Raw genomic sequence first — 123,384 nt, forward strand, 5'->3', positions numbered from 1 at the left:
CTGCCAGTGCAGGAATTGAACCCAGGCTGTTGGTATCACTAACCAGCTGTCCCATCAACTAAGCTAACCAACCCCCTGACAACTGGCTTGATAATTTTTTATATACTGTCATTGTGCAGGAACACGTACTCCCTAATGCTGATTATCAACAGCTAATACTTTGAATATTAGTAGATTGTACACTCACCTCTGCATCTGAAGGTCATGGGTTTAAGTCCCAATCTAGAGATTTGATCATATAATCCAGGCTGAGACTCCCAGTGGGAGTACTGAGGGAATGATGCTTTTCCAACAAGAATTTAAACTGAGTGCGCCCCCTCAGTCTCAGGGCCCTCTTTTGAAGAGTAGAGCAGTTCTTGTTGGTCTACTGGCCAATATTTATCCGCTAACCAACATTAATGAGAAACACCCCGATCATTATCAGATTGCTGTTTCTGGGATTTGGCTGAGTAGGAAATTTTCCTCCCAGTGCAAAACACTTCAAAAAGCACTTCAATGACTGAAGCATTTTGAACCCATGACTTTCTGACTCTAAGAGTTGCCTATTGCCTTAATGTGCTTCCTTATTAATACAATGTATCCTTCAGTTTTTTTCTCATGCATTTCATAAGATTGTATTTTAATGACTTCCTGGGTGTTGGAGGGGGCTCATTTTCTGGGAAAATACAGAGAGGGGTGACCGCTCTCCCCTCCCACCTTGCCTCCCCCTCCTTCCCCAACCTGCTTAAGTCTCTCATTATCGAGGGGCCCAAGCATTGAGAATTCATTTCATGTGGTAGGTTGGTGGGGCAGGATTTTCTCAGGCTGTGGTCTCCAGCATACCCAGGATCACAAAAGGCAATAGCCATGCAGTCTATCACTTACCGGAGCCACCTCCGAAATGGTATTGTGAGCGAAACCCAGGAGAAACTAATTCATGGGAGAAAGTGCTAACGAAATAGTGTTTTCTTCAAAAAATCTTTACAATTAAGTTGGAAGAGGGAGGGACACACTGTACAGACATTCGGAAATGCAAGGCCAGGACTATGTCCTATCACAGTACGTTTAGCTGTTCAGAGAATGTGTCCTAGGTTGATGCCAGGGCTGCCTTATGAGGATAGGCTGGGCACTGGGTTTGTTTCCATTGGACTTTGGAAGATGGATGACCTGATTGAAGTGTCTCAGATCCTGAATGATCCTGGCACAGTGGATGTGGAAGTGATGTTTCCTCTTGTGGGTCAGTCCAGAACGGGGGTGAGAGAGGGCAGGGTGTGGTGTCTCAGTGGTTAGCACAGCTGCCTCACAGCACCAGGGACCTGGGCTTGATTCCAGCCTCAGGTGACTGTATGGAGCTTGCACATTCTCCCTGTGTCTATGTGGATTTCCTCCAGGTGTTCCAGTTTGCTCCCATAATCTACAGATGTGCAGGCTAAGTGGATTAGCCATAGGAAATGCAAGGTTAGAGGAAATGGGAGTGGGTCTGAATGGGATGCTCTTCGGAGGGTTGGTGGGGACTCAATGGGTCGAATGGCCTGCTTCCATACTGTAGAGATTCTGTGAAAACTAAGGGGCACTATTAGATTACTTCGGTCCAACCAGTCCACACCGACCCGCCGAAGCGCAACCCACCCAGAACCCATTCCCCTACATTTACTCCTTCCCCTAACACTACGGGCAATTTAACTTGGCAATTCACCTAACCTGCACATTTTTTTTTGGACTGTGGGAGGAAACCGGAGCACCCGGGGGAAACCCATGCAGACACGGGGAGAATGTGCAAACTCCACACAGAGAGTCGCCTGAGGCGGGAATTGAACCCGGGTCTCTGGTGCCGTGAGGCTGCAATGCCACTGTGCCGCCCACTGTTTTGAAATAAGGGGTCACTCTTTCAGGACAGAGAGGAGGATCAATCTCTCCTCTCTGAGGCAAGATTAGAGTGGTGCTGGAAAAGCACCGCAGGTCAGGCAGCATCCGAGGAGCAGGAAAATCGACCTTTGGGACAGGAGCTCTTCATCAGGCATCTCCTCTCTGAGGGCTGTGTGAGCTTTGAACTCTGCTTCAGTGGTGGAGGTGAAGTCATTGAATATTTTAAGGCAAAGTTATATTCTTATTAGGTAACGGAGTCAAACATTACTGGGGAGTAAATGAAAATAAGGAATTTGAAACACAAACAGATCAGCCATGATCTTATTGAAGGGCAGAGTAAGGCTTGAGAGGATGTATGGTCTACTTCTGATCTTATTTTGTACATTCATGCGCAAGTTCATTCTCACTCTCTGCCCTACGGTTTCAGATTTAGTCACACACTCTTAACATTGTTTTGAAGATAAGAGCCAGCTGGTGAACATGTGAGGGATTCAGTTTACCAATAGCTTGAATTATTTCAACAGCTGTGCTCTAGGGGCTGATATAATATATAGAGACAAGCTGTTGGAATCTCGATTTCGCCCTGACTTCGCCAAGTGTAACACTGCTTTAGGCAACTGGCCACTTACTTTTCAGTTTTCTGTAAGTGCCACAAAAGGTTTATACTGCCAAGAAACCAAAGCTTTCACATTAATGGAGCCTTATAGACCAGACTGTGTGCATCATATAGAGTTACCAATCCTGTGGGAAGTTGAAAGGTTAATCTTCAGTACGCCGCTGCAAGCAGCTCTAGGAGAAAAAGCATCGGAGCATTAAACAAAATTATGGCTTTTTTCCCCCGCTAACATTGTACAGGATTTGTTTTTTCCATGTTTGCTCATATGATGGAGAATAGTGTAAGGAAGTCCAGCATTTATTGGCTATCCCTAATTGCCCTTGAGAAGGCAGCAATAAACATACCGCAGCTAGAAAAACAAAGACTGCTTTACCAACAGTAAGATGCAAAATAAAGCCTTCCAGGCTGAGAAAGATTGAGGAGAATCATCTTAACTGGGTAGACACAATGGGCTGAATGGCGTCCTTCAGAGCTGTAATCTTCTCTCATTCTTAAACCAACAGGGTTAGCAAAGACTTTATTCGCTTTCCAATTGGCTGTGGAAAGGTAGGGTCACTTTGGGGATGGACCAATGGTGGGACACGCATTGAGCCCGGTGGCCATGTGATGAAACCTCCAGAGACCTACCCAACCAGTGTTGGCAACATTGACCTCATACACACTTTCAATCTATAATTCCACCAACTCGCATTCCTCTCAAGTTGGTGTTCAGATTGAGGAGTCAACCATAGAGGTACAGATGCTTAGAATGACTCTTTCTAACACTCCAGATCTATTTAAATTATAGTAAACAAACGTAGGCCAAAGAAAACAAAGCTGTGTTATCCAGGCAGTTCAGGTATTGATTACTGTGGATCAGGTGACAGTCTCCCTGCCCTTCCCCACCACATTACTGACCCATCACATAGTCATAGAGATATACAACATGGAAACAGACCCTTGGTCCAACTCGTCCATGCCAACCAGATATCCCAACCTAATCTAGTCCTACCTGCCATATCCCTCTAAACCCTTCCTATTCATATACTCATCCAAATGCCTTTTAAATATTGTAATTGTACCAGTCTCCACCACATCCTCTGGCAGCTCATTCCACACACGTACCCATTTCATACCCTTTGTGACTTTTTAATGTTTTTTTTATTCATTCATGGAATTTGAGCATTGTAGGTTAGGCTGGCATTTGTTGCCTCTCCCTAATTGCCCAGAGAGCAGTTAAGAATCAACTACATCATTGTGGGTCTGGAGTCACATGTAGGCCAGACCAGGTAGGGATGGCACATTTTCTTCCCTAAAGAACATTGGTGAATCAGGCGGAGTTCTTACTTTATGTCCTAATTACATATATTGGAAAATTTGAAGTCAATTTTCTGTGCAATTGACCAATGATAAATGATGCTGCCAAAACAGCAGACATGTGGGGAGGCCATTCAGCTGATCATGCCTATGATAGCTCTTTGATAGAGCTACCCAATTAGGCCCACTAATTCCATTCTTTGGTACTGCAGCTTTTATTTTCAAACATACAACAAGTTCACTTTGAAAACTACTATTCTCTTTGGGTTGCGACAGTAATAATGGAATTAATATTGTCTTATCGAAACCACCCCAAAGTTTTCAACATCATTAATCCTTTTCTGCATTTGTCTTGTATAACTGCAAGACCTTTCACTTCTCAAACCCTCCTTCATGTTCTCTCAGAGACACTTTTGACCAGTGATATTTTAGCTATAGAAAGAATTTCAGAGTCAGCTCCATCTCCCAGACTGTGAGTTTTGTGATTTATTTATAGTCTTCAGATTGATTTTAGTAGATTTTTGTGAACTGCCGTTTCAATCACAGACCAGTTTGCAAGGTCAGGGGGAACAGGACAAGACTCTCAGCGATCGTCTCTTCTGAGTTTCCGACGAAACAACATCATCTTGCCTTTGACTCTGCACTGAAGCCCAATCAGCCAAAAATTGACACGGAGCCATGGAATGATATATTGGGGCAAGAATCCAAAGGCTTGATCAGAAACGGCTGCCTTAAAATAGACCAAAGCAGCTGAAGACATGCCCTTGAATAAATTGCAGAGATTGGTAAATGAGAGTCAATCGAGAGATCTGAATTTTTTTCTCTCAGTGCGGAACCCTTTACCCTAGAAATTAGTAGAGGTTGGATATTTAAATTCATTCAAGGTTGAGTCTGATTGATTTTTGTTTGTCCAGGAAGTTAAGAGTTATGGAAGGTGGACCGGAAAATGAAGCCAAGGACTACAATCAGATCAGCTGGATTGGATTGGTTAGGCTTGAAGGATGAAATGGCCTCCTCCCTCTCCCATATTCACTGAATATCAGGATGTGAATTTAAAATTTGAAAAGAAAATCAAGGTATTGCTGGGTTGGGAGTCAAACATTGCCGAGCGCTGGAAATTAAACAATTTTAAAAATAATCTCAGTCAGCAAAGACTCACATTATCGTCGAGAAAAGACTCAGATGGAAGGTTTTAAAAATCAGCCAGCCTTGTTTCAATGTGGATACTGCCATTATTTATTAAATCGCTCAGCTCTGTGTTCCCACACTGAAACTCAAACTTCATCGATAGGCAGTGAACAGTATCTCCCTATTCTACAACATCCTCCCAAATACTAACAAGCAAATCAGATTCTAAACTCAAACAAAGTTTTTATGCTTCATCTCACTCGTTCACAGACCACAGGAAATTCACACTCATCTGATGAATCTATCCTATCACCCTTACAGGCATGAAGAATTTGTCCATTTGAACTTACTAAGAAAGCTAAAAAAGGAGATGGCCTCCTTAAACACAGGAAAATAATAACACCAGAGATACAGAGGCAAAGATCTCATGTTCAAGTCCATCATTAAATATACTGCTCTTTGTGACATTGAAAACTACAGTACAGGAAGATCTCATTTTCCAGTTTAGTCTGGATTCAGCTGGTCTCGGGTTTTTAGAAATAACATCATAGGGTGTGGGTGTCACTGGCTGGACCAGTATTTTTTGCCAGTCGCTAGATGCTCCTTGAGAAGGTGGGGGTGAGCTGCCTTCTTGAACCACTGCAGTCCATGTGTAGGTAGACTCTGAGGAAGGGAGTTCCAGGATTTTGACCCAGTGACACTGAAAGAACAGCGCTATTATTTCTAAGTCAGGATGGTGAGTGGCTCACAGGGGAACTTGGAGGTGAGGCATTCTGGAAAGGGAAACATCAGGCTGTGGTACATTGTCATGACTCTCATGATTCATCACTTATGCCATGTGGCAATCAGGATACAGCAAATGGCCAATCCTGGGATCAAATATCAAGTTCAGTGAAACCCTGTAAGTGAAGAACAAAATAGATGAACTCGAGGGCTTCAATGCTCAGGTCTAAAGACAAAGCCAGCTGTTTCAGAAGGTGAGCAAGGGATTACAGGAGTTATTAATGAGGAATGACCTCACTTACTAATGACAGATAGCAGATGAGAGGAATCGATCTATTGGATTGTGGTAACCTCGTAGGCAATTTGCAAAGAGACATAGTTCCACGCAGGTTTGTCTTAATGTGAAATATGGCAAACCGAGGGATAAAAATAATTTGAAGATGTTCTGTCTGACGATGTCCTTTTAAATAATCTTGACATGTTTCGCAATCAAATAATCAAAAAGGAAGTGTTTGGAAAAAAAAACTACTGTAAACAATATTGATCCCATTGTCTTTGGGACCACTGTAGGATATAAATGAAATTAAGTGCAATTCATTTTTCTTTCAAGGGTTTTCATATTTTAAATCAGACCCAAACTACAGAGTTATAGTCAAATGGGGACTGTTTTTCTGTTACTGACTGGATCAGTTTATTTGCACAGCTGTTGGATCTGAGATCATTTTTATCCAGTAAGGTTCCACAGTCATCCTGCACTTTCTTGTTCTGACTGTTGTTTCCCCGCAGTTCAAAGTAAAAAGTGACCTTCTGCTTGGATGCCTTGCTCGATCTCTTGGCTATCGCATCTCCAGGATTACCCATCGGTACCTTGCTGCATTTCTCTTTCACCAGCTTGCCTTTGTCAGGCCGAACACTTCTCAGCAGCTTCTTGAAGATGTTGGCCGTCAGGTTCAATTTCTTCTGGAATTCTTGAGATCTGCTGAGCAAGGGGCCGTGGTCATGTCCAGATCTTCCATCCGCAGTGGCCGGAGGAGGCTTCTTTTCCAACTCAGGCAAGTCCAACCAATTGCCCACCAAGTCCGCGAAGATGTTGTCACCCAGAATGAGGGGCTGCCTGTTTCTACTTTGAGAGAGCAAAGAGGAGGTCCAGTCATTGGAGGCATTGCAATCTTGCATCGTCTTCTTGCCCAACTTGCTCGGCGTGGGGGGCTCATGTACCTTTGCAGAGGCAGCTGCCTGGGTCTGCTTGTCGAGATGTCGAGATGAAACTGGTGACAGTGTATCGAGAGGATTAAGAGACCTGGATAACAGCTCCGAAGGCTGCATCTCCTCACAAGGAGTGTCCTTCAGAGATTCTCTTAGGTGTGAGCCCAGAGGTTTCTCAGCCTGGCTTGGAAAGGTTGCAGGACTTGGTGTGTGGAGTTTGCTGCCACTAGGTTTGCAGCCGTCTGTTTCCAGCCTGGTGCCTGGCCAACTCTCGCTGCTCTTGCCGTTTCTCAGCCACGGCTGACACTGAGTGATGGATGAGGCTTGGCCCTGGAACCCTGAGATCTCCAACTGCTCCAAAGCTGTCTGCACTTGGAGAAGTTTCAGCTCCTGGAGTGCGCCCATCATACAATTCATCTGGTCCTGCAGTCCGTCTCCAGCTTCCTTCATAGATTGCTGTCAATGGACATTTTACACCATTAGCACGGTGGCATTGCATTACCAGTAAACATTGAAAGCATCTCATTGTCATCCCCACCTACTAACAAGCTATTCATCATTCACAGAGAACAGTTTGCTCACCACTTTTCAGCATTTTCCCTCTCTTTCCTTTCCTCAAGCATTTACTTTAAAAAAAATCATTTTTGATCTGTCTAAACAAAACCAACAAAACCCTAAATTGAAACAAACGTAAATTCTCCCTTGTGCAGGAGACAATTTGTGCATAGCACTGACATCACTGAATATTAAGTTAAGACATGTTTCTATATATGAAAACAGTTTCCCAACGATATAAGACTTTCCAAAGCATTTAAGCTTTCAAGATACTGGGGGAGGGAAAACGAGTCATTTTGGGTTCTTTTCTGGGAAAGCAGTTGCTTTGTTTGCAATCTGATTCTGCTTCAGATCCGTCTCAAGTGGGTTCATTGAGAGTGAACTGTCAAGTTAAAGCTGCAAGTGTTCCCAACTCACCATCTCTATAGAAATCCCCCCAAAATCTGATGGAAATCCTCAGATGAAAAATATCTCTGGCTGTATCATAAATTAGATCAATGCATTCACTCCAGCAACATTTCGGAATAAAAGCAAAATATCATAGAATCCCTACAGCGTGGAAACAGGCCCTTTAGCCCCACAAGTCCACACTGACTCTCCAAAGAGTAACCCACCCAAACCCATTCTCCTACCTATATTTACCCCTGACTAATGCGCCTAACCTACACATGCCTGAACACCATAGGCAATGTTTAGTGTGGCCAGTTCACCTGTTTGGATTATGGGAGGAAACCCACACATACACAGGGTGAATATACAAATTCCAGAGACAATTACCCAAAACTGGAATTGAACCCAGGTCCTATGAGGTAGCAGTACTAACCCCTGAGCCACAGTGCCACCCCAAATTAAGTAAAAAAAATTACAATTAAACCCCATTATATCTCTCTGAAATGCATTGCTATATCTCCCAGCACTTGCTGTTCCTCTCAGTAATCCATTCGCACACACGAGCCTCAGCAGCACAAGTTTGATTATCCCTGTCCACAGATTCACTTTACTATTCAACAAATTCAGAACTAAAGAATTTTAAAATTAAATATAAACAGTAACATTATAGTCTTAATCTCTGGTGGAATTGACAACATATCTGGTCTAAGACATCATTTTTGTCTCACAAGCAGAGCCCCATCCCACAGTGGGACCAAATAAAAAGAGCTGCGTTTTATTAATCAAGGGACTGCTGATTGACAAGGAATCTGGTGACAAATACAAGGCCATCAAAGAGTGGCCAAATGCTGAATCGTTGATACATGACTGATCCAGTTAATCAGCAGCTCAAAGTGTGCTATGCCTGCTTTTTAAACCCAGAACACCAAGACAATTGACAAGGTTCTAATAAGCATTAATATTTCACTGAGGCCGGTTGGAGTCTATATCAATCCAAAATAAACGCTTATTAAAATTTCCCAAAAGCTTTGACTGCTCCTGATAAGTCTGAAGGACTGTGTTGGTATATTTTGTCTGGTTACCATAACTGCAGAACTAAACATGAGAGAGAAAAAACAGTCACTGGGTTGAACATGAACTTTTTTCTTGTTTAAACTCGAAGACAGTTTGCTAGTTTAATTGTCTTTGTGCCTGTCTGTGTGCTTTTTTTCCTCATGTTCCATTTGAACACAGTGCCATTCAAAGTCAGCAGCTGGGAATGAAAACAGATGAGACCTGGAGCTGAAAATGTTTACACACCAATGCTTTCTCGTTACAAAAAAAATCACTTTCAAGAGGGCAGCTTAATTTCCCTGAAATAAAATTTGGCACAGTTTCTATTGCACTGGTAATAATTTTGGAATCCTTTGCCTTTTCAAAAAAAAAGATTTTTGCTGTTGTAATGTAGTGACCCCGATCTTCCAAATCTTAGGATTATTTGCAACTGAAGCGAGTCTGGTCAGGCTGTGGAACTGAGCAGTATTCATTATCCTCAAGTGGCCCTCTGTGTTTTTTTGGGTGTGGTTTTAAAAACTCTTGTGACCTTCATGTGACTGAGAACAGGAGAGAGAGAGGGGAGAGGATGGGACAGGGGAGACAAGAGTGCAGAGAGAGAAAGTGGAGGACGGGGGAGGATGGGAGGGGAGTTGGGTACATTGGGAGGAGGACAGGGTGGGGGAAGGACGGGGAGACCGGAGGATGCAGGGGGAATGGGGGGAGAGAAGGAAGGTCACAGGAGTGGGGGGGAGAGGCAGAGAAGGGAAGGACAGGGGAGTGAGGGGCAGAGGGAGAGGGGAGGATGGGGGAAAGGGGAGGATGGGGGGAAGGGGAGGATGGAGGATGGGGGAAAGGGGAGGATGGAGGATGGGGGAAGGGGAAGGGAGGATGGGGGATGGGGGAAGGGGGATGGGGGATGGGGGAAGGGGGATGGGGGATGGGGGAAGGGGGAATGGGGGAGGGGAAGGACGTGAGGGGGATGGGGAGGGATGTCGAGGGAGGGGGATGGGGAGGGATGTCGAGGGAGGGGGATGGGGAGGGATGTCGAGGGAGGGGGATGGGGAGGGGGAGAGGGAGGGGGATGGGGAGAGGGATGGGGAGGGGGAGAGAGAGAGGGATGGGGAGGGGGAGAGAGAGAGGGATGGGGAGGGGGAGAGAGAGAGGGATGGGGAGGGGGAGAGAGAGAGGGATGGGGAGGGGGAGAGAGAGAGGGATGGGGAGGGGGAGAGAGAGAGGGATGGGGAGGGGGATGGGGAGAGGGAGAGAGAGAGGGATGGGGAGAGGGAGAGAGAGAGGGATGGGGAGGGGGAGAGAGAGAGGGATGGGGAGGGGGAGGGAGAGAGGGATGGGGAGGGGGAGGGAGAGAGGGATGGGGAGGGGGAGGGAGAGAGGGATGGAGAGGGGGAGGGAGAGAGAGAGGGAGGGGGAGGGAGAGGGAGAGAGGGATGGGGAGGGAGAGAGGAGAGAGGGATGGGGAGGGAGGGAGAGAGGGAGGGGGGGAGAGAGGGGGGGAGAGAGGGAGGGGGATGGGGAGGGAGGGAGGGAGAGAGAGAGGGAGAGGGATGGGGAGGGAGGGAGAGAGGGATGGGGAGGGAGGGAGAGAGGGATGGGGATGGGGAGGGGGGGAGGGAGAGCGGGAGGGGGATGGGGAGGGAGAGAGGGATGGGGAGGGAGAGGGGGAGGGAGAGGGGGAGGGAGAGAGGGAGGGGGAGAGGGGGAGAGGGGGAGAGGGAGAGAGGGAGGGGGAGGGGGATGGGGAGGGAGAGAGGGATGGGGATGGGGATGGGGATGGGGATGGGGATGGGGATGGGGAGGGGGGGGGGGATGGGGATGGGGATGGGGAGGGGGAGAGGGATGGGGAGGGGGAGAGGGATGGGGAGGGAGGGAGGGAGGGGGATGGGGGGGAGGGAGAGAGGGAGGGGGATGGGGGGAAGGGAGAGAGGGAGGGGGAGGGGGATGGGGATGGGGGGGAGGGGGAGGGGGATGGGGGGAGGGGGAGGGGGAGGGGGAGAGGGGGGAGGGAGAGAGGGGGGGAGGGGGAGGGGGATGGGGGGGAGGGAGAGAGGGAGGGGGATGGGGGAGGGAGAGAGGGAGGGGGATGGGGGAGGGAGAGGGAGAGAGGGAGAGAGGGAGGGGGAGGGAGAGAGGGATGGGGAGGGGGAGGGAGAGAGGGATGGGGAGGGAGGGTGAGAGGGAGGGGGGGGAGAGAGGTGGGGAGAGAGGGAGGGAGAGAGGGAGGGGGAGGGAGGGAGAGAGGGATGGGGATGGGGAGGGGGGGAGGGAGAGAGGGAGGGGGAGGGAGAGAGGGAGGGGGAGGGGGAGAGAGGGAGGGGGAGGGGGATGGGGAGGGAGGGAGAGAGGGATGGGGATGGGGATGGGGAGGGAGGGAGGGAGGGAGAGAGGGAGGGGGATGGGGGGGAGGGAGAGAGGGAGGGGGATGGGGGGGAAGGGAGAGAGGGAGGGGGATGGGGGGGAGGGGGGAGGGAGAGAGGGAGGGGGATGGGGGGAGGGAGAGAGGGAGGGGGATGGGGGGGGAGGGGGGAGGGAGAGAGGGAGGGGGATGGGGGAGGGAGGGGGGGGGGAGGGGGGTGGGGGGGGGGAGGGGGAGAGGGAGGGGGATGGGGGAGGGAGAGAGGGAGGGGGATGGGGGAGGGAGGGAGGGGGATGGGGGGGAGGGAGGGAGATGGGGAGGGAGAGAGGGATGGGGAGGGAGAGGGGGAGGGGGATGGGGAGGGAGGGAGAGAGGGAGGGGGATGGGGAGGGAGAGAGGGAGGGGGATGGGGAGGGAGAGAGGGAGGGGGATGGGGAGGGAGAGAGGGAGGGCGATGGGGAGGGAGAGAGGGATGGGGAGGGAGAGAGGGAGGGGGATGGGGAGGGAGGGAGAGAGGGAGGGGGATGGGGAGGGAGAGGGGGAGGGGGATGGGGAGGGAGGGAGAGGGATGGGGAGGGAGGGAGAGAGGGGGATGTCGAGGGAGGGAGAGGAAGGGGATGTCGAGGGAGGGAGGAAGGGGATGTCGAGGGAGGGAGGGAGGGAGGGAGAGGGAGAGGGAGGGGGATGGGGATGTCGGGGGAGGGGGATGGGGAGAGGGAGGGAGAGAGGAGGGGGGAGGGGGATGGGGAGAGGGAGGGAGAGAGGGATGGGGAGGGGGGAGGGGGATGGGGAGAGGGAGGGAGAGAGGGATGGGGAGGGGGGGAGAGGGATGGGGAGGGGGGGAGGGGGATGGGGAGAGGGAGGGAGAGAGGGATGGGGAGGGGGGAGGGGGATGGGGAGAGGGAGGGAGAGAGGGATGGGGAGGGGGGGAGAGGGAGAGAGGGATGGGGAGGGGGGAGGGGGATGGGGAGAGGGAGAGAGGGATGGGGAGGGGGGAGGGGGATGGGGAGAGGGAGGGAGAGAGGGATGGGGAGGGGGGGAGAGGGAGAGAGGGATGGGGAGGGGGGGAGAGGGAGAGAGGGATGGGGAGGGAGGGGGAGGGAGAGGGAGGGGGATGTCGAGGGAGGGATGGGGAGAGGGAGGGGGATGGGGAGAGGGAGGGAGAGAGGGAGGGGGAGGGGGATGGGGAGAGGGAGGGAGAGAGGGAGGGGGAGGGGGATGGGGAGAGGGAGGGAGATGGGGAGAGGGAGGGAGAGGGGGAGAGGGAGGGAGAGGGCGAGAGGGAGGGAGAGGGCGAGAGGGAGGGAGAGGGCGAGAGGGATCGGGAGGGAGAGAGGGATGGGGAGGGAGAGGGATGGGGAGGGAGGGGGATGGGGAGAGAGGGAGGGAGGGGGATGGGGAGAGAGGGAGGGAGGGGGATGGGGAGCGAGAGAGGGAGGGGGATGGGGAGAGAGGGAGGGGGATGGGAGGGAGGGAGAGGGAGGGGGATGGGGAGAGAGGGAGGGGGATGGGGAGAGAGGGAGGGGGATGGGGAGGGAGGGAGGGGGATGGGGAGGGAGGGAGGGGGATGGGGAGGGAGGGAGGGGGATGGGGAGAGAGGGAGGGGGATTGGGAGGGAGGGAGAGGGAGGGGGATGGGGAGGGAGAGGGAGTGGGATGGGGAGGGAGAGGGAGGGGGATGGGGAGGGAGGGAGAGGGAGAGGGAGGGGGATGGGGAGGGAGGGAGAGGGAGAGGGAGGGGGATGGGGAGGGAGGGGGATGGGGAGGGGGGAGGGGAGGGGGATGGGGAGGGGGGGAGGGAGGGGGATGGGGAGGGGGGGGAGGGAGGGGGGATGGGGAGAGGGAGGGGGATGGGGAGAGGGAGAGGGAGGGAGGGGGAGGGGGGAGGGAGGGGGATGGGGGGAGGGAGGGGGAGGGAGGGAGAGAGAGGGAGAGGGAGGGGGATGTCGAGGGAGGGATGGGGAGAGGGTGGGGGATGTCGAGGGAGGGATGGGGAGAGGGTGGGGGATGGGGAGAGGGAGAGGGAGGGGGAGGGGGAGGGAGAGAGGGAGGATGGGGGAATGGGGAGGACGGGGGGAGGAAGGGAAGAGGGGAGGACAGGGGGGAGGAGGGGAGCAGAGGGGAGGGGGAGGACAGGGAAGAGAAGGGGAGGAGAGGGGAGAGAGGGGAGAACGGGGGAAAGAGGAAGAGAGGGAAGGATGGGGGAGTGAGGGGGAGAGGCGAGGGGGAGGATGCGGAGAGGTCATGGGGAGAGAAAAGGGAGAACAGGGAAGAGAGGGGGAGAGGGGAGAATGGGGGAAAGAAGGAGAGAGGGGAGGACGCCGAGAGGACATAGGGAGAGAAAGGGGTGGTCAGGGGAGTGAGGGGAAGGACAGGAGGGGGGGGGGAGAGGGAGGTGGACAGGGGAGAGAGAGGGGTATGAGAACGGGGTGGGGGGGGGGTGTGGAGAGAGAGAAAGTGTTGTTTCAATACTCCGTCCGCCACATCAACAAAACACACACATTACGGAAGCACAGCTCTCTCGCCCCTAAATAACTGCATTTCAGGAGGCGGCGCGGGGGACGTGAATAACCACATATTCGGGAGTAAAACAGGGACTCAGTGCTATCGGTCGATAACTTCACCCACTGTTACAAAACACACACACACACACACACAGCTCGAAATGAAATGAAATAAAACACATCTCACCAACTCCAGCTTCAAACGGCGCAGGCTGTGCTCCATGGTCCTTTGATTGTAACTGCAGGAGGCTCAACAGAAAAGTTAGACGGTTAAAAATCTAACACCGAAATAATTGAACACACTACACGTGTCCATGAGGAGGAGAAAGCTTCCCTTCTCTATCCCGAATGTCTTCAAACTGGTTAAAAGAAGCGGAGGGGAGGGCTGGAATGTAATTGAGAAGGTTGGCTTTCAGAGATTCAGTGATGTCTGGTCGAGTCTGTACAGTGTGTTTGCTCGATTAGCTATCACATTACCGCACTCTCAGCACTGACCAGGAGTTTATACCTACATCCCTTTCCCATCATTTCCTCCTATTCCTGGCAGTCATCCTATTCTCTCCGATCGTTATGAAATACATTCTGCAGTTTTCGGTCTGGTCCCCAGACAGTTACCTTTCTGCTGGTCCTCTTCACAGTTACTTTCTGATCAACCTGTCTCCACAATGTGACGGTGGACAAAGTTTTTTAAAAAATGACACACCTCTGGAAAAGGTGGGCATTGAACCCTAGTCAATAAAATCCAAAAAGAACTGCGGATGCTGCAAGTCAGAGACAGACACAGAAATTGCTGGAAAAACTCAGCAGGTCTGGCAGCATCTGTGGAGAGAGGCTAGAGTTCACAGGTCAGGTGAAGTGACCCTTCCTCAGAACTCTTGAATCCAAGTTCCTGGTCTAGAGGTAGGGAGCTGAAAATGTGTTGCTGGAAAAGCGCAGCAGGTCAGGCAGCATCCAAGGAGCAGGAAATTCGACGTTTCGGGCATAAGCCCTTCTTCAGGAATGATGATGAAGGGCTTATGCCCGAAATGTCGAATTTCCTGTTCCTTGGATGCTGCCTGACCTGCTGCACTTTTCCAGCAACACATTTTCAGCTCTGATCTCCAGCATCTGCAGTCCTCACTTTCTCCTAGAGGTAGGGACACTAGCACAGCACCACAAGCGATCTCAAGACTTCTTCATATTCCTTTTAGGTCTTGACCCACCAAGTCAGTGATAACCTGGAGTTCCTGTCCCCAAAAAGCTGTTGAGGCTGGATGGGAGGTGTTCAATAATATATTTCAAAGTCAGATCGATAGATTTGTGCCAGACAGATGTGGGGTGGCATGGTGGCTCAGTGGTTAGCACTGCTGCCTCACAGCACCAGGGACCTGTGTTCGATTCCAGCCTTGGGCAACTGTCTGTGTGGAGCTTGCGCATCCTCCCCATGTCTGTGCGGGTTTCCTCTGGTTCCCTCTCACAGTCAAATGATGTACGGTTTGGATGGATTGGCAATTTGGACATGAAGGTACATTTTGATAGTTCCAATAGTAGTCAGGCACTTTCAAAATGGATGTGGGCATCATTGTTCAGGCCAGCATTTCTTGACTATCCCTAGTTGGCCTCGAGAACTATTACATGTCGTGTAGGGATGTCCTATGGCTATTAGGGAGGGAGTTTCAGGCTATGACACAGCAATGGCATGGTGGTTCAGTGGTGAGCACTGCTGCCTCACAGCACCAGGGACCTGGGTTCGATTCTAGCCTTGGGCATCTGTCTGTGTGGAGTTTGCACATTCTTCCTGTGTCTGTGCGGGCTTCCTCCGGGTGCTCTGGTTACCTCGCACAATCTAAAGGTGAATTGGTCATGGGAGGTCATGTTGTGACTGTAGAGGACATTAGGGTTAGGCCACTGTTGAAATATTGTGTGCAATTCTGGTCTCCTTCCTATCGGAAAGATGTTGTGAAACTTGAGAGAATTCAGAAAAGATTTACAAGGATGTTGCCAGGGTTGGAGGATTTGAGCTATAGGGAAATGTTGAACAGGTTGGGGCTGTTGTCCCTGGAGCGTCAGAGGCTGAGGGGTGACCTTATTGAAGTTTACAAAATTACGAGGGGCATGGATCGGGTAAATAGGCAAAGTCTTTTCCCTGGGGTTGGGGAGTCCAGAACTAGAGGGCATAGGTTTAGGGTGAGAGGGGAAAGATATAAAAGAGACCTACGGGGCAACTTTTTCATGCAGAGGATGGTACGTGTATGGAATTAACTGCCAGAGGAAGTGGTGGAGACTGGTACAATTGCAACATTTAAGAGGCATTTGGATGGGTATATGAATAGGAAGGGTTTGGAGGGATGTGGGCCGGGTGCTGGCAGGTGGGACTAGATTGGGTTGGATATCTGGTTGGCATTGTCTAGTTGGACCGAAGGGTCTGTTTCCGTGCTGTACATCTCTATGACTCTATGCTAAATTGCTCATAGTGTTTAGGGATGTATAGGTTAGGTGCATTAGTCAGAGGTAAACATAGGGTAGGGAAATGGGTCTGGGTGCATTATTCTTCAGAGGGTTGGCATGGACTTGTTGGGCCAAAGGGCCTGTTTCCACACTGTAGGGATTCTTTAAAAAAAAATGAATAAGCGTTTACACCGTTGCAAATCAAGAATGATGTGTAAGTTGCAAGTGAAAGCATTCATCATCATTCACCTTGTTTCTCTGGGTGGTAGAGGTTGTGGGTTTGGAAGGTGAGGCCAAAGGACTGTCATATATCTTGTGAATGGAACACACTACTATCACTGTGCACCAGGAAATGGTAGAACAGGGCTGAATGGCCTCCTTTGTACATATGATTCATATTCAGGAATGCAGCTACCTTCTTATTTGTGGAGCCTGGAAATTAGTTGGCGCTATGGCTGCTTTATGATTCTAATGGTGTCCAGTATAGTGGGTGGCATTTCACCCACATTGTCACCATATGCTGGAAGGGGAACAAGGAGTGTACAGTGTTCCTGCTGCATCTCACAGAAGCACTATTTAATCATCCTCCTGCACTCCCCATGTGCATGACAACACTTCAGAGGTCACAGCCAGGTTGGCAAATGCCAGGAGTCAAGACCAAGCATTCCTTGGCTCGGGATCAGTGAGAGCAATTCAGGCACACACTGAGAGATACAAACTACATCAGGCAGAAGACTCAATCCTCACCCAATAACACACACAGCCAAATCCTCTTGGTCTCTGTATCACACACACAGATACACACTTGTATTTAATTTTGGCGGCACTCCCGTGTCAGAATGCCAGTACAAAGAAACACTTATACTTCCGTCACATGACCCACAGCCTCAGGATATCCCAAATCATTTGAGATTCAATGGAGTACTTTTGAGATATAGACAATATCTTCATAGAATCCCAACAGTTTGTAAGCAGGCAATTCGGCCCATCAAGTCCACAACAACCCTTTGAACAGCATCCCACCAAGACCCACCCTCTTACCCTATCCTTGCATTTCCCATGGCTAATCCACCTAGTCTGCACATCCCCGGACACTATGAGCAATTTAGCATGGCCAATCCACCTAACCTTCGCATCTTTGGACTGTGGGAGGAAACCGGAGTACCTGGAGGAAACTCACGCAGTCACGGGAGAATGTGCAAACTCCACATAAACTGTGGAATCGAACCTATGTTCCTGGCACTGTGCTAACCACTGTATATCATGCAGCCCAGTTTAATGTAGGTCTAGTGCCTTGTCAAAACAATGGCATCTCTAACAGTGCAGCACTCTCTTAGGAGTGTCAGCCTAGTTTTTATGCTTGAATCTCTTGAAGTAATGCAGAGCTGAGAGACATTACCATGAAGTCACAGCTGACAACTGAAAATAGTTACCACAGCCCCACAGTGATGGTGTGGGAAGGGGCGGCTATAGTTAGAGGTCAAGTATGGGTGTCTGTGTACTCGTTTCAGTATTATTGACTATAAAGAATCAATAAAACTCATTACTTTTTGATTCTGGCATTCCTGACTTTGGTGACAAGGCTCAGCTACTAGATTTTCCCCTTGAACCCTGTGGGCAGCACGACGGCTTTGTGGTTAGCTCTGCTGCCTCACGGCGCCAGGGACCTGGGTTTGATTCCTGCCTCGGGCGACTGACTGTGTGGAGTTTGCACGTTCTCCCTGTCTGTGTGAGTTTCCTTTGGGTGCTCTGATTTCCTCCAAAGATGTGCAGGTTAGGATGAATTGCCCATAGTGTTAGGTGCATTAGTTGGGGTAAATGTATGGTGGAGGAATGGGGTCTAGGTGGGTTGCTCTTCAGAGGGTCAGTGTGGATTTGTTGGGCCGAAGGGCCTGTTCCCATACTGTAGGGAATCTAATCTAACTAGGCAGAGGCTCCATGAGCAATATAGGTCAGGAGGCTTCCATCCACCAGCTTCCCTTCTTGGGAACAGGGTTCCTTCCGTAGCCTGCTGTATACTTGTACACTTGCTCCTCAGTTATTGCTGGTTGTTTGTTAGGTGCCAGTACAGTGTTGCTAGGAGTAACAGAATTACTCTGAACTGTTAGACTTTCTGAAATATTAAGGATTTCGGAAACAAGGTGGGTAGATGGAATTGAACATAAAAACACAGAAAATAGGAGTAGGAGCAAGCCATTTGGCCCTTCAAGTCTGCTTCCTTATGATCATAGCAGATCATCCAACTCTACAGCCTGATTCTGTTTTGACCTAATATCGTTTGATCCCTTTACCCCAAGTGTCTTCTTGAAATCATGCAATGTTTTGCCTTTGACTACTTTAAGACAAAGATCAGTCAGGATCGAGATGAATGGTGGATTAATCTCAAGGGGCTGAATGGCTTCCTGTTGTTTGTCTGTTTCATTGTGTACACGGACAATCTCGTTAGGAGTTAAAGGATAATATATTCCATACTCTACAATGAAACAGCATTATCAGGAGTACTGGGGTGATATAGTCATTATTTTGTTTCAAACCATTCTTGAAATTTGCAAGGGGACTGTACGGTGCACATTTCATTTCACAGTGAATGGAGCATTAATTTTTGACAACTGCTGTCAGTGTAACTGAATGTATTTTAATAATGAATGAGTCTTGTTAGCAGCATGACTCCTTATCCCAAGCTCTTCACAATTGGCTCCTTGTATGCATAAGACTGAACCACAGCATCCCCCACAAACTGTAATTCATTAATATGAGTATAACCTGTACCTCCTTGCTTTTAGCTGCAACAGGAATAAGGCCATATCACTCCTGTCTCTGAGCTCCAAGGATCTGGACAACATCCAGGCCTACCCATGACCAACAAGAGAGTCAAAGACTATTGATGGCTGGTAGAAAATGTTGAGCTGAGGCCACAATTAGATCAGCCCTGGTCTTATTGAATGGCAGAACGGACTCGAGGGGCTGAATGGCCTACTTCTGTTTCCGTTTCACATGTTGAAGTGTAGCTTCATAGAGATGGCAAGTAATATTTATGCCACACAAGTGCAAGATGATGATCATCATGAACAAGGGAGAACCTAAGCTCCCACCTAGACACACAGTGCTATTATCCTTGCTGAATTTTCCCCTGCCCCTCCTCTCTGGTCCCACGACCACTTTTAATATCCTAGGGGGTGTGGTGTCACCAATGAAGAGAGAAGAGCCACATAAATGTCATGGTAATTAGAAAAGGTCAGAGAGTGAGTATTCCGTGGCATGCAGTTCAGAACGTGCTTCCCGAAACCTCTCGAAAAGCCATAAGCCAGAAGCATGTTGTGATACTCTCCTGTTGCCTGGTTAGCTGCAGCAATTGACATTCAGTTACATTACCATCACTGAATCCCCATCAATCAAATATCCCAGGAGTTACCATTGACCAGAAACTGAACTGGACCAACCTTTTAAATGGGCGAAAGTGGGTACTGCAGATTAGTGTCAAGATTAGAGTGGTGCTGGAAAAGCACAGCAGGTCAGGCAGCATCTGAGGCACAGGAAAATCAACGTTTTGGACAAAAGCCCTTCATCAGGAATGATGAAACGTCGATTTTCCTGCTCCTCCGATGCTGCCTGACCTGCTGTGCTTTTCCAGCACCACTCTAACCGAGCCTTTTAGATTAGCTTAGATTACTTAGAGTGTGGAAACAGGCCCTTCGGCCCAACAAGTCCACACCGACCTGCCGAAGTGCAACCCACCCATACCCCTACATTTACCCCTTACCTAACACTACGGGCAATTTAGCATGGCCAATTCACCAGACCTGCACATCTTTGGACTGTGGGAAGAAACCGGAGCACCCGGAGGAAACCCACGCAGACACGGGGAGAACGTGCAAACTCCACACAGTCAGTCGCCTGAGTCGGGAAATGAACCTGGGTCTCAGGCGCTGTGAGACAGCAGTGCTAACCACTGTGCCACCATGCCGCCCACCAAAATACCAGGGTACTGAGAGCTGGTCAGAAGCTAGGATTTCTGTGACTCCATAAAGCTTGTCCACCATCTACAAGACACCAATCATGAGTGTGATGCAATACCCAGCTTTCTTGGATGAATGTAGCTCCAACAGTACTCAAGAAGCTCCACACCATCCAAGACAAAGCAGCCCACTTCGTTGTTAACTTCACCACCTTCACAGGGATAGGTAATGGCTCATTGGTTTTATCGCTAGACTATTAATCCAGAAACCGAATGTCCAAACCCTGCCATGGCAGTTGGTGGAATTTGAATCGAATAAGAATCCGGAATTAAAGATCTGATGATGACCATGAAATCGCTTTCTATTGTCTGAAAATCTCATTTGGCTCACTAATTCCTTTAGGGAAAGAAATCTGCCATCCTTACCTGGTCTGGTCTACATGTGATTCCAGACCCACAGCAACAGTTGACTCTTAACAGCCCTCTCAGCAACAAATACTGGCTTAGCCTGAGATGCCCACAATCCATGAACAAATTTAAAAAATTCACACCCTCCACCACATGAGCAGCAGTAGGTACCACTTACTGCATTAGACATGGTGCCCTGTCACAACTGAAGCACCTGATTGAAACCTGGTGTGCACTGTTTGCTTTAGAACGTTAGGACTATAATGCTGAACTTTTACCTTTAGTTTTCTAATTTAAACCAAAGATTTTGTACCTAGGTATCTTCGTACCTAAAATGGTGCTGTAAATGATGACTTGCTACACTTTTCACTGTACTCATGTATGCCTGAACTTGAGTCGTGTAACAAAAAACCTAATTCTAATTCTGATTCTGATTCTAATTCTAATTCTAATTCGAATAATGCCTTAAAGTACAAGGATTGGGCTTATGCTGCACCTATTTAGGACTCTGGACAGACCTTTAGCTAGAGTATTGTCCACAGTCTGGGCACCTCTTTATAGGAAGAATGTGAATGATTTAGAGAGAATGCAGAAAGGATTAATAAGAATTCTTCCAGAGATGAGGAACACCACTAACGAGGATAGTTTGGAGAGGTCAGCACTGCTCTCCTTAGAAATAAGGAGTCTAAGAGAAGATCTCATAGAGGTTTACAACATGAATGAGCTGGATAGAGCAGATAGGGAGAAATCGCTCCGATTTGAAAGAAAGAATTGAAAAGAAGTGAGGGTATAATAACTTGCAAAGGAAGTAAATGTGATGAAAGAAAAACTTTTTGACTCAGTTGGTGTGGAACGTACTGCCTGCAAATGTGATGGAAGCAAGTTCTAATCAAGCATTGTAATGATATTTGAATAAAAATAATACACAAGGATATGGGTAAAAAGCAAGGGAACGGCATTAACTAATGATACTGATTTGAAGAGTCAGTGCAGACAAAATGGGCTGAATGACCTCTTCCTATGTCAAAACACTTCCATGATTCTTCTGAGATTCTGTGAAGTCTGTTCTGAACTTATCGTCACTGAAATAACTCTGCAGGTCACCCTTCATTCACACAGGGAGAGTCCTTGACACTGACCCAGCTCCCTTAGAGCCAGCTCTCAGAGTGAACAAAACCTCCTACACCTCTGTTTTTTTAACCCCCACATTACCGCCTATGTGTGTGCGTGCGTGTGCGCGTGCGTGCAGGTGTGGACACTCCTATTTTATTTTTTTTCCTGTTTTTTTAAATTTTATTAAGCAAGTTACAAAACAGTTTACAAAAAACATTAACAGCTGTACAAGAGACAGCAATTTTACACGGGAGAGGAGCAGCAAAGCTAGGCCCCAAACCCTACCTTTTGACCATTTTACAGGAAGATGAGGACAAACCTCAAATCCCAGTTCCACATTTAACAAGACAGTGACAATGACATTTGTACATTAAACAATACTGTTACATACAGAAGTGCAAACAATACAGACCCAGCGAGCCCCCATCCCTCCCACCTTTCCACCACTCTAAGGCAGCCCGCCCCTACCCACCTTCCAGTTCTCGGTCCACCCCGTGCCCCTTCCAGTTCTCGGTCCGCCCTCACACACCTTTCGACCACCTCTAGGACAGCCCGCCCCGGGTGACAGCGGTTTGGACGGCCTACCCACCTTCCAGCTTCACTAACCACCCTCAGCACCTTTCGACCACCTCTAGGGCAGCCCGCCCGGTACCTGCCTGGGGTGACAGCGCTGAGGACGGCTACCCGCCTTCTGGCTCTCGGTCTGCCCCTACGTACCACTGGGCTCTCACCCACCCTGTTGCACCTCCGACCAGTGGGCTATCCTGGCACACCTTTTGACCACCTTTAGGGCAGCCCGTCCCCTTCCCTGCGACGACAGCGTGTAGGGTAGCCCACAAGCCTTCCAGATCTCAGCCGTCCCTACGCGCCTTCTGGCTCTCGGCTGCTCTGACACCTTTCGACCACCTCTAGGACAGCCCATCCTGATTACCCTTATCGGGACGACAGCGCTCAGAACAGCCTACTCACCATCTGGCTCTCGGGGTGACTGGCATCAGGGTGGCCTACCCACCCTCTGGCTTTCAGGGCAGCCTACCAACCTTCAGGTTCACAGGATGGCCTACCCACCTTCCAGCTCTCGGGGTGACAGCTTTCAGGGTGACACATGAGCCTCCCAACTCACGACAAGGCCTGCCAGACCCAGGGACACACAAGACAGTGCAGGTGATAGATACAGGAAACACCACAATATATAAAAACAGAGTCCTTTCTGGTGCACAGTTCAAATCCATACAGAGAGTCTTCAAGATATAAAATCCATTGCCAGAAAGAGTCCACTCCAGTATACGACGTGCGTGGTCAGAAATAGAGTCCACTCCAACCTGCAGAGTCCATTACTAAAAACAGAGTCCACAACCAAGGGCAGAGTCCACTCCTGAAGGCAGCAAATGCACATCCCACAGCACACAGTTGTTCAGTCTCCATAGAGTCCAGGCCCAGCCTTGGAGAGACAGGCCCACTCACAGGAACAGTACATTGTACAGGTGCAGTTAACTCACAGCAGTTTAGTCCACTCCTGAGGGAAAGGTGTTCTCCCAAACTCCAGGATACAGAAACTGCTCACCTCCCAGCACACACACAGGTGTTCAATCTTCAGAGGCCCAGTCCCAGGGCTAGGCCTCCCCACAGGAACAGCTCCTCTGGTCAAATGCATGTCTTCCACAAGGCCTCAGTCCAACCACCAATAAAAAGTGAAAATACATACAAAAAGCAAATAAAACTAGAGTCCAAGGGCTAAGCCCTACCGTAAAAGTAACATTGTCCTTTTCTCAAAAAAAGGAGAGTAGGAAGAGAAAAGAGTAACACACAGGCTGTAACCAGCCAGTGAAACAACAATCCCCTAATGAGAACTGAGTTACACCTGAAACACACTATGTGCATCAGGAGTTTAACAATCAGTCCTCACTAAGAGGAATGTCAGTTAACAAACTGGCTCAATAATTCAGCCAGTTCAGGAATCAGGTTTTTCCTCCCCTCCAAAAAAGGAAGGGAAGCAGAAACTAACAATAACATACTGATTGTAATACCAGTCAGCATAGAGTCAGTGCCCTAAACTGAGAAGACTTTGAATCTCCTGTTTATATCTGTCAGCCAGGGCTCCCTGATTGGACCAGATTAACAGCCCCAATCAGGGAACTTCTATCCTATGAGGTGCACCTGGCTGATCTCATTACAATCACTGACGTTACCAGTTACACTGATCATTCTATTTTAAATAAAGGTGGAATACGATTCATTCAAACAATGACAAGATCACATCCTCTCAAAAATGACAAAGGAAATTTATTAACATCCACAATTATTACTCTGCAGGGCCCCGTTTTGTGTATGTCATATGACCTTAATAGATGCCATCTTCTGGTCAATTCATGCTTTGCAGCAAAATATATTGTTTATACATCTTCTTACAGCTCTGGTACACTTACCTCATTGACGAATATGTCTACACCTAAATTCCATTGCCCACCTTCAACTCCACAGTGAGAGTTTGGATACATTACTTCTGACAGGTCCCTGATGGCAATCATTCTCTCTGCACACATCAGGTTAGCGAAGGAAAATCAAATCTGTGTCGTTACTGAAAGGAAATATTAATAACTGTCAACAATGCTTGTTAAGTATAATAACTCAGGAAGCCAGATTGGAAAGGAACATCGTTTATTGTTGAGCACCAAAATAGAACCACTACTCATGGCATTCATAGGCTAGTCCCAGCCTGGGAAAGACTGCTGCACACCCCCATCCCTGGGTCGACTTTATTTTCTTTTCTAATCAACCTGTTCAGGATGTTATGAAATAACAGTGGAGCAGGTGGGACTTGAACCTGGGTCTCTTGGCTTGGACAATGGGATACTACCACTGTGCCACAAGGGTCCACCTGAGTTTGCTTTGTAATATTTTAAGAACATTCTTATTTAACTTATTTTTCCCTTAATCAACGTGTTCAAAGATCTGATTCTACAGCTCTTGAGCAGCTGGGATGTGAACCCAGGCCTCTCAGTCCAGAGGTAGGGACACTACCATGAAGTCATAGGAGCCCACCTCAGTCTGCTTTGTAGGTGATGAGTTCTAGCTAGACAGGCCATCATCCATTAGCAAAGGAACTCATGCTCAACAAGTTTTGCAGGGAGATTAACTAGTGATTCCCTCAGTGCCTTCTAGGGGTGACTATGTTAATTAATTAGTGATTCCCTCAGTGCCTTCTAGGGGTGATTAAGTTAAGTACAACTATAAAGAAGAGATACAAGGAGACGATATTTTTGGTGTTGTATTTCCATGTTTGGATGGAGCGAAGCTTGCAGGGATTCCCCTCCCTTGTCCTTCCAGATGGTAGAGGTCATAGAAACATAGAAAATAAGAGCCAGAGATTTCTTTTTATTCTTCCAGGGGATGAGAGTGTCGCTGGTTCGGCCAGAATTTATTGCCCGTCCTCAATTGCCCAAAGGGCAGTTTGAGTCAACTACATTACTATTGGTCTGGATTCACATGTAGGCCAGACCAGGTAAGGTTGTACTTTACTTCCCTAAAGGATATTAGTGAACCAGGTGAGTTTTTACACCAGTGAATTCATGGTCATTGTTAGACTCCTAATTCCACATATTCATTGAATGCAAATTTCCCTCTCTTCGATGGCAGGATTTGAACCTAGGCCTCCAGAACATTACCTGGATCTCTGGATTAACAGTCTGGCAACAATACCACTGGGCCATTGCCTCCCCTGTAGGCCATTTGGCCCTTTGACCCTTTGAACCTACTCTACCATTCAGTATGGTCCCGGCTGGTCACCCAGCTCAGCTCTCTGTTCCTGCTTTCTCCCCATAGCTTTTTGATCCTAAGAGCTACATGTAACTTCTTCTTGAAAACATTCAATGCTTTGGCTGCAACCGCCTTCAGTGGCAGAGAATTCCACAGGCTCCCCACTCTCTGGACGAAGACATTTCTCCACCTCTCACTCTTAAACGGCCCACCCCATTTCCTGAGACTATGATCATCAGGGTCTGGATTGTAGGGTTGGAAAGTGCAGGTGGAATAGCCTGAGCAAGAGAGGGCATCTCTGGGAGCTTGCTGTACTCAGGTATCTGTTCCAGTGTTCCCCGTGCAGTCACCATTATTAGGGTAAAGGTGATTATCACATTACTCCACAGTGAGCGAAGATTGTGTTTTGGTAATGTTACTGAATTAGACAATCCAAAAACCAAGATTAATCATTTATTTAGGGATAAAGATGTAAACCCGCTGAAAATAAGCAGCAGGAATGCCAGCATTTGTGGGGAAAATAATCAAGTTAGTGGTTCAAATTGATGATGAAGTTTGATCAGTATCCAGTTTGAATGTGAGTTTAAGTCACACCATATCACGACAGTAAGACCCTGAGAAATACTGAGGATTATAGAGACCTTGGTTTGCACATACACCAACCCATTAAGGTATCAGGACATGTGGATAAAGTGGTTAAGAAGGCATAAGGGGGTCTTGTATTTATTAGCTGTGGCATAGAGTTCAAAAGCAGGGGGGCTAGTATAAAATGTTGGTTAGGCCACACTTAGAGTACTGTGTACAGAGAATACTGCAATCCCTAACTCCCCAAAGCCTGTCCACCATCAACAAGGCACATTTCAGGAGGGGGATGGAATACTTCCCACTTGCCTGGATGGGTGCAGCTCAAGCAACATTCAAGAAGCTTGACATCATCCAGGACAAAGCCACCCTTGTTTAATTGGCACCACTTACACAAATATCCACGTCCTCCAACACCGACACTCAGTTGCAGCAGAGTGTACTATCTACAAGATACACTGCAGAAACCTTAGACAGTTCCTTCGACTGCATCTTCCAAACCCATGACCACTTCCATCTAAAGGACAAGGGCAGCAGATACATGGGAACACCACCCCCTGCAATTTCACCACCAAACCACTCACCATACTGACTTGGAAATATGTCACTGTCGCTGGGTCAAAATCCTGGAACTCTCTCCCAAATGGCTTGGTGGATCTCCATGTGGACTGCAGTGGTTCAAGAAGACAGCTCACCACCACATTCACAAATAGGGTTGGGCAATAAATTCTGAACCAGCCAGTGATGCCCATGTTCCACAAGTGAATAGAAAAATGGCAGAATTGGGTTGTTTATCTTAGAGCAGAGGAGGTTGAAAAGAGCTGTAATTGTGATATATAAAATTATGAGGGTCTTGGATAGGGTAGGCAGGAACAAACCTTTCCCCTTGATGCTGGGGTCCATGTCCAGGAAACATAGCTTTAAGGTACGGGGAGGAAGGTTGAGAGGAGATGTGAGGAAAACGTTTTCACCTAGAGGGTGGTGGGAATCTGGAACTCACTGCCTGTGAGGATGGGAGTGCCCAAAACTGTCATCACATTAAAAAAAAATTTAGGTGCGCAGTTGTGATGGCAAGACAATCAAGGTTATGGACCAAGGGTTGGAAAATGGGATTAGAGTAGTTAGGGGCTTGTTTTTGACTGGTTTGGGCATGATGAGCCAAAGGGTCTTTTCCTGTGTTGATAATCTCTATGACTCCATGTCCTGAGTGGACATATCTTTTCCCTAACTATCTCTTGCTCCTACTATACTGTAAAAGTCTCGCATTACAACAGTGACTACACCTCATCTGTATTTCAGTGGCTCAGAAATCATTTGGAATATTCAATGTTCCTGAAAGGTACTGATTTAACGATAATTTGTTCTGAACATTCTTGGTTTTTAAGGGTTAAATTTTTTGCTAGAGCAACACATGAGTGAGGTCTGCCCTCAAGGATTGGGCTGCATTAACCTACATTTCTGTTTACATTGCGACATACATACATTTTAAAGAAAAGCACTCTGAAACTGATTGTGCATGGGTTGAAAAGCAATTTCAGAATTCCAGTGAGAGGTTTTGCTGTCCTTTACATCTACTTTTTTGACATTTATTATGATGTGCTTTCTCTCTTGGTTGCTTTTTTGCTTGTTATAGTGGAACTGAAGTGGTTGGGCTGAAATACTGGTCAGCGATCCTGTGTGAAGAGTGTGCATCCCTGTGTAAGGCTTTCCTCAACCTCAGAATTAACCCAGAAATTAAAGATTAAACACCTGGAAACAATCCATGAGTGAAATATAGTGGCACTTTTGTATTTCAATTTCCTTTGAACACTTCTGTTTAATAGCTTTAAAAACCATACAATAGAGTCATTGTGTTGTACAATGTAAACAAGGCTCTTTGGCCCATTGTCTGTACTGGCTCTGATAAAGCAGTTAGTTCCATCTTCCTGCTCTTTTCTCCAATAACTTTCCAGATATTGATTTTCCATCATGAAGGGCCCAGATAGAGATCTATTGCACAGAGAAAAGCCCTTTGTCTGATCAAGTCTGCACCAGTCAGAAACAACCCCCTAACTGTTCTAATCCCATTTCCCAGCACATAGCTATATTCTAAGTGCACATTCAAATACTTCTTCAGTGTGATATATTTCTGCCTCTGCCTCCCTTTACAGACAGTGAATTCCAGATTCCTACCACCCTTTGGAGGAAAAGGTTTTTCTTCAGATCTCCTCTAAACCTTCCTTCCCTTCCCTTCAATCTAGACCCCTACACCCCCACAGTCATCAAGGGGAAATGTTTATTCCCATCGACTCTAACTTTGCCCCTCATAACCTTGTACTTCTCAATCATGATCCCCCTAAGTCTCCTCTGCTCGAACGACAACAATCCAATCTCTCTTAATCACTGAAACTCACCAGCCCAGACAACATCCTGGTAAATCTCCTCTGCAGGACGAACGTGAGGATTGCAGATGTGGAGATTAGAGTCAAAAGTGTGGTGCTGGAAAAGCACAGCAGGTCAGGCAGCATCCGAGGAATGGGAAAATTGACGTTTCAGGCAAAAGCCCCTCATCAGGTGAAACGTCGGTTTTCCTGCTTCTCGGATGCTGCCTGACCTGCTGTGCTTTTCCAGCACAAATCTTTGCACTCTCTCCAGTGCAGTCACATCCTCCTATAATATGGATTCCAGAACTGCACACATTACTGGAATACTTTATATAGTATCAGCGTAACCTGTTCTTAGACCCTATGCCTTGACTACTAAAGGCAAGTATCCCATCTGCCATCTTAACCACATCACAACATTGGCCATTAACATAGAAAGATAGAGATTAGGAGCAGGAGTAGGCCATTCAGCCCTTTGAAACTGCTCCACCATTCAATATGATCATGTCTGGTGCTGTGTGTCAATGCTATATTCCTGCTAACTCTCTGTACACTTTGATGCCTTTAATATCTGAAAATGTATCAATCTCTGTCAAGGTTATCGAAGTTGGAAACAATAAATATGTCAGGACGGATCATTGCCATGTCTTTCCCAGCCTCACAATATCCAAAAGTGTCTTCCTGCTGGTGTAAATGGAGTCATAGCTTCAGTGAATAGAAACAAAGCAGCTAACATCTGCATGACAAACTCCTCCCATGGTCCAGTGGGTGAACTCTTACCACTGACTTGGGAGATTGTGAATTTAAGCCTCATTCCAGTGGGTTCAGCCTGTAATCCAGGCCGACCCTTTACCACACGGTCCAAGTGGTGATGCTGACAGAGAGATGTGTGAGCAAATTTATATAATGTCATTCCAGTCTCGGGAAACCTGCTACAGATTTTACTGTCAACAACAGCAATATATTGACCTCAGCGTGATATATATACCACAGTGTGATATATTGGCCTGGACATTGTGGAAACCTCCAAACTGCTCCTTAGAACAGCAACCATCAGATTGGGGAAGCAATGACCCAGTGGTGTTATCGCTAGACTATTAATCCGGAAACTCAGCTGGTGTCTAGGGATCTGGGTTCAAATCCTGGCACAGCAGGTGGTGGAATTTGAATTCAATAATGACTCTGGAATTCAGGGTCCAATGATGACACTGAAACCAGTGTTAGGAAAAATTCATCTGGGTCACTTTAGGGCGGGAAGCTGCCATCCTTACCTGGTCTGGCCTACATGTGACTCCAGACCCACAGCAATGTGGTTGACTCTTAACTGCCCTCTGGGCAATTAGGGATGGGCAATAAATGCTGGCCCAGCCAGCGGTACCCTCACCCCATGAATGAATATTAAAAAAAGGATCTTTGACATCTACGCCAGTGTCATCGGTAAATAGCTTGCCTGAGAGGCAGCAGCTTCACACTAATGCAGAACCTCACACTTTTGCGCTCCATATTAGGAGTGGAGTTTGTAACATTTCCAAGGTGATATTTGAAACTCATACAGCTACTGATAGCATCACCACTGTGTGAAAGTTTTACTGGCCTGATCCTGAAAACACAAAAGCGTACATGTGAGATTAGAACTACTCCATCCAATAGCAAAGATGATCCCTTCCATGCACATGATGCAGCATTTACAAAATAAATCCCTGCCACTGAATTTAAATGATTAAAATGCCAACATACTACCACTCATAAACTGGACCAAATCATATTGTATCATACAAAAGCTGTTCATGTAATGAATTGCTTGTCAAATAAGATTGTTATTGATTGCACTGTTTACATAATAACAGCCAAGTTTCCAGTTTATTGATGGATTCTTTGTTCAGAGATTAATTTATTTGAACCAGAAAATTGTACAATAAATCACCCTATTCATGGCCTGATGAATATTGTGACATCTCAGAGGCTCCCCATTATTGTACTCAGCACCTCTGATTGACCTAAAGGCTATCCTGTCATTCATGTTAAGTTCAAGCACGTGAGAGTTTTGGACAGGATAAACTACCCGGGCATTCTAATGATCTGTAAAGTGTTGTGCTGAGTACCATTTTGATGTCTGAAAACTCTGCTTCTACAAAAAGCACCTTGTTTAGAAAGAGACAACTTACATTTCAATTGCGCCTTTTGATGTCCCAGAACACTTTGTAGCCATTTAAAAACGTTCACAGGATGGTTAGTGTTCAATGAAGGCGTGACAGAAACAGCACCATCTATATCTAAAACTGATGTGTCAATTTACCACACAGAACTAGATCCATGGTAGAATTTCTACAGTGTAGGTAGAGGCCATTCAGTCTGCACTGACCCTCTGAAGAGCATCTCGCCCACCCCTGCAACCTTGCATTTCCCACCCAACCTGCACATCTTTGGACTGCGGGAGGAAACCAGAGCACCCAGAGGAAACTCATGCAGACGTGGGGAGAATGTTCAAACTCTACACAGACAGTCAGCCAAGGCTGGAATTGAACCTGGTGCTATGAGGCAGTAGTGCTAGCCACTGTGCCACCCTACACAGCAAACAGAGGAAGAGATAGGTGGTAAATCTAAACAGGGGGACAGTGAGGTCTGCAGACGCTGGAGATCAGAGTTTAGAGTGTGTTGCCCAAAATGTCGATTTTCTTGCTCCTTGGATGCTGCTTGACCTGTTGTGCTTTTCCAGCAACACGCTTTCAAGGTAAATCTAAACAGTCCCACAACCAATGGGTCAGATCTAAGCTCTGCAGTCCTATCACATTCAGTTATAAATGCTGGTAGTCAATTAAATAAAAAACTCAATGGAGAATGAGGCTTCTCAAATATCTCTATTCTTAATGTTGGGGGAGAACAGCAGATCAGTACAAACGATGAGGCTGAAGCATCTGCATACATTTTCAGCCAGAAGTGCCAAGTGAATAATCCAGCCTGGCCTCTATTTGAGGTCAATCTTCAACCAATTTGATTCACTCCTCGTAATATTAAGAACCAGCTGAAGGCACTGTAAACTGCAAAGGCGATAGCCCCTCACAACATTCCAGTAAAAATATACTTGCACTGTTTGTATAGCTAAGTGTCTCCAGTACAATTACACATCCACCCAACAATATGGACAATTGACCAAGACCGTAAGATTGGCAGCAGAAATAGGTCATTCAACCCATTGAGATCATTGTTGACTTGATAATCCTCAATTCCACTTAGTTGCTCATTTGCTATAACCCTTGATTCCCTTCCTGAATAAAAATCTATTTATCTCTGTCTTGAGTATGTTTAATAATCCAGCCTTGACAGCACTCAGTGGTCAAGACAAGTGGCTTGCAGGATAACAGGGGGGCAATTACAATCCTTCCAACAAATTTAGCTCAATGTAACATGCCGCCATGTTTTTCACCCCAATTTCTCGGCCAAGGTTTGAGTTTCATAGAATCCTTACAGTGTGGAAGCAGGTTGAGGGGTGACCTTATATAGGGACATGGATAGGTTGAATAGCCAAGATCATCTTCCTAGGATACGGGAGTTCAAAACTAGAGGGCATAGAATTAAGATAAGAGGGGAAAGATTTAAAAAGAATCTGATGGGTAACTTTTTCACACAGAGGGTGGTGTGCGTACGGAATGAGCTGCCAAAGGAAGTGGTAAAGGCTGGTACAATTACAACATTCAAAATGTATCTGGATGGTTATAAGAATAGGAAAGGTTTAGAGGGATAGGGGCCAAATGCTGGCAAATGAGACTAGGTCAGATTGAGTTGTCAGTTGGTGCAGACCTGTTGACCTGAAGGGTCTGTTTCCAAACTGTATGACTCTGCGATTCGCTAAGTATTGTACTTATTGTAATTAATTACAGCCTGAGAACTGATCTCTGTGGCACTCCGCTAGTTACAGGTTGCCATCCTGAAAATCTCAACTTTCTATTTTCTATTCGTTAACCAACCCTTTGCCCATGGTAGTCAGGATGTGGAGGTGCTGGTGTTGGATTGGGGTGGATAAAGAATTCATATGACACCAGGTTATCGTCCAACATTTGGGGAGTGGGGGAAGAGGGAAGGGAGGAGTGAGGGTGGTGGTGGAGAGTGATGGGGAAGAGAGAGGGAGGGTGAGAATGAAGGGATGGGGGGGGAGTGGTTTAGATGGTGAAATTGTTTTCAGGAATTTAAGAGGATTGAGAAAGGGGAGATGTGAGTGGGGGGTGGGGGAGGTTCAGTTTGTTTTTGAACTTATTGAAGTACTTCAGTCTGTGTTGTGAAGGTGTTCCTTCAGTGCTTTTAGGGTCATGGGTTGTTTGAACACTGATTGAAATCTGCTATGTGTTGGGGAGGGCTTATGTGATCTGCTACGTGATTCCTGAAGAAGGGCTTATGCCCGAAACGTCGACTCTCCTGCTCCTTGGATGCTGCCTGACCTGCTGCGCTTTTCCAGCAACACATTTTTTCAGCTCTGATCTCCAGTATCGGCAGTCCTCACTTTCTCCGATGTGTTGGGAAGGTGTGACTTTGGAGGAGGGTTTCCCATGTACCACCGGCCTTGTTGTGAAGTTGGACTACAACCAAAGCTTCTCTCTATAGGAGCTTCAACACCATGGGCTGTACCTCATAAAGCAGCCTCACATGTGGCACTTCATGGAGTGTCTTCTGTCCAAGGCTTCAGCGGGAGGGGCCCAAACCAGGGGGCGTGGTTAGCACTGAGGGGGTGGAGCAACACCCAAGGGGTGGGGCCAGTATCCATGAGTGGGGCCTGTATCCAAGGGGTGTGGAATATATCCAGGCTGTGGGGTGGGGCCGACAACAGGGGCTGCATCCAAAGGGGCGGGGCCCGTCTCCAGGGGGCGTGCCTTACCCGTCTGGGGGCGGAGTCTCTGGTCATGCCCACCTAGGGGCGGAGCCTAGCTTCAGGAGGCGTGTCTTGCCTGTCTGGAGGCGGAGTCTTTGGTCATGCCCGCCTAGGGGTGGAGCCTATCTCTAGGAGGCGTGTCTTGCGCGATTAGGGGCGGGGTCTGTATTCAGGGTCGTGTCATGCCCGCCTAGGGGCGGGGCCTGTCTCCAGGGGGCGTGTCTTGCCCGTTTGGGGGCGGAGTCTCTGGTAATGCCAGCCTAGGGGCGGGGCCTGTCTCCAGGGGGCGTGTCTTGACCGTCTGGGGGCGGACCTCTCTCTCCTCCCGGTTCCGGGCCCAAAGCCGGGGCCTTGCGTGACACTGACGGCAGGAGGATGGCGCTCACAGGCCGCCGCACGGCGCACAGCATCGACCGGCGGCCCCGGACCGGGGATGTGCTGCTGGCCCCGGGCGAGCAAGTGGATTTTGCCGCTTTGCTGCTGACGCAGCCCGTTCTGGAGGGACTGAGGGAGGCCGGCTTCGAGAGGCCTTCCCCCATCCAACTGAAGGCCATCCCGCTCGGGCGGTGTGGGCTCGGTGAGAGGCCGGAGGCCGGGGGCCGGGGCCGGGGGAGGGTGAGGGTGAGGAGGGATGGGGGATGATGGGTGGGTCAGGGTGAGTGAGAGAGGGAGGGGGTGATGGGTGAGTGTGAGATGCGGTGGGGGGGGGATGGGGGAAAGGGGTGAGGGCTGGAGGGTAGAAAGAAAGTGAGGGCTGGGGGGGAAGGGGGTGAGGGCTGGGGGAGATGGAAGGTGAGGGTGAGAGCTGGGGGGAAGGGGGTGAGGGCTGGGGGGAGATGGAAGGTGAGGGCTGGGGGGGAAGGAGGTGAGGGCTGGGGGGGAAGAAGGTGAGGGCTGGGGGGGAAGGGGGTGAGGGCTGGGGGAGATGGAAGGTGAGGGTGAGAGCTGGGGGGAAGGGGGTGAGGGCTGGGGGGAGATGGAAGGTGAGGGCTGGGGGGGAAGGGGGTGAGGGCTGGGGGAGATGGAAGGTGAGGGCTGGGGGAGATGGAAGGTGAGGGCTGGGGGAGATGGAAGGTGAGGGCTGGGGGGGAAGGGGGTGAGGGCTGGGGGAGATGGAAGGTGAGGGCTGGGGGGGAAGGGGGTGAGGGCTGGGGGAGATGGAAGGTGAGGGCTGGGGGGGAAGGGGGTGAGGGCTGGGGGAGATGGAAGGTGAGGGTGAGAGCTGGGGGGAAGGGGGTGAGGGCTGGGGGAGATGGATGGTGAGGGTGAGAGCTGGGGGGAAGGGGGTGAGGGCTGGGGGGAGATGGAAGGTGAGGGCTGGGGGGGGAAGGGGGTGAGGGCTGGGGGAGATGGAAGGTGAGGGCTGGGGGAGATGGAAGGTGAGGGCTGGGGGAGATGGAAGGTGAGGGCTGGGGGGGAAGGGGGTGAGGGCTGGGGGAGATGGAAGGTGAGGGCTGGGGGAGATGGAAGGTGAGGGCTGGGGGAGATGGAAGGTGAGGGCTGGGGGGGAAGGGGGTGAGGGCTGGGGGAGATGGAAGGTGAGGGCTGGGGGGGAAGGGGGTGAGGGCTGGGGGAGATGGAAGGTGAGGGCTGGGGGGGAAGGGGGTGAGGGCTGGGGGAGATGGAAGGTGAGGGCTGGGGGGGAAGGGGGTGAGGGCTGGGGGAGATGGAAGGTGAGGGCTGGGGGGGAAGGGGGTGAGGGCTGGGGGAGATGGAAGGTGAGGGTGAGAGCTGGGGGGAAGGGGGTGAGGGCTGGGGGAGAAGGAAGGTGAGGGTGAGGGCTGGGGGGGGGAAGGGGGTGAGGGCTGGGGGAGATGGAAGGTGAGGGTGAGAGCTGGGGGGGAAGGGGGTGAGGGCTGGGGGGAGATGGAAGGTGAGGGCTGGGGGGGAAGGGGGTGAGGGCTGGGGGGAGATGGAAGGTGAGGGCTGGGGGGAGATGGAAGGTGAGGGCTGGGGGAGATGGAAGGTGAGGGCTGGGGGGGAAGGGGGTGAGGGCTGGGGGAGAAGGAAGGTGAGGGTGAGGGCTGGGGGGAAGGGGGTGAGGGCTGGGGGAGAAGGAAGGTGAGGGTGAGGGCTGGGGGGGAAGGGGGTGAGGGCTGGGGGAGATGGAAGGTGAGGGTGAGAGCTGGGGGGGAAGGGGGTGAGGGCTGGGGGGAGATGGAAGGTGAGGGCTGGGGGGGAAGGGGGTGAGGGCTGGGGGGAGATGGAAGGTGAGGGCTGGGGGGGAAGGGGGTGAGGGCTGGGGGGGAAGGGGGTGAGGGCTGGGGGGAGATGGAAGGTGAGGGCTGGGGGAGATGGAAGGTGAGGGCTGGGGGGGAAGGGGGTGAGGGCTGGGGGAGATGGAAGGTGAGGGCTGGGGGGGAAGGGGGTGAGGGCTGGGGGAGATGGAAGGTGAGGGTGAGAGCTGGGGGGAAGGGGGTGAGGGCTGGGGGGAGATGGAAGGTGAGGGCTGGGGGAGATGGAAGGTGAGGGCTGGGGGAGATGGAAGGTGAGGGCTGGGGGAGATGGAAGGTGAGGGCTGGGGGGGAAGGGGGTGAGGGCTGGGGGAGATGGAAGGTGAGGGTGAGAGCTGGGGGGAAGGGGGTGAGGGCTGGGGGGAGATGGAAGGTGAGGGCTGGGGGGGAAGGGGGTGAGGGCTGGGGGGGAAGGGGGTGAGGGCTGGGGGAGATGGAAGGTGAGGGCTGGGGGAGATGGAAGGTGAGGGCTGGGGGAGATGGAAGGTGAGGGCTGGGGGAGATGGAAGGTGAGGGCTGGGGGGGATGGAAGGTGAGGGCTGGGGGGGATGGAAGGTGAGGGCTGGGGGGGATGGAAGGTGAGGGCTGGGGGGGATGGAAGGTGAGGGCTGGGGGGGATGGAAGGTGAGGGCTGGGGGAGATGGAAGGTGAGGGCTGGGGGGGCAGGGGGTGAGGGCTGGGGGAGATGGAAGGTGAGGGCTGGGGGGGAAGGGGGTGAGGGCTGGGGGGGAAGGAAGGTGAGGGTGAGAGCTGGGGGGAAGGGGGTGAGGGCTGGGGGGAGATGGAAGGTGAGGGCTGGGGGGGAAGGGGGTGAGGGCTGGGGGAGATGGAAGGTGAGGGTGAGAGCTGGGGGGAAGGGGGTGAGGGCTGGGGGGGAAGGGGGTGAGGGCTGGGGGGGAAGGGGGTGAGGGCTGGGGGAGATGGAAGGTGAGGGTGAGAGCTGGGGGGGAAGGGGGTGAGGGCTGGGGGGAGATGGAAGGTGAGGGCTGGGGGGAGATGGAAGGTGAGGGCTGGGGGGGAAGGGGGTGAGGGCTGGGGGAGATGGAAGGTGAGGGCTGGGGGGGAAGGGGGTGAGGGCTGGGGGAGATGGAAGGTGAGGGTGAGAGCTGGGGGGAAGGGGGTGAGGGCTGGGGGGAGATGGAAGGTGAGGGTGAGAGCTGGGGGGGAAGGGGGTGAGGGTTGGAGGGAGATGGAAGGTGAGGGCTGGGGGGGAAAAGGGGGTGAGGGATGGAAGGAGAGGGAGGTTGAGGGTTCAAGGGAGGGTGGGGGAGGGGTGAAGGGAGGTTGAGGTGAGGGTGGGGGAAGAGTGGGGTGGGGAGTGGAAGGAGCATGGGGTGGGCTGGTGGGAAGTGTTGGGGTGGATGAGGGGTGGGGGGTAAGGATGTGGATGTGTAAGGGAGAGGGAGAGTGAGGGGGTGGGTGAAGGAGGGAGAGGGAGATTGGTTGGGAGAGTGAAGGCTGGTGGGAGGGAGAAGGAAGGAGGGTGGTGGGTGAGGGGGAAGGGAGAATGAGGATGAGAAGGGAGCCAGAGGGAGGTTATGGGGAGGGGGTGGGAGGGTGGGGAGTGTTAGGGATGGAGAGCGAGGCTGGGGGTGAGGGTTAGTGGGGTTGGGGTTAGTGTGTGCAACAGTAAGTGTTGATGTAGTTTGAGGGTAGGGAGGTGTAAATGGGGACAGTGAGGGTCATGAGGCAGAGAGTGAGGAAGGGGAGGAGAGGAATGAGAGGATGTGGGTGAAGATGAGTGAGGAGACCATGGGGCCCTGGGGAGGGGAGGAGAGAGGGTGATTGAGTCGGTCCAACCCGTCCATGCCGACCTGATATCCCAACCCAATCTAGTCCCACTTGTCAGCACCCGACCCATATCACTCCAAACCCTTCCTATCCATATACTCATCCAAATGTAAACATCTATAAGGTCCCCTCTCAGCCTCTGACGCTCCAGGGAAAACAGCCCCAGTCTGTTCAGCCTCTCCCTATGGCTCAAATCCTCCAACCCTGGCAACAGCCTTGTAAATCTTTTCTGAACCCTTTCAAGTTTCACAACATCTTTCGATAGGAAGGAGACCACAATTGTACGCAATATTCCAACAGTGGCTTAACCAATGTCCTGTACAGCCGCAACATGACCTCCCAACTCCTGTACTTAATACTCTGATCAACAAAGGAAAGTATACCAAACGCCGCCTTCACTATCCTATCTACCTGCGACTCCACTTTCAAGGAGCTATGAACCTGTACTCCAAGGTCTCTTTGTTCAGCAACACTCCCTAGGACCTTACCATTAAGTGTATAAGTCCTGCTAAGATTTGCTTTCCAAAATGCAGCACCTCACATTTAGCTGAATTAAACTCCATCTGCCACTCCATCTGGTCAAGATCCTGTTGTAATTTGTGGTAACTTCCTTTGCTGTTCACTACACCTCCAACTTTGGTGGCATCTGCAAACTTACTAACTGTGCCTCTTATGCTCGCATCCAAATCATTTATGTAAATTACAAAAAGTAGAGTGCCAAGCACCGATCCTTGTGGCACTCCACTGGTCACAGGCCTCCAGTCTAAAAAACAACCCTGCACCACCATCCTCTGTCTTCTACCTTTGAGTCAGTTCTGTATCCAAATGGCTAGTACTCCCTGTATTCCGTGAGATCTAACCTTGCTAATCAGTCTCCCATGGGGAACATTGTCGAATGCCTTACTGATGTCCATATAGATCACATGTACCGCTCTGCCCTCATCAATCCTCTTTGTTACTTCCTCAAAAAACTCAATCAAGTTTGTGAGACATGAATTCCATGCACAAAACGATGTTGACTATCCCTAATCAGTCCTTGCCTTTCCAAATACATGTACATCCTGTCCCTCAGGATTTCTTCCAACAACTTGCCCACCACCGACGTCAGGCTCACTGGTCTATAGTTCCCTGGCTTGTCCTTACCGCCCTTCTTAAGCAGTAGCACCACGTTAGCCAACCTCCAGTCTCTGGCACCTCACCTGTGACTATCGATGGTACAGATATCTCAGCAAGAGGCCCAGCAATCACTTCTCTAGCTTCCCACGAGTTCTAGGATACATCTGATCAGGTCCTGGGGATTTATCCACTTTTATGCGTTTCAAGACATCCAGCACTTCCTCTTCAGTAATATGGACATTTTGCAAGATGTCACCATCTATTTCCCTACAGTCTTTATCTTCCACATCCTTTTCCACGGTAAATACTGATGCAAAATACTTATTTAGTATCTCCCCCATTTTCTGCGGCTCCATACAAAGGCTTGTTGGAGGGAGTGGGGTGGTAATAACCAGAAAGGTGATTTAGTTGATTGGGATCGGGTTGTGGCAGGTAGGGTTGTACAGGAATGTTTGGGGTTTAGATGGTGAAATTGTTTTCAGGAATTTAAGAGGATTGAAAAAGAGGAGATGTGGAGTGGGGGCAGGTGCAGTTTGTTTTTGAACTTATTGAAGTACTTCAGTCTGTGAGTAGAAGTTTGTCCTTCAGTGTTTTTAGGGTCATGGGTTGTTTGAACGTTGATTGATTGGAATCTGCTATAGATGGGCTGAATGGCCTAGTTTCTGTTCCAATGTCTTATGGTCCTAAAATACTGGCAAACGGGGCTAGGTTAATTTTGGATATCTGGTCAGTGTGGACAAGTTGGACCGAAGGGTCTGTTTCTGTGCTGTACGTCTCTGTGGTAACAACAGCTGCTTTGTAACTGAGGTGATTTTTTTTATCAGAATAGATATGTGTCCTTTAGTCTGATCATCATAAAATATTCCAATGTGATAACTGAAATATCGACACAAGAAACTTTGCTCAGTTTCTCAACATAAAACAGTGATTTAACGTAACTTGATGTGATTGGTTTTCCCCCCATGGTCACTGCTAGATTTGAGTAAAATGCTTGTGTTATTGTCAGTTGCTCTCTGAGAGAAACATTGCAAGATAATTAATTTTCTCTCTTTCCAAATCTGTGTTTTTGAATGGGGCAATTAAGAATGAAATGGTAGTGATTACTGGGCTGTCATTGCTGGGGGCGGTGGTGAGAGCTATTTAAAATAATCAAGGATATTGTACTGCGTGCAGCTAATTAGTTTGATTACAATACTTGATAGACACCAGAATTCTGGACGTGCTTCATCATAGCATCAAATATAACCAGGGCTGCTATCGGTCATATCTTAAGCTTGAAAATTCAGCATGTGATTTTTCTTTACAAAATTATGTGTCTCTTTTAGATCTGATTGTGCAAGCTAAATCCGGAACTGGGAAAACGTGCGTGTTTGCTACAATTGCATTGGACTCCCTTATCCTAGAGAATCCGGCAACGCAGGTTAGCATTTGTGTGAAATTTGCAGACATTCTTCTAAACTTTGCATATTGCCCATTTCTCGTGCAGTGTAAATGGTTGTTCCTTTGAAATTTGGAATTCTTTTGTCTGTCCTCATAGGAGCGAGACAAAAAGCTTTCGCAGCATGTCTCCTTTTTTCAGCGAGCACTTACTAGTAAGCAATTACTCTGAACGATAGTTACCTTCACCTCGCACATTCTTGTCATAGAAACCTGCCTGGTTGTTGTGGAATCAGGAAAAGCATCATGTTCACTGCAGTATTGTTCTAAGCAATCTGTGTGGTTTTGGCAGTTTCTGTTTGGGCTTTCAGACCATGTTGAAAACTGGACAGCAGATAATTCTCTGTGCCTCCCAGTTTTAAAAGCTTGAATACATGGGAAGCAGGTGTGCATGGTTGGACACAGATTACCTTGGGCAGTGTTTGCTCACATCACTATTTACATGGAAAGAGAAGTTGAGATCTTGCATTTCCATAGCACCTTTCATGTTTGGAACACATTTCAAGTGTTTTACAATCAATGGCTTAGTGTTTAGCATTGTTACTTCAACACCAAGGACCCGCGTTCGATTCCCTTCTTGGGTGACTGCCTGTGTGGAGTTTGCACGTTCTCCCCATGTCTCTCTGGGTTTCCTTTGGATGCTTGGGTTTCCTTTTGGATGCTCTAGTTTCCCCCACAATCCAAAGATGTGCAGGTTCGGTGAATTGGCCATGCTAAATTGCCCATAGTGTTCAGGGGTGTGTGGGTAAATGTAGAGTAATAGGGGTAGGGGAATGGATCCAGATGGGTTACTTTTTGAATGGTCAGTGTGGACTTGTTGGGCCGAATGAGCTGTCCCTACACTGTAGGGACTGGACGGTTTGAATTATAAGAAGAGGCTGGATAGTCTTTTTTTCCCTGGAGAGTAGGAGGCTGAGGGGTGACCTTATTGAGGTTTATAAAATCATAAAGGGCATAGATAAAACGAATAGCTAAAATCCTTTTCCCCGGATAGGGGAACCCAAAACTAGAGAGCGTAGATTTAAGATGGGAGGGGGACAATTTAAAAGGGACCTGAGGGGCAACCTTTTCCCACAGAGGGTGGAGCGGGTCTGGAATGACCTGCCTGAGGAAGTGGTAGAAATGGGTACAATTACAACATTTAAAATACATTTGGACAGGTATGTGGATAGAAAAGGTTTGGAGGGACATAGGCCAAATGCAGGCGAATGGTACCCGTTCAGATTGGGAAACTGGTCAACCAGGACAGGTTAGGCCGAAGGGTCTCTTTCCTATGTCTGTATGGCTCTATGACTCTATAACACTGTGATGATTGGTTGAGGAATGAATATTGGCCAGAACAGCCAGGAGAGAGCACTTAATTTTCAGGGAAGTGTTCTTGGTTCTCTGTCATAGCCACATGTCTTTCCATCCCATTTTCTGCCATCCCCAGCAATCCCAGCTACAGTTAGATTACCTCGCTGCTGCTGTGGGCTTTTCTCCATTCTTGAAATACCCTGCACTGTACCTTGCGTTGATGGCCCATTCCTTTCATGTTGCTTGCAGGTTCTTGTTCTAGCACCTACCAGGGAAATTGCAGTCCAAATCCACTCCGTCATTACAGCAATTGGCATTAAAATGGAGGGCCTGGAATGTCACGTCTTCATTGGAGGCACCCCGCTGAACCTAGACAAAACCCGCCTGAAGAAATGCCATATCGCAGTTGGGTCTCCAGGTGAGGGAATTCTCGAACAGAACATCAGCAGGAGAGCTTCTCCAGTGCATTAGCTAATGGTATTGACTCTGAGCCACGCAAGGAGACTGACTGCTTGGTAACAGAGGTTTTCATGGAGCTTTGTAAAGGAAGGGGCTTAAGGTGGAGAATTGGAGAGTCCTGGGTCCCCCGAAGCTGGGCATGTGATGCCCCCGTGCTGGTGCAGTGAAGATTGGGGATGCTGAAGAGGCAGAATTAGGGGTATGCAGTTATCCGAGAGGGTTTTGGGGCTGGTGGAAATCAGAGATAGGGAAGAGTGAGACCACAGGTGGACTTGAAGTCTCAAAATTTGTGAGACAAGAGGCATCTTGTAATTCTGGCTGTACGTTTGCTCACTGAGCTGGAAGATTTGTTCTCAGACGTTTTGTCACCTTGCTAGGTATACATCATCAGTGAGCCTCAGTTGAAGCGCTAGTGTTCTGTCCTGCTTTCTGTTTACGTGTGTTGGTCTGTTGTGATGGCTGATATAACTTCTGGTTCTTTTTCTGAGAGGTTGGTAAATGGAGTCCAAATCAATGTGTTTGTTAATGGAGTTCTGGTTTAAATGCCAGTTCAACTGGGACAATACATCTATTCTGGGGCAGGCTAAACAAAGACACACGCAGGAATTTCTAGAGGCCTGGCATTCAAACAGGAACTCAATCAACAAACATTGATTTGGACCCCATTTACCAAACTCTTAGAAAAAGAACTGGAACTGATATCACTCATCACAACAGACCAGAACACACAAATAGCAAATGGGGCAGAACAGCAGTGCTTCATCAGAGACTCACTGATGATGTTACCTAGCATGGTGACGAAACATCTGAGAGCAAATCTTCCAACTCGGTGAGTTAAACGTACAGCCAGAATCACAACCTCAGCTCCAAATCCTCTCAAAAATCGCATCTTGTGATACTCTTGAGGTTTTTGCTTTGAGGCTAAGAAATTGCAAACGATGTTTGGAACAAATAATTTTGAAAACTTGTGATACTCTCCAGGGCAGTGAACTGGCTGGTAGGATGCAGGGACTTGTACGTTATTTTCTGCTCCCTGCTGAGAGAATCAGGGGAAGTGAAGCAGTTTTTTGTGATCGTGAGCTGGAGTGGCTTAGAGCCACTTTTGAACCACTGTCATTGTTGTGCTGTCAGGATTCTGCAGAGAGCGATGTGATTGAGGGAAAAACCATTGGCCTGGACTGTAGAGAACTGCCCTGCGGCTGTTTGGAGCAGCGCTGTGAGCTGCTCACCTGTGAGAAGCAATTGTTTATCGTGTCATGCAAAAGTTGGGACCTCCAAAGTGCAGCACTCCTGCAGTACTGCTTTGGAATGTTAGCCTGGGTTGTGTTCTCAACTCTGAAACGGATCTTAATTCTCAATCTTCCCTTGATATGTGGTGATTGAGAGTTATTTGTGGGTCCTTAATCTTTTTAAAATTTACTCTTTCATGGGATGTCGGCCTCACTGACAAGGGCACCGTTTATTGGCCATCCTTAATTGCCCTTGAAGCTGAGTAGCTGACTAGATCACGGCAGCACAGTGGCTAGCACTGCTGCCTCACAGCGCCAGGGACCCAAGTTCAATTCCAGCCTTGGGCTGAGTGGAGTTTGTACATTCTCCCCGTGTCTGCGTGGATTTCCTCCAGATGCTCCACTTTCCTTCCACAATCCAAAGATGCGCAGGTTTGGTGAATTGGCCAGACTAAATTGCCCATAGAGTTCAGGGATATGCAGGTTGGGTGCATTAGTTAGGGGCAAATGTAGAGTAATAGGGTAGGGGAATGGGTCTAGCTGGGTTACTCTTTGGAGGGTCGGTGTGCACTTGTTGGGCCTAATGGCCTGTAGGGATTCTGTCTATCATTTTAGAGAGTAGTAAAAACCAAATGCATTGCTGTGGGTCTGGGGTCACATTGAGGACAGGTGAGGAAGGATGGTGGATTTCCATCCTTAAAGGGCATTGATGAACTAGATGGGTTTTTAGGACCAGTGACAGGGATTGCACAATTGCCATTTGACTAGCATTTTTGTCTAATTGTTTTTTAAATTGAATGAAAATTTCCCGTTTTGCTGTGGTAGAGTTTGAACCCATATCCCCAGACCTGGGGTCTGGATTATTAGGCTCGTGAATCTGCAATAATCTGGACAACTTGACATGCTGTAGAGTTTGTGAGAAGGGGAACAGACAATGTTAACCCCTCATATCTGTTCTGCCAATCAGTGAGATTGTGACCCATCTCCATTTACTCACCCCATGGCTCCATAACCCAGAAGTACTCTTAATTGTAAAAATTGTAAAATTCTTAGCAACCTTGCTTGAGTGGTACATAGGATGAGCATCTGCTTTATGTGGAACTGTTTTGGAAGAATCTTTTGCCTCATCATGCTTGCCGTAGTTTAATAGCAATCACTGTATTTATTGAAGCTAAAGATTTCCCTCATTGCAGGTCGTATTAAACAGCTGATTGAGATTGGCTTTCTCCCAACGGCCAGTATCCGCTTGTTCGTCCTGGACGAAGCAGATAAGTTGCTGGAAGAGGGCAGTTTCCAGGAGCAAATCAAGTAAGTGAGCAATTCCAAATTGTGACATTCAAAATATTTCTCTTAAAGCTGTGCAAGTTGTTGAATGGCCAGAGTAGTTTAATTGATACAGCCAACAATTTTAAAATGTCGTCATTTCACATTTGTAAAGCACCTAGTGTTGTCACAGTACCCAGAGCAAGTATTTCGATGCTGGGGCCCATCCCTCCGTGAAATGGAGCGGTCCCCTGATATTAAAAAAGGCCCCTTTGAGCCCTGAATGTTTTTTTGGAACATGCATCTATATCAAAGAATGAAAGGGGATTTCCACACATGAATGCAGACAGTGTGGGGTGGGGACAAAACACTTTAAGCAAAGTTTAATCCCCTTTTACAGGGAACCAAGTCATTTTGTTGGAGACCCAAATAAAAATGGAAAAAGTTGGAGGCACTTGGGAGGTTAGGCAGTGTCTGTGGAAAGGGGAAGCACAAAACAGGAGTGAATATTTCATATTTGATGCCAGTTCAGTGACCTGAAATTGTTTCTCTTCTTTCCATCCATCGCCACATCGCCCCCCAGCACTCCCTACACATGCACACACCTGCATGCAAACCTGCACACACACCCTCCACTGTCTTATCTGGCCCCTGATGTCTTGCCCAGGTAGCCATAGTGATTTTGGGGTCTGGCTCGGGTCCATTTGAACCCCATCTGTCTGGACGTTCTGAGGTGGCAGATATACCGGAATAAACCGTTCAATTCAATTGAAGTCGCAGGTAGACAGGGTGTTGAAGAAGGGGGTTTGGTATGCTCGTCTTTAAAAAAGGAAAAGTGGGCGGCACAGTGGCACAGTGGTTAGCCCTGCTGCCTCACAGCACCAGAGCCTGGGTTCAATTCCCGCCTCAGGCAATTGTCTGTGTGGAGTTTGCACATTCTCCCCGTATCTGCGTGGGTTTCCTCCGGGTACTCTGGTTTCCTCCCACAGTCAAAAACATGAAGGTTAGGTGAATTGGCCATGCTAAATTGCCGGTAGGTGAAGGGGTAAATGAAGGGGAATGGGTCTGGGTGGGTTGCTCTTTGGAGAGTCAGTGTGGACTTGTTGGGCCGAAGGGCCTGTTTCCACACTATAAGTAATCTAATCAATTCACCAAGGTTCCTTCAGCAGCACCTTCCAAGCTTAAGACTTCTTCGATCTACAGTGACAATGGAAACAGATACACGGGAGCACCACAACTTGTAAGTTCCTCTCCAAAGCACTTCCCATCCTAACCTTTCACTAAGTTAAAATCCTGGAAAACTTTTGCACACAGCATATGGGTGTGCCCACAAGCCATGGATTTTGTGGCTCACCACCATGTTCTCAAGGGATTGGGAATAAATGCTGACCTAGCTAGTGATGCCCCACATCTCGTGAATTCAAGTTTTTTTAAAAAAAAGAGTTTGTGCCTTATGTACTCTTTGACTCTGGTGTATCCAAATGTGTGGCATTTCCTTTGGTATCCTTGCCCAGCGGAATATTATCAGCCTCCACCTTTCTACTGTCCCACTCTTGGCTGTTTTTCAGGGAAGAGAGTTTTAAACTTATCCAACTCTTTGCCTGTGGTGAGTTAAAAGCTTAACCTTGATTATATCCTGCTTCAAATTACATGATGAACCTCCCTGGATTTTGACTCCAAATCATTTGAAAGCATAGAAGTGCTGTTTTTGTCCTCTGTTGAATGCATTCCTCAGTCACCAGTGATCAAGGGGACACAAGCCAAGTTTGTGCAGCCTTTCCTCGTAATTTATCTCTGAACCTCGATATCATTGATGTTACCCCTGTTCTGAGGCTCCAGAGCCCCATTTGAAGGCACCAAATTGCATTACAGCCTTGCGTTTTTAGTAATTACACAGCCTTATGAGGCTGTTGTTTTGCCTCGATAAATTTTATATATGCTGCATTTCCCAAATGATCAAAAATCCACTGCAAATGTCTTTGAGCAGAATGTGACAGCATTGAGTTGCCTTGACCTAGAATGCACTGCATGAAATAAATTGACTTTCAAAAGAAAATTAGACATATTCTTGAAGTGGGAAAGATTTACAGGACTATGGGGAAAGAACAGGAGAGTGGGACTAATTGGATCACTCCTCCAGTGAGAACACACAGAAATGATTAGCTGAATAGCTTCCTGTGCAGGGAAATTCTGTTAGAATTTGACAGCTGCATTTTTTTTTTGATGAAATGCTGAATATGTTTTATGGGCACCATGTGTCAACCTATCAGGATGCTTAAGTCACTACACCACAGGACTGGAAATTGCAACCGTAAAGATTGCGTTTGGAAAGCTGAATGCTGCCGGTGCTGAAATAAAAGCAGAAAATGCTGTAAATATTTTCCAGGTCTGGCAGCATCAGCATCTGGGAAAAGTTAGAGGTCCAAAAGAGAGGGGGTAGGTGGGAGAAGAACAGTAGCAGGGTAAAAAGGAGGAGAGATTGAATGGTAGAACTGTTACCACTGTAGGGTCAAAGAGATGCTCTTAAATCCAAATACATCTCTGGCATTCCCTGTTCTGATGAACTGGTTTTATTAGTTTTTTCGTGGGATGTGAGGATTGCTAGCTAAGACAACATTTATGACCTGGGAGAAGGTGGTTGTGATGAGCTGCCTCTTTGAATCACTGTAGCCCATTGGGGATAGGGACAGCAATATTGTTAAGGAGGGAGTTTTAGGATTTTGTTTCAGTGACACTGAAGGAACAGTGATATATTTCCAAGTCTGGATGGTGAGTGGCTTGGAGGGGAACTTGCACATGGTGGTGTCTTTGTTTCCTGACGTGTTCGAGGTTGCGTGTTTGGAACGTGCTGCCTAAGGAAGCTCGGTGAGTTACTATAATTCATCTTGTTCATATTGTTGCCACTGTGCACTTCTGCTGGATGTCTTGCCATTCAAGTGGGATGTTTTGTCCTGGATGGTGTTGAGCTGCCTCTATGTTGTTGGAGTTGCACCCATCCAGGCTATTGGGGAATGTTCCGTCATGCTCTTGACGCGTGCCTTGTAGATGGTGTACAGGATTTGGGGAGTCAGGAGGGGAGTTGCAGCACTCCTAGCCTCTTACCTGCTCCTGTGTTTATATGGCTGGTCCAGTTCAGTTTGTAGTGGATAGTGACCCACAGGATGTTGATAATGGTGGTACCAATGATGTCAATGCCATTGAAAGGCAAGGGACAATGATTAGAATCTCTCTCATTGGAGATGGACATTGCATTATATTGTGCAAATGTTACATCCCACTTACCATCCTAAGCCTGGGTATCGTCCAGGTATTCCCGCGTTTCAGCACAGACTGTTTCAGTTTTTGAGGAGACAAAAAAACTGCAGATGATGGAATCCAAGGTGTTCAGACAGGATGTTGGAAGAACGCAGCAAGCCAAGCAACATCAGGAGGTGCAGAAGTCGACATTTCAGATGTAACCTTTCTTCAGGAATGGGGGTGGGTGTAGGGGGAGGTGGGGGGGCAGTGTGGTGAAGTGGGGATAGGTGAAGACAGGTAGAGGGTACAACCTGGTGGCCAATGGGAGGAATGAATCCGGTTGGTGGCAGGGTGCAGTGGCAGGGACGGGGAGGGGCTGAGAAGGGAGTTGGAGAAGGGGGAGGGAGGTTATTTGAAATTGGAGAATTCCATGTTGAGTCCTTTAGGCTGGAGAGTGATGTCAATGCCATTGAATGGCAAAGGGCAATGATTAGAATCTAACTCATTGGAGATGGTCATTGTGTCATTGGTATTTTAGGGGCCATTATTGTTGCCGAACATTGTGTGGTCATCAATAAACATGCCCGTGTTACATCTTATGATAGAGGGAAGGTCGTCATTGAAGCCAGTGACAGTGAGGTGCCAAGGACACTGCTACAATGAACTAGGGCTCTTTTGGCACAGCAGTAGTGTCCCAACACTCGGCCAGGAGTTCGAGTTCAAGTCTAACCTACTCTAGAGGTGTGTCATCGAATCTCTGAACAGATTGATCAGAAAATATCTGCTCTGAGGAACTCCTGCAGAGATGTCCTGGGACTTGAAATGATTGAACCCAACACCAACAGCCAAATTTTGCCAAGTGTGACTCCAACCAGCTTTGTATCTCTCTCCATCCAGTTGCTGCCGAACGTGGTGAATGTTTCCAGTGTTTTTGGTTGTGAGAGTCACTAGTTGTTTACCAGAGCCTTACACTCCCCAGCTAGGAACAGACCAGAAGAAAGCCTCAGCTTTTTGCAAGTTGAGGATTGGGACAGGCCAATTGCAAATGTAAAAAACAGTGCTCCCTTCCCATGAAGAACTGTGTAAGCTGGGACCACTCCTTTTTTGTTGGGTTATTTGGAGTCGAGTGATCCAAATCCCAGCTCCATCTTTGCAGGTCTCAGCATGAAGTCTGGCTGCCAGTCAGTCAGTCAGCATCACCAACGGCCTCTCTCCGCTTTGTGGCTGTAGAATTGATCCACTGAATTTGCTATTTGTCATCAGTTGTGTCATCTTGCTTTCCCTTCCTTTTTTACACATGTTTGCACTGGATAGTCGCAGCTTGGTGAAGATAGATATTAAGTGAATGTTTGAGCAAAGCTGTTTAACTTGCAGCAGCACAGTTCCTTGACAGTAAGATACTACATGCCCAGGGCATGTGTACTTTAGGCTTCTTGAAATGTATGGTCTTTGTTGATTTTCAGATTCCTGAAAGCTTAAAGCCTGATTAAGTAGATTCTGCCTGAGCTGTCACTCAAGTTATTCCTCGGTGTGTGTGAGCATTTTGTTAATTGTCAGATATGTAAAAATGCCCCCTCCTGATTTATAAAGGTATGTAAGACCTTTGGTCCAGATAAATCAGTGGGGCGCCACGAGGATCGGTGGGGGTCCACTACCTTTTGTCATTTATATAAATGATTTGGACATGAACATAGGAGGTATGGTTAGTAAGTCAGCAGATGACACCAAAATTGAAGGTGTAATGTACAGTGAAGAGCCAATGGGCTGAGGAAATGACAGATGGAGTTTAATTCAGAGAAATGCGAGGTGCTGCATTTTGGGAAAGCAAACCTTAGCAGGACTTATACACTTAATGGTAAGGTCCTAGGGAGTGAGAGAGATTAGATTAGTTTAGATTACTTACAGTGTGGAAACAGGCCCTTCGGCCCAACAAGTCTACACCGACCCGCCGAAGCGCAACCCACCCATACCCCTACATTAACCCCTTACCTAACACTACGGGCAATTTAGCATGGCCAATTCACCTGACCCGCACATCTTTGGACTGTGGGAGGAAACCGGAGCACCCGGAGGAAACCCACGCAGACACGCGGAGAACGTGCAAACTCCACACAGTCAGTCGCCTGAGTCGGGAAATGAACCCGGGTCTCGGGCGCTGTGAGGCAGCAGTGCTAACCACTGTGCCACCATGCTGCCCATAGTGTTGCTGAACAAAGAGACCCTGGAGTGCAGGTTCACAGCTCCTTGAAAGTGGAGTCGCAGGTAGATAGGATAGTGAAGAAGGCGTTTGGTATGCTTTCCTTTATTGGTCAAATATTGGGTACAGGATTGGGAGATCATGTTGCGACTGTACAGGACATTCGGCCACTGTTGATATATTGCGTACAATTTTGGTCACTTTCCTATCAGAAAGATGTTGTGAAACTTGAAAGGGTTCAGAAAAGATTTACAAGGATGTTGCCAGGGTTGGAGGATTTGAGCTATAGGGAGAGGTTAAATAGGCTAGGGCTGTTTTCCCTGGAGAGTGGGAGGCTGAGGGGTGACCTTGTAGAGGTTTATAAACTCATGAGGGGCATGGATGGGATAAATAGACAAGATCTTTTCATGGGGGTGGGGGAGCCCAGAACGAGAGGGCATAGGTTTAGGGTGAGGGGGAATGATATAAAAGAGACCTAAGGGGCAATGTTTTCACGGAGAGGGTGGTGTGTGTGTGGAATAACTGCTAGAGGAAGTGATGGAGATTGGTACAATAGCAACATTTTAAGAGGCATTTGGATGGGTATATGAATAGGAAGGGTTTAGAGGGATATGGGCCAGGTGCCAGGGGACTAGATTAGGTTGGGATGGATGAGTTGGACCAAAGGGTCCGATTTCGTGCTGTACATCTCTATGACTAGGTTTGCCTTGTGGGAGATCTCAGACTTGAACTCTTCCATAGCCATTGTCTGCCACAGATTTCCTGATCTTCACTGTTGTGCTGAGTGGAGACCAGAGAATTCCACACCCTAATTCCAGGAAATTAAGCTGCGGGAGGAGAGGAAGGAGGTAGGGGAAGGGAGGTTTGCCAGCCATGGTGCCCATATGTGTTTGATGCCTGACTGTAGGTCACTACTACCAGAGAAAGCAACTGAGTATCTATGAGGACAGCTGAGAGAAAGGGACAAATTCTTTGCCAAAAATAAATGGTTTAAGTGGGATTAGGAGGACCAAGAGGCCATTTAATCCACTCAAACTGGGCTGTCTTGCAACCTTACTCCACTCTCCAACCCATGCCTATCTGTTGTTAGATTACTGAACAGCCACCAACTGCAGAATCTAGAATGTAAGGTAATGTTTGATTCACTTCATGGGGACCACTTCTGCTTGAAATAGGTCCTGATGTACATGACTGCACATATACATTGCATATACGTTTTAACCTTGAGCTGCTCTTCAGGTCAGCTTTTTTGTATAATAAATGTTTATCTCCACATGTCCAAACAGGTTTTATTCCCCATATCCTACTGACTTTCCATTATTTTTTACTCAGTGTTTGGCTGTGTACCACATTTCCAGCACAGGTGACTATAATCTCGACCTCTTAGCCCAGAGGTAAGGTCACTATCACTGTGCCATGTGAGCCCCTCCAAAAGCTGTACATATTAATCATCGCTTTTATAATGTAACAAGTTGCTTTTTAAATTCATACTAAGGATGTGGGTGTTACTGGCAGGGCCAGTATTTATTGCCCATCCCTAATTATCCAGAGGCCAGTTAAGAGTCGATCACATTGCTGTGGGTTTGGAGTCACATGTAGATAAGAATGACAGTTTCCTTTCCTAAAAAATATTAGTGAATCATATGGGTTTTTCCAATAATTGATATTGGTTTCAAGATCATCATTAGACTCTTAATTCAGATTTTTTAAAATTAAATTCAAATTCCAGCACAGACCATGGCAGGATTTGAACTCAGGTCCTCAGAATGTTGTTTGGGTTTCTGGATTAATATCAATAGGTCATTGCCTCCCCTTGAGCAGATGATTGTGTTTGGTTGGTTGATGAATTGACTGGGTAACTACAGAATGGGGGCTCTCGTGGCTCAGTTGTAATGTCTTTACCTTGGAGCCAGGAGGCCCATGCTCAAGTCCCATCTGCTGCAAAGATATGTAATAACATTTCTAAACAGATTGATTAGATGAAGAGCTTATGCTTGAAACCTCGACTCTCCTGCTCCTCGGATGCCCTCTGACTGGCGGTGCTTTTCCAGCACCACGCTTTCTGATCTCCAACATCTGCAGTCCTCACTTCCTCCGATTAGAAAATATAGCAGAGTAGGAACAGTGGAAGGAGCTGTAAGACTGAGTAGTTAATAAACTCTATCTGCAAAGAAGGATGTCTTAGTTTCTGTTTTACTGACTGGCTGGATCCAGGTGGACAGCACTTACAGGAAATGGTTTAATAGCCTAAAGAGTTTTCTTTTCTGTTTGTGTACAGCTGGATTTATTCTTCATTGCCATCAAATAAGCAGATGGTGGCCTTGTCTGCGACATATCCAGAGTCACTGGCCCATCATTTAACAAGATACATGAGGGATCCTAGTTTTGTCCGACTGAACCCCACTGATCCATCACTCATTGGTAAGTCTGCCTTGATGTCCACTGTTTAATGCTTTGAAAGGTGGAAAGTAGAGGCGATAAAATGGAAAAAAAATCCTAACTTAGCACTGATGAAGAATTTCTGAACTGATTCAATTTACTGAGTGAAACATTGTGCCACACTGCACCTCTGCAACTTGAGTTTTGAATCCAGCAGCCACTGACGATGTAAAAGACTCCTTGGTTTTACTTTCTCTCCATTTCTGTAAGTGGTATTTTGAATAATCTCAAGTCAGATTTCTAAAGTGTATGTTTGTGCTTGGCAGTGAAGCATTGTTTCAATGAGAAACAAGTCTCCAGACTGTTAAACCACTCTCAGCAAAAACAGAAGTTGCTGGAAAAGCTCAGCAGGTCTGGCAGTGTCTGTGAAGAGAAATCAGAGTTAGCGTTTTGGGTTCGGTTGCCCCCCCTCAGAACTGATGGTAGTGAGGAAAATTTCGGTTTTTAAGCAGAAGGTAGAGCAGGCAGAGGGCGTAAGGAATAAATGATAGGTGAACGTAGAGCCCAAAGAGAGAAGAACAGTTGGATAGACAAAGGAGTGGATAACAATCTGGGTATGAGGGTGAATAACTGTTCATGGAGACTCTTCGTGGCTAACAATGGGTTGTCTATAATGGCAGACAATATGATAACAAGTCCTGGTGTGTGGGGATGGGGGCTAGGACATGGGAGAGTTCAGGCTCTAAAATTATTTAACTCAATATTGTGTCTGGAGGGCTGCAGAGTCCCCAAGTGGAAAATGAGGTGCTGTTCTTCCACTTGCACTGAACTTTGATGGAGCACTGCAGCAAGCCTGAGACATAGATGTTGGCCAGGGAACAGGATGTTGTGTCAGAGTGGCAGGCAACTGAAAGTTCAGGGTCTTTTGTGCAGGCAGAATGTAGATGTTTTGCAAAGCAGTCACCCAGTCTGCGCTTTGTTTCCCCAAGGTAGAGGAGACCACATTGTGAGCAGCAAATGCATGAGACTAGATTGTAGGAAGTGCAGGTAGAGTGCTGCTTCGTCTGGACTGACCTGAGGAGGGAGGAGACAAATGGGCAGGTGTTCCACCTTCAGCAGTTGCAGGGGAAAGTCCCTTGGGGTGGTGAGGGGGATGTTGGGAATGAAGGAAGAGTGGACCAGGGTTTCCCAGAGAAAATGGTCCCTGCGGAAAGTTAGCAAGGGAGGGGAGGGGAGGGGAAGATCTGTCTGGTGGTGGTATCTCGCTGGAGGTTGCAGATATGGCAGCTGATGACCTGGATGCAGATGCTGGTGGCATGGTAGGTAAGGACAGGGAGAGCCCTATCATTACGGGAGGGTAGGGTTGTGGTGAGAGCGGAAGTGCGGGAGACGTGTCGGACCTGGTTGAGTGTCCTGTCGACAACGATGCTGAGGAATCCTCGGTTGAGGAAGGAGGTGGACGTTTCAGAGGCTCCCTTGTCGGAGTTGGTCTCATTGGAACACACGCAACAGAGTCGAGGAACTAGGAGAATGGAATGGAGAGTGTGAGGCTGTGTAGTCCAGGTAGATGTGGGAGTTGGTGGGTTTATAGTGGATATAGTTAAACCACTCTGTTTGACTGTGCTTTAGTCCTGTGTTATTCAGCTACTGTAGAAGTAATTACTCTGCATGTCACCTGCCTATTGTCTGGCCATATATTTGCTCAAAGCCATTCTCTCCTAGGAATGGCAGTCAGTCATTGAGATCCCTAGACAAAAATAAAAATTGCTGGAAAAGTTCAAAAGTTAAAGTTAAGGTTTTGAGTTGAGTGACTCTGATTTCTCTCCACAGATGCTGCCAGACCTGCTGAGCTTTTCCAGCCATTTCTATTTTTATTGCATCTGCAGTTCTTTCAGTTTTTACTGAAATCCCTGGAGTTTGTTCCATCATTCAAACACATTGAAAACTTATACACTAACTCCATTAGTGCAGCTGGCTTAATCAATAGTGTAGTATAGATCAGCCCCACGATTACAGAATGTTCCTGTTCCCAAGCACTTCCCTTCCCTGAGTCTAATGTCTCCTCTTATTTATTTTGGCTGGGAGCACAGATCGGTCACAATCTGACTGACAAAGACTGTAAAAGGACTGCAGTATTTCTGAAGGCGGTTTGCCAAGCCTCAAATGTTGACTCTGCTTTCTGTGCAAAGATGCTGGCCGACCTGCTGAGTCTTTTCAGCAATTTCTGCTCGTAACTGAAAAATGAGTGCTTTATAGTTGGCAAGTCAGGATATTTGCTTCCTATGTCTGAGTTCACTGGTTCTTGTTTGCTTCAACGTATCACTGAGCTAGCAGAAGATGGGCCTTTTTTGAAATGGTAGTTTGATTTTGTAGGAGCTTATTGAGTGCTGAAATAACTGAATTACTTTTGGAGCGTGGTAAATATTATTACTTTGGCAGGGGGCTCGTCCGTACCTTCTGCTTTTTTTTTGTTTTCTCTTTTCCTTTCTTTTACTTGCCTCTCGTGAAGAGCTTGGGCACGGTGACGGCGAGGTGAACCCAGGGCAGGCTTGTGGCGGAGGTATCCGAGGCGGGGTTGGGTTCCTGGTGGCACCTGTATTGATGAGGTGAGCCCGGTGCAGTCTCACGGCTGATGCGGCAGAGGCACGCGTGGGTTCCCTGCGTAGTCAGAATCCTGCACACACTCGTAGTGGTGGAGGTGGCTCAGTAGGAAGCACGGTAGCTCAGCGATTAACACTGCTGCCTTTCAGCGCCAGGGACCTGGTTTCGATTCCAGCCTCTGGCGACTGTTTGTGTGGAACTTGCACGTTCTCCCCGTGTCTGCGTTTCCTCCCACAATCCAAAGATGTGCAGGTTAGAGTGATTGGCTATTCTAAATTGCCCATAGTGTTCAGAGATGTGTAGGTTAGGTACATTAGTCAGAGGAAGTGCAAAGTAATAGTGTAGGGGAATGGGTCTGAATGGGTTATTCTTCAGAGGGTCGGTGTGGATTTGTTGTGCCAAATGGCCTGTTTCCACACTAGGGTACTATATAAAAAGGTGAGTTTGGGCCCAATCGGGGGCATTGGCGAGGTGGGCGCAGAGCAGACTTGTGGAACTGGGTTTTGGCTGGTGCAGGACCCCGTGGTGGTGTTGGTGGATGCATTGGTGAGGTCCAGCACTGGTGGTGACGGCAAGGGGACTCATGGCTGTCTGCTCCAGGCCCACGCCTGAGCACTTAATGACTGTAAATTTGAAATGTATTTCTTATTTTTCTGTCTTTATTTTCCACACTTTGCCTTATTTATAAGATGGTGCCGAGGAGCAGCAACACTATACAACATTTTACACTGAGGTTTGTAACCAAATACAAGTGACAATAAATAAATCAAATCAAATTGAAAAGCCTTTCTATCCAGGCAACTTTCTACAGCGCATAGCAAGATTAATCGTCACTGCTGACTTCTTCCTATTGCTGTTATTTATTGAGACTGGGACATGGGGAGAACTTGCTGCTGTGCTCAGTATGGGTTGACTCGCAGTAACTGCAGCAGCTCAAGCAAGGCCGTCCTTTTAATTTCTCACTTCTGACAGTACCATTGCCCTGTCAGCAATGCACCAGAGTATTAACTTCGTTACAGGTATCAGAAAAATGAAGTATACTATTTGTAGAAAACAAGTAACCTGCCAGGGCCTGAGGCTGATACGTTGCTGAAGGTCTCTACACTTCCCCACAATATAAATCGGTTGAAATTTAGTAGTCTTGTATTTGTCCTGATAAGTTTTAGTTGCAAAGCTTTGTGAACATGTGTCTCTTGTCAGTTTTTATTGATGTTCCCGGTATGTGTCCGTCAAGGTGGAGATCTTCAAGTTGAGGAAATCTGATGGAAACGAGAAGAATGATTTTATTTTGGTTCAAGGATTGGTGAAATAAGTAGCGCACTAACCTCATTTGTCGCAGGTTGGGGGTGATGCACTTACCACTCTCGTGACAAAATCTTCACCTACGTGTTCCTTCATCTTTAATCTGTTTGTCAACAGAGTCAGCAGTAGCTTCTGGTTTGAATTGATTCCATTGGGTTATCATAATCCAAGTCAGATCTTCGTCCATCAACTCCCTGTGAGCAGGCAAATGTATACAGAGGACAGGTCAGATGAGCTTTTGAGAAGAACTCACAACCTCAGCATAAGAGGTTGATTGATATTCCTAGTGTTGCTGCAGTTTTCTGTTTGAGAGAATTATGATGAGAAACTGGGTAAAACTTGTCTGCATCTCTTCAGACTAATATTGTGGATCATTTCCATAGATTTGAGGGAGCAGATAGAATTTTTTTTTAATGCTTCATATGAAATAAGGACCTGCTGAAGTGAAGCACTCCCTCAGTCCTGTCTTGGGAATGCCAGGCTTTTTCTAATATTCAAGGTTCTGGTGTGGATCTTGAATCCAAGCGTTCAGACTCAGATGAGAGTGTGACACCCATTGAACCATGACTGACACTTGTTGAAAATCGCGTCTGTATTAAGGTTTCTGTACTGTGTCCTACTGAACACCCAACAGTATGCGTGGGAGTGTGTTCTCTAAGCATTTTGTCAGTGTCCTATTTTAATTGCTTGAAAACTGTTGTAGCCCCGTTATATGGGAACCATGAGTGGGGGAGGGAGCCCTCTGAGAGTTTGGGAGGTGGGGGGGGGAGGTGGTGCGTTGTTGTGGAGAGGCGATGGGGAGAGTTCCTGTGAAAGCGAGAGTGAGAGTGGGCACGTCGCTGCTTTATGGTGTCCGTTGCTGTCTTAGGGTTTGTGAGCCCACTTTGGTAAGTCCTGGCTTGGGGATCTACGATACTGTCCACCTAAGCTTGGGCAGGAGAGAGCATTTTGACAAACGGGTCAGAAATATTGCTTTCGTTGGAGTTCCAGCAGAGCAGTTTGTGTACGTTTACAAAGTTTTTGAGTGCATAATTAAAATCCGTTCTCAGTAGAACATTTTTGTTCGTTCAAAGCTGGAACAGGTGCACAATCCTTTATCTGAAATGCTCAGGACCAGCTGGTTTTCAGAATTCAAAATTGTTCGAATTTCAGAATAAGTGGAAGTTTGATGGCGAAATTTCAAAACAGTTTTCCTGAGAACAAACTGACTGTGAGTAAAACGGGCTCTGAAAGAAAATTGAGGGCTGCCAGCGCTGGGCTATGTCCCCACATGTTGTATCTGAGTGTCATGCATCAAGTGGGTGTCGACCTGGGTTTACTGTTTGCACGCCAGACAACCTTGGTAATGAGAAAAAACTTCACAAAAAACCTTGGGACTTTGGAGCTTTTCGGATAAAGGGTTGTCTACCTGTATCATAAACCTTTATGCAGGTACAGGACAAATATGGCTGTATAGAAACTGGACAGGTGTCTCTCTGGGTGCCAGGTAACATTTACAATGTCAACATCAGTTTAACAACAGTCCGTTTCATAATGCGCTTTGGCATCTGTTTATCACCACTGACCTCCGTTTTTAGGTTACTTTCCATTTAATCACTCCCAAGAAATTTGAGGGTGTATACATGAGGATCAGTGGTCGGCACAACATCGTGGGCTGAAGGGCCTGTTCTGCGCTGTACTGTTCTATGTTCTATGTTAAGAATCTCTGCAACATTAGTGAGAGTTCACAAAAATAAATTCATAAGCCAGAAATACTGCCGAGTATAAGACTTCATTCGAGCTCAGTAGATGTTTCCGGAATACTTGGCTTCTGGGGTTTATTTTACAATAATGGTCAGATAAATAAGTATGTGAAAATGTGTCTCTCCCTTTAGAAACCAGCAGCTTCAAGTTGTTGGGCAACAGTTAATCCAGAATCTGGGAAAATCTGAAATGTGGTATTGTTTCGATTCCAAGGATGCTGGATTTCAGATGTAAAATACTGATGTTCTGAGACCATGTATGATTTAATAAAAAAAGCTGATGTATTCTAATTCAACAGGGCTGAAGCAGTTCTACAAGGTTGTAAATTCCTACCCACTTCCACACAAGATCTTTGAGGAGAAAATGCAACATCTGTTGGAGCTGTTCAGTAAGATCCCCTTCAACCAAGCCCTGGTCTTCTCTAACCTCCACAGCAGGTACAGTGGACTCAGTGAATATTCCCCTGATCGTGACATTGCCAAAGGATCCTGGATTCATAGAATGGTTTATTACAGGACAAAGCTATTCAACTCACTGTGTCTTTGAAATACTTAGCCATTGGCTCCTATTCCCTTGGTCTTCTGCTGTAGCTTTGTGAATTTTTGATTTGCTCTTTGCAGTTATTGCAGATGTTATTATTGAAGACATAGGAGCAGAAATTAGGCTTTTCAGCCCATCAAGTCTGCTTCACCATTCAACCATGGCTGAAAGTTATTAACCACTTCCACTGCAGTTTGGGACAGAACATTCCAAATTGTAATTTGCTGCATAAATATTTTTACCACCTCCTCCTTGTCTCTCCCCTATTCTTTTACTTACTCAAAATCTGTATCCTCTGGTCGGTGGACTCTTTGCCAGTCCAAGCCTTGAACTGATCCATCAAACCCTTCATGCTTTTGAGCACTGTTAAATCTCCCCTTGAGCTTTGGAGGGCAATCTCAGCTTCTCTAGTCTCTCCATACTGCCTCAGTCTGCTTTTAGGTGCACCAAGTCCTTGATATCTCTATTCCCGATTAAAGCAATGAGCCGGAAAGAAATTTATTTAGTTGCTGAAACAATTTTATTTCCCATGCCCTTCTCAAACCAATGCTCATTGGAACATTGCCTCAGTGTGGGTCTCCACCATAGCTGTCAGCTGCAGCTGGTTTGGACCTTTGGGGTAGTGAGCTTGTATTGCAACGTAGCAGTTGATTTAGTTGGAATGCTGTTGATAGTATACTGGGGGAAGTGATTGTTCCATGTGGCCAGTTTCTGGTCTTGCCTTCAGGGAGAATGCTTTGTAGGGGATCAAGGCATGGTTAATGTAGGGTTGTTTTCAGGTTACACACTCTTTGGTCTCTCTGGGCCAGTTTATGTCAAAGATTTTATTAATAGTGCTGTACAAGTCACCCTCTGGCACTTAATTCCCATTTCATCCTCTTTAAAGCACCTGGCTGGATTAATGACACTGAGAGAAGAAATAATAAGCAGGGTTCTGAAGCAGGGTTGTTGGACTCAAAGCATTAACTCTGCTTTCTGTCCAAATGCTGTCAGCTCTGTTGTGTTTTTCCAGCAATTTTCATTTTTGTTTCTGCTTTGCAACATCCGCAGTTCTTTAATTTTTGGTGGTTTAGATATATTAGCTGATAGAATGGCAGATCCATTGTGAACAGGCTTATGAATATTGCAGCTTTTCTTCCAGTATCTCAATAAATAAGACTTTCTGGTGTCCTTCAGTGTATCAGTCACTTCCTGCTTGATTTCAGAAACTTTTCTGGATTGTCGAAGTGTCAAACAAAGAACACAGAAAATTTACAGCCCAGGAACAGGCCCTTCGGCCCTCCAAGCCTGAGCCGATCCAAATGTACCCGTCTAAACCTATCGGTCAATTCCTAAGCATCTGTATCCCTCTACTCTCCATCTACTGATGCATTTATCCAGATGCATCTTAAATGAACCTACTGTGCCTGCCTCTACCATCTCTGCTGGCAATGCGTTCCAAACGCCCACCACCCTCTGTGTGAAGTACTTGACGCATTTATCCCCCTTAAACTTTCCACCTCTCACCTTGAAAGTGTCACTGAGTAAATTTTGTATTCCTGATTTTCATAGGGCCCAGCGTCTAGCAGACATTCTCACCTCTAAAGGACTTCCTGCAGTCTGCATTTCAGGTACGTATTCTGTGTTTCTAATGTACAGCTGCTATTCTGTTCCACACATCGGCAGCTGGAGTTTTCATTCTCTTCTATTATATTTTCTTCTGGTACAATTTGTAAGAAAGAAAAGTAACTAGTGTGAAATTTCTAGTGTCAGAATTTTCAGTGTGAGTAGAGTTTGTACTAAGGCAAGTCATGGCTTTTCCAGGCTAAGATCAGTGAACCATGTATAGACCAGCTGAAGTGTCTAGTCTGTATATAGATTGTTCTGCTATAATGTGTGTTTCATTGATGGAAATTCACTACAACCTGATTGTTTCTATAGCATGAACTTTTAAAGTGTGTGTTGGTTATAACGCGACTCTGGCCCCATTAGTTTAAATTATGCTGCTATTACGCCATTTTTTTTGAACATGGGATTGCATGAGAATGGAACTACTGCATGCTAGCAGAACTGACCTGTCATTTCGTCACATTGGGGAAGGTGTTCTGATGAGTCAAAGTAGGAGTACAGTTAAACTGCAGTAATGTAAAAACATCTCAAGGACTGCAAGAAGGTAATTTACCACCATCAAGGGTATTTAGGGATGGGCACTAAATACTGGCCTAGCCAGTGACTCCTGCATCCCATGAATGAGTAAAGGTTAATACATGTGGTTTATTAATCTAGTGATACTTTGTAAAGTGCTGTTGACAGCCTGTGATATGTTAATTTCCATTTATTTGTATCCTTTTTCTTTGTTAGGCAGCATGAATCAGAACCAGCGACTTGAAGCCATGTCCAAACTAAAACAGTACAAATGCCGTGTCCTCATTTCCACTGACTTGGTGAGTTTTCAAAAGGGCCCAGTCATGCTTCATCTAAACACACACGAGGGGAATTTAAAACTGGGAGGGGTGGGAATCTTCTCAAAACTGCTCCAGATAACTCCAAAAGCCAGTGCTCTTAAACAGTGGGCAGCTCTTGGATTAGGTTCCCTACAGTACGGAAACAGGCCCTTCGGCCCAACAAGTCCACACTGACCCTCCGAAGAGTTACCCACGCAGACCCATTCCCCTGTCCTACACTATGGGCAACTTAGCATGGCCAATTCACCTAACCTGCACATCTTTGGATTGTGGGAGGAAACCAGAACACCCGGAGGACATGGGGAGAATGTGAAAACTCCACACAGACAGTTGCCCAAGGCAGGAATCGAACACGGGACCCTGGTGCTGGGAGGCAGCAGTGCTAACCACTGTGCCGCCCAAGTGGCTCTTCCCAGTGCTTTGCATACATTGTCAATTACAATCCTTCAGTAGCTGTGCACATGTTTGAATGGGGTTATTTAGACAGGGAATAAGAGTACCTAGCCCTCTGACCCCAAGTAAATTATGCTCCAATTGCAAAAGTGTGCACTTCACTTCAGACAAAGGAGATTTATGTTTCTTACGAGTTTACACTTTGGTGGGCGGCACGGTGGCACAGTGGTTAGCACTGCTGCCTCACAGCGCCTGAGACCCGGGTTCAATTCCCAACTCAGGCGACTGACTGTGTGACGTTTGCATGTTCTCCCCGTGTCTGCGTGGGTTTCCTCTGGGTGCTCCGGTTTCCTCCCACAGTCCAAAGATGTGCGGGGTTAGGTGAATTGGCCATGCTAAATTGCCCGTAGTGTTAGGTAAGGGGTAAATGTAGGGTATGGGTGGCTTGCGCTTTGGCGGGTCGGTGTGGACTTGTTGGGCCGAAGGGCCTGTTTCCACACTGTAAGTAATCTAATCTAATCTAGACTAGTTTCCTGCTCAGTATCCACAGCAAACGAAACATAAATTGAACCAGTTTATTATTTTTACTTTTCTGTTATTGGTTCTGTATCAGCTTTATACTTGGATTCCAATTTCTTGCCTTTTTTAAATGCAGCCTTTGATCTTTCTTTCTTAAGGTGTTTATCACAAATTCACTCACCTATAAAACAAGGTGCAACCCTAATAGCCCCTGGATGTAAAAATCTTTTCTCATCCCTCTACATATTTCTTCTTCACCTGAGGTTTACGTCTTGTTTTTGAAACCACAGAGCTTAGAAATTAATTTAATTCTTTATTTAACAAAAAGCTCGCATTAATTTAATGTCATTAATGACCAGGGTCAAAAATATTACCTTATTTCATATTGTTTTGACGTGAGTAGATATTGACTTGTGAGCAGACTGTGGAATGGAGCCCATTGTAACCTGGGCTGTCTGTCTGTGACCATTGTAATGGGGGATATGTAGCAGACAGCTTGCATGCAGCAGGCCCCCATGTACAACAGTGTGATGATGACCAGGCCATCTGTTTTTATTATTACTGACGTTTGAGGAGTCAATATTGGCTCAAGACAAGGGAGAACACCCCTGTTCCTTGTCAATTAGAAATGTGCGGTCTTTTAATCTACTTAATAGCCTGGGCATGCTTAGGTTGCCTTGCTCACATTCCTGATGAGGGGTTTATGCCCGAAATGTTGATTCTCCTGCTTTTCGGATGCTGCCTGACCTGTGCTTTTCCAGTGCCACACTTTTTTGACTCAGATTTCCAGCATCTACAGTCCTCACAAGTCAGATTCCCAAAAATAACGTGATTGCAAGTTACGCCCAGAAAGAACATTCTTGTTTTGTTTTCATTGTTCATTCAGGGGATGTGGAGATCACTGTGGGCTGACCATTAGTACCCATCCCCCAATTGTCCTTAGAAAAGTGGTGGTGAGCTGCTTTCTTGAGCTGCTGTTGTGGTATCATGCGGTATCTCTAACAGTGACCTGTTTTCAGAGCCAGGAATAACCTTTGTTTAGTTTGAATTTTGTCAGCCTTTTGCTTGGGGAGAAAGTTCTTGTCCCTGGATAGAGTGTACACTACACACAGAGGTCCTCTAGTGGTAACTGCCCATTATTGCAGAGTTTGCTACACTAAGATGAACTAGAACAAAGAATATTTAGAGACCTGCAAACCTGAGCTGATCCAAATTCACTGTCTACACCTCTTGCCCAATTCCTAAGGATCCGTATCCCTCTACTCTCCACCTACTCATGCATCTGTCCAGACTCTCCTTAAATGAATCTACCGCGCCTGCCTCTACTACCTCTGCTGGCAACGCGTTCCAAGCACTCTGTAAAGTACTTTCTGCGTGTATCCCTTTAAACTTTCCACCTCTCGCCTTGAAAGCGTGACCTCTCGTTAATTGAATCCCTCACCCTGGGAAAAAGCTTGTCCCTACCCACCTTGTCTATACCCTTCATGATTTTCTAAACTTCAATCAGGTTCCCCCTCAATCTCCTTTTTTCTAATGAAAACAATCCTAACCTACTCAACCTCTCTTCATAGCTAGCACCTTCCATACCAGGCAAGCTTTCCCTGGGACTTCTGATCCCCCCCACTCAAACGTGATGCTTTTCAAGACCCTGAGGAAATTTCATCCTGAGTTTTTGAGAACAGTTGGATCTAGTTGCACTTGATTCAAGAGCATTCTACCCATATCTCTTGATCATTTTTGTCTCTAAATGTATTCAAACAATTTTCTAGCTTGGCTATCTGGTTGGCACACTATTTTATGAGAGTTGTAACTCATCGCTGATAATTTTGATGGGGGGAGTTCTACACTCCACTCATTCAGATTGAGACAGTGAGCAAGAGCTGTTTCTGCCTGATCTGGGTATTAAAGATCGCATGGTACTATATTACAGACCAGTGGCTGGCTGATGTCCAGCCCAATAGTGCTCCCACAACCAGCACTAACGGAAACAGATTATTGAGATGGTGCTCTCATTGATGTGGGAACTTGTGTACAAGATGGTTGGTGCATTCACCTCTAACTGTGGGAATGACAGAGTGGCTCGAAAAGCTGAATGTGCTGCTCCTATATTTTCTGTGTTTCAGACAAGGGGAATTTAGTTTATTTAATGTGAGGCACTTTAGAATATTTGAGTTGTGTAAAGTGTTGTGCAAACGTTAATTGTCTCTTTCTCTGTCTCCTCCACAAAGACATTTCTCTGGAAACTTATTCTGTGACTTGATGTAGTATTTATAGCCTACAAATGGGTTAATTAGCCTGACTGATCCATGCTGGAACTTATGCTGCATTGTAGCCTCCTCCCACCCCGTCCCTTTCTCTCCTCATAAACTGATCATGTTTCCCCTTAAAGGTAGAACATTATGGTGCAGTACAGGCCCTTCGGTCCTCGATGTTGTACCAACCTGCGAAACCAATATGAAGCCCATCTAACCTACACTATTCCATTATCATCCATATACCTATCCAATGACCATTTAAATGCCCTTAAAGTTGGTGAGTCTACTACTGTTGCACTCTGGGTGAAAGCAGGTGTGAAACATAAAAATAAATCACAGTTGGCAAGCGTTTGGGAAGCAGGTGTTAAATGTGTGGACACTTATTGCCTCAACCTCTCCCTGTGGGAGCAAGTTTCACATTCTCGTTCTTATGTGTTTTAGAAAAGATTCTCCTGAATTTCTTGTTGGGTTCATTGGTCTTATTTATAGCCCTAGTTCTGGACTCTCTGCCTATTCTTTCAAGATTGCTATGGTGCAAAAGACCATCACGGGTGGCACGGTGGCACAGTGGTTAGCAGTGCTGTCTCACAGCGCCTGAGACCCGGGTTCAATTCCCGACTCAGGCGACTGACTGTGTGACGTTTGCATGTTCTCCCCGTGTCTGCGTGGGTTTCCTCTGGGTGCTCCGGTTTCCTCCCACAGTCCAAAGATGTGCGGGTCAGGTGAATTGGCCATGCTAAATTGCCCGTAGTGTTAGGTAAGGGGTAAATGTAGGGGTATGGGTGGGTTGCGCTTCGGCGGGTCGGTGTGGACTTGTTGGGCCGAAGGGCCTGTTTCCACACTGTAAGTAATCTAATCATTCGATCCATCGTGTCTGCCCAGGCTCTGTAAGCATTATAACTTACTGTCAGTCTTCTGCCTTTTCTCCTTAACCCACAATATTGTTTGTATTTTGAAATAACTGAGCAGAGACTGGTATCCTGTCACCAAGTCATCCTTTATTTACATGTACACAGTCCATGGGCTGTGTCCAGCCAGCTCAGAGCCAGTCCCTAGACTGAGGAAACCTTCTGAATCCTCTGTTTGTGTCTGTCAGCCAGGGCTCCCTAATTGGCTGAGGTTAACAACCCCAACCAAAGGATCTCACTGACTGAGAGGCCCACCTGGCCCTCATTCCAAACACTACAATTTAACTCATCACCCAGTGCTGTCTTGAATGCCTCAGTTGAGCCTGACCCCATCACCTTTCCAGGTAGTGCATTCCAGACCCTAACTACTCACTGTGCGAAGTGTTTTTCCTCACTTTACATTTACTATATTTGCAAAACACTACCCGTTGGTTCTCGATCCTCTTACAAGTGAAAACAGTTTCTCACTAACCACTTCCCAAAATAGGAAATGTCTATCCTATCACATCATAATCTTAAATAGCTTTATCACCGTTTCACTTCATTACCAATCAGAATGGAGAAACTGTGCTTGTCCCTAATTCAACGTTTAACTAGTTTCTCCTCCCATTTGCGATATTGCCTTTATGAGTATAAGGGAGCCTCACACCGGCTTCTAATGTTGGCAGGCACCTAAGATGTTAAAACCAACGAGGTAAAAACAAAGACTGCAGATGCTGGAAACCAGAGTCTAGATTAGAGCGGTGCTCGAAAAGCACAGCGGGTCAGGCAGCATCCGAGGAGCAGGAAAATCGATGTTTCCTGATGAAGGGCTTTTGCCTGAAACGTCGATTTTCCTGCTCCTCGGATGCTGCCTGACCTGCTGTGCTTTTCTGAACCTTAGACGTTAGAGCCTGGAATTGGTAGTGAAGGAGTGTCCCCATTGCTGGGCCAGTATCTTAGATGTGCTGTGATCCTGTAGGTACATGGTAGGTTGTTGGTTAGTTCTATAATTCTATTAAGTATGTCTAGTTCAGAATTCTCGGTTGTTCTCATTGTAATAAACCAATTTTCCTTTGGTATCTCATTTAAATAAAGTCCGAAGTCATGACAGCAGGTTATAGTCCAGCAGTTTTCTGACTTCTACCTTTGTCTGCTCCAGTCCAATCCTGACATCTCCACATCATTTAAATAAAACATTGAGTTCTCTGAACTGCCAAGTTACCTGGATATTTTCCAGTTCCGTTGGTATAAGTCATATCAGCTGAGACAGTCAGAGATGTTACAACTGATTGTTCACTTCCCAAACAGAGAAGTTGGCAATCAACTGTTGTGCCCATTCATAATCCACTAACTGGTTTACAAACAATTGTATGTGGATAGTTGTTCAGAACTGGGTTGAACATAGAGTCATAGAGATGTACAGCATGGAAACAGATCCTTCGGTCCAACCATCCAGGCCGACCAGATGTCCCAACCCAATCTAGTCCCACCTGCTAGCACCCGCCCCATATCCCTCCCTATTCATATACCCATCCCTCTTAAACGTTGCAATTGTACCAGCCTCCACTATTTCCTCTGGCAGCTCATCTGGGTTGTCAACAGATTCCCTTCCCAAGTGGTTGCACACAGGTGTTCCATGCAAATGTAAAAACATTAGGTGCAATGCACCAAGCACTGGATCTGGGGAGTATGTGATGTGCATGGATTTATGAAAGTAGAGATGTTTGTTATTTATGGCTGTTGTTTCTTTCAGACTTCCAGAGGAATTGATGCAGAGAAGGTGAACCTGGTAGTTAACCTGGATGTGCCCCAGGATTGGGAGACATACATGCATCGAATCGGCAGAGCTGGCCGCTTTGGTATGAATTACATAGCGTTTCTATTCCTGAATGGGCCATTTGACCCACCTAGTCAGTGCTGGTTTTTATGCCCCACTAAAGCCTCCTCTTTACCTCACTTAATCTCAGTCTATGCATCCTTCTCTTCCTATCACACTTGTGTACTGAAAGCATGCTGTGGCGTCCTGGCATTAGGTACATGGGTGGTTTATGAAAGTGGTTCTGTAAGTGTTTTTATAAATGTGTATGGTAAATGTTCAGCTCTCCAAGATAGCTTCAGGTCCTTTTACTATTTAAAAAAAAACTTTCTGCAAGATCTAAATCAGAAATTAAAGGAAGGAACATTTTCATAAATATATTTAGGATCTTAAATGTTCCGACTGTTATCTGTGGTGGTGTGATTTATGATTGAAGGAACTAATTTAGAGCAGGCAAGTTGCAATGTGATGTTATCTCTTCTGTTTCAGTACCTTGCATGAACATATTGGAATATGGATTAAGTGTACTTTCTATTTTTAGAGGTTGGCTCAATATCTTTGAATGGAAAATGAAGCCAGATTTAATGAGGGTTGTTTGCATCTGGACATTGAACTAATGCAAAGACCTGTGTGTTGTTTTGTGCGCAGGCAGTAACTTTCCTCACCTCCTCTAGTCTTTGTCATCCTGAGCCTGTGGTATTAGTGGGATGTGGGTTCAAGTCCATTTCTCAAGATTTGAGTACACGATCTAGGCTGACATTCCAGTGCAGTATTTAGATTAGATTAGATTAGATTACTTAGTGTGGAAACAGGCCCTTCGGCCCAACAAGTCCACACCGACCCGCCGAAGCGCAACCCACCCATACCCCTACATTTACCCCTTACCTAACACTACGGGCAATTTAGCATGGCCAATTCATCTGACCCGCACATCTTTGGACTGTGGGAGGAAACCGGAGCACCCGGAGGAAACCCACGCAGACACGGGGAGAATGTGCAAACTCCACACAGTCAGTCACCTGAGGCGGGAATTGAACCCAGGTCCCTGGCGCTGTGAGGCAGCAGTGCTAACCACTGTGCCACCGTGCCGCCCTAAAATAGCGCAGACACCAAGCTATGTGGATGTCTTAACAGTCAATTAAGCCTGTTCACATGATTACCCATCACTACCTGGTATTCTGAGGCTGCATTAAACTGTTGCCATACCTATATTGGCCTTGCAGTGCAGGTTCACCAGATAGATTTTTTTTTAGATTAGACTTAGTGTGGAAACAGGCCCTTCGGCCCAACAAGTCCACACTGACCTGCCGAAGCGAAACACACCCGGATACTCGATTGTCAGAGGTGTCTTCTTCTCATGCAGGATATTAAATAGAGGCCTCATCGTTCCTTCTCTTTCAGTGGAAGTAGAATATTTCTTGTCATCATTCAGAAAATAGTAAGGGAGGTCTCTTCGTGTCCTATCCATTTATAATGCAGTTGAAAATACCAAGGCCAGAGACATTGTTCCTTTATATCCTTCCAGCTGATGGAGCCTTGTGTACAGTTAACTGTCACATGAAATTACATAACTGACTGCACTTCACAAGTAAGAGCAAATGACTGCAGATGCTGTATTCTGTACTGTAAACAAAGAGCTCAATCACATCAGCATCCGTGAAGAGGGAGCAAGCTAATGTTTCAAGTATAGACTTTGTTTTGAGTCATACCTCACATCAGTTAAAAAAGAAGAGTGATCTGGACTCGAATCATTAGCGTACTCTCTCTCCATGGATGCTGCTTGACCCGTTCTACTTCAGAAGTGATTCATTAACTAGGAAATTTGCAGCTCAATTGCAAAATTTCTTGATGATGGACTGTGAACATCAGCAAACTTGGCTATGAATCCTTCTGCAGTCAAATAACCGTGCGCTCCAGGTCGACGTATTTGGGAAGGACCTCTTAGATTACTGGAAGACATTAGTGAAAACATGCCAACAATAGTCAGTGCCTTAAAAAACCTGAGAGGATACGTGTATTTCTAAACTGTGTTTCCAGCACTGAGAGTGTGTTGCTGTTAATTCATCCACACTTGTGTAGATCCACTCATGACGCTGTTACAACAATGACCGATGGTTTCATGTATGTGTGAATTCTGACATTGACTGAATCCAATTTCCCATCAAATACGCTGCCACTTTTGAGCACCCATGTGAAACAGCGCATTGTAGACGGTGCATTACCAGATATCAAGGAAGCTGAATTGTTTGTCCCGAAGAGATGAAGAATCCTGTGCAACTTGTCACTCAGTGAGTGCTACTGATGGTTTGAGATAATCCCTACTCCCTTGGCTGACGATCAAGAACGAGCAAAACAAATGACTCATTTAAACTGGTCCGTCTGACAAAGATGAACTACTTGCCCTTTTAACCACACTTTGTGCTAATTTCTCTCTCCTAACCCACACCAGTTGGTAAGAATTTAAAAGCAACTCTCCAATATTGCACGTGTGGTGTTCCACCTCCTGGTGACGTCAGCCATGAACACAGCTTTGTATTTTTGTTAAGGTAACATTAATTAGTCCCTTTGAAACTGGAGAAAATAAAATTCTTGCATTTTAATGTTCCTTTGATATTCATCCAGGCACCCAAGGCTTGGCTGTGACATACTGTTGTCGTGGTGAAGAGGAGAATGAGTTGGAGTTAATAGCACAGCGTTGCAATCTTCACCTCTTGGGTCTACCTGGTAGGTGATGAGAGTGAATTTAATTGTAAATTCAGTCTTTTAGATTATTTCTAGTCGACACTATGATGCACTTCAGCTGTTACAAACTTTAACTTTATTCTCTCAGCCACACTGTCAGACACTAGCAGGTCAGTTGATGTTTATTTGTGTTGTTGAGAGATTTCTGTAACTTGGAAAAGATTGTGGAGGAGCTGGTGTTGGACTGGAGTGGACAAAGTTAAAAATCTCACAACAGGAATTTCCAAATAAACCTGTTGGCCTAATACCTGGTGTTGTGTGATTTTTTAACTTTGGGAAATATTGACATGTCGCAGGCTGAAGTATTGCCATTATAAAGTAACTGGGTCCTCAGTGGTTAGCACTGTTGTCTCACAGCGCCAGGGACCCTGATTCAGCTCCCGCCTCAGGCAACTGTCTGTGTGGAGTTTGTACATTCTCCCAGTGTCTGCGTGGGTTTCCTCTGGGTGCTCCGGTTTCCTCCCACAGTCCAAAGATGTTCAGGCCAGGTGAATTGGCCAAGCTAAATTGCCTGTAGTGTTAGGTGCATTAGTTAGTGTTAAATGTAGGGGAATGGATCTGGGTGGGTTGCTCTTCGGAGGGTCGGTGTGGACTTGTTGGGCCGAAGGGCCTGTTTCCACACTATAGGGAATCTAATCTAATCACTATGTTACCTTCTTATCTCCCACTTCCGCATAAGAGACGTATATCTGAAGGGAATAAATAGACTCTGTAAAGTCTTTGCCAATTCTTAATGGCTTTTTTTTTAATAGATCCAATTCCATCAGGATTATTGGAAGAGCCCGTAGATTGGGATGTAGAGGTCATCAAGGTAAAAGGGGATAAGAATTCAGCCGCTGCAGCAATTCCATTGGCTGCTGAGATTGAACCCTCAGTGAGGTGGGAGCACACTATCCCAGAGCCACTGTCACTCTCTCCTGTCAAAACTGCTGGAAAAAAGTTCACAACCAAGAAAACTCCGAAATCAAAGAAGGTGCTGACAGAGAAGGATCCCCAGGAACACCGTGCTGGCGATGTGGGGAAGGCACCAGAGATCAGCAGCTGCCACGTGTCCACTGACATCAAAATGAAAGTCTGGGCAAATCTTCAAGATGCCACGTCTTGCGATGTGTCCCGATCCTCTACTGAGCCGGTCACCATCACAGGAGAAGGCAGGAAGGCTTTGCAAGAATCGCTCCCCAAAATCCCAGCCTTGACGCTCTTTAAGAAAAGGTCAAAACGTAGGAGGCGGTTGTTGAGCTTTGTGGAACTTGTTGAAGACTATGAGAGATTTCTCGCCGAGCGGGATGAGAAACCGGTGGAAATAGTCCGCCAGTGGACCGGATTCTCTGGGATCTTGAAGGAGAAGTCAACAAATGAAATGGAAGATTCAGAAAGCAGGGAGCTGATGTCCCGAGACCAGAACAGTCACCTGTTTTTAAGTAAGAAGGATTTGATCTGTTTGCATACTTCTCAAAAGTGGGCAAAACCGACTGAGCTGGAAGACGCCAGTGATTCCAGCTCCAGCACTAACCCTTCAACACGCAGCAGGACCAGCAGCAGGGAGTCATCAACAGAGGCCGAGGTGCCAGTGAACCCTCATGTCCAGGACGATGCCCTGCTGAGGAAAGTTGCAAGTCCCATCCCAGAGGATTTCCCTAATCGGAGTGAGAAAACGCTTCCCGCCTTCCAATCCCTTGCCCGGCAAGAGGGCTTCAAAGACGAGGCAGCTGCTAATTCTTTCTCTAGTGTCCCTTCCAAACGACCACTTGAGATTGATACAGGGTTAGGTCTCAACTGGTCCTCTCTCAAAGGCTCAGCCCCCAAGGGCAGCAGGAAGAGATCCAAGGCAGACCCCAAGCTGGCATCACCTGAAGCAGCAAGAGTTTCCAGTGTCACAGATCAGGGAAGCAAGGATGCACCTTGTCCTTACCCAGAAGGTCAGCCCATGTTGCCCTCGGAGTCTGAATGTTCTAGTGATTACTGGAAGGCTTATTATCATGCATGGCACAGTTACTATGCTACCATTGGCTATCCTTACTATGGCAGCTCAAAGAGGTATTCAGATTGGCTGAGAGCCTATCAGATGAACTCTGTGTATCTGCAGGAACTGTTCAAACCATAAATTAATTAGCTTTTTAATGGTAATTTACGGTAGAACATTTTTGTACTACAACTGAGCTACTACAATAAAGATTTTGTCCCATGATCTGTTTTGTTGTTTGGTTTTAAATCATATTTGAGGTGATGGTGACACAAGCCCAGTTTGGTCCACTGAGCAAGCTCCACATAATCAAAAACATTCCTTCCTTTTCTTCCCTCTACCCCCAATCCCGGTTTTCCAAATCATTTCCTGCGAGAGTTGGACAGAGCCCTTTTAAAAAAAAGATTCAAGGGAAGTTACTCTCCCATTCCCTTCCAGGTGATCTGAACCTGTCCAGGTGGTGATGAACTGGCATGTGTTGTGGGATTAGCATTGAACCTCTCTGTTTCACGGTAATTAACTTGAGGGGGTGACCTTTACAGAGGTTTATAAAATCATGAGAGACCTGGATAGGGTGAATAGCCAAGATCTTTTACCCCAAGGTAGGACAATCCAAAACTAGAGGGCTTCAGTGTAAGATCAGAGGGGAAATATATAAAAGAGACCTGAGGGGCAATGTTTTCACGCAGAGGGTGGTGTGTGTATGGGATGAGCTGTTCCAGGCTGGCAACATTTAAAAGGCATCTAGCTGGGTCCGTGAATAGGAAGGGTTTAGAGAGATATGGACCAAATTCTGGCAAATGAGCCTAGATTAATTTAGGATATCTGGATGAGTTGGATTGAAGCTCAGTTTCCGTGCTGTGTAACTGAATCTAAATGTTTGCAGAGCCTTGGTTTGATGCTCTCACTGTTGACAAGTGGGGATTGAGCCTTGGATGTACCTTGCGATAATTCCTTGGATAACAGCATATACATGAAGATGCTTTTGAGCTAAGGTCGGTTCTGGTAAAAATGTATTTTCTGACAGTCACGCTGACTTTTTAAATGCACTGATGGAGTATGTGTTCCTCGCTGGGCCAGCATTGCTTGCTCATCCCGAACTGCCCTTGAAAAGGTGATAGTGAGTTGCTGCCTTGAACCACTGCAGTCCTTGAGGCGCAGGGAGATTGACGGTGTTGTTCGGAGAGTGGGCTGAGTGTCACTGAGGGAATGGCGATATACTGTACCTCTGAGTCAGGGTGATGTGTGGCTTGTTGAGAAACGTGCAGGTGATGGTTTCTCTGAGCACCTGCTGCTGTAGACCTATAGGTGGCAGTGCTGCATCATTTCAACACTTTGCTGAAAGGATGGGTACATTCTTTTTTAGATTCACTTCAGTATGGAAACAGGCTCTTCGGCCCAACAAGTCCACACCGACCCTCTGAAGACCAACCCACCCCAGAACCATTTCCCTCTAAATGATTTACCCAACACTATGGGCAATTTAGCATGGCCAATTCACCTGACCTACACATCTTTGGACTGTGGGAGGAAACCAGAGCACCCGGAGGAAACTCACGCAGACACGGGGAGAACGTGCAAACTCCACACAGACAGTAACCCAAGGCTGGAATTGAACCTGGGTCCCTGGTGCTGTGAGGTAGCAGTGCTAGCCACTGTGCTGCCCCAACATAACACCAAAATCTTAACCTGACATACAGAATGCTGGAGAAACTCAATAGGTCTCCGGGCTAGAGAAAAGCTTTCAAGTTAATTATCAAACACCCTCATACATAGATCAAAATCTATATGTTTGGACCCGGGTGCCCTGGAGAGGGAACACGCGGTGTCCACCAGCAACCTCGAGCTGTTCAGAGATGGGCACCGCAGGGAGTGGAGTGCTTTACTTCCCCCTCCAACTCTATTTTGATTTAATCCCTGCCCTCCCTTTCACTGTTTGATCACGTCACATTACCCTTTGAGGTGAAGGGCACTGCTGGTCACTGGCCACTTGGGTGTTTCCTCTCTTCCTGGTGGTGCAAACTGAATAAAGATTTACACACCTTGTGTCTTTCACTGTGTCTTACACCCGCACACGCACAACATGGGGGCTAGGGGAAAATATAAGCACTACTGCAGTTAGGTGGCAGTGTGGGGATGAAGTTTAAAAAAAATCAAAATCCACATGGCTGCTAGATCAAGATCAAACTCTAAAGTACATTTTATAATCGTAGAATCCCTAAAATGTGGAAACAGGCCATTTGGCCCAACAAGTCCACACACACCCTCCGAAGAGAATCCCACCCAGACCCTTACCATATTACTCTACATTTGCCCCTGACTAATGCTTGTAACCTACATATCCCTGAATACTATGGGCAATTTAGCTTGGCCAATCCACCTAACCTGCACATCTTTGGACTGTGGGGGGGAAACCGGTACAGACAGTGGGGAGTATACAAACAGTCACCGAGGCTGGAATCAAGCCAGGTGCCTGGCGCTGAGGCAGCAGTGCTAAACCCTTGAGCCACCCCTGAGCTATTTCACAACTTGCATCATAAAGAAAAATTAGTAGAGAGATGAGCAATGAGCAAGCGTAGACCATTTGATCCTTACATTGCAGATTGGAGTATAACCAAAATCTACATTCTTGTTTACCTATGATAATCTTCCACCTTGTTATCTAAGAATATGTTCACTTCTGACTGAAAAATATTCAAAAACTCTGCTTCCACTATCTTTTGAGAAAGAGAGCTCGAGCACTTGCTACTCTCTGAGAGCAAGAGATTAATCTGTTATAAATGGTGAACCCTAATTCTTAATTTTCTGCGAAGAGACGATGTGGAAACGTGCTCTCCACGCCAATCCCTGGCTTGATTACTGCAAATCTGTTATATTTCAATCAAGTCACCTTTTACTCTTCTGGACTCTGGTAGATACAAGTATAATTTGTCTAATCTTTCCTCATAAGACAACTCATCTATTCCATCTAGAATGACAAGGGCAACTGTTACAGGGGAGCGCCACACCCTGCAGCTTCTCCTCCAAGTCACTCATCATCCTAACTTGGAAATAATTCGCTGTTACTTCAGTGTTGCCGGGTTAAAATCCTGAAATTCCATCCCTAAGGACATCGTGGGTCTACCTACAGGACAAGGACTACAACGGTTCAAGAAGGCAGCTCACCACCACCTTATTTACTCAGAGAGTAGGAAGGGTATGGAATGCTTTGCCTACATCGGTAGTAGATTCGCCAAGATTAGATGCATTTAAGTCGTCTTTGGATAGGCATTTGGACGTACATGGAATAGTGTAGGTGGGATGGGCTTCAGATTAGTATGATAGGTTGGTGCAACATCGAGGGCCGAAGGGGCTGTACTGCGCTGTTATGTTCTATGTTATCTAAGGCACCTGGGTATGAGCACGAAAGACTGACCCAGGCAGTGGAATCCTCATCCCATAAGTGAATTAAAAAGAAAAGTCACTGAAATGAACTTTCAGTGGGTGGCACAGTGGTTAGCACTGCTGCCTCACAGCGCCAGAAACCTGGGTTCAATTCCTGCCTCAGGCGACCCTGTGTGGAGTTTGCACATTGTCTGCGTGGGTTTCCTCCGGGTGCTCTGGTTTCCTCCCACAATTCAAAAATGTGCAGGTTAGGTGAATTGGCCATGCTAAATTGCCCGTAGTGTTAGGTGAAGGGGTAAATGTAGGGGAACGGGTCTGGGTGGGTTACGGTTCGGCAGGTCAGTGTGGACTTGTTGGGCCGAAGGACCTGTTTTCACACTGTAAGTAATCTAATCTAAAAACTTGAGTCTACACTCTGCGATGAGCATACTAGCAACTGAGTTCACCAGATTTTCGATAGAAAAAGGAGATGGGAAGCAGGTAGAAAAGTAGGGTTGAGGCAATGATCAGATCACTTCTGTTATCAAATGGCAAAGCAGATTCAATGGGCTGAATGGCCTACACCTATTCCAAATTCTAGTGAGTTGCAGCTGTCAGGCAATGATTAGAAAGGGGAACCTGAAATTGGAGGAAAATGTGTGTCAGGAAAATTTCAGGTAAAAAAAAACATCTCATACTAAAAATTACAAAGGAGAAAAGCGAATGAGTGGTTGACTGGGATTGCAAAGAATGGGGTAAATGGTATATCCCCAACAAAGTTCTTTAACCACAATAAGAAGATTAAACTTAAATTGCATGAAGTTATAGAGACGTTTTGTTAGTCGCTTCCTTGTACAGATCACAGTGAGTGTAAAGTAGAATTGATGGGGACTGTCTCTTTAAGATGGGGTTATGATCGAGCCCTCCACTATCACCTGATGAAGGACCATCGCTCTGAAAGCTAGTGTGCTTCCAATTAAACCTGTTGGACTATAACCTGGTGTTGTGTGATTTTTAACTTTGTACACCCCAGTCCAACACCGGCATCTCCAAATCTTTAAGATGGGACCACATTAACTTACTAAAGCTGCATCCCCGTGAGTTGAGTAACTCTGTGCAGCTTGTGTTGCTACTGAGCTGGACCTGGCATGTAAAACAAATTCAGTACTAGTGACTTGGCAAGTAGGGAAGGAGGTGAAGAGTGTGGTGCTGGAAAAGCACAGCAGGTCAGGCAGCATCCGAGGAGCGGGAGAATCAACATTTCAGGCATAAGACATCCTAGGCATCTGTAGTCCTCACCTTCTACAAGCAGGGAAGGAATTGGGTTTTGTCGGTAATCCCACTATTAGTATGGTGCAGAAGGTGAACATTTGACTGACTGTGTCCCTGCTGGCTCTCTGGATAATCCAGTCAGTCCCCTTCTCCTGCTGTTTACCCATAACCATTCAAGCTTATTTCTCTCGACTGAACATTACAGCACAGCACAGGCCCTTCGGCCCTCGAGTGCCTGTCTGATTTCCTTTGGAAATCATTCATTGTCTCTGCTTCCATCATCCTCGTAAGCAGCTGGTTCTAGATCATTAGCACTCTCTGCAGAAAGTATTCCTTTCTCAAATTTCCCCCTGTATCATTTACCTAAAACCTTAAATCTGTGTCCTCTCACCCTTTGCATCTACAGCTAATGGGATCAGATCTAATAACTCTTATTTTGCCTTCCTAATCAAATCCAGACATCATCTGTAGACCTCAATCAAGTCTCTCTCAATCTCCTTTACTTGAAAGTAAACAGCACAGCCTCGTAGCTCATATTCCTCATTTTTGGAACCATTCTGGTAAATCTCCTCTGTGCTTCTTTGAAGTGTTTCGCATCTTTTTTATAAGTGTGTCAGTCAGAACTGAACAAATTACTTTAGTAACAGCCTAACCAGAGTTCTATAAAAAGGTTTTATAATGGATTTTACAGCTTTTTGCATTGAATTGCAGCATCTGGGCAGCAGATCATTGTAGCTGTAGCAAATAAAGATGCATCAGTGCTCCGAATCACTTGCCAAATCTCTCGATCTCCTTCCTGTATCATTTTCAGTTTAGTTTTATGTCCTTGCTTTAATAAATGTGTAACAACAAGCCATGCATCCACACAAGGACAGAAATCTCACCTTCAGATGGGAGAAAGTGAGGACTGCAGATGCTGCAGTCAAAAAAGTATGGTGCTGGAAAAGCACAGCAGGTCAGGCAGCATCCGAGGAGCAGGAGAGTCGATGTTTCGGGCCAGAGCCCTTCATTAGGAGTCAGAAGGATGCAGTCTTGGTGGTTTATTTCATCTCCTGGAGTGATTTCACAGAATCATATAATCGTTACAGAATATTATGGAGACCATTCGTCCCATTGATTCTGGCTGTCTGCAGGAAAGTGCGATTCCCCTATATTTGATCACTGATGTGCAATTTTCCTGCATTGACTTTTTTAAAGCTATTTGTGTACCTCTCTGGAGCTTATGTAGCTGCAGTCAGTGTTGGAGGGAGTGGGATGCTGTGGTGCTCCAGGTATCACGTGTTCTTTCTGTTGGATCACCACTTTCCTATGTCGCTATTTAGGACAACTTTGTACACAATTCCCAACACAGCATTTCCAAAAGGGTGAGAAGCTGAAAACTGTGGATGAGCAAAGAGATGTAGAGGTGCAAATTAGAAATCACTAATATAATATCAAAACAACTAAAGGAATATTGGCACAAATCTTAAGGGCACTGGAATGCAAAGGGATGACTATTTACTTTCATTTGTATGAAAGGGTTCAATTATTAGACCAAAGGAAAATGAAAATTAGATCAAGAACAATGATTCATAAACATTTGGGAGATATGTAACTCTATCTTCCCAACAGCTGTTGAGATGGGGGTCAATTCATAATGGAATGTGACTTATTTTGGAGCCATGTTGTTAAGTTTTAGATTTCCCTTTGAGTTTGCTCAGGTTGGGGTCAGGGTTGCTGTGCTGGTTTGTTTTTTGGGGGTTGGGGAGTTGCTGGGTAAGGAACAGCACTGTGGTCTGTGAGTTTTGTTCCTGGTCCTGGGGTAAGCATCTCAGCATCTACCCTGTCAAACTCTTCCAGAGTCTGATTTGTTTCAGAAAGATCATCTCTCACCTTCTCAACCCCAATTTGTTCAGCCGTTCCTCATTACACATCATCTCAGGAGTCACCAAGTGAACTTCCTCTGAACTGCTTCAAGTGCAGGTAAGGAGTTCACAACTGTGCACAGTATTCAACACATGGATTCGCCCACTAACAGGAAACAGCATCCTCGAATCATTAAAACCAGCAGCAAGTTTTTAACCCAGTGTCAACCCAATCCAACTCAGAATTAAGTGCTCCAAACATTCCAAACAAAATATCCTTCCCTTTGATTCAAATCAGAAAGACACAGTTAAAAAATCCATTTACTTCGCACAGTCTGTGAAGAGTACACATTTTTAAAGGTAGGGAAAAGCACAACATTGTTCAGAGACATTTCACACATTAACCATTTATCAGCTTGCAAAGCGTTTCATAAAATATACTCCAGCAGAGACTTAAACACACTTTCCAATAGAATTTCAAACTGTTGTGGAGTTTCCAGTGTAATTAACATTTTCTGAAATGTATTTCCATCCCTGGGTTTGTTTCTGGGCTTGTTCATTTGTTTCTGATTTTACATATTTGAGGACTTGTTGACAGATTCCCAGGTGTGGGTTAGTTATAGGTATTGCTTTACCCTTCCTATGTTTTGTCAACTAGAAATTTAGTAACAGAACTCTTCGGTACCCAGTTTAAGATATCATCTCCTGATACGACTCTATTTCTGCGTATCATTACCTCTACTTTCTTACTACTACTATTGTAGTTGTTCTTCAGCTTTAGCCACTGCCCCAGGATGATTCCGATCTCCAACACGCGATGGCTCAGAACCCCGCAGATGCGGGTCTATCTATTGTTCAACAACTCGGATCTCACCATCCTGACTTGGAAATAAAACACCTTCCTTCATAGTTGTTCAATCAAGATCCTGGAATTCTCTCCTTAAGGGCATTGTGGGTCTATTCACAGCCATGGACTGCAATGGTTCAAGAAGGAAACTCATGCCCGCCTTCTCAAGGGGCAATTAGGGACAGGTAATAAATGCTGGCCCAGCCAGTGATCAGAGCTGAAAAATGTGTTGCTGGAAAAGCGCAGCAGCTCAGGCAGCATCCAAGGAGCAGGAGAATCGATGTTTTGGGCGTAAGCCCTGCTTCAGGAATGAGGAAGGTGTGCCAAGCAGGCTAAGATAAAAGGTAGGGAGGAGGGACTTGGGGGAGGCGCATTGGGAATGTGCTAGGTGGAAGGAGGTTAAGGTGAGGGTGATAGGCCGGAGAGGGGGTGGGGACGGAGAGGTCGCGAAGAAGATTGCAGATCAAGAAGACGGTGCCGAGTCCAAGGGTTGGGACTGAGACAAGGTGGAGGGAGGGGGGATGAGGAAGCTGGAGAAATCTGCATTCATCCCTTGTGGTTGGAGGGTTTCTAGACAGAAGATGAGGCGTTCTTCCTCCAGGCGTCGTGTTGCCATGGTCTGGCGACTGCCCCGGCCGACCCATTGACTCAGCCTGCTCCTGCAACACCGAACTCATCTCTGCATACCTCAACACGGTCCTGTCTCCCTTAGTTCAAGAACTCCCCACCTAGGTTCGGGACACCACCCACGCCCTCCACATCCTCCATGATTTTCGCTTCCCCAGCCCCCAACGCCTTATCTGCACCATGGACATCCAGTCCCTGCACACCTCCATCCCCCATCACGAAGGCCTCAAAGCCCCCCGCTTCTTCCTTTCCCGCTGAACCAACCAGTACCCTTCCACTGACACCCTCCTTCAACTGACTGAACTGGTCCCCACTCTGAACAACTTCTCTTTCCAATCCTCCCACTTCCTCCAAACCAAAGGAGTAGCCATGGGCACCTGCATGGGCCCCAGCTATGCCTGCCTCTTCGTAGGATATGTGGAACAGTCCATCTTCCACAACTACACTGGCACGACCCCCCATCTTTTCCTCCGCTACATCGATGACTGTATCAGCGCTGCCTCGTGTTCCCATGAGGAGGCTGAACAGTTCATCCACTTTACTAACACCTTCCACCCCGACCTCAAATTTACCTGGACTGTCTCAGACTCCTCTCTCCCCTTCCTAAACCTCTCCATTTCTATCTCGGGCGACCAACTCAACACGGACATTTACTATAAACCAACTGACTCCCACAGCTACCTAGATTACACCTCCTCCCACCCTGCCCCCTGTAAAAACGCCATCCCATATTCCCAATTCCTTCGCCTCCGCTGCATCTGCTCCCAGAAGGACCAATTCCAATACCGAACAACCCAGATGGCCTTCTTCTTCAAAGACCATAATTTCCCCTCAGACGTGGTTGATGATGCTCTCCACCGCATCTCCTCCACTTCCCACTCCTCCACCCTTGAACCCCGCCCCTCCAATCACCACCAGGATAGAACCCCACTGGTCCTCACCTACCACCCCATCAACCTCCAGATACATTGTATCATCCTTCGTCATTTCCGCCACCTCCAAACAGACCCCACTACCAAGGATATATTTCCCTACTTTCCCCTATCAGCATTCCGGAAACCCACTCCCTCCGCGACTCCCTCGTCAGGCCCGCACACCCCACCAACCCAACCTCCACTCCTGGGCACCTTCCCCTGCAACCGCAAGAAATGCAAAACTTGCGCCCACACCTCCCCCCTTACTTCCCTCCAAGGCCCCAAGGGATTCTTCCATATCCATCACAAATTCACCTGCACCTCCACACACACCATTTACTGCATCAGCTGCACCCGATGTGGCCTCCTATACATTGGGGAGACAGGCCGCTGACTTGCAGAACGTTTCAGAGATCACCTCTGGGACACCTGCACCAACCAACCCAACTACCCCGTGGCTCAACACTTCAACTCCCCCTCCCACTCCATTAAGGACATGCAGGTCCTTGGCCTCCCCTATTGCCAGACCATGGCAACACGGCGCCTGGAGGAAGAACGCCTCATCTTCCGCCTAGGAACCCTCCAACCACAAGGGATGAATGCAGATTTCTCCAGCTTCCTCATTTCCCCTCCCTCCACCTTATCTCAGTCCCAACCTTCGGACTCAGCACCGCCTTCTTGACCCGCAATCTTCTTCCCGATCTCTCCGCCCCCCACTCCCTCTCCGGCCTATCAGCCTCACCTTAACCTCCTTCCACCTATCGCATTCCCAACACCCCTCCCCCCAAGTCCCTCCTCCCTACCTTTTATCTTAGCCTGCTTGGCACACCTTCCTCATTCCTGAAGAAGGGCTTATGCCCAAAGCATCGATTCTCCTGCTCCTTGGATGCTGCGCTTTTCCAGCAACACATTTTTCAGCTCTTTTCTCCAGCATCTGCAGTCCTCACTTTCTCCCAGCCAGTGATCCCCATGTCTTGGGAGTGAATTATGAAACAATACCTTGTACATTTGTAGTAAGACCTTCCTATTTTGGTACTCCATCTTCTTCGCAATAAAGACCAACATAATCACAAATCCCAATTAAAAACACAAATCCTTTATTTAATATTCTGTTTAATTTACAATTGAAGAGCAATATGAGATGATACATAGGATGGAACTGTCTGTGTGCATCCTGTTAACTTCTCATTATACTCAGGGATAGAATAATGCATGTTAAAATGTGTCAGGTTTACCATTTCGGATGCAGATTATCATGACATTTAAAGCATGGAAGCGTTTTATGATGAAATTATGTTTTCTGAAGGAGTGTTCCGCTGTGAATGTGTCAGTGATATAATGTTGATATAACCTTGGGAGGTTTGATTTAGTTGTCATTTATAGAGTCTGCCGACCAGCAGGTAACCACTTGCGTGATGATGTGACAAATATCGGAATACATTGATGCTGTTAAACAATGCAAGTGTCTATTGTTTGTGAAGTGGATTCTTTGCACATGCCTCTCATTACTATTTGTGTTTCAATCCCAGTAAGTACAGAGAGACACCCAAATTCTGGCTGTGAATAACTTCATAAGGATTCCTGGCCACCGACCCACATTTGGATCACTTTGCTCATGCTTTCCCTTGGTAGTGTTTAATGATTAACAGGACCATCTATTATTCTTCATCTGGACACTGTAACAAGAAAGGAAACCTTCATTCAACCTCTGGATCTCTGAAATGCTTTACAGGTTTTGAAATGTGCTCTTCACTGATGCTCAGTAGTGTCTGAAACAGTAAAAAGTGAGGTCTGCAGATGCTGGAGATCAGAGCTGAAAATGTGTTGCTGGTTAAAACGCAGCAGGTCAGGCAGCATCCAAGGAACAGGAAATTTGACGTTTCGGGCTAAAGCCCTTCATCAGGAATCTTGATGAAGGGCTTTAGCCCGAAACGTCGAATTTCCTGTTCCTTGGATGCTGCTGGACCTGCTGCGTTTTAACCAGCAACACATTCTCAGTGTGTGAAACAGCCAATTTCCACACAGCATGCTCCCACATATAGCAATATGTTAACAACCAGATCATGTGTATTTTAAATGAACTTGGTTGAGAGATAAACATTAGTGAGGGCATGAGATAAAACTCCACCTCAAACTATTACCAAGAAATCTTTACATTCACCTGAGGTCGTGGTTCAACATCTTCCATTAGACCGCAAAGTGTAGGAGCTCGTTGTTTCGCTCCACCTTTCACGAAGATCTTGATTGTCTGACAATCTTCAACATCACTTTCCTGCCTTTTCTCAAATCCCTTATTTATTAAAAATGTGTCAGTCTCAGCCTTGAATATACTTAACAATGTTATGGAGCAAAGAATTCCACAGATTCACTTTCTCCTGAGAGTAGAAATTCCTCATTGTCGGTCTCTTAAATGTGAGATGCATTATTCTGAGATTATGCTTACTGGTCCTAGACTCTTCCATGTCTTTTCCACATCTGTCCTGCAAAGCCCCTGAGAAATCTGTGTCAACAGTCACTGCTCTGGTGGCTCAGTGGTTAGCCCTGCTGCCTCACAGTGCTAGGGATCTGGGTTCAATTCCAGTTTACCACCTTGGGTGACTGTTTGTGTGAAGTTTTCACGTTCTCCTTATGTCTCTGTGGGTTTCCGCTGGGTGCTCCGATTTCCTCCCACAGTCCAAAGATGTGCAGGTGAGGGTGGGTTGGGCCATGCTAAATTACCTAGGTAGAAATGATGATGAAGGGCTTTTGCCTGAAATGTCAATTTTGCCTGCTCCTCGGATGCTGCCTGGCCTGCTGTGCATTTCCAGCACCACTCTAAATTGACCCCCTGGTGAGCAGGCTGGATGGGTTAGCTATGGGAAATGTGGGGTTACAGAGGTGGGGTTTAGATTAGATTAGATTAGATTACTTACAGTGTGGAAACTGGGATGCTTTTAGATTAGATTACTTACAGTGTGGAAACAGGCCCTTCGGCCCAACAAGTCCACACTGACCTGCCGAAGCGCAACCCACCCATACCCCTACATTTACCCCTTACCTAACACTACGGGCAATTTAGCATGGCCAATTCACCTGACCCGCACATCTTTGTGACTGTGGGAGGAAACCGGAGCACCCGGAGGAAACCCACGCAGACACGGGGAGAACGTGCAAACTCCACACAGTCTGTCGCCTGAGTCGGGAATTGAACCCGGGTCTCAGGCGCTGTGAGGCAGCAGTGCTAACCACTGTGCCACCGTGCCGCCCACTGATGCTTTTCTGATGCTCAGTCGGACTCGATGGGCTTCCGCACTGTAGGGATTCTAGGAAAAGCTAAGGAGAGGAGAGTTGTGCTTATTGAAAAAAGAAGCATGTCTCCTCTTCCCAAAGTGTAAATAAAATGTTCGAATCAGTCTCATTTCTGAAAGTGGAGCTTGAGGAGTTGCTTGTATATCCTGCAGGGGGCAGCCTACACCATATCAGCACCTGATCACCAGCGCCGAAGAGAGTGAATTATTTCCAAATCCATGCTGCTAATTCAGTGTCACACTTGTGAAAACACACGCGCTTATCCCACTCTCATCCACCATTTGCTGAAATGCACAGGAAGGTCCATTAACATCTTTGTGAGCTCTCTGCCTGTAGGCAAGTCCTTGGGCAAACATTGATCAGCTGTAGCATAGTGAGCTGGTTATATGTAATACAGTGGGATTGAAAGGCCAGCTCTGGAGTTTGTTTCAATCACGTCAGTATTCAAACAACGGGAGTAGAAATAGGCCATTCAGCCCATCGAGTCTGCTCTCCCATTCAATGAGATCGTGGCTGATCCGATAATCCTCAACTCCACTTTCCTGCCTTTTTCCCCGTATCCCTTGAATCCCTCTCGGATTAAAAACCTGCCTATCTCAGCCCTGAATATATTGAATGACCCAGCCTCGACAGCCCTCTGGGGTAAAGAATTCCACAGAATCAATATCCTGCTGAGAAAAAAACATATGCGACCCTTTTCTCTGAGATGGTACCCCTGTTCCTAGCCTCTCCCACAAAGGGACATAGTCTTTCCATGTCAAACCCCCGGGTAACTGATGCTAAAGGGACCCTTCTCCCCACCCCCCCCATCCTCCAGCTCCCCCAGCTGCCTGACTGACTGAGCTGCCATTGGCCTAAGATTTCAAAGTAAAAACATAATAAATAGGAGCATGAAAAGGCCACTCGGCCCTGGAAGTCTGCTCCGCCAATTAATATGATCATGGTCAATCATCCGACTCTGTCCCCTGTTCCTACTTTCTCCCCATGCTCTTTGATCGTTGTAGCTCTAAGAACTATATCTAAGTCCTTCTTGAAAACATTCAATGTTTTGGTCCCAACCACTTACTGTCCACCGTCTCTCCACTCTCTGGGTGAAAATATTTCTCCTCATCTCAATCTGAAGTGTGAATAAGAGTGGAGCTGGAAAAGCACAGCCAGTCGGGCAGCATCCGAGGAGCAGGAGAGTCACCGTTTTGAGCATAAGCCCTTCATCAGGAATGCTGCCTGACTGGCTGTGGTTATCCAGCGCTATGTTTCTTGACTCTGATCTCCAGCATCTACAGTCCTCACTTTCTCACAAACTGAAGTGGTCTACCCAACACCATTAGAAACCTCGGTTTATATTCTCCTGCTCTGCGCTGCTCCCTCATAGATCCAGGGACTCTCCAGTAACCAGTCAATGCCTTGAGCCTGACCATGAATTATACTTGTCCAGTCAGTGCTGCTCATTCACGTGTCCGACATTCCTGCTTTTACCATCCCAATTCCCATCTCCCCAGACTACTGCAAATTCCCTCGGTGCCAAAGTACAGGCACTCTGACCGCAGTGCAGTCTTCCAGGTCTCCTTCACAGCTGTGCTGACTGCTGCACACTCCTCCTCCCACTCCCTCCAATTGAAGCGAGTGACTGTTCTTTCCAGGACACTCTTGGCTGATGTAAGGCTGGACCATTTCCCACGCTCTGCTCAAGATGTGTCAATCACAAAAAGCTCAACTCCTGCAGGTTAAAAATTAGACTTCACAGCGATAGAATGTTAAACCAATAGATGTGGAGACAAAAGAGAATATAAATGAGACGAACAAAGATTTGGCCAAAGGCCTGGGTTTTGAAATTGTAAGAACCAGGGTTTGGGGTTGACCCTGCAGCTCTGTAAGTCTGTTCCAGCATTTGATAAGAACATGATTGTTCTTCGATCTCACCATAGTCACATATCCACAATTCCCTTCATGTCCAAGAATCTCTCAATCACAGCCTTAAATATACTGGATAAGTTTGTAATATGTTCTGTGAATCTATTGTTGCTTTTGTTTTCCTTTATTCACTCAGGGGATGAGTGTATCATTGGCTAGGCCAGCATTTATCGCCCATTCCTAATTACCCAGCAGGAAGTTAAGAGTTAACCCCATTGCTGTGGGTCTGGAGTCACATGGAGGCCAGGCCAGGTAAGGTCGGCAGTTTCCTTCCCTGAAGGGCATTAGTGACCCAGATGGGGTTTTCCAACAATCAGTAATGGATTCTTGATCATTATTAGATTCTTAATGAATTCAAATTCCTCAATCTGCTGTGGTGGGACACAGGTCCCCAGAATGTTATCTGGGTATCTGGATTAACAGTCCCCTGATGATACCACTAGCTCATTGCCTCCCCTTGACTATATTCAGGCTTTATTGGGACTGCTTGTAAAACGACTGCTTCATGGCAAATGCCAGGTGACTAAAAGAGCTCAGGAAGAACAATTTCCATTCAATCATCCCCCTTTCCATTCAAAAAACAATTGCATGCATCGTCATTACGCAGTGAGTTACCCAATTACTCACAATTCCGAATCGTTATGGTGCAGGAGTCCATTCAGCCCATCTGCAGCACTGATTTGTATATTAACACAGAGACTCATCATTCCAGTTAGGAAAAAGTAAGGACTGCAGATGCTGGAGATCAGAGTCGAGAATGGGGTGCTGGAAAAGCGCAGCAGGTCAGGCAGCAATGGAGGAGCAGGAGAATCGACATTTCGGGCAAAAGCCCATCATCCTGATGCTGCCTGACCTGCTATGTTTTTCCAGCACCCCACTCTCAACTCATCATTCTTTTGTCAGTCTCTTTATCTACATTCAGGTTACTGATTCCTGCGCCCTCTCGTGATTGGAATAATGCTCTCCCCGTCAAAATTTCAACATCTCCTCGGCTGACTCTGCTACTTTACACTGTCACCTTTCCTTTAGTTGCATATACTGTGCCTGGCAAGGCAAGCATATCATTTTTTTGACCTTGGTATCAGCTCTCCTTTTCGTTCTTCAGTTAACAGTCTCTGCACACACTGTCTGCTCAAGGTCAGAAGTCACACGACACCAGGTTATAGTCCAACAAGTTTAGTTGAAATCACAAGCTTTCAGAGCTCTGCTCCTTCATCAGGTGAAGCCTGACCAAGGGCAGAGCTCTGAAAGCTTGTGATTTCAAATAAACCTGTTGGACTATAACCTGGTGTCGTGTGACTTCTGACTTTGCCGATCCCAGTCCAACACCAGCATCTCCACATCAGATTTGTCTGCTCATTAGTGAACGTGGCTTGTGCAACACTGTAAATCCCTTCTGGCACATTAAAATTTATTTGTATCCAGCTTTCAACTGGCTTCTGCTGAGCTGAGTGACTGCAGTGTCACGGCTAATGTCTGTAATTCCCCACCTCCAGTCATTGCCAGTGCATTGGACTCTCGGATTAATTTGTGCCCCCTGCATCATTCTGTCACAGAGTCTCAACTTTACCTCTGAGAGTTTCACCTTTGAGTTGTGGCACAACTTGACACAGGTTTTGCGGAGCTCAAAAAAAATGTTGTAGGAAGCACCGGGGTCTACCTTCGTATTTGTTTGATGCTTTCATTCTGCTGCCTCGATTGTAACAGTTGCAAACCATTTGTCTCCCTTGTATTTCAAGGTGCTAAATGTTCTAAGGCGTGGATCAAATTGATTGAATCTTTGTCCAATGTCTTCCTCGTCCCCATGTCAGATCTGTCAATACTGTCTTCCAACATCTCTATATCAATCATAGACTTCATTCTATCTCCTTTCCAGCCAAATACCTATGTGCAAAGTGCTTTCAGTTAAGACACTGTCTTCTCCATGTTGGACATGTTTTCTTTTGTGTGACGGCCTCTACAATACTTGCAACTTGTCCTTCAGCTTTGATCTTTCTGTGGCCCTTCTGTGGACAATTGCTTTTTTACTCGACACAGTGGTGTTGAAAAGTCTGAGTTGCTTTCTAACAACATAGTGGACAGGTATGAGATATGTATTAAAATAATTCAACAAATTGGCTGTTTTTTTTCAGTGTGAGCAAACTCAGTTGTTGCCCCTGTGTGCACTGTAGCTGTTAACTGACAAGCTCAGAAAGTCCGTATGTGCTTAACGTCTGTTGGAGTCAGATTTCTATCCCTTAGCAGTTGCGCTGCCTTAGTAAGATCACTTATATTTTACTTAATGATGTTGCTGATCATTGAGACACTCAAATTCCAAACATTTTGTAGCTGGGTTAATGTAGTCACATATCTGTTTCGATAGGCCCTTTTCCACATTGAACTCAGTGGAATGCAGACATTTTTTAGATATATTAGATTGGATAGATTACTTACAGTGTGGAAACAGGCCCTTTGGCCCAACAAGCCCACACCGATCTGCCGAAGCGCAACCCACCCGTACCCCTACATTTACCCCTTATCTAACACTACGGGCAATCTAGCATGCCCAATTCACCTGACCCGCACATCTTTGGACTGTGGGAGGAAACCAGAGCACCCGGAGGAAACCCACGCAGACATGGGGAGAACATGCAAACTCCACACAGTTAGTCACCTGAGGCGGGAATTGAACCCGGGTCTCTGGCGCTGTGAGGCAGCTGTGCTAACCACTGTGCCACCGTGCTGTGTTCAATTTAGGTTCAAAGCATGAATTCATAGAACCCCTACAGTGTGGAAACAGGCCATTCAGCCCAACACCAACCCTCCAAAGTGCATCCCACCCAGACTCGCACCCCTACCCTATCATCCAACATTTCCCCTGGCTAATCCACCTAGCCTGCACATCCCTGAACACTACGGGCAATTTCCCATGATCAATCCACCTTAATCTTTGGACTGTGGGAGGAAACTGGAGCACCCGGAGGAAACCCACACAGGCACAGGACAAACATATAAACTCCACACAGACTGTCGCCCAAAGGTGGCATTGAACATGGGCCCCTGGTGCTGTGAGGCAGTAGTGTTAACACTGAGCCACTGTACCACCCATTCAGAGGATTCAAAGTTCCTACAGACTTTTTTCCCCCTGTTCTTCAGAGAGATTTTGAGTGCAATAAAGTTTGTAACAGTCTCCCCCCCCATTAATGATAAATGTATAGCTATTCATAACTGCTCTGGCTTCCTTACCTATCACATTCTTATTGTTTAGCCATTGCAAACAGAAAAACAGTCTGTTCTGTTTCAGATCCCCTTTCATTTCACCCAGAGCCAGAGGGTTATGCCCAGAGCCGTTCTATGGCTCATTTTCTTTTGTTTACTTTTCCTTTTCAGTGATTTCTTGTTAGTTCTAACAGCTTTCAGAAGCTCTGAAAATCTTTGTTCTTCATTTCATAGTTGTGCTTCTTACCATTTCTTCAAATCTCAATCTCAGCTCCATTCTGACATAATGTTCTGTCAGTGCCCTGGGGTGCTTGTACTCTGCCTTCAGTGGAATCTCTTGTCATATGGTTTTCCGTGGGGAGTGCCTCACAGGGCTAACAACAAGCCAGGAAACACATTAGCACAATTTCCATCCAGACAGACTGAGCACTTACGGCGCCCCGAGGTAAATACTCCAAAGATTCAAAAGCCTGAAAATGAAGAACTTCCAACTTCCAAAAGACCGACTGCCAAAAAAATGAAACCAGGTGGATCCAACACACCATGTTTCTATGGATTACCCAAAATTCACAAGCCAGGAGCCCCCCTCAGACATAAAGTCTCATTACCTGGAACACCCACTTACAGATTGGGCAAGGAGCGATACCAAAGACTAAAACCCTTAGTAGAAGACTCACACCACTCCATCCACTCCACCCAGGAATTCCTGAAGACCATCAAAGACACCAAGGTAGAAGAGGATGAATTAATGGTCTCCTTTGATGTAACAGCCCTGTTCACATCTATCTACGTCAACTTGGCCAAGGAAACACTGACTACACTATTAGAAGAACCAAAGACACATACACCAAACACCACCAACTTCATCAGCAAGGACAGGTATCAACCAGCTAGTGGACCTATGCCTTACCACTTCACATTCGACAACAAAGCCTACAGAGAAACCAACAGAACACCCGTGGGATCACCGATATCAGGGTTCTTAGCAGAGACAGTAATGCAGAGATTCGAACAAACAGCTCTGCCAACCATCCAACCCAAACTTTGGGTCCGCTACATGGAAGACACTTTGTCATCACTAAACAAAACAAATTAGAGGAAGCTTTCAAGACCATCAATAATACCCTTACTGGCATAAAATTCACTAAAGAGGAAAATAACAACAAATTGCCATTCTTAAATGTCACAGTAGAGTGAACAACCAATGGGGAACTTCAAAACAGCGGCTACAGGAAAACAACACACACGGACCAAGTATTGAACTACAGAAGCAATCATCCCAACACCCACAAATGAAGCTGCATTAGAACATTATTTCAATGAGCCACCACATACTGCAGCACGGAGGAACTATGCAGAGCAGAGGAAAATCACCTATACAATGTATTCAAAAAGAATGGGTACCCAATGAACACAGTCCACCGATTTCTCAGCAACAAAACAAACAAGCAGATAAAACACGTCCAGAAACCCTAGCCGCTCTCCCCTACATCAAAGACATCTCGGAAATGACTGCCAAATGACTCCGACACCTTGGCATCATGGTAGCCAACTAACACACTAAATCAGGAGCTAATGAACTTGAAAGACCCTAAACAGACAACAAGCAAAACTAGTGTCATTTACAAAATACCTTGTAAGAACTGTAACAAACACTACATTGGATAAACAGGCAGAAAACTAGCCACCAGGGCACATGAACATCAACTAGCCACAAAAAGACATGACCCTCTGTCACCAGTATCCTTATGTATGGATGAGGAAGGACACCACTTCGACTGGGACAATACATCCATCCTAGGACAAGCCAAACAGAGAGACACACAAGAATTCGTCGAAGCATGGCATTCCAACTGGAACTCTCCCAACAAACACATCGACTTGGATCCCATTTACCACCCCCTAGAAAAAGAACAGGAAATGATATCACCATAGGAAATGGCGTTACCACAGGAAATGGCATCATCAACCCAAGGACACCCAAACATATAAATAGAAATTGGGCTACACCACCAATGCTCCCTCTGGCGGCACACTGAAGACGTTACCTAGTATGGTGACGAAATGTCTGAAAATGAACCTTCTAGCTCAGTGAGCAAACCTACATCCAGAAGAACTTTCGCTTCATCTCAGTTTTTAATGATTCACCCCTCCTGGTCATGCATCATATAGCATGGAAACAGGCACTTCTGTTCAACTCATCCAGATATCCCAAACTGACCTAGTCCCATTTGTCAGCACTTGACCCATATCCGTCTAAACCCTTCCTATTCATATACCCATCCAGATACCTTTTAAATGTTGTAATTGTACCAGCCTCCACCACTTCCTCTGGCAGCTCACTCCATACACATACCACCCTTTGGTGCCTGAAAAGAAGTCAAAGTGACAAGGCTGATGAATTTAGAGTTGGAATTCCAGAGCCTGTGAGCCACATGGCTGAAGGCATGTGCCACTTGCTGCTGATTTCAATTCTAATGGTGTCAGGCCATTCAGCCCCATTGGTCTCTAACTGTGTTTATGCTCCAATATAAGTCTCCTCTCACTTTATCTAAAACTGTGGGGTCGATTTTTTTTTGGGATATAGAATCTCTGAGCATTACATTGACAAATGGAACCAGTGTTGCAGAAAGACTCAGAGAAGAGAAATAGAATCGCAGAGTCATACACTCACACAGCACAGAAACAGACCATTCGGTCCACCTCGTCCATGCCAACCAGACATCCCAATCTGACGGTCCCACTTGCCAGAATTTGACCCATATCCCACAAAATTCTTCCTATTCATATACCCATCTAGATGTCTTTTAAATGTTGTAGTTGTATCAGCCTCCACCACTTCCTCTGGCAGCTCATTCCATACACACACCACCCTCTGCGTGAAAACATTGCCCCCTTCGGTCCCTTCTATATCTTTCCCCTCTCACCTTAAGCCCATGCCCTCGAGTTTGGGACTTCCTGACCCTGGGAAAAGACCTTGGCTATTTACCCCATCCATGCTCCTCATGATTTTATGAATCTCTATCAGTCACTCCTCAGCCTCTGATGCTCCATGAAAACAGCCCCAGCCTATTCAGCCTCTCCCTATAGCTCAAAATCCTCCACCCCTTTCCTGAAGAAGGGCTTATGCCCGAAACGTCGAATCTCCTGTTCCTTGGATGCTGCCTGACCTGCTGCGCTTTTCCAGCAGCACATTTTCAACCCTGGCAACATCCTTGTAAATCTTTTTTGAATCTTTTCAAGTTTAACAACATCTTTCCTATGGCAGGGAGACCAGAATTGTATGCAGTATTCTAAAAGTGGCCTCATCGGCCAGACCATGGTTTCCCAACTCCTACGCTCAATGCTGTGACCAGTGAAGAAAAGTGCACCTCTTTCACTATCCTGTCTACCTGCAACCCCACTTTCAAGGAATTATGCACCTGTACCCCAAGGTCTCTTTCTTCAGCCACACTCCGCAGGGCCCTATCATTAACTGTATAAATCTTGGCTGAAAATGTTTTGCTGGAAAAGCGCAGCAGATCAGGCAGCATCCAAGGAACAGGAAACTCAACGTTTCGGGCATAAGCCCTTTATCAGGAATGAGGAAAGTGTGTCCAGCAGGCTAAGATAAAAGGTAGGGAGGAGGGACTTGGGGGAGGGGCGATAGAGATGTGATAGGTGGAAGGAGGTCAAGGTGAGGGTGACAGGCTGGAGTGGGTTGGGGACGGAGAGGTCATGTCTTTGGTGGAATGGGAGGGGGAGTTAAAGTGTTGAGCCACGGGGTGGTTGTATAAATCTTGCCCTGGTTTACCTTACCAAAATGCAACACCTCACATTTATATAAGTCAAAACTCCATCTGCCACTCCTCAGCCCACTGGCCCATCCAAACAAAGACCTGTTGTACTCTGAGGTAATCTTCTTTGCTGTCCATTACACCTCCAATTTTGTGTCATCGGCAAACTTAGTAAGTATACCTCCTAAGTTCACATCAAAATCATTTATATAAATGACGAAAAGCAGTGGACCCAGCACTGACCTTTGTGGCACACCACTGGTCACAGGCCCCCAGTCTGGAAGGCAACCTTAGAAAGGAAAGACATGCTCAAAAAGTGATTTAAAGAGTTTAAAGGGATTAATGACCTTGAGAAGGTAAAATTATTTTCTGATGACTCTTATAATCATCTATCTCAATATTTGGTTATGCTGTTTAGTGTCAAATTTTACTTTGTTGATAACACGCCCATGAAGTCTTCTCTTCATTCACTTGTGATACATGGGTGCTGCTGGCTGGGTCAGCATTTATGATGTCCCAAATTGCTCTTGAAAAAGTGGGGATGAGCTGCTTTTTGAACCACAGCAGTCCATGTGCTGTGGGTTGACCCACAATGCCATTAGGGAGGAAATTCCAGGACTTTGACCCAGTGACAGTGAAGGAACGGCGATATATTTTCAAGTCAGAGTGAGGGGAACTTGCTCTTGACCTTCTAGATGGAAGTGGTCATGGGTTTGGAACATGCTGTCTAAGGTGCCTTTGTGAACTTCTGCAGTGCATCTTGTAGGTAGCCCACATTGCTGCTACTAAGGGTCAGCAGTAGAGGGAGTGGATTTTGTTGATGTGGTGGCAACCAAGTGGGGGCTGCTCTGTTCAGGATGATATCAGCTTCTTGAGTGCTGTTGCAGTTGTGCCCATCCAGTGGAAAGTATTCCATCCTGACTTGTAGCTTGCAAATGGTGGGATGGCTTTGGGGAGTCAGGAGGTGAATTATTCTCCACAGCATCCCTAGCCTCTGACCTGCTGTTGTAGCTACCCTATTTTTGTGGCAATTCCAGTTTAATTTCTGGTCAATGGTAATCCCCATTGATAGTGGGGGATTAAGTGATGGTAAAACCATTTAATATCAACGGGTGGTGATTAGATTATCTCTTATTGGAGATGGTCATTGCTTGGCATTTGTGAATGTTACTTGTTACTTGTCAGCCCAAGTCCAGATCTGCTTGTATTTGAATATGGACTGCTTCAGTATTTGAGGAGTGTATTTTAATTCTTTAAGGGTGCTACTTAAGTACACGTTTTACTTTGAGGATAGAAATTGTTCGTGGAGATGAGGTGAATGGTTAAAAGGAGGAGCAAGGTTTGAGGAAGACTTGGCAGGGGGATAGGAACAGCGAGATGAGAGGGGTGTGTTGGGAAAGGGAGTGAAGTGAAGTGGGTGTCAGGGAGGGCTGGATTAGGCTAGAAGACCAGGGATGGAGGCTGAGGGGAGTGGAATGGAATGGGAGGTCCTGAGGATGGAGTGGTGTGGGATACAGAGCATGGAAGGAATGCATGAAGGAAGAGGACAGGCAGAAACAGGGGAAGGTTTAAATTTGGAAGCCTTCAGCCTTTGTGTCCTCACACATGCCCCTCGCTGCATTTTTCATTGTCTCTCGGGTCCTTTGTTCTGAATCATTATCCTTCAGCTATAAAGCCATCGGGCAGACACCACAATATTACTCAGATATTAATATACTGAATCATTATTCTATTGAGAGAATATACATATTTATTATGTATGCAGAGTTATTAATACAAAGCATTATTAATTTATCATGTTCTTAATTAACTGAGTTATTAATTTACCAAGTTAATAAATCATGTTATTAATTTAGTGAGCTATTTAATTTAAATGTATGCTTAGTTGGCCACACCTTGACCTCTGAGTTATGTTTCCCCAGTCCAGGTTCAGAGATTTGAGCACAGTACCCGTGGCAATGTCGTCAGTGTATTATTTACTAGCCTCATATGGCTAATTGAGATTCCTGTTGGCCCTAATTACATTTCTGATTGCAAATGAAAATGAGAATTAGACACAGTTCTTGACCTACACAATCCCCTTGCTTGTGTTTGTACTCCTCATGCAACTGTATATCTTTGCTCGCACAAATGCGGAACCCTGTGGTTCCGTAAATTTTTAAGAAAAACAGGGAATTCTGGAAATAGCCAGTAGATCAGGCTGTTAATGTTTCAAGGTGATAATCTTTCGTCAGGACAGGATGTAGTATAGACCTTCTATAGATGAGTAAATGTTTTGCCACCCACCCTTAGAAATGGCACTGTTTTTCTCTCTGTGTCTCTGTGGATATTGCCTGACTTGCTGAGCGTTTCTATGTCAAGAGTGTGGTCCTGGAAAAGCACATTAGGTCAGACATTTCTTTGTAAAACATTTAAGCTAAATATGCATTTTGGTGGTGAAATGATGTGATAGAAAGTGAAGGGTGTCTGATTACTTTTTTATCCTCCTGGGAGCCCAGTCATTCTGTCCTTCTGCCTGCTAGAAGGTCTGGTCATTGGATGCCTGTCCTGCATCTAGTGGCTGCTCTCTTAGATTTGGCTGTCCCTATTCAGAGTCTGCTGCTTCCCTGTCTCTGCCTTACACAAGAGTAACTTTTTTCTAACATTCAGGAGTTCCTTTAGAGTCTTAAGACTCATAGATTCGTACAGCACAGAAACAAATCCTTCGGTCCAACCAGTCCATGCCGAACATAATCCCAACTAAACTAATCCCACCTAAATCCCTGCATTTCGCCCATATTCCTCCAAATATTTTTTTATTCGTGCACTTATCTAAATGTCTTTTCATCATTTTAATTGGACCAACATCTACCACTTCCTCTGGAAATTCATTCCGCACATGTACCAATCTCTGTGTAAAATGTCTTTCTTAAATCTTTCTCCTCTCACCTTAAAAATGTGTCTCTAGTCTTGAAATCCCCCACCCTAGAGAAAACACATCTGCCATTCACCTTATCATGCCTCTCATGGTTTTTTCCTACGCTCCAGTGAAATAAGTCCCAGCCTGTCCCAGTTCTATTTATGTTACAAACATAATTACTCATTTTAGAATTTGCACCTTTTTATTTAAGTCAATTGATCTGAAATGGTTAATTCAGTGTCTTTTTCATAATTCCACCCACTGTTACATAAATGGCTGTCTCTGGGAGGAGCCTGCCACATGTTTGGGGTTTAGTTGCTGTGAGTGGTTTCACAGTTTACAGCCACATAGCTCAGACCTCGCCGCTATCCCAGAGAAGGAGACAGTCTGTCACATAGTGTTAATGGAGTTCATCAGTCTTAAACTTATGTAGGAGATAGTGAGGACAGCAGATGCTGGAGAGTCAAAACCAAAAAGGTGTTGTGCTGGAAAAGCACAGCAGGTCGGACAGTATCTGAGGAGCAAGAGGGTTGACCCTTCAACATGAAATCCATCAGGTTACTGTTAGATAATAAACTGCTTTTGAAAGAATGTTTCCTTATGTGAGGACATCTAGAATGAGAGATCACGATTTTAGAATAAGGGGTAGCAAATTTAAAACAGAGAAAAAAAGGAATTGCTTCACTCAAAGGATTGTGAATCTGTGGAATTCACTCCTCTGGAATGTGGTGAATGCTGGGACACTGAATATATTTAAGGAGGATATCGACAGATTTTTAATTAGTAATGGGTTTTTCAGAAAAGTGTTGGAATCAGTTATTAAGGAAGTAAGAGCAGAATATATGGAAAATAATCTTCTAATCAAGCAGAGTCAGCTTGGATTTTTGAAACGAAATGCATATCTTACTAATTTCTTAGAGTTGTTGTGGTTCTGTTCGCCGAGCTGAGAGTTTTTGTTGCAGACATTTTGTCCCCTGTCTAGTGCTTGGGAGCCTCCTATGAAGCGCTTCTGTGATGTTTCCTGCAGCATTTGTGGTGGCTTGTCTCTGGCGCTTCCAGTTGTCAGTTTCAGCTGTCCGCTGCAGTGGTCGGTATATTGGGTCCAGGTCGATGTGTTTATTGATTGAATCTGTGGATGAGTGCCATGCCTCGAGGAATTCCCTGGCTGTTCTCTGTTTGGCTTGTCCTATAAAAGTAGTGTTGTCCCAGTCGAATTCATGTTGCTTGTCATCTGAGTGTGTGGCTACTAAGGATAGCTGGTCGTGTCGTTTCGTGGCTAATTGGTGTTCATGGATGCAGATTGTTAGCTGTCTTCCTGTTTGTCCTATGTAGTGTTTTGTGCAGTCCTTGCATGGGATTTTGTACACTACATTGGTTTTGCTCATGCTGGGTATTGGGTCCTTCGTCCTGGTGAGTTGTTGTCTGAGTGGCTGTTGGTTTGTGTGCTGTTATGAGTCCTAGTGGTCGCAGCAGTCTGGCTGTCAGTTCAGAAATGCTCCTGATGTATGGTAGTGTGGCTAGTCCTTTGGGTCGCAGTATGTCCTTGTTCCATTGTCTTCCCCTTAGGCATCTGTTGATGAAATTGCAGGGGTATCCGTTTTTGGCGAATACATTGTATAGGTGTTCATCTTCCTCTTTTTGCAGTTCTGGTGTGCTGCAGTGTGTTGTGGTCATTTTGAACAGTGTCTTGATGCAACTTCTTTTGTGTGTGTTGGGGGGTTGCTTTCATCGTTTAGGACTTGGTCTGTGTGTGTGACTTTCCTGTATATCTTTGTGGTGAATTCTCCGTTAGTTGTTCTCTATACATCACATCTAGGAATGGGAGTTGGTTGGTACAGAGAACACCTAATGGAGAATTCACCACAAAGATATATAGGAAAGCCACACACACAGACCAAGTCCTAAATGATGAAAGCAACCATCCCAACACACACAAAAGAAATTGCATCAAGACACTGTTCAAAAGGGCCACAACACACTGCAGCACACCAGAACTGCAAAAAGAGGAAGACGAACACCTATACAATGTATTCGCCAAAAACAGATACCCCCGCAATTTCATCAACAGATGCCTAAGGGAAAGACAATGGAATGAGGAGATGCAGCAACCCAAAGGACTAGCCACACTACCATACATCAAAAGCATTTCCGAACTGACAGCCAGACTACTGCGACCACTAGGACTCATAACAGCACACAAACCAACAGCCACTCTCAGACAACGCATCAGAACGAAGGACCCAATACCCAGCATGAGCAAAACCAATGTAGTGTACAAAATCCCATGCAAGGACTGCACAAAACACTACATAGGACAAACAGGAAGACAGCTAACAATCTGCATCCATGAACACCAATTAGCCACGAAACGACACGACCAGCTATCCTTAGTAGCCACACACTCAGATGACAAGCAACATGAATTCGACTGGGACAACACTACTTTTATAGGACAAGCCAAACAGAGAACAGCCAGGGAATTCCTCGAGGCATGGCACTCATCCACAGATTCAATCAATAAGCACATCGACCTGGACCCAATATATCGGCCACTGCAGCGGACAGCTGGAACTGACAACCGGAAGCGGCAGATTCAAACCACTACAAATGCCAGAGGAAAGATCATAGAAGCGCTTCATAGGAGGCTCCCAAGCACTGAGGATGTCACCTAGACAAGGGACGAAATGTCCGCAACACAAATTCCCAGCTCAGCGAAGAGAACCACAACAACGAGCACCCGAGCTACAAATCTTCTCACAAACTTTGAATTTCTTAGATTTTTCAAGGAAGTCTCAACCAGAGTGGATATCCCGGGAGTCAGTAGACGTTCATGAAGTGTTTGACAAAATACCTTGCAAAGGGTTACATTCTAAGTGTCCCTGGTGATGGAAGTAATATATTAGCATTGGCTCATAGTTTAAGAAACAGTGAGTTGGGATAAAGTGTTCTTTCTCAGGCTGGTGACCTGTGACCTATGGTTTCCACAGGGATCAGTCCTGGGACCACAACTGTTAACAATATATGGAGGGAAGTGAAAGTACTGTAGACAAATTGGCAGCAGGCACAGAAAAACCTGGAAAGGCAGGTTGTGAGGGATACATACAGTTTATGGAGAGACAGTGATAGGTCAAATAAATGGGCAAAATGTTGGCAAATGGAGTGTAATGTGGGAAAATGTGAAGTTGTTCATTTTGGAATGGAAACAAAGAGCAGATTGTAATTTAAATGGAGAGGAACTGTAGAAAGCTGCAACACAAAGGGACCTGGGGGGATTTGAGCATAAAACACAGTAAGCTAGCACACCGGGGCAGCAGGTAATCAGGAAGGGTAATAGAATGCTGATCCTGCTGCCTCACAGTGCCAGGATCCCAGGTTCGATTCCACCCTTGAGCGTCTATATGGCACTTGCACATTCTCCCTGTGTCTGCGTGGGTTTCCACTGGGTGCTCTGGTTTCCTCCCCCAGTCCGAAGATGTGCAGGTTGAATGGATTGGCCACGCTATACTTCCTATAGTGTCCAAGGATGTGCAGGCCGGGTGGGTTAGATATGGAAAATGCAAGGTTACAGGGATAGGGTAGGCCGGTGGGTCTGGGTGGGATGCTCTTCAGAGGGTCAGTGTGGACTCAATTGGCCAAATGGCCTGCTTCTACACTGTAGGGATTCTGTGATCCTACAATAAAAAGACCAAGTTGGAAAATAGAGGTGATCTTGTGAAATTCTTGACCAACATTTACCCCTCAAAACAGTCAAATTCATTACTTACATTGCCTGAGGGAAGGTGATGGTCTCATGGTATTATCACTAGAATATAAATTCAAATATTCTAGCGGCATGGGTTCAAATCCCACAATGGAGAATTCAATTAAAATCTAGAATTCACAGTCGAATGATAGGGGAACAAAACATCTGGTTCACTAATCTCCTTTAGGGAAGGACGCTGCTGTTCTTACTAGGTCTGGCCGACATGTGACTCCAGACCCACAGCCAATGTAGTTGACTCTTAATTGCCCTCTGGGCAATAAATGGTGGCCCAGCCAGTGACACCCACACCCTGTGAATGAATTACAAACAATGATAGCTGCACAGAGGTTGGTATCCCGTCACCAAGTCACCCTTTATTTACATGTGGTTTGTCCAACAACCAGTCCCTAGAAATCAGGAGACTCTCTGACTCCCCTGTTTATATCAGTCAGCCAGGGCTCCCTGATTGGCCCAGGTTAACACCCCCAATCTCATAGTCAGAGAGATCCATCCGTCCCAGGTTCCAACCCCTGCGACTGCAATTCTCAGCACCTCATTAACTGTAAAGGAACTAGAGGTGTCCCACAGATTGTGACATCTGTTTTATAAATGCAATTGTTTAATTTTCTGTTCTCTTATTGCTTTGCATGGGATCTTGCAGTGTGCTCCATTTATATGCATAGCAATGGTGAGTTAATTGCTATAAAGCACTTGGTGACAATATAAGAATTGTCATAGGGTTTAAAACTATTTCTGATTGATTCATTAATATTCCAGGTTAACATAATATAACATAAGGCTGTGGAATAAGTGGACAGTTATTAATTGGATTTTTTTTCACATACAGCATGGCTCAAATGACCTTCATTTGTGCTCTATGATAGTATTTTTTCATAAATTGAGTTATTATTTTTTCAGTTATTAATGTAACAAAGAAATACATCAAATCCTTTGAATAGTGCAGTGAAATAATGAATATGACAATATTAGTTGCTAGCCTGACATTCCTCTTCTGCTATTTTAGAGGAGACATTATTCTATAAAAATAAGTTAGTGTCTCTTCAGAAAGAGCAGAGATTTAAGCATTTGTTCCATTGTTTAATTTCAAAGCCAAATTCATTAACATGTCAATGGTTTGGGGAAGTATTAAAAGCCAAAAAAAGGGAGATAAATATTGACGGTAAACTTGGAAGTAATTTTAAGGTGGACAGCAAAAGACTCTTTGCATCTATAAAATTTGAGAGTTTCCAAAATGAACACAACCCCCTTAGACAATGAGGTTTGGAAATAATGATGGCAACCAGAAAATGGCAGGGGAATTGAAGTAAATGCTTTACAGCAGTCTTCACAGTAGAACAGTATTCTAAAATCACCTAATATTCAAGGGGTAAAAGTAGGAGAAGAAATAAATGCAATAACTATCTCTAGAAGTTGCTGGTTATGGAAAGTTTGAGTTATAAAGAAAGTCTGAGTCAGCTGGGGCTTTTTTCACTAGAGTGTAGGAAGTTGAGGGGTGATCTTATCGAGGTGGTTATAAAACCATGAGGGGCATAGATAGAGTTCATGGCAAGTATCTTTTCCCTAGGATGGGGGACTTTCAAAACTAGGAGACACATTTGTAAGATGAGGAGAGAAACATTTTAAAAAGACACAGAGGACGGATTTTTTACACAGAAAGTGGTTCATGTGTGGAATGAGCTTCCTGAGGAGCTGATGGATATGGATGCAATTACACTGTCTTAAAGACATTTGGATAAGTACATGAATACTCTAGTGATGGAGAGGGGTAAGTGTGCACTACAGGGCAAGAATTATAGCTGGGGGCAGGGAAATTATGATGCGGTGAGGCATGACTTAGGATGTGTGGCTTGGAAAAGTAGGCTTCAAGGGAAGGGTGCAATCGATATGCGGAGCTTATTCAAGGAGCAACTATTGAGTGTCCTTGATAAGTATGTACCTGTCAGGCAGGGAGGAAAGGGTCGTGTGAGGGAGCTGTGGTTTAATAAGGAATTGGAATCCCTTGTTAAAGGGAAGAGGGCGGCCTATGTAAAGATGAGGCGTGAAGGTTCATTTGGGGCGATTGAGAGTTATAAGGTAGCCAGGAAGGAACTAAAGAGAAAGCTAAGAGCAGCAAGGAGGGGACTTGAAAAGTCCTTGGTTGGTAGGATTAGGGAAAACCCAAAGGCTTTCTATAGGTATGTCAGGAATAAAAGAATGACTAGAGTAGGAATAGGTCCAGTCAAGGATAGTAGTGGGAAGTTGCGTGTGGAGGCTGAAGAAATTGGGGAGACACTGAATGAATACTTTTCGTCAGTATTCACTCAGGAACAGGACATTGTTGCCGATGTGAATATTGAGTCGCAATTAATTAGAATGGATGGCTTTGTGATATGTAGGGAAGAGGTGTTGGAAATTCTGGAAAGAGTGAAAATAGATAAGTCCCCTGGGCCTGATGGCATTTATCCTAGGATTCTCTGGGAAGCAAGGGAGGAGATTGCAGAGCCATTGGCCTTGATTTTTATTTCCTTGTTGTCTACAGGAACAGTGCCAGAAGACTGGAAAATAGCAAATGTGGTTCCCTTGTTCAAGAAGGGGAATAGGGATAACCCTAGTAACTATAGGCCAGTGAGTCTTACCTCTGTTGTGGGCAAAGTCTTAGAGAGAATTGTAAGGGATAGGATTTATGAACATCTGGATAGGAATAAAGTGATCAAGGATAGTCAGCATGGTTTTGTGAAGGGCAGGTCGTGCCTCATAAATCTTATTGAATTCTTTGAGAAGGTGACTAAGGAGGTGGACGAGGGTAAAGTGGTAGATGTGGTGTATATGGATTTTAGTAAGGCGTTTGATAAGGTTCCCCATGGTAGGCTACTGCAAAAAATACGGAGGTATGGCATTGAGGGTGAGTTGGAGGTTTGGATTAGGAATTGGCTGGCTGGAAGAAGACAGAGGGTAGTAGTTGATGGTAAAGGTTCATCTTGGCGTGCAGTTACCAGCGGTGTTCCGCAAGGATCTGTTTTGGGACCATTGCTATTTGTCATTTTTATAAATGACCTGGAGGAGGGGCTAGAAGGTTGGGTGAGCAAGTTTGCGGATGATACGAAAGTTGGTGGAGTTGCTGACAGTGAGGAAGGATGTGGCAAGTTACAACAGGATATAGATAAGCTGCAGAGCTGGGCAGAAAGGTGGCAAATGGAGTTCAATGTAGCTAAGTGTGAAGTGATTCACTTTGGTAAGAGTAACAAGAAGATGGAGTACTGGGCTAGTGGTCGGATACTTGGTAGTGTGGATGAGCAGAGGGATCTTGGTGTCCATGTACACAGATCTCTGAAAGTTGCCACCCAGGTAAATAGTGCTGTGAAGAAGGCATATGGCGTACTGGTTTTTATTGGTAGAGGAATTGAGTTCCGGAGTCCTGAAGTAATGTTGCAGTTGTATAAGACTCTGGTGCGGCCGCATCTGGAGTATTGTGTGCAGTTTTGGTCGCCATACTATAGGAAGGATGTGGAGGCATTGGAACGAGTGCAGAGGAGGTTTACCAGGATGTTGCCTGGCATGGTAGGAAGACCATATGAGGAAAGGCTGAGGCACTTGGGTCTGTTTTCATTGGAGAAAAGAAGGTTTAGGGGTGACTTGATAGAGGTGTACAAGATGATTAGGGGTTTAGATAGGGTTGACCATGAGAACCTTTTTCCACGTATGGAGTCAGCTATTACGAGGGAGCATAGCTTTAAATTAAGGGGTGGTAGGTATAGGACTGATGTTAGGGGTAGATTCTTTACTCAGCGAGTCGTGAGTTCATGGAATACCCTGCCAGTAACAGTGGTGGACTCTCCCTCTTTATGGGCATTTAAATGGGCATTGGATAGGCATATGGATGAAAGTGGGCTAGTGTAGGTTAGGTGGGCTTGGATCGGTGCAACATCGAGGGCCGAAGGGCCTGTACTGCGCTGTATTTTTCTATGTTCTATGTAATAGGAAAGGTTTGTAGGGATATGGGCCAGAAGCAAGCAGGTGGGACTAGTTTACTTTAGGATTATGTTTGATATAGATTGGTTGGGCCAAAGGGTCTGTTTCTGTGCAGTAGGGCTCTTTGAATCTGACTAGAGAAAAGGTTTTAGGGAAATTAATGGGTCAAAAGACCACAAACTGCCATAGAACTGATGTGATGTATCCTAGGATATTAAAGGAAGTATCTGCAGAGACAGTGGATGCATTGATAGTAATCTTCCAAAAATCCTTAGCTTCTGCAAAAAATCTCAGAGACTTGGAAAACTGCCAATGGACCACCTTTGTTCAAAAAGGGAAGAAGACAAAACCACAGGTAACTACAGGCCAATTAGCTTAACATCATTATCAAGAAAATATTAGTTCTATTGTAAAAATGGAATAGATGTAAAAGAGCATTTCAAATTGCACAATGTGATCAAGCAGAATCAGCATGGCTTCATGAAGGGGAAATCATGTTCAATACATTTATTAGAATTCTTTGAGGATAGGCAAAGGGGGTGCAGTGGATGTAATATATTTGGGTTTTCTAGTGGTGTTCAATAAGGAATCACATGTTAAGTTACTTAAATAAGAGCCCATGCTGTTGGAGGTAGTATATTAGCGTAGATACAGGATTGACTAATGAAAGTTAGAGTTGGAATAAGATGGCATTTTTAGGTTGACAACCCATAACAAATGGAGTGCCACAATTATTTACAATATATATTAATGACTTAGATAAGGAACGTGAATGTGGTATAGCACAATTTGCAGATGAAACAAAAACAGATGTGAAGGCAAGAGCTTAGGATGAGCCTATAGAGGGATATAATAAGTAATTAGATTAGATTACTTACAGTGTGGAAACAGGCCCTTCGGCCCAACAAGTCCACACCGACCCGCCGAAGCGCAACCCACCCATACCTCTACATTTACCCCTTACCTAACACTACGGGCAATTTAGCATGGCCAATTCACCTGACCCGCACATCTTTGTGACTGTGGGAGGAAACCGGAGCACCCGGAGGAAATCCACGCAGACACGGGGAGAACGTGCAAACTCCACACAGTCAGTCGCCTGAGTCGGGAATTGAACCCAGGTCTACAGGCGCTGTGAGGCAGCAGTGCTAACCACTGTGCCACCGTGCCGCCCTCGGTGAGTGTGCAAAAGCTTGGTAAATGGAATATAGTGTGGGGAAATGTGAGGTTATGCACTGCTTGTCACATTCTGCTGTTTGTTCTCAACACTGCCACCGATAACATCGCTGTTGCTGACATTGCTGCCTTTGCAATCTCCCCCAGTGTCTTGGGAACATACCCGAGCAGGATCCACTTGCACGCTGAGCTGAGACACTGCCAAGAACTGGTACCCAGTGATCAGGCTGAGTGCAACTGAGAGACCAGGCCGAGAGCAACTGAGAGACCAGGCCGAGAGCCACCACAAGCTGCTGAGAGATCAGGCCGAAAGCTGCTGAGAGATGAGGCCGAGACCTACCATGATTTGTTGAGAGACCAATGGGGGAATAAAGAGAAAAAAGAGAAGGAAACAAAAGGAGTGGAGTATCTCCAATTGAAGGGTTCTAATCCACCGCCATCCTGACTGGAAGTGACAATAAAATCTATTATCTACGTCCACTAAGCTATGCAAATGGAATTTTGGTATTTATTGTTAAAGGAATAGAGTACAAAAGTAGAGCAGTTGAAAAGTGTGGCACTGGAAGTCTTGCTCCAACTTTGCAAGGCATTAGGAAGACCGCACCGGGGCGATTGTGTACAATTCTGATTCCCTTAGCTGAGGATGGATGTAGTCATATAGGAAACAGTTCAGGGATAGGTCACTCGATTGATTTCAGAAATAAGGGTTTGTCTTATGTGGAGAGATTGAACAGTGGTCTTTACTCTCTGGAGTTTAGAGTGAGAGGAGATCTAATTCAGATATATATGATGCAAAAAGGGATTGATAAAGTAGATATACAGTGAATGTTTCCACTTATGGACAACCTAGAGATGTCATTGGTTTATGATAATTGGTAGCAGACTTAAATCAGAGATAAAAAAGGAAATGATTCTATCAAATGTGTGGAATTCACCCCCCCCAGAGTGCAGTGGATGCTGGGACATTGAGTAAATTTAAGGAAGAGACAGACAGGTATTTTTTCTCTCCACAGATGCTGCCAGAGCTGCTGAGCTTTTCCAGCAATTTCTGTTTTTGTTTCTAATTTACAGCATCTGCAGTTGTTTTGTTTTTTACAGAAAGATGTTTAATGAGTAAGGAGTCAAAGGGCAGGAGTGGGGAGCTGAGGCTGAGATGAGATCAGCCACAATCGTATCAAAAGGTGGAACAGACCTGAGGGGCTGAATGGCCTACACCTGCTCCCAGTTCTTCTATTTTTAAACTGGGCTGTGGTGGCTGTCTACAAAGCAACAGCAACTGAGCTTCATGATTAATTCATTGATTGTGGGCTTCTCTGAATATTGTGAAAGTTGTCATGTAAATGCACAAATATTGTTCCCTTGAGAATACACATTATTTTCTTTACTATTAGTACTCATGCTTCGCAATCTATCACAGGTTTTCAACATTTGATGTGATCTTCTGGTCCTAGCATTGTGGCTGACTATGAAGCTCTGTTTTGTACCATACTGAGTAACACAGGGCAATTGCCTCTCTGAAGGAGCTTATTATATCTGTGTACAATGGATCCAGCCTTCAGGAAGTCGCCAAAACGAAAGCACATTTTCACGACAACGCCTGCAATGTTCTGTGTGAATGGAGACAAGCTTTCACCCAAGGAAGTTGCTGTATCCTCCACTCGCTGTTTCATAATTGTATTTTGACAAGATCATGGCATTCAATTGACAGCATATTTCATCCTGCTCAGAAAGCCTACCTTTGTAAACTTGACAGCAAATAACTGGATGTTCGAGATCCTTCCCCTCTCCTTCACTCTCTGTAGGAGGCTACTGTTTTCTGGCTGTCAGTTAAGTATTCCAATTCAAGCCCTATCTGTCAATGTGGCATCTGGGGATTGTCAACAGACTTCATACAATGCCAAAATAAAAAAAAACAACTTTGGGAAAGTTCCCACTGAGGAGCAGTCAAGAAAGTACTAGCTAAAATGCTTTTAAAGAAAATCTTTCATTTGATGGGAGTGTTGCTAGCATTTGTTGTTGATGACTGACTGCCTCTTGAGAAGGTGAGAGTGAGCTGCCTTCTTGAACCACTGCAGTCCATGTGCTGTGGGGTGACTCACCATGCCCTAAAGGAAGGAATTCCAGGATTTTGACCCAACGGTAGTGAATGAACGCTGATATATTTCCAAGTCAGGATGATGAGTGGCTTGGAGGGGAATTTATGGGGATGGTGTTCCCATTTATCTAAATGGATGGAAGTGTCCTTCTGGATGGAAGTGGCTGTGGGTTTGGAAGGTGCTACCTAAGAATATTTGGTGAATTTCTGCAGCGCATCTTGTAGATAGTACACACTGCAGCTACTGAGTGTCGGTGGGGGTGGAAATGGTGCCAATCGAGCAGGCTGCTTTGTTTTGGATGGTGTTAAGCTTCTTGAGTGTTATTGGAGCTGCACTCATCCAAGTGGGTAATGTTCCATCATACTCCTGACTTGTGCCTTGTAGATGGTGGACAGGCTTTGAGGAGTCAGGAAGTGGATTACTTGCTGCAGACTTTCCAGTCTCTGACCCACCTTTGCAGTCGAAGTATTTATATGTCGAGTCTCATTTGGGTTTCTTGTCAGTGACAGGATGTTGTTGGCAGACAACTCAGTGACAGCAATGCCATTGAATGTCAAGGGAAGTTGGTTAAATCTCTCTTGATAGAGATAGTTATTGTACAGCACTTATATTACTTGTTTGGGAGAAGATTTGTAGCTCAGGTGCTCGTTGTTGTGGTTCTGTTCGCCGAGCTGTGAGTTTTTGTTGCAAATGTTTCGTCCCCTTTCTAGGTGACATCCTCAGTGCTTGGGAGCCTCCTGTGAATCGCTTCTGTCATGTTTCCTTCGGCATTTATACTGGTTTGAATCTGCCGCTTCCGGTTGTCAGTTGAAACAACATGAATTCGACTGGGACAACACTGCTATTATAGCGCAAGCCAAACAGAGAACAGCTAGGGAATTCCTAGAGGCATGGCATTCATCCACTGATTCTATCAACAAACACATCGACCTAGACCCTATATACCGGCCACTGCAGCGGACAGCAACTGACAACCGGGAGCGGCAGAGACAAGCCACTATAAATGCCAAAGGAAACATGACAGAAGCGCTTCACAGGAGGCTCCCAAGCACTGAGGATGTCACCTAGAAAGGGGACGAAATGTTTGCAACAAAAACTCCCAGCTCGGCGAACAGAACCACAACAACTTATATTACTGTTTATCAGCCCAAGCTTAACATTGCGTTGACTCACTTAGGCTTTGAGTTTCTGCTGAAGGTAATTTTCATGAATGCGAATAGAAAATCTGCCCTGAGAAATTGTAACAACTCCTTTAACATCTCTTTTCACCTGTCATAGAGTCATTGAGTTGTATAGCACAGAAACAGACCCTGCGGTCCAACTTGTCAATGCCGACCAGATATCCCAACCCAATTTAGTCCCACCTGTCAGCACCCAGCCCATATCCCTCCAAACCCTTCCTATTCATAGATCCATCCAGATGCTTTTTAAATGCTGTAATTGAACCAGCCTCCACCACATCCTCTGGCAGCTCATTCCATACACGTACCATCCTCTGAGTGAAAAAGTTGCCCCTTAGGTCTCTTTTATATCTTTCCCCTCTCACCCTAAACCTATGCCCTCTAGTTCTGGACTTCCCGACCCCAGGGAAAATACTTTGTCTAGTTATCCTATCCATGCCCTTCATGATTTTATAAACCTCTATGAGGTCACCCCTCAGCCTCCAATGCTCCAGGGAAAACAGCCCCAGCCTGTTCAGCCTCTCCCTATAGCTCCAACCCTGGCAACATCCTTGTAAATCTTGTCTGAACACTTTCAAAATCATTCCTTGAGATACTCAGAAGAAATATCTTCATGCAGTTCTATCTGAAGGAGGGATTACCAACAAAAATAAACATTCTTAATCAGGGTTTTAATTTGAAAACAACTCCTGCATTGCCCATATTGACAGGATTGCAATGTCCATCAGAAGTATCTTGACCTTGCTGTGTTGCAAGTATCACAGAAAACATAAGAGTGAGCTGTTTTGGACTGGACTTACTGATATTTAAAATTTCTTCATTTTTTACACTGGCTCAGCAAATTCAATCTGGATTGTAGTGATACAACAAATGCAAACTCAACCCCTTCATATTTCTACAAAACAGAATTGCGGATGTTGGAAGTCTGAAATAAAAACAGAAATTGCTGGAGAACATCAGCAGCTCTGATAGCATCAGGGGAGAAGATCTGTCACTGGGTTCAAAGTGGTAACGCTTTCTCTCTCCACCAAGACTGCCAGACCTGCTGAGGTTCTCCAGCAACTCCAAATTCTGTCCCTTTCAAGTTGTATTTTGTCTGCATGCTTTCTTCCTTTTTATCCTTTAATTGTAGGAAAATGGCAGGATTGGGTTGTGTGGAGAGATGGAGGAGACTAGGCCTGGCTCTGAATGAAGGATGATTTCATTGAAACTTATACCCTGTCAGAATTTTATCTGCCAGTAATGTGATGTGGTGGTTCAGTGGTTAGCACTGCTGCCTCACAGCACCAGGGACTCAAGTTTGATTCCAGCCGTGGGAAGCTGTCTGTGTGGAGTGTGCACCTTCTCCCAGGGTCCGGGTGGGTTTTCTTGCACAGACCAAAGATGCCTAGGCCTGTTGCATTGGCCATGGGAAATGCAGGGTTACAGGGATATGGTAAGGGGGTGAATCTGGGTGGGATGCTCTATGGAGAGTTGGGATGGGCTGAATGGCCTGCTTCCACACTGTGGGAGTTCCGAAAAGGTTTTCCCCAGGTTGGTGAGCCTTGAATCAGGTGGCATCGTCTTGGATAAGAGATGGGCACTTAAGTTCGAGATGAGGAGGAGTTCCTTCACTCAGAAGGTGGTGAGATTTTGTAACTCTCTCCTCCCGAGGGATGTGGAAGCTCGGTGCCTGATCAAGAGAGAAATTGATAAATATCTGGAGAATCATGACCTTAGGCGATATGGAGGTAGTGCAGGAAAGAGACGTGGATGTAAATGATTAACCATGATCTAATTGAATGCTGGAACAGATTTGATGGACTGAATAGCCTCCTCCTGATCTAATTTTCCCAAATCGAGCAATTTCCTTACAAGAGGATCCTGGGATTGTATTCATTGGAGTTTAGAAGACTAAGGGGAGACTTAATAGAGACGTACAAGATAATACATAGCTTAGAAAGGGTGGAGGCTAGGAAATTGTTTCCGTTAGGCGAGGAGACTAGGACCCGTGGACACAGCCTTAGAATTAGAGGGGGTCAATTCAGAACAGAAATGTGGAGACATTTCTTCAGCCAGAGGGTGGTGGGCCTGTGGAATTCATTGCCACGGAGTGCAGTGGAGGCCGGGACGCCAAATGTCTTCAAGGCAGAGATTGATAGATTCTTGTTGTCTCGAGGAATTAAGGGCTACGGGGAGAACGCTGTTAAGTGGAGTTGAAATGCCCATCAGCCATGATTGAATAGCAGAGTGGACTCGATGGGCCGAATGGCCTTACTTCCACTCCTATGTCTTATGGTCTTATGGTCTTAAGACTTCTAACTTGACTTGGATTTGCATTCTGTAGAGTGAGAATGGGGATATCAGTTACTTGCCCTGGGCAGAAGTCCTGGGAAATCTTACCCATTTTGGCTATTTGAGTGAAGGGGCTCTTTCCTCTTAAGAAGGGAAAAATGTGAATCAGATTATAAAATGACTAAGGAGTTTGATAAGGTGAATATAGAAAAATTGTTTCACTTTTATTGAGTCCAGAATAAGGTTAACATAAGGTCATCACTCACACATCAAATCAAGAATTAGGGAGGATTTTAAAAAATTTATTCTTGAGACAAGGACATCATTGGCTCGACCAGCATTCATTGCCCAACCCTAATTTCCCAGAGGGCAGTAAAGAGTCAACCCCATTGCTGTGGGTCTGGAGTCACATGCAGGCCAGACCAGGTAAGGATGGCAGCTTCCTTCCTTTTAGGAAAGCGTTAGTGAGCCAGATGGGTCTCTCCATGCTATCAGCAAGGGTTTTATTCTCAGTGGTGGATTTACATTTCCAGAATTTTTATTGGATTCAAATTCCTCCCTCTGCCATGGTGGGTTCAAAGCCATGTTCCCAGAACATTACCTCGATCTCTGGATTAACAGTCTAGTGATTATACCACTAGACCACTGCCTCCCTCTTTCTGGAAGAGTTGATGGGATTGTGGAAAATACTCTCACATCGAGTGATTGATACAGGGAGCTGGAGGGTTTAGAATCATAGAATCCCTCCAGTGCAGAAAGTGGCCATTCAGCCCACTGGGCCTGCACAGACCCTCTGAAGAGCGTCTCATCCAGACCTAGCCCCTCACCCCATAACCCCACGTAGCGTTTTTCCCATGGTTAATCCATCTAACCTGCACATCACTGGACACAATGGACAACTTTTGTTTTAGCATGTATCTTTGGACCATGGGAGGAAATCGGAGCACCCAGAGGAAACCGACGCAGACATGAGGAGAATGTGGAGGCTTTGGTACATACACAAGGTAGAAGGGATGCGAAGGACATAGGAAGTAAGGTTGGAAGAGATAACTAGAGTGGGTGTTGGTTGTGTGAAAAATACCAGTAAACCAGCGCAGACCAGTTCCCATGAAAGGTCTGTTTTGAGAGTTGTGAAGATTTTTCTTTACTCACTTATGGAACCTGATTATCTCTGGCTGGCCAGCATTTATTGCCCATCCCCAGATGCCCTTGAACTGAGTGGCTTGCTCAGGCCATTTCAGAGGGCAATTAAGAATCATGCTGCAATGGGTCTGGTGTCACATGTAGGCCAGACCAAGTGAGGATGGCAGATTCCCTTCCCTGAAGGATATTAGTGAGCCAGCTGAGTTTTTCTAACAATCGGCAAAGGTTTTATACCCATCAGTAGATTTTTAATTCCAGACTTTTTTTGCTTTAAACTTTTTTTAGGGAGGTGAACATGCCCACATCTACATCAATGGAACAGAAGTTGAGAGGGTCGAGAGCATCAAGTTCCTAGGAGTAACAATAATTGACCTGTCCTGGACTTACCATGTAGGTGCGGTGGTCAAGTAGGCAGAACAACGCCTCTTCTTCCTCAGGCGGCTCAGGAAATTCGACATGTCCATAAGGACACTCACCAACTTTTACAGATGCACCATAGAAAGTATACTGTTCAGGTGTATAACAGCCTGGTATGGCAACTGCTCTGCCCAGGACCATAAGAAACTGCAGAAGGTGATATGCACAGCCCTGACCATCACAGTAGCCAGCCTCCCATCCATGGACTCCATTTACACTTCCCGTTGACATGGAAAGGCTGCCGACATTATCAAAGACCCATCCCACCCCAGTAATGCTCTCCTAAGATCTCTTCCAGAAGATACAAAAACCTGAATACATGCACCAGCAGGTTCAGGGACAGCTTCTTCCCGGTTGTTATTCGACAGATGCATGGACTCTCTGACGTCAAATAATGTTGATCTTGTTAATCTTGATCTTGCTTTGTGCCCCTTCTGTGCAGTGTAACCTACATGCCTCACTTTATCAAAGCACTTTACGATCTCTATGTCTTTGCTTACTGTGATCTATCTGTAATGCTCACAAACAAAGCTTTTCACTGTACTCACGGACAAGTGACTACAATAAATCAAATCAGATCAAATCATCGGACGCCATCATCTGCCATAGCATTATTCAAACCCAGGTCCCCAGAACATTAGCTGAGTTTCTGGATTAATAGTTCAGTGATATTACCACTAGGCCTTTCCCATAGTTGGGATTCTACTCATTAGAGTTTAGAATAATGAGAGGTGATCTCATTGAAACATATAGGATTCCTCAAGACAAGGCCAATGCTGAGAGGATGTTTCACCTGGTGGGAGGGTCTAGGACCAGAGGATACAATCTTGGAATGAAGGGGCACCAAATTAATATTGAGATGAGGAGGAATTTCTTCCCTTCTCTTTGCAACTTCTTGGCAGAGAGAGCTGTGGGGACAGAGTCCTTGTGTATATTTAAGACTGAGATGGATAGATTCTTGATCAGTCAGGGAATCAAGGGTTACAGGGAAAGGGCAGGTGAGGAATGTTGAGTCAAACACGATCTTACTGAATGGCCTACTCCTGTTCCTATTTCTTATGGTCTGACTATGGAGTTTAAGTCAACAAAATTCCAATGAGTCACCATGTGGTGGCAGTCTAGTCTGTCAATTGGAAATTGTACTTGTGGAGAAGTTGCTTGAACCAGGGTAAGTTTGCTGTCATGTTCGTTAACCGTCTTTCTGCATTCTGTAGCTTGGCAGCATGTAGCTGTGCATGTTGATAGGAGTTCAAGCTGATCATGGCTCAATGAACGCAGCCAAAGGTCTGGGGCCTCAGAGAATGAAGGTTCCAAGAAAGGATCTCCAGAAGCAGTGAGCTTTCAAGAATAAGAAACAAACAGGCAATGACAGAAAAGGGCACAGGATGAATTAGCATCAAATCAGATATGGGAAAAGAAATAAAGAGGAGCAATTTTAATTCAATTACGCATTTTTGGTTCCTGAATAAATTCACAAAATCAATCAGTTTTAACACTGACCCTCAGATTCATCAACTTTGTTTCCTGATCTTATTAAGCTGAGCCATTACTGTTCAGGATTTGTACTTCGAGATCTCTTGGTTACTTTACCCCATTTAGATTTGTATTTTTGAAATAATATTTAAACTTTATTTTTAACCTGACTGTAATGCCACACACAGGGCTGGGTTGAAATTGTTTCCCCTACTCCTCCTAAGTATTGAACAATTTGCTATCGCCGTTAGAAATTGTGCTTTTGACACCAACATAAGTATTTTCTAATCAACCTGTTCAGGACTGTTGTGCCAAACCTCTGGAGCAGGTAGGGCTTGAAGCCAGGCCTCCTGACTCAGAGATAGGAACACTACCACTGCACCAAGCACTAACATCTATGTCAATAATATAAATTGTAAAACAACAGTAAGTCTAGCAATGATGCTTGTTTAACTGCCCTTGCAGCTATCTGGCACTCTGAACAGCCACACTTTAACTCCCTACTTCCTAACTTGCGGCAAATTAGTTCGTTTAAGCGCTACCGCGATAGTTTTGATAATTTTCAAAGTGACGTGTGTGCAGCATAATAGTTACATTAAAACCTGGCCTAATTATGCAGAGACATGAGTTCAACTCCTGTGATGACAACTTATAATTCACTCAACAAATCTAATCTAATTAGTTTGTACCAGTGATACCAACCACAGAACTATCAGATTCTTTTTTTAAAAGACAAATGCCCCTATATGGTTCACAAATGACCCTTAGAGAGTGTATTTCTAGTCTAAATGTGATTGCAGATGGAGTAATGTACTTGACTATTAAAAATCCCCTGAAATGGCCTTGTAAGTCTTTCAGTCGTAATCAAGGCAGTATCTCACAGTAACCTTCCCAAGGACTTCCCAGGTGATTGAATCTGTGAGGGACAAACATTTGAGAGCACTGTACTTAAGAGTGAAATAATTTTTAGAAGTTGTTTGTAAAAGTTAGACACAGAAATCTCCCACCTAGAGTACATTTTGTGCCCTTGCCACCCTCAGTGCTTTCTCCAAGTGTTGTTCAACACGGAGGTGTACTGATTCATCAGCCCACAAATGTTGTACCCAGCAGAAATGCCCACATATTTAACTGAAGCCATGAGACTTCATGAGATGCAGAGTCAACGTTGAGGACTCCCAGGGCAACTCCTTCCCAACTGCATCCCACTGTGTAGCCCCCCCTCTGCTGGATCTGTCCTGCCAGTGGGACAGGACTTTTCCGGGGGTGGTGATGGTGGTGTCTGGGACATTATCTATAAGGTATGATTCTGTCAGTATGAATATATCAGGCTGTTGTTTGACTAGTCTGGGAGACAGCTCTCCCAGTTTTGACACTAACTTCCAGATGTTAGTGAGGGGGACTGTGCACAGTCAACAGAACTGTTTCTGCCGCCTTCTTTTCTGGTGTTTAGGTTGATGCCAGATGATCTGTCTGATTTCATTTCTTTGTTGAGACTTTGTATTGATGGATATAACTGAATGGCTTGCTGGGCCATTTCAAAGGGCTGTGTGTCTGGAGTCACATATAGGCCAAACCAGGTAAGGAAGGCAGATTTCCTTCTCTAAAGAGGATTAGTGAGCCAAATAGATTTTTACAACAATTGACAAAGGTTTCATTGGCATCAGGAACATTTTAATCCCAGATGATTTTATCAAATTCAAATTCCACCATCTGCCCAGGGTCTCTGGAAGATTTCCTGAGGCTCTGGATTAATAGTTTTGAGATAATATCAGTGGACCATAACCTCCCTATTAAAAAGTTAAGATCATGAAACTCTAAAAGGTTAACAAATGGCAAGGTAAGATTACAAAGCAGAAGATGGGTTGCTTAGCTGGAGACACAATGTCTCAACTGTTCACAAGTGTAGTCCCATGCGTCATTTTTTAAACATTTCTGGGATGGAAGGGACTAGCAATTCTTACCTAACTATTGTGGCCCTGGAGCAAGTGGTGATGGGCTGCCATCTTGAACCGCTGCAGTCCATTTAGTGACGGTACAACCCCAATGCTGTTAGAGAGGGACTTCCAGGATTTTGACTCAGCGACACCGAAGGAACAATGATACATTTCCATGTCAGGATGGTGATTAGCTTTGGGGCTGGAGCTCTGAATTGAAAATCTATCATCTACCACGGGCATCCTGAAAACCACGACAAGAGTTGTGGTGCTTTCACTAAACCTATTTCCCTCTGGTACAGAATATGACAGGAACAACATGTGAACTCTTGGGTACAGTTATACAGTTATCTCATGTTAGTTATCAATGCAGACACCTGGACTCACAGTGAGATAATGTGTATTCTCTGCTTACATTCTATTCCTAAGAAATAGATTCAAAATTGTTGGCCTTTTTAAAGAATAAATTCTATCAGTGAATGTGAACTTGAGGTTGTTGGATTGTTGGACCAATGTTCTTTAATGATAGGTTGCTTTCAGCATCGTGTACCCACTCTTAGGTCCTGTAATCACTTACTCAGCTTCTCTTCTGTCCTGGCTTACTATCAGTAATACCCTTGTCTACATATCTCTTTCATATATATATATATATATATATATATATATCTGGGCTCCACCTCCAAATACCTGCATACCATTCCCCCAGACACCACTTTTGGCATAAATATTATTTTTCCCAGCTGCTATCAGCTCTACTGAAAAGTAACTGGATTTGAATCATTAAGTCTGTTTTCCCCCAACAGATGCTGGCAGACCTGTTGAATTTCTCCAGCAATTTCTGCATTTGATTCAATTTTCAACATCCACAGTTGATTGTTTTATTCTTTAATGATGATTGGAAGGAATAACAGGAATGCAGAGTACTAGGCTAATGGTAAGATTCTTGGTAGTGTAGATGAGCAGTAAGATCTCGGTGTCTAGGTACATTGATCCTTAAAAATTGCCACCCGGGTTGATAGGGTTATTAAGAAGGCAAACGGTGTGTTAGCGTTTATTGGTAGAGTTTCAAAACCATGCGGTCATGCTGCAGCTGGTGCGGCCACACTTGGAGTATTGCATACAGTTCTGGTCACTGCCTTATCAGAAGGATGTGGAAGCTTTGGAAAGGGTTCAGAGGAGATTTACTAGGATGTTGCCTGGTATGGAGGGAAGGTCTTATGAAGAAAGGCTGAGGGACTTGAGGCTGCTTTCGTTAAAGAGAAAAAGGTTGAGAGTTGACTTAATTGAGACCTATAAGATAATCAGAGGGTTAGATAGGGTGGACAGTGAGAGCCTTTTTCCAAGGATGGTGATGACTAGCATGAGAGGACAGCTTTAAATTGAGGGGTGATAGATATACGACAGATATCAGAGGTAGTTTCCTTAATCATAGAGTAGTAGGGGCGTAGACCTTACTGCCTGCAACAGTAACAGACTCGCCAACTTTAAGGGCATTTAAATGGGCATTGGATAAACTTATGGATGAAAATGGAATAGTGTAGGTTAGATGGGCTTCAGATTGGTTTCACAAGTTAGCACAACATTGAGGGCTAAACGGCCTGTACTATGCTATAATGTTCTATATCCTTTAGGTGAGGAAATTTACCATCCTGACCTGGTCTGTGCCTATGTATGACTCCTGTGCTACATCATTACGGTTGCCTCCTAACTGCTCTCTGTTACGGTAAACTACTTGGGTTGCTGGAGAAGACTGTCTCTCAGGGCAACGAGAGACTACTGGCCTTGCACCATCACACCCTGAGAACGAATTTTTATCCCACATTGTGGGATGTTGCTGAACTACCTCAGAGTCATCTTTTACTTACTTAAAGCTAGTACACACTCAATGCAGTGAGACTGACGTATTGTAATACAAGACACGGTACAAGATGAGAAAGCATCAGCTTGCTGTCTTTTCTCAGCAACTCTTTCTTTCTGGTACAGGAGAAAATGTTATTTTACTTTGCATTTCTTGCAAAATTTCCTGATTCGTTGAGATAAAATGTTTTGACAAAACTTGCCCTGTTTTCCTGCAATGCTCATGAATGAGATACAGGAATTCTGACCTAGATTCACAGTTTACGACTCAACTGTCTACCTGCTCTTCTCTAATTCTGACACCCCCCACCTTGATTGGCTGCGATGGGGCTGGGCAATCGACCCACACGAGACTCCCTGAGCTGGTGTTCTCCTCCCAGCTCTGAAACGGCAGGCAAGCTCCAGGTGGGACAGAGGAAGCGCCTCAGGGATACCCTCAAGGCCTCACAGGGGAAGTGCAACATTCCCATCGCCACCTGGGAATCACTGGCTCGAGATCGTACAAAGTGGGAGCATCCGGGAAGGCGTCGAGCTCCTTGAGATTTCCTGTTGGGAAAAAGTGGAAGCCGGGGGAAAACAGCTCAAGGAGTGCGCTATCTCACCAAACCCTTCTGCTCCCCGAGACCCCTTTCCGCTTTAAGATGTTCTTTACAGTCTACCTCATGTTATTCTCATTTTGGGCTTAGTATCAAATCTCATGTGATAAAACTCCTGTGAATCATTGTGGGATGCTTTACTACATTAAGATTTTTTTTAATAATCATAATGTGTCAGCTCTGCTGAAATCAGGTTCAAGTTTGAGGAGAGGTTTGAGAACAATTTTATTAACTATTATCCTTATAACCACCAATGTTCTTGAGTCATACCGCATGGAAACAGACTCTTCCGACCAGTCCATGCCAACCATGTTTCCAAATTAAACTAGTCCCATCTGCCAGCGTTTGACCCAAATCCATCCAAAGCTTTCTTAATCATGAACGTATCCAAATGACTTTTAAATATTGTAACTGTATCCACATCCACCACTTCCTCAGGAAGTTCATTCCACATCCCACACCACCCTCTGTGTAAAAAGGGTTGCCCCTCATGTCCTTTTTAAAGCTGTCTTCTGTCACCTTAAAAATATGCCTCAAGTTTTGAACTTCTCCAACCTAGGGAAAAGACTCTTGCTATTCACCTTATCTATGCCCCTCATGATTTTATAAATGTCTATAAGGTCACCCCTCAATTTAAACAAATATTTTGCACTGGTCTTCATCCAATGATGGGGAAAAGAACTTGGATTAAGTTGGGCCTAGAACACCACCCTGAGGCAGTCCTGTCGAGATGTCCTGAAGCTGAAAAGACTGAATTGGGTTGGCACAGTGGCTCAGTGGTTAGCACTGCTGCCTCACAGCTCCAGGGACCTGGGTTCGATTCCAGCCTCGGGCGACTGTCTGTGTGGAGTTTGTACATTCTCCCTGTGTCCGCGTGGGTTACCTCCGGGTGCTCCAGTTTCCTCCCACAAAGATGTGCAGGTTAGGTGAATTGGCCGTGCTAAATTGCCCACAGTGTCCAGGGATGTGTAGGCATTGGTCAGGGATAAGTATAATGTAGGGGAATGGATCTGGGTGGGTTACTCTTTGGTGGGTCATAGAGCCTGTTTCCACACTGTAAGGATTCTATGAACAACCACAGCCATCCAGAAGAAAGTGAGGACTAGAGATCAGAGTCAAAAAGTGTGGCATTGGAAAAGCACCACAGGTTAGGCAGCATCTGAGGAGCAGGAGAGTCAACATATCGGCATAAGCCCGATTCCTGATGAAGGGCTTTTGGCCGAAATGTCAACTTGCCTGCTCCTCGGAAGCTACCTGACCTGCTGTGCTTTTCCAGCACCACACCTTTTGAACCCAAACTGTCTTCCTATGTGTCAGGTACAACTCTGACCAGTGGAGACCTTTCCTCTTAATTTCCATTGCCTTTAGTTTTGCTAGGGTTCCTTGATGCCACACTTGGTCAAATGTCCCACCTCTGCAATTCAGCTCTTTTGTCCATGTTTGAACCAAGGCTGTAATGAGGTCAGGAGCTGAGTGGGCCCTGGCAGGACCTAAACTGGGCATCACTGAGCAGGTTATTGCTGAGCAAGTGCTGCTTGATAGAAATATTGATGACACCTTCCATTATGATGATTATGCATAGACTAACGGAACGGTAATTAGCCGGGTTGAATTTGTCCTGAAAACAAAACATGCTGGAAATCTCAGTGGGTCAGGCAACATCAGTGGACAGAGATCTTTATCAGAGCTGAATTATCCACCTGCCTGATCTGCTGTGAATTCCAACATTTGTCATTCTGCAGTAAGTTTGTTCTGTTTTTTTCTATAAGACATACCTGGGCAATTCTCCATATTACTCACTTAAAATTGAGATGGTAAAGAACTTCTCTCTGGTGCTCTCTATCCCAGAGAATTTTGGAGGGTAGATCACTAAAAGTATTTAAGGAGGAGGTATAAAGATTTTTGAAATATTGGGGAACTGGCTAAGAGGAACTGACAGAAAGCAGAGTAGAAGCCTGTGGTAAATCAGAGAAGATCTTATTGTATTTCAGGGCAAGCTTTGGGGAATGGTTTATTTCTGCTCCTATTTATTGTGATCTTTTGTTCCCTCCTGTCTATCAAACAACAGTTCACCGTTGCTTTCTGATGTCTGATTTTTCACAAGTATCATATCCTTGGAGCCATGGGCTTCTAAATAGCCATTGGAATATTATTTCTAGAAAGATAACTTACTAAAGCCTATTGAAAGAAGACTGTATGCACAACATCATCGGCGTTTCCCTCTCCAATCCACTCCTTACCTCATGAAATATTCTATTAAATTTGTCAGACTCACCTCCAGCTATTGGATTTATCTCCGATCCCCTTCCCAAACTGCAGTGTAACAGTTTTAACCGTTTCATTGGATTTCTTTTATCATCTCTATTATTGCTTTAAGGAGCTCTATAAAGCTGGCCTTGATGAAATCTTGTCTCTTTAACTACTTAGGAAAACTTTGCCAATAGTTTACCAATTAATGAAAGGTTAAAAGCTAGAAGCATAGAATATTTGTGGGCAGCATGGTGGCACAGTGGTTAGCACTGCTGTCTCACAGCGCCTGAGACCCGGGTTCAATTCCTGACTCAGGCGACTGACTGTGTGGAGTTTGCACGTTCTCCCCGTGTCAGCGTGGGTTTCCTCCGGGTGCTCCGGTTTCCTCCCACAGTCCAAAGATGTGCGGGTCAGGTGAATTGGCCATGCTAAATTGCCCGTAGTGTTAGGTAAGGGGTAAACGTAGGGGTATGGGTGGGTTGCGCTTTGGCGGGTCGGTGTGGACTTGTTGGGCCGAAGGGCCTGTTTCCACACTGTAAGTAATCTAATCTAATTAGGGCCCAGGAGACCATTGGTTCATGAGGCCTGTGCCAATTCTTGAAAAGACCTATCCAATTAGTCACACTTCCCTGCTATTTGTCTATAGCCTTGCAAAGGTCTTCACTTCAAGTACTTATCTAATGGAAGGACTATGAGAGAATTCACTTGTGGAAAACTTTATATCATTCAGAAACCAGAAAGCTTGTTGATGGCATTAACTATCTAGGTAGTCTGTCCACACAGATTCCTTCTCTAAATAAATGCCACAAATAGCTTAAACAGTCAGAACTTTTCTGAAAGCAGAAGGGAAAGGTCTGTGATGATTATGTGAATCTGTTTCATTAGTTTTAGACCGTTGTGACAAAGAGGTGGCACAATACAATGCAGATGGACTCCTCTGTGCTGCAAACTGTTAGACTTCTAAAGTATTTTTAATCACCTATTTGATATGTTATAATACATCTTTACAGCAGGTGAGACTTGAACCTGGGCATTCTAACCCAGAGATAGGGACACTACTACTGCAACACAAAACCCTTACTCCTACAGTTCTAAACTTCCTGGGATTGAAATGTCATGTAAACTACTTGGAGACAGTATGTTTAGGGCTGGTGCCCCAAGATCAACAGCGATGTAAGGTAACTTCATTCATTGTGCCTTTCTTGGATTGACATTTAACAATGCTGCATGGACCAAGAACATCCAACATAGAAAGGGGAGAAAAGCAACAAAGTGGAGATTACTGCATCCTTACAGGTAATGTTATAGGGGCCACGATTTGAAGATGGCTTTTTTGGATGTGTAATCATTTTCCAAAATGTACTGAATCAATTTTTCAGCCAATTCTTTGTGTTGTCAGACTTATCTGCTGGTAGATTTGAAACTATTTCCTTTCAAATTTCTATTATTTCCTATTTATTTCTGTTTTTCCTTCTCAAATTTCAAAGTGTTTGTTAAGCACTTCTGCACAACCCAAAATATCTTAATTAATCCCTCATAATCCAGTGTCATTCATTCATTGTGTAGACAAGTGAACCACTCAGCACTTTGGCCTCCTTCGGGGAAGATCTGCTGGAATTGTTTAAACTAACCTTTCCACCCTGTCATCTCCTAGTGGAGATTGTTTGCTTCATCAATGACCATTGTATGGTCAAAGGGACGTTGACTGACAAAGCAGTCTGGTTCCAAATACAGCAAGTCCTGCACAATATCCCGGCTCAGGCTATTTTTTACTTTATTCATTCATGGGATGAGGATGGTCCTGGTTAGGCCAGCATTCATTGTCCATCCCTAATTGTCCAGAGGGCAGTTAAGAGCCAACCACATGTGACTGTGGACCTGGAGTCACATGGAGACCAGACCAGGTAAGGATGGCAGTTTCCTTCCCTAAAGGACATTAATAAACCAGATAGTTTTTTTCATGATAATTGACAATGCCTTCATGGTCACCATGAGACCCATAATTCCAGATTCTTTATTGAAATCAAATTCCACCATCCGTAATGGCAGGATTTGGGTCCAGGTCCCCAGAACATTAGCTGAGTTACTGGATCAACAATCCACTGCGGCCATTGTCTCCAAATGAGGCGGGTAAGGCCAGTCAAGTACCAGACAATGATCACCTCCAGTGAGGAGAATCCAATCATCATTGCTTTGTATTCAATTGCTTCACCAGGTTAAATCTCCCACTATCAAAGTCTTGGAGGTTACCAGTGGCCAAAAATGATGGGAACAAAGGCTGTTACTTCTGCAGGAGGCAGCTCATTTCTTGTCTCCCCAAAGCCTGTTCACCATCAATACGACCTGAGTCAAGAGTCTGATGGAATGCTCCCCATTTGCCTGGATGATTTCAGTTCCAAAATCAATAAGGCAGCTCGAGACCATCCAGGGCAAAGTATCCGACTTGATTGTACTCTATTTAGCATTTTCAATGTTCACTCCTTCTACTGCTTATGCGCAGTGGCAGCATTGTGTACCATCTACAAGATGCACTGTCAATGTCCTTACCAACACTATGGGTGCCCATACTCCACATGGACTATAGCAGCTCAAGAAGGCAGCTCACCACCATTCCATTAGGCAGTTAGCGACGGGCAATACATGTTGGGCCAGTCAGCAGCACCCACATTCTGGGAAAAATAAGATTAAAAACTGGGCTCTGACTTTGTCAGCAGCTCGGGTGTGAATCATTGTCCCGAGGATATTTATCTGAACGGGACAGGGATGAGGGACTTCGGTCATGAGGAGAAATAGGAGAAGCTGGGATTGTTCTTCTTCAAGCAGACGGGGTTCAGGAAAATTTAGGAGAGGCATTCACAATTAAGAGAGATCTGATAGAATAAATTGTGAGGAAAGCAGACAGTTGCTTTAATTTGGAATGTGATGAAACCTATAGAATTATAACTTTCAAAAAGGAATGAAGTAAAATCTTAAAAACAAAGAGAAAACAGCTGGTGATGGGAAGAGCAGTGCATTACATGGTCGCTTCTAAAGAGCTAGGATAAAGACAATGGGCTGAATGGCCTCTTTCAAAGCTAAAGGGTGCCATGTAGATATTATAGAGTTGAATCATCTATCTCATATTCTGTCCTCAGGGTGTGGCTCAGGGTGAAGGGAGTGTTACTGAACAAAGAGAACTAGTTCCTTGAAAGCAGGTAGACAAGATAGTGAAGGAGGCGTTTGGTACGCATGTCTTTATTAGTCAGTGAATTCAGTATAAGAGTTAGGAGGTCATATTGCAGCTGTACATTGGTTAGGCCACTTTAGGAATATTGCGTTCAGTTCAGGTCTCCCTGCTATAGGAAGGACATTGTTAAAGTTGAAAGGATTTACAAGGATGTTGCAAGGAATTGAGCTTTGGGAAAGGCTGAATAGGCTGGGGCTATTTTTTCTGGATTGTCAGAGGCTGAGGGGTGACCTTATAGAGGTTTATAAAATCATGAGGGGCATGGATAGGATAAATAGCCAAGGTCTTTTCCTTGGGGTGGAGGAGTACAGAACTAGAGAGCATAGGTTTAGGGTGAGAGGGGAAAGATATAAAAGGGACCTAAGGAGCAACTTTTTCATACAGAGGGTGGTACGTGTGTAGAATGAGCCGCCAGAGGAAGTGGTAGAAGATGGTACAATTAAAACATTTAAAAGGCATCTGGATGGGTACATGAATAGGGTTTAGAGGGATATGGGCCAAATGCTGGCAAATAGGACTAGATTAATTTAGGATATCTGACCGGTACGGATGAAGTGTCTATTTCCGTGTTGTACAACTCTATGACTCTAACTCTAATTGTTAAAGAATGGGAAATCACCAAGATCCCATTGGGAGTTATTTTTAATTTTAGCTGATCCTTGTGGAAGTTCTCCATGTGAAATGGTTTATATCACTGCCTCAGATAAGGCCTTTTTAAATTTAAAGTGGGTCTTGGCTGTGGGCCTCACCAGCTAGACCAAGTGTTAAGACCGTCCCTAGTTGCCCCTTGAGAAGGCGGTGGTGAGCTGCCTTCTTGAACTGCTGCAGTCCATGTGCTGTAGGTAAATCCACAATTTACAAGGGTTCAAAAGGTTCAGGGTTTTAACCCAATGACACTGAAGGAATGACGATATGTTTCCAGTTCAGGATGGTGAGTGGCTTGGAGGGGAACATGAAGGTCGTGGTATTCCCATGTATCTGCTGCCCTTGTCCTTCTAGATGGTAATAGTTCTGGGTTTGGCAGTGCTGCTTGTAGATAGTGCACAGTACTGCCACTGTGTGTCAGTGCTAGAGGGAGTGGGTGTAATGCCAATCAAACAGGTTACTTTGTCCTGGATGGTGTTGAGCTTTC

At 46.0% G+C, this 123,384-nt stretch overlaps 2 protein-coding genes across 2 annotated transcripts; one reads left to right on the forward strand and one right to left on the reverse strand.

Annotated features, from left to right (window-relative positions):
* Window positions 1-4,964: 4,964 nt before the first annotated feature.
* Window positions 4,965-14,014, reverse strand: inka2 (inka box actin regulator 2). The gene is made up of 2 exons (XM_060845131.1): window positions 13,856-14,014; window positions 4,965-7,270 (listed from the first exon to the last, which is right to left on the reverse strand). The coding sequence occupies exons 1-2, from the start codon at window positions 13,889-13,891 to the stop codon at window positions 6,236-6,238; spliced, it is 1,071 nt and encodes a 356-aa protein (XP_060701114.1). The 5' UTR covers window positions 13,892-14,014; the 3' UTR covers window positions 4,965-6,235.
* A 19,412-nt stretch (window positions 14,015-33,426) lies between these two features.
* Window positions 33,427-71,204, forward strand: ddx20 (DEAD (Asp-Glu-Ala-Asp) box polypeptide 20). The gene is made up of 11 exons (XM_060845056.1): window positions 33,427-33,710; window positions 39,600-39,694; window positions 41,257-41,425; window positions 43,889-44,003; window positions 51,671-51,813; window positions 57,716-57,854; window positions 59,509-59,567; window positions 60,298-60,380; window positions 66,212-66,317; window positions 68,897-68,998; window positions 69,769-71,204. The coding sequence occupies exons 1-11, from the start codon at window positions 33,509-33,511 to the stop codon at window positions 71,118-71,120; spliced, it is 2,565 nt and encodes an 854-aa protein (XP_060701039.1). The 5' UTR covers window positions 33,427-33,508; the 3' UTR covers window positions 71,121-71,204.
* Window positions 71,205-123,384: the final 52,180 nt, after the last annotated feature.

Source organism: Hemiscyllium ocellatum, chromosome 26 (genome assembly GCF_020745735.1).
Source record: "Hemiscyllium ocellatum isolate sHemOce1 chromosome 26, sHemOce1.pat.X.cur, whole genome shotgun sequence".
In the NCBI taxonomy this organism is placed as follows: domain Eukaryota; kingdom Metazoa; phylum Chordata; class Chondrichthyes; order Orectolobiformes; family Hemiscylliidae; genus Hemiscyllium; species Hemiscyllium ocellatum.

Bases quoted from the DNA above. Each gene is read 5' to 3' on its own strand.
- ddx20 (XM_060845056.1), top strand. From the start codon at position 33,509: ATGGCGCTCACAGGCCGCCGCACGGCGCACAGCATCGACCGGCGGCCC. The intron at 39,695-41,256 runs GTTAGCATTTGT...TGTTGCTTGCAG, and splicing joins TAGAGAATCCGGCAACGCAG to GTTCTTGTTCTAGCACCTAC. The intron at 51,814-57,715 runs GTAAGTCTGCCT...CTAATTCAACAG, and splicing joins CACTGATCCATCACTCATTG to GGCTGAAGCAGTTCTACAAG.
- inka2 (XM_060845131.1), bottom strand. From the start codon at position 13,891: ATGGAGCACAGCCTGCGCCGTTTGAAGCTGGAGTTG. The intron at 7,271-13,855 runs GTGAGATGTGTT...GTCCATTGACAG, and splicing joins GCCGTTTGAAGCTGGAGTTG to CAATCTATGAAGGAAGCTGG.